The sequence below is a fragment of the Octopus bimaculoides genome, chromosome 6, assembly GCF_046866305.1.
Source record: "Octopus bimaculoides isolate indiv1 chromosome 6, ASM4686630v1, whole genome shotgun sequence".
Lineage (NCBI taxonomy): Eukaryota > Metazoa > Mollusca > Cephalopoda > Octopoda > Octopodidae > Octopus > Octopus bimaculoides.
In genome coordinates, this window is record NC_142933.1 from 74,023,665 (window position 1) to 74,134,969 (window position 111,305).

The 111,305-nt window shown below is 36.7% G+C and overlaps 2 protein-coding genes and 1 long non-coding RNA gene across 3 annotated transcripts; 1 reads left to right on the plus strand and 2 right to left on the minus strand.

The window, feature by feature from the left end:
- Positions 1–11,558: 11,558 nt before the first annotated feature.
- Positions 11,559–12,440, minus strand: LOC149135254 (uncharacterized). The gene has a single exon (XM_089353485.1). The coding sequence runs from the start codon at positions 12,438–12,440 to the stop codon at positions 11,559–11,561; it is 882 nt and encodes a 293-aa protein (XP_089209611.1).
- A 12,565-nt stretch (positions 12,441–25,005) lies between these two features.
- LOC106882236 (uncharacterized) lies at positions 25,006–89,722 on the plus strand. The gene is made up of 14 exons (XM_014932840.3): positions 25,006–25,452; positions 35,190–35,277; positions 37,681–37,769; positions 40,824–40,893; positions 51,844–51,935; positions 52,540–52,615; positions 58,456–58,562; positions 63,440–63,506; positions 65,915–66,003; positions 69,826–69,907; positions 76,266–76,354; positions 80,051–80,135; positions 88,105–88,187; positions 89,105–89,722. The coding sequence occupies exons 1-14, from the start codon at positions 25,401–25,403 to the stop codon at positions 89,191–89,193; spliced, it is 1,158 nt and encodes a 385-aa protein (XP_014788326.1). The 5' UTR covers positions 25,006–25,400; the 3' UTR covers positions 89,194–89,722.
- On the minus strand, positions 53,329–56,594 carry LOC149135255 (uncharacterized). Its single transcript, XR_016242311.1, has 2 exons — positions 56,503–56,594; positions 53,329–53,467 (listed from the first exon to the last, which is right to left on the minus strand). It is a non-coding gene; the product is annotated as an uncharacterized LOC149135255 (long non-coding RNA).
- Positions 89,723–111,305: the final 21,583 nt, after the last annotated feature.

Below are 111,305 nucleotides of genomic sequence, written 5' to 3' on the forward strand. Positions count from 1 at the left end.
GATAGATATGTGTGTGTGTACGTATATATATATATGACCCCACCCCCTCCTACCAACGCTTTGTGTCCTCCACAATCCATGACCTCATCTCCTCCTCTGCTCTCCCTGCTACCGCCACCAACCTCATCGTCCGCACACCCCACACCTCCTCCATCTACTTCCTTCCCAAGATCCACAAACCTAACAACCCTGGCCGCCCCATTGTCTCTGCTTGCAATTGCCCCACCGAACTCATTTCAAAATACCTCGACCATATCCTATCCCCGTTAGTTGCTGCCCTCCCATCCCACATACACTACACCAACCACGCCCTTCGCCTCTTCAATTCCTTTTCTTTCCCTCCCGGCCCCTCACACCTCTTCACCCTGGACATCAAATCCTATACACCGTGATTCCACACAACGACGGTCTCTCAGCCCTCCAATACTTCCTTGACCGCCGCCCTGACTCCACACCTAGCACCCCTACCCTGCTTCGTCTGGCAGAACTCGTCCTCACCCTCAACTGCTTCACGTTCGCCGGAGATACCTACGAACAGTTCTCTGGGGTCGTGGTGGGAACGAGAATGGGGCCCAATTACGCCAACCTCTTTGTTGGTTACATTGAGGCCCAATTATTCTCCCAATTCTCCGGTCCGACCCCGGAACTATACGGTCGCTACATAGATGACTGTATAGGAGCCACCTCCCTCTCCCGCGAACAGCTCTGCTTTTTCATCTCCTTCCTCTCTAACTTCCACCCTGCTCTTGACTTTACTTCTACCATCTCTGACACCTCTGTTAACTTCCTCGACATCTCTCTTTCCATCAAACCCCCCTCCAACTCTCTAACTACCTCCGCCTTCTTCAAACCCACTGACTCCCACCTCTACCTCAACTTCTCCTCCTCCCATCCATTCCACACCAAACGGGCCATCCCCTACTCCCAGTTCCTCCGCCTCCGACGTTTGTGCAGCCTGGACCAGGATTTCGAGACCCAGTCCCAGTATCTTGCTCGTCTGTTCATGCATCGAGGATACCCCTCCCACCTTGTCCAATCCGCCTTCGCCCGCGCTCGTCGAATCGACCGCACCACCACCCTATCTCCTCCCCCACACCAATCCCCTAACCGTACCCCCTTCCCACTCCGTTTCCACCCTGCCACCCTACCCCTTCGTCGGAGGATCCTACGGGCCTTCCGTCGCCTCCAGCTCGATCCCACTACCCACCCCATTTTCCCCAACCCACCCATATCCGCTTTCAAACGCGCCCGCAACCTACGCGATCTACTGGTCCGCAGTACCTTCTCCTCTTCCTCCCCACCCCCACCCGGCTCCTTCCCGTGCTCCAGATCCCGCTGTCACACCTGCCCCTTCATCACCAACACTACCTCTGTCACCGGATCGAACCTACAAACTCTTCACATTCCACACAGTTTCACCTGCACCTCCTCCAACCTAATTTACTGCATCAAATGCACCCTATGCAACCAACTCTACGTGGGGCAGACGGGCCGCCGGCTGGCCGACCGTTTCACCGAACACCTAAGGGACGTTCGGCTAGGTTCGGACTCCCCGTCGCCCGTCACTTCCACTTGGCCAACCACTCTCCCTCTAACATCTCCGTTTTTGGCCTCGCCCTGCACCATGGGTCCACTCCCTCGCGACTCCACTTGGAGCAACGCTACATTTTTAACCTTAATTTTTCTTTCCCCTTCGGACTCAACGCAGCCCCCTCCTCCTTATGACTCTCCCCTTTACGTCTATGCAACACTTTTCTTTATTTTTTATTTTTTATTTTTATTTTTTTACCCCCCCCCCCTCGTCCCCTTTACATTATATCCATTATTCTCTTGTTATTATACTCACTACATTTTTCCACTTTTTATCTCACCCCTTCCTACACGCACACACCCACACACAAAAAATACACGCACCATTACACACACATGTAAGCACACCTACCCCCAACACACCACACACACACAACACATATGCATGCACTCACACGCTCAGACTCGCCCACACATTTATACAAACGCACATACACACGCACACTTGTGCATACACACATACGCTAACAATCACGCAAACATACACACATACACACACCCAAGCATACACACCCTTGCACACATAACCCACATATACCCCCATTCACAAATACCTCCCACACACACACGCATATCCACACACATACTCACACACGCACACACCCACATACATACACACACTTCTCACCAACACTACACACTCACACAGACACGCATACAATCACACAGACATGGGCATAAACAACACACGCACGTACAATAGCAAACGCACGCACACACACGTACACAGCAACGCACATATACCCAACATACACATACACACAAACACACACGCATGCACAAAAACATACACATACACACACGCGCACATACAAAATACACACACACACGTACACGTACCCAACACCTACAACCCCACACAAACAGGATCAGGTATTTGGAGGCCATAGGTTTTGTATAGTGTGAATGGAGGATTCTGGTTTTATTGTTCTTAGTTTCTAGCCAGAGTTCAGTATCTAATACAGGTAATCTATGGTTAGGGTGTTTAGTAGGGTAGTCTATCGTAACTTTAATACTCTGGTGGATGGAGTTAGCTATTTGCTGGATGCTCTCCATAGTCTTAGTTTCTATTTCTATTTCAGGGGTACTCTCTTGTGGGGGTGTCTTTTCCACTAAGATGATATCATCGACATATCGAGAGTACACATTCACGAGTATGGAGTTCTGTGTCAGGCGTTCCTTAAGCCTTCTGTCCCACCATACCATGAAGAGATTGGCCACATCACCGGCGATACTAACACCGATGGCTGCCCCCTCGTCCTGGGCGTATAATTTGTTGTTAAATTTAAAGGTGTGGCCTTTTAGGGTGACCTTTATACTAGCTCCTAGTGCATGTGCGATCATTTTCTTTACCTGGTGGATATTAGTGGGGGTCCGTATGGCTCTGGTCCATTCACTCCATTTCTCTATAGGGGTCTTCCTAGCCATAGAGGTAATTGTGGGTGGTCTACCTCTTAGACGTCTACTAGGGCAGAAATCTCTAAGGTCGTATCTATCTAGATATATCTAGATAGATACGACCTTAGAGATTTCTGCCCTAGTAGACGTCTAAGAGGTAGACCACCCACAATTACCTTTATGGCTAGGAAGACCCCTATAGAGAGATGGAGTGGATGGACCAGAGCCATACGGACCCCCACTAATATCCACCAGGTAAAGAAAATGATCGCACATGCACTAGGAGCTAGTATAAAGGTCACCCTAAAAGGCCACACCTTTAAATTTAACAACAAATTATACGCCCAGGACGAGGGGGCAGCCATCGGTGTTAGTATCGCCGGTGATGTGGCCAATCTCTTCATGGTATGGTGAGACAGAAGGCTTAAGGAACGCCTGACACAGAACTCCATACTCGTGAATGTGTACTCTCGATATGTCGATGATATCAACTTAGTGGTAAAGACACCTCCACAAGAGAGTACCCCTGAAATAGAAATAGAAACTAAGACTATGGAGAGCATCCAGCAAATAGCTAACTCCATCCACCAGAGTATTAAAGTTACGATAGACTACCCTACTAAACACCCTAACCATAGATTACCTGTATTAGATACTGAACTCTGGCTAGAAACTAAGAACAATAAAACCAGAATCCTCCATTCACACTATACAAAACCTATGGCCTCCAAATACCTGATCCACCGGAACTCGGCTATTGCGGACAATGCCAAATTCAACATATTGATGGCAGACCTCGTCAGAGTAATGCGAAATGTCTCCTGCATGTGCGACCCTACAGAATTAAAGAGACATATACAACATTTCGTCCACCGCATGCAGTTCTCAGGTTACAGCCATAAAGAAAGGATCAGGGTATACAAAGGAGCTATGAAGAAGTTTGAAACAATCAAACGCAACGATAGGAATGGGATTTGCCCACTCTATAGGAGCAAATCATGGAACACCATAGAAAGGACTAAGAAGAAAATAGGGAAGGCAAGCTCATGGTACGATAGCCACAAGTACCAGAGCGTCATGTTCGTCGACACCACCCTTAGAGGCGAACTGGCGTACCGCTTTAGAAGGGCCCTAGACAAACTTAAGCTAAGAATTAAGGTTGTTGAAAGGCCAGGCAACCCTATTATATCCCTTATCAGTAGAACATACCCTTTCAGTAGAACATACCCTTTCAGTAGAACCTCCTGCACTGATAGGAACTGCATCGTATGTAGATTTAGCCCACAAACGAACTGCAAAACCAGAAATGTGGTCTATAATATAAGATGTACAGAGGGACGATGCAGAAATAAGACAACGACATATGTAGGCGAAACAGCAAGGAGTATAGGGGAGCGGGCAAACGAACATTGGAGGGAAATTAAGGAAGGGAAGAACTCATCAGTTCTGTACCAGCACGCTGAGCAAGAACATAGAGGCTCAATCAACAACATAGAAATTAAAATCTTATCTACACATAGCAGTGATGCAGCACTTAGACAAATTACTGAAGCTACACACATAATAGAAGAGAAACCTAGCCTGAATAGGAAACTAGAATGGAACACTAACACACACCACTAACAAACCACAAACCACAGCATGTGACAACATGTTACCCATAAATCAATAATAATATGAACAAAGTATAATACAATACATAGATAAACAAATGGAATTAAATACTACATACGTTAACAAAATTTAAACAAAAAAATAACACACACACATGAACAAATAAATAAATAAAAACAAATACAAACGAACACGTATTAACAGAGTATATAGGTGATACAGACACTCCCCATACACATGCACTTACAAAAGATACAGACACATTGAAGGACACGCATGCGTAGACACATACAATAGGAATACAAAATACAAAATGGCTGATAGTTAGCAAGGTGAGACACACATAAGAAGGAAGGAAACAAAGGACCACTGATGAGGTCACAGAAGTGTGACGAAAGAACTCTGGCCGAAATAAGATTAAGATTAATGTAATATAAAGCTGAAGCAAATTAACACCAAATATACAGTGCGTGTGTTTTTATTGGCTAAACTGGCAATATGACCATCCCCAAGTACAACAACATCTGTTTCAACACACGATTTCACATCAAAAATCTTGCAAAACAATATATATATATATATATATATATATATATATATATATATATATATATATATATATATATATATATATTATATACAGGATGCGTAAGGTATTTGAGGACATACATTTTTGGGTCATTGCTGCAATTTTTGCAAACTCTGTATGATCTTTGTTTCAGAATATAATAATGGCAGACCCTCAGCTTACTCAAGAAATGAGAAGGCATGTTGTTATTGTGGTTATAAAGGCTGATCATAACGATTTAGAAATACCTCCATTTTTAAAAGTTGCCAGATCTTTCATCTACAAAGTTTGTAATGAGTTAGAGACTGAAGATGGAAATTTATCCCCAGTAGCAAAGCATAAAAAGCATTATAAACGCTCTGAAATCACCAGAACACTTGAATTTAACCAGCAAATTCAACAGACCATTGATTACAATCCCTGAAGGTCCATGAGGTCAATTACAAAAGGAACAGTCAGAAATTGCAGAAGGAAAAGTCAGATATGTCGTCCACGGAGACATCAGATATAAGTCTTATATGATGAGGAAAGGTCCACTTGTCAGAACAAGCAAAAGAAAATCACTACATCAGATCTATAATGTTCTTAAACAAACTGAAAAATCCGGCAGAATAAGATTTGATTTGGTTTTTCTCAAACGAGAAAAACTTCGACCAGGGTCAAAAAATTAACAGAAGAAATGGCAGATGGTGATGTTCAGACACTTCTGAAGTTCCAAGTGTTATGCATACAAAGTTTCCTGCAACTGTCATGGTTTTAGGGGTTGTCTGCAATGAAGGGCATGTGATACTTCCTTACTTCTTTCCACAAAGCCTTACAGTTAACTCCACCGCCTACATTGAGGTACTGGAAACAACTTGACAACTGCTGTTGGTTTATATTTCCGTTATTTTGTAGTTCAGTAATATAGGTTTGATAGAAAAAGAGCCTGGATTTGAAAAATAACAAATCAAATACTGTAGTCAGATTGCACATCTAAACTTTTCAGTGGTGTGCCCCAATATGGCCACGATTTAATAAATGAAACAAGTAATAATTTTATTTCTAATGAATCTGAAAGAATAACATTTACTCAAATGCTCAAATATATCTTAGCATATTCATTACCGAAGGCGGCGAACTGGTAGAATCGTTAGCACGCCGGACAAAATGCTGCTAAGCATTTTGTCCGTCTTTACGTTCTGATTTCAAACTCTGCTGATGTCGACTTTGCCTTTCATTTTTTTTCGGGGTTGATAAAATTAGTACAGAGGAACTTATTGACTAACCCGCCGTTGCCAAAAAAATGTTCAGGACTTGTATCTATAATAGAAAGGAATATAGTCTTTACTCATGGAGGCTAGCTGGCAGAATAGTTTGCACGTCCGTACATCTATACATTTTGAGTTCAAAATAAGACCAAGGTCGATTTTTCCTTTCATTTTTTTTCGGGGTCGATAATATAAGTATCAATCGAGTACTGGGGTTGATGTAAGCGTCATACCCCTTCCCCCAAACTTGCTGTCCTTGTTCCAAATTTTAAACTAATATATTCTTTATCGACATGTTCAAACTTCTCTTTCATAAATGGATTTTTTTGTCAGTTTTATATACAAAATGATCCATTAAAGCTAGTAAAATATTTAGACATGTAATAACATGTTAAATAATTATAGTTAAGCTGACTAAAGAGATGCAAATTTGACATAACTCTATTAGAAATTAGCCTTTATATGGTTGCTAAATCTCCTTGAAATAGGCGCCAAATTACCACAAATGAAGGGATTATGTGGATTGTCGACACGGGAGCATCCGACGCATAGTTGACTGTAGGTAAATACCTGCTGTGCTAGATTTAGGCCAGAAACTTGTAACGACTGTCCCTGTGCCTTTTACAGGAAACTGCCGTCGCGTAAATTTAAATGGCACGTCAGAGAGACTAAGGCTCATGGCAATTAATAACTTTGTCACGCCAGCAGATGGTCCGTTCAGAATGGTTGTCGTCAGAATTAAAGTCCCAATTTTTTTGATGATCAGACGCGTACCGCTACATAGTTTTGGTGGTTACACGTTCCTCAAGAGCACAACAGGAACACCAACCTTCAGTCTAAGGTCATGAGGTAGAAGTCCGGGAGGTAGTGGGGTGGTGAGGAATTCAAAAGGTGTGCAAATTTTCAGCTCAATCTGACCACATTTACTAACACTTTTGCCTACACAACTGCATGTGAGACAACGTCCGCCCTTTTCACAAATATATATTAGAATAGCAGAGAAACCCGTCCTTGCTCGGGATTAAAATAGTTTATTATTGTTTTACTTGTCTCGTTATTATAACCCGATTTCATTCCAGTCTACTCGGGTCTATCGCCGGAATTTTTGAATGATTCAAAATGTGAAAAATGTATCTCATCACACTCTACATGCAGATACCATTTTTGTTTAGAAAAAAAAATGCAAACTGACAGAAGCAAGCGCCCAATAAGTTTTAAGCAGCTGCAACAAAAAAAAAAAGTGACCATTAAAAGTTTTTTGAATACATCTTGCGTGCTTTGCGAAAATTTCCAAAACTTTTTGCATGCATTTGATACAAAAGAGACTGCGAATCATGCAGTCGTGCGTTTTATTGAAATCGCGCAAAAGTACGACCTCCACAGCCCCAAGTCGATCGAAGAGAATCTTTTTTTGCCTTGGAGTTGAGCAAACACAAAGTTGCCATGCAAATTCTCCAGCGCTTTTAACATAGGTGTGCAAATTTACTAACATTTGCCAGTACAACTGCTTGTGAGACAACGTCCGACCTTTTCACAAATATATAGTAGACATACTGAGTTACCCGACCTTGCTCGAGATTAAAATGGCATAGGTTTTTTATTGTTTTATTTGTTTCGGTATTATAACCCGATTTCATTCGGGTCTACTCGGGCCATATTTTAAAAGATGAGGAATTTTGCCCTAGAAGCCACGCCTTTCAATTGAGTAAACTCAAAGTTGCCATGCCAACCCACCAGCACTTTTAACATAGGTGTGCAAATTTTCAGCTCAATCCGACCACATATGCATACATTATATGCACACATTATATATACATACGCATTAAATATAAATATTCTATAATTATAAACATAATTATAATGAGGAGTCAGCTAATTGCTTCACTACGCACCGAATTTAGAAATAGGAACTAAATTCCTTTTCTACTACCGTAAAAATCTCCCAGACAGTAACACACTTTTTTACGTAGGCAAAAAGAAAAAATAACGAATCCACACAACTCAGATTAGCTACATACGCGTTTCGAGATTAAAGTAAAGTTATATTTACTTTCTTATTTCTCATTTGCAGTGCAGCATTTCAAGACATAAATTTGAGAGTGTTAAGATTAAATATGTACGCGATCGAGCGCCATCGCATAACTGATATTCAGCCAACACTTCCAAAATTATGCAGCCGAATGTGAACATATATTTATCCTCAATCCCCACCCACGTGCGTGTTATGAGCAATCCCGCAGAAACTGCAGATTTCGATCAGGGCGTAAATTATAATTTTAATATCAATAATAAAAGGGTAAAATTAATTAATCAATTAATTAATAATCAATAATTTTACCAAGGTACGTTAAAATAACCGTTTTTTTTAGATAAAATTATACAAATATTCTATAATTATAAACATAATTATAATTAGGGGTCAACTAATTGCTTCATCACGCACCAAATTTAGAAATAGGAACTAAATTCCTTTTCTACTTATATATATATAAATATAGATATGTACACTTTATATATGTATACACGCATATATATATTTATATATATGCACATATATATATACATATATAAATTAACACAATAAATATCTGATTAATAATATTTGTTATCATGATTGTGCGGTGGTGGAGAGCGATAATAATTCACTGTTCTAAAAGCCCTGTGGCGGGAATATTTAAACTTCGAGAGAGTAAAACGTATATTCGACACAATATAATTATATACTATTTTATTCCGCTCAACTTACGTCTGTCAACGCTTTCTCCCTATAGAAACAGACAGACGTATAGAGAGAGCGAGAGAGAGACGGTGGGAGAAAGAACGATAAAGAGACGGCGTAGAAAATGAGGGAAAGAGAGATAGTGGAAGCTGTCAAACGTCGTTACAGATAGAAAGTGGGGGGAAGGGAGGCAAAAGAGAGATCGAGGGAGAAAGGGTGATTGCCGAAAGAGAGAAACGACAAACACTTTTCAAATTCCTTTTGAAGACGATGAATTTTGCCCTAGCGGCCACGCCTTGCACTGGAGGAGACTGAAATTTGCCATACATACTCGCTAGCATGTTCCCCACAGACGTGCAAATTTTCAGCTCAATCCGATCACATTTACTAACACTTTTGCCTGCACAACTGCACGCGAGACAGCGTACGCACTTTTCACAAATATAGAACATATATATATATGTATATATATGATGGCTTCCCCCTCGTTATCGAGTATGGCCATTGCACGAAGCTTAATTTAACGGTGCTGTGATCAAATGTGACTTTTTAGCCCAGCCAAAGATCTACAATGTCTTGCACAGAGTTGGCATCCAAAACCTTTACTGGCAATAGCTGGCTGTTGTTGTAGTTGGGCTCCATGTACCTTTGCGTGTCGTTTAAGTCCTCCTGCTGAATCACACTCCCTTCCACATGCCCGACAGACATGATTAGTATGGTGTGTAGCATCATCACCAGCGACCGGGTAGTCAATCATCGGTCTTGCTTTATGACTACGAAGATGACTCATGAGTCCAGCTTTACTGAGGCACGGTCTTGCACAGATACTGCATGTCAGTGTCATAGGAAGATCCTTACCATCTGGAAGTGCAACAACAATGCCCTTCCTGACATCCCTCCTTAATTTCTCATGTGCAATTCGTGATTTCTCAAAAGCAGTTGTTCCCTCATGTACAATCCTTCTCCACCTGCCACGGTCAATAGCCATGCCTTCCCACGTGTTAGGAGAGATGTTGGCATCTCTCAAAGAAACCTTCAGCAAGTCTTTATATCTCTTTTTTGGGTTATGTGGAGATCGTTCTCCTTTAGCTATCTCTCCATAAAAGAGTTGTTTTGGCATCCATGAATCTTTCATCCTGGCCAGATGACCACTCCATCTGAGCCTTTGCTTCAACACAAGAGATTCTTTCACACCGAAAGCTTTCCAATATCTCAAGATCACTGATGCGGTCCTCCCACTTAATGCCATAGATCCGTCGGAGACACATCTGATGGAAACGTTCCAGTTGTTTAAAGTGGTATCGATATGTGACCCAGGTCTCGCAGGCATAAAAAAGAGAAGAGAGTACACACGCCTTGTACATCTTTATCTTTGTCTTCCTGCATATGTCTCGCCGACCCCAGAGACGCCTTTCCAGCCTTCCGAAAGCATCACTTGCTTTCCTAATTCTGTATGGAATTTCATTGTCCAAATTGCCATATCTATCAACAGTGCTTCCCAGGTAGACAAACTGATCGACTACACCAAGTCTTCTACCATACACATAGATATTTGGTTCAATATACTGCTTATCAGGGGCAGGTTGGTACATGACAACAGTTTTCTTGAGATTGACTATCATTCCTAAGGCAGTGCAAGCAACAGAGAATGCATTCAAAATGTGTTACATATCAATCTCTATGTGCGCTACTAAATCACAATCATCTGCATAAAAAGGTCTCTTATGATAGAGGTAAATACCTTTGTTTTTGCAGCAAAGCGCCTGATATTAAATATGCTGCTAGAGGTTCAATAATGGATGTAGACACCATATCTACAATTTCTGAATGCAATAAAAAAAAACCATCGCAAAATATATGGCGAATAGAGTCGGTGCCAGAATATTCCCTTGCTTCACTCCATTTTGTATTGAAATGGGCTCCGACATTTTACCTCTAACATTAACCTTACGCTTCATGTCTTCATTAAAAGACCTAACCACAGCAAGGAACTTTTCAGGACAACCAAGTTTCTGGAGGACTTTCCATAGTGCTTTTCTATTAACTGTTTCAAAGGCCTTTGTCAGATCGACAAAAACCTGATATACATCGAGACTCTGTTCCACACACTTTTCCTGAAGTTGTCTAGCTGAAAAGATCACATCAGCAGTGCCGCGTCCCACACGAAAACCAGATTGACTTTCTGGAAGAACACAATCTGCAACGTGTTTCAGCAGACGGTCCAGAAGTACCTTGCATAAAACCTTTCCTAATGATATTCCCCTGTAGCAATGATATTCAATGAAAGCAATGATATTCCCCTGTAGTTACCACAATCATTCCTGTTACCCTTTCCCTTATATAAGACCACCATTGCTGTATCTCTCCACTCCTCAGGTACAGATTCACTATCCCATATCCTGCCAAACAAGGAATGAAGTTACTGTAGAAGTTTCTCACCACCATGCTGCAACAACTCTGCATGAATGCCATCCATACCCGGAGACCTCTCATTATCCATCCTTGAGACAGCCACTGCGACTTCTTCCAGCATAGGTAGCTCTGCAAGAGCTGCTCTCACAGGTAATTCAGGGATGCGATTGAGAACATTCTCACTAACTATAGACTGCTGATTCAAGAGTTCATCAAAGTGTTCTTGCCACCTTTGCAGAATTCCTTGTAAATCACGAAGAAGTTCTTTACCATCCCTGCTTCGAAATGGTGTCATCAGAGAAGAAGTCGGTTCATAAACCTCTCGCAAGAGACCATATAACAGCTTTGTGTTATTGGAATCAGATACCGCCTGTATCTCATCAGCCTTCTTGAGTTCCCTATGCAATACATCTCTCTCTTGTGGCTTTGCTGACAAATAGCGTGACAAAGTACGTCTTTTAGCAGTCAATAAATCATCTATATGTTCATCATTTTCTTTAAACCAATCTTGATGCTTTCTTTGTAACAATCCCAGAACTTTCCTGCCTATATCATAAACTGACTTTTTGAGGGTCGACCAATCTTCCCCAAAATCTGCAACATTCATTTCCTCTCGTAAAGTTCTCTTCACGCCATTAAAACTAAGACGAGCAACATTCAGTCTTTTAGGCAGGGTAATACCTGCAGCCCTGATTTTACATTTTGTGATTAATTTGACTTTTGCACGTACCAGGCGGTGGTCAGTCCAACACTCAGCTCCACGAAGAACATGTACACACCGCACATCGCGCCTGTCACGCATCCTAACAAGGATGTAATCCAGAATATGCCATTCTTTAGATGCAGGGTGCATCCATGTGGTCTTAAACTTATTCTTTTGCTGAAACATGGTATTGGTAACACACAGATGCAGCTCCTCGCACATCTGCAGCAGAAGCATACCATTACTATTACACTTTCCCACCCCATGCTTTCCAATTACTGTCCATGTGTTAAAATCCCTACCCACTCTAGCATTAAAGTCACCCAGTACGATGACTTTGTCTGCCCTAGGGATGTTTCTTATAATGCGCTTCAAAGCATGGTAGAAAGAAACTTTTTCGTCATTAGATGGCGCATATGCCCTTGTCATTGTCGAATTGCTTTTAAAGAGAGTTTAAATATATATGTTCCCGTATTTCTACAAGGAAAGTATTCTGGCATTATGGGGTAATGAATAAAATTATCAAGTTTCCACTAGTTGACAACAATAACTATCTGATGTTCAAATGCATACATTCACGTGGTTATCTTATCACTTCCAAATATTCTTCTTTAATATGCTGTTATTCTTTTCTCAACGATAATAACCATAGGTAATTTAGGAGGAGAGATACTATCTAACAGCTTTATCGGCTTCATTTGCTCTGACAGAAGCTCTTTCCTCATGAGGGAGGGGCTTCTATCCCTTCCACCACTTTATAGAATATAAACTGAACGTTCAGTTTAAGATGTATGGAGAGAAAAATCACTGCCTGTAATCTATCACACATTTTACATTACAGCAATCTCTATATTTCTCCGTGAGTGCTTATATAATAGCATTTATGCACACCATCATCGATAATAATATTACCTTCTTATATTTGCATGTACACGCAATCATATCGTTTACATAAGTATTTAAAAATATATTTCACTGAGATTATAGAAAAGCCAATTTCAGTATTGATGTACCTGTCCGAGACTTATTTGCTGTAAGATACAAAATTTAGGGCTTTCGGATGTTTCGATTTGGAATCTACGGTGCTGAATTTATTTGATGTCCAATGTTTTGGGCCTCTGATGTTTTGGCGTAAAAAAAAATATTGTCACTATTAAACATATCAACTAAATGCTTGGGGAGTAATTTTCATAGCTACCAAAAAAATTGAATTAAGGTATATTTTTGATAAATGAGCGTAATAATATTTTCTGCTATTAATAATAATCTTTCGCTCTGTATTTATGGGTTTGAGATTTGATCAAGAAACTCACTCAGATGGTGGATGGATGCTACACGTGAATTTTGAGGTTGGTTCTGATCATTAATCAGTATACACTGAGGATGAAGCACTCAGAGCTGTGTGAGAGCCTCCCAAAAGTTAGCTCGAAGATAACACAGTGGAGATAGAGGTTAGCTGGATATGTTCACCGTCATTCACGGTTGATACTACATTCAGTGCTCCTGTGGGAGCCTCTACATGGATACACTAGAGAAGGGAAACCAAGGATGACATATGTTGATGTCCTAAGGACAGACACTGGTTTCTGAGAAACGCAGGACATAGCAGCGATGATGAGGGACAAGGACCACTGAAGAGAACTCCTCCATGGATCTCGGGAATTTTACCCGCCCTACATATATATATATATATATATATATATGTGTGTGTGTGTGTGTGTGTGTGTGTGTGTGTGTGTGTGTGTGTGTGTGTGTGTGTGTGTGTGTGTGTGTGAGTAAAAATAAATACAAAAAATGGGGTTTTGTATGATCGTGTATAGAGGAATATATTATTTTATTAAAAGAGTTCCAGCTCTGTCTGTTTTTTATGTTTTATTTATATTCTTGTAAAATTAATGTGGGATATAGAATATGGAATATATAATATATAATATAAAAATGGATGGTACAATGAAATGAAGTATTGAATGTCTTATTGAATATATGGAATATGTCTTATTGAATATATGAAATATTGAGTGTTCAATATAAAAGATTAAATATGCTGAATGAAATTGTATATACAATAACATTTTTTTAATTTTCTAACAAAAATTATGTCATTTATGCTTTTTGTTTATTTTGTACTAGTAATACTTTGATTGTCTACGAAATTTACTATATGTAAACTGGATATCTATATTTTTCAAAGGTCAAAAGAGTTTAAATTTTGAGAATAGAAATGCAGGTGTATATATTTCCTATGCATATTAAAATACAATTGGTCTATTCTTTTAGTATGTGACACAAAAAAATCATTCATTAGACTGTTCTTTTCGCGATCCGCCTAACTAATCTTAAATGCTTTTCTTATATTACACCATCCTGTCAAAGGCTTCGCCTAATTGGAACATCTAGAAACAATGGTAAAAATGACTCGGTTCAGCATTTTCTGATGATCACCGGAACAAGTTACACGATTATGTCAACCCTTACCTATAATTACCCATCAAAAAATTTCACCATTTGTTCGCCCCATCATTCCCTCATGTAGTCTATCTAATCTAGAGCTTTTGTGTGATAAGCACAAAATTCTCTGCCAGAAGACATCTTACAAGGAACAATCAGCACAACCAGACTTTGAGTGAACTTCATAGTTCAACTTCGTTTTTAACATGGTGGAGAATTTGGTTGCCACCAGTGTAAACTCTTAAGCACTGTAAATATTAGTGTATATATATATATATATATATATATATATATATATATATATATATATATATATATATATATATATATATATATATATATATATATAGATAGATAGATAGATAGATAGATAGATAGATAGATAGATAGATAGATAGATAGATAGGTAGATAGATAGATAGATAGATAGGTAGATAGATAGATAGATAGATAGATAGATAGATAGATAGATAGATAGATAGATAGATATACGTGTGTGTTTGTGTGTATATATATGTGTGCGTATATATATATATATATATATATATATATATATATATATATATATATATATATATATATATATATATATATTTGTATGTATATACATCAGTGGCGTGCGGTGACTTCCGGGATTGGGTATGCAATGAATCTCTCTCCCCGCCCCTGGCAATTTTTCAGTAAAAGAATTTTCGTATTCCTACGACTTACATATGGGAGATTCTGAATATGCAATCACCCCCGTATGACCTAGAATAAGCAGGGAATAAAAAATGGCTCTGTAGAGATGAGCCTGAAATAAGTGTATTGTTTGCATCTTTCTCTCTCTTCGAAACGTCAGTACTTTCCCATCCTCACTCTCCCTTAAAAATGTCTAAAAATCATAAATGAAATGTAATAAAAATGAAATTGGATTCTGTTAATATTGTTACATATTCGGAATCTCTGTTAAAGGTAGGAATCCGAAAAAGATTTTCACAAAATTTCGTTTTTCAAAGGGATGCGATTCTGCCCTATACCTATTGGTTCAGCTGAATCAATTTGAAATGATTTAATAAAGAGAACACATTTAGTTACATTATATGGCCATAGTTATAGATCGTTACGCTCTTGAAGACAAATCAGGTGCTTTATCATGCTACTTGCCAATTCCAGGAAGATTATTGATACTCAAGCAGACTGTTCTGAGACTTACTGAACTCCGTATATTAAAAGACTACGTTTCACGCACACACATTGAAAATGCACACATACACATGAATACACACACAATGAAAGACAGCCAAAATTCAACATTGTAAAAAGCCCCCCAAAAAACTGTTGTGGCAGAAGTCAACATCTCTGAGATTGAAACAAGACACTTATTGAAAGTGAAACAAGACACTTATTTACGGCCGTAAATAGACTACACCCAGCAGCACATAAAGGAAAACCTATGTAGGTTAGGTGTGACGAAGAAGTCGAACCATTTCTCCTGCGAAACAATACTGATGTAAGAAGGTCGAACCTTATCTTTATAACAAACACTAACCAAAACCTGCAATATATGCCCTTTAATATATTAAGTTTGTTTTTAATGTTCTAAAATGCTATTTACCTAATTTCTAAATTAATTCAATTCTTCGATCTTTCTGGGCAAATATATCTATCATATTTTCATAGAAATCTTCTTTTTTCATCAATTGTTATAATAAATCATTTTCAATTGACATTAGTGCTAACCCAGACAGTCTTCTTTCTCCTGTCGCGTTTCTTTGGTATGTTTTGATTCTACTTAATGCAGAAAAGGATCGCTCTACAGAAGCAGTGGTAGACGGAATTGTCAAAATCAACTTGCACAGATTGAAGAGTTCTGGTATAGCTTCAACAAGGTCACTGCTGTAAATGTAACTCATTAAATGACTTACACTTCGCTTTTTAAAATCTTTTATTGAATACATCACATTGAGCTCACTTTGTAATCGTATTACATCAAAAAATCTGCCATAAGTGATTTTTAAAGAATCTATAGAGTCCACAGGAAATTGTTTGCAATACTCATCTACTTTGTTGGAATTCAAAAGTTCATGAATTTAAACTCTTCTAAGGATGAATATCGTGCTTTTATTTGGTCAACTATTGTACTGATAATTTTGTTATAAAGCATTCTATAATATCGTTGGGGCTCAATAGATATATTTTTGGATCTCTGAATTCCGATTCCTGCATCGATTCCATATTTTTCCCCTAATATATCATAAAAGATTGAAAAACTATCAAGTTTTGAAAAAGGCTACTTTGAAAAAGGCTACTTTGAAAAAGGCTACTTTGAAAAAGAACACACGTAAATTGTCTGAGTAAATTTTAAGTCAATTTCAGCAAAACGGAAAAAATAACGTTATTAAAATTTATTTAAGATTAATTAGCTACTTTTGAAATAAGAAATATGATATAGATAGTATTTTTTTTCAGAACACTCCAAAAATATAATAGTGAAAACAGATGCTTTGGATAAAAAAAAAGATTCAAACTTACCGCCAGGTTGTTCCGACATTTCGTCTGGCTAACTCAGGAATTATGGGATTGCTATGGTTCGGGTCAGAAAGTGGAACGAGGTTAGCAACAATTGTACACAAACAGAGAGAGAGGGGGGGTGTCATGTGGTCTTCTCAAAGCAGAGGAACGAGTCACTGAGAGAGGGGGAAGGGGAGACAGAATATTTTGAAAACACCTGGATGGAGTTTCTTTGAAACAAAAGAAACCTTTTTTATCGAATTTTCCGATGATATGGATATGAGATCACAGAGCATCAGATTTTTGTGTTATCAACATTTCTACTATAATGGAAAAAGTTGCTTATTATTTAGATACGTAACAATTACTAAAAGTACTAAAAGAAAACAATTATTAATGGGTTAACCGTCTGGAAATATTTTTATGTTCTAAGAAATTTCCTATAATTTCGATTTCTCAAGTTTCTTGGATTTTCTAAACTCCAATTTCTCGCAAATTTAAATATTCATGGCATTCACTGCGGAGTTTTCCATTCTCATTTGCAAAGCCCCTCATTTTCTCTTTAACGTTTTCATTCGCTATTTGGAAAACCGACAGTTTATTCTATTAATGTATACGTAATCTTTTATTTATTGGATGAAAAATTTGAAAATACTCGCATCATTTTTGAACGCGAGATAGCTGTGAGAAGAGCCTAGAAAGTTGGGTAATTACCATTAGAAGACGAGGAGAAAAAAAGTTACTGACAAGTGCTCGGAACTTGCACCTAATTTACAGTTTTCAAACAGTATGTACCACTAAGCCAAAATATACACAAACAAGTTGCACAAGCGACTTCAACAGCGACGCAATCGCGCACACATATAGATACACATACACACAAATGAAAGACAATGAATGGGTGTGTGTGTGTGTGTGTGTGTGTGTGTGTGTGTGTGTGTGTGTGTGCTGTTCACGGACAAAACTTTGTGCTGCATTACTTTTACGAAGTTTTGTCAGTGAACAAATCACGGTTTCAAAGCGAAAAAAATCTTTTGACACAAATGAAATTTTAAAGTTGAAGTGAAACTGGTACTACTTAAATACACGTGTTACGTACAAAACACTTTAAATGAACGTTGTCTGGACGTGTATTGACACCCTAACCCTAACCCTAACTAACCCTAAAACTAACCCTCCCCTTTATATTGTTACGTAGATGCATCAGGACTTCTGTATTTAAGTAGTGCCGTGAAACTAACGGTTTCTGTATGTTCTTGAATGGTTTACAAACATCTATGCTGAAATTGTTTTTGTTTCAGCACACGATCTCAGATCAAGTCACTTGCTATGCAAATATATATCCGTAATATTTTTAAATTACTGTGGATAAATGCCAGCAATGACCGTCTCAGGTTCTCCAGTATTTTAATTTCTAAACAGAAACAATTTGACGCAGGGAGTGAGGCTGCAAAAAATACATAATTTTTCAAATTTTCTTTTTTTATACCATACATATTTTTATCGGGAAAGAATATTGAAAACCATCAATACATGCGAGAGTGGTAAACAAACAAGGAGGACTGTATTTGAATATGCTAGAAACAACAGCCAAATCGACCTTAAATCACTTTTTCCTCTAAAAATATTCACAATTAAAAAAAAAATTAACGAAAACGCTCTTTCCATGGTTTTGAAGGGCAAAAAAAAAAAAAGGCCAACATAGTTCCGGAGTAGGATGATGAGGGCGGGGGTGTAAAAAAAGAGTTTACAAAACTTTTTTCATGCAAAGATGACCCTCATCCCATCATTTCTAACAGAAAAATGAGGAAAATCCCTGAAAAATTTTCCCCACAACTTTCTTTATAATCGCAATCTATGCCGTTAAGAGTCTGTCTACTCTATGTGCTGCTTCTTTTAGTTTTCGTATTTTTCCAGTGGTGTTCTCTGTCTTTTATTTTAACTTCATCCCACAGAGGTAGATGGTCTCCATTTTTCCATACATGAGCAGCTATACCCGATTTTTCAATATCTCTTCGTGTCACAGCTTTGCGATATTTGTCTACCCTTAGGTATAATAAAAAAAATATTCAGACAAATACATAACAAAAACACCAGGACTTACAAATATATATAGCATACAGAAAATTGCACTACTGGGCACTGCACACATCCTACGCAAAACACTTTCAATACAGTAACCATAAGAGCACCACAGCAAACCACAGCACATACCCAAGGCACACAGAGCTGCGCTCGGTAGTGAAGTGAAAGCACGTTATGAAAATAAAACTACTGAACAATAATGATAATAATAATAATAATAATAATAATGATAATAATAATAATAATAATAATAATAATAATAATAGTAATAATAATAATAACATCGAAAATGCCTTAGGAATAAGAACCCAGGTTAGAAATTTCCCCAAGACACCTAATGAAGGCTGAAGGGTATATCAACCGAAACGTGTTAACAACAAACAAAATGAGAACAAATATCCATAATATATTGAAAGTTGTGCTCATCGATGCACACTAATGTACAAAACACACACACACACATATTTATATATATGTATGTATATATGTATGTATGTATATATATATATATATATATATATATATATATATATATATATATATATATATATATATATATATATATATATATAATCAGGGATTAGACAAAATAATTGAAACTCCTAGCATCATAACATCATAATTTTGAAATATCTATAAAACCGTCAAAAGTTTGTTTGCTTTTATGTTGTTTGATTTATCATTACAGTTGCTTAATATGTTTTGCTAAAATTGCTGTGTCTTTTCAGATATCATCAGAAAAAGGAAATTTAAATTAATTAAAATGACAGATCTATCGGACTTTCAAATAGGTCAAATTGTTGGTGCTCGTATGGCAGGCACTAGCGTAACGAAAACAGCCGAAATGTTTGGTGTATCAAGAAGTACTGCCTCGAAAGTAATGAAAGCCTTTGAGGAAGAGAGAAAACCTCCTCGTCAAAACAAAACTCCGGAAGAAAACCAAAACTTTCAGATAGAGACCGTCGGACTCTTACACGAATTGTTAGAAAGGATCACAAAAGTACAGCTCCCAAAATTACTGCAGAAAACCCAGTTTCCACAAAAACTGTACTCCGAAAGCTGCACAAAGCCGGATTTCACAGGAGGGCTGCGATCAGAAAACCACTACTTTCAAAACTAAACATTGCAAAGCGTTTAGATTGGAGTAAAAGCCTACAGAATTGGTCCCTAGAGCAGTGGAAGAATGTTATTTTCTCAGACGAGTCATCGTTCATCGTTTACCTTATTTCCAGTCGAGTATACGTGTGGAGACAGCCAAAAGATGTATTTGACCCTGACTGCCTTCTTCTAACTGTTAAACATGGAGGAAGATCTGGGGGCTGTATCTTGGAAATCCTCTGGCCCAATTGTTTCCCTTCATGCAGAATTAATAGTCAAGACTGTTTAAACATTTTATTTGATCAAATTCATCCTATGGTTACGGAACTTTTTCCAGGGGGAAACGAAATCTTTCAGGATGATAATGCACCAATTCACACAGCTGAAGTTGTTACTGAATGGCACGAGGCACATTCTAGTGAAGTTGAACATCTTCACTAGAAGATGTTCTGATTATCTGGCCACCACAGTCCCCAGATCTCAATATTATTGAACGTTTATGGTGCATTTTAGAAAAGCAAGGAGTCGATATCCTCCACCATCACCACTGCAAGAACTGGAGACTGTTTTACCTGAAGAACAGACAAAAATTCCTTTGGAAACAATTCCAACTTTGTACGAGTCCATACCTCGTAGATTTCCAGTTGTGATTACTCCATATAATAAGAAATTTGTTTGAAATTTTAAGGTGTTTCCATTATTTTTTCCAACCCGTGTATATGCGCAAGCGTAGCTATTTGGTGGGAGCTTGCTTCTAACTACATGGTTGCGGGTTCTGTCTCACTGCGTGGCACTTTGAGAAAGTGTCTCTTCTGTAGCCATCTTCTATAGCCGATCAAAGTCTTGTAGGTGGATTTGGTAGACGAAACAGAGAGAAGTCCGTTGTATGTATACGTGTGTGAATGTCTTTGTGCTTGTGTTTGTCCTCAACCCACCAGTGCTTGACAAGCGGTTCTGGTTTATTTAATTCCAACAACGAGCTTTTGTGTCTTTGTTTACAATTTTGAACGATTTCAGGGTGCCTGTTAATGATTTTTTCATTGCAAAGTAAAATACATAGTGTCTCATCTAAGCGGAGATTGCATGATTTTTAATATCCATTGTACGGCTACGCATTCCGTACCACTGACCATGTCATGTTTTAGTGTGTCTTTGTTTCTTTGAAGCTCCAGATCAGGTCTACGACTGATGTGTTGTGTCTTCTGCAGATGCCCGTAAATGATCTATTGTGATTGTGTCAACGATGGTTGAAATACAGTTCTATATTTAAGAGATGAGGTTTTATGTACATTATGTACAGTATTTACAATTGACGGATATTTGCCCTCATCTTGTTTGTTGTTAACAAAACGTTTCAGCTGATATGCCCTCCAGCCTTCATCAGGTGTCTTGGGGAAATTTTGAACCTGGGTTCTCATTCCAAAGGTTTTTTTCGATATTATTATTATTATTATTATTATTATTATTATTATTATTATTATTATTATTATTATTATTATTATTCAGGTCGCTGCCTGGAATCGAACTCATATCTGCACTCGGTCTGCTTAGGAAGTTGTTGTGTCCTAGCATATGTGCTGCTTCTTTTAGTTTTCGTATTTTTCCAGTGGTGTTCTCTGTCTTTTATTTTAACTTCATCCCACAGAGGTAGATGGTCTCCATTTTTCCATACATGAGCAGCTATACCCGATTTTTCAATATCTCTTCGTGTCACAGCTTTGCGATGTTTGTCTACCCTTATTTTGAGGGGGCGACATGTTTTGCCTTTGTATAACCTACCAAAGCTGCATGGCATGAACTAAGGTGGAAAGTGAGAGAGGTACTAGAAAAAGCGAAACTTCCCAAACCAAACATCACTAAGGAAGAAACGTTCGCTATCAAAAGACTACAGAGTGACAATCATAATACTTCCAGCAGACAAGGGAAATACTACAGTGGTAATGAACAAGTCTGACTACTCGGAAAAACTGGCAAGTCTTATAAGTGATGGTTGCTACAGCAAAGTAAAGAAAGACCCTACTTTGAAAACAGAGAGGAAGTTGTCACAGATCTTGATCAAGAACAAGGATCACTTTACACCAATGAAGTACAGACAACTGACTCAACACTACAGTAAACTACCACACGTGTACGGTCTTCCTAAAATTCACAACGATAGTATTCCATTAAGACCTATAGTGAGCTGTAGAGGTTCAGCATGTCATCCACTGAACGCTTCCTTGTGGATATAATCAGTCCATTAGCAGGAAAGTCAACATCGTACGTGAAGAATTCCACCCACTTCACAGAATCGATCAAGGATACCCCCATTGAATCCAACCAGATAGTGAGTCTAGATGTGATAAGTCATTTCACTAACTGGTGAAGCACTATCGGTGATTCAAGAAAAACTAGTGACAGCACCCATCTAAAAGAACGCACTAATATATCAGTATGGACACCGATATATATCGACAAGAAGAGGGTTTAGCTATGGGTTTGCCATTATCACCGATGATAGCCAATATATACATGGAATACTTTGAGAATTTGAAAAAATGGAAACCACCTCCCCCTGTGGGATGAAGTTAAAATAATAGAGAACACCACTGTAAAATACGAAAACTAAAAGAAGCAGCACATATGCTAGGACACAACAACCTCCTAAGCAGACCGAGTGCAGATATGAGTAGCATATGAGAACCGGTATTAAGGAAGGATAGGAAATTATTAGATTTATAAGCCCTATAATTCACTCCATAATTGCCCACGGGCATATGGCGTTGTGGTTAAGAGCGCGTGCTACTAACCCCAAGATTTAATCCCCGAGATTTAATCCCCAAGATTTAATCCCCAAGATTTAATCCCCAAGATTTAATCCCCAAGATTCCGAGTTCGATTCCAGACAGTGACCTGAATAATAATAATAATAATAATAATAATAATAATAATAATAATAATAATAATAATAATAATAATAATAATAATAATAACAACAACAACAACAGCAACAACATCGAAAGAAAACACCTTAGGAATGAGAACCCAGGTTCGAAATTTCCCGAAGACACCTGATGAAGGCTGGAGGGTATATCAGCCGAAACGTTGTGTTAACAACAAATAAGACGAGGACAAATATACGTCAATTGTAAATAATGTAAATGATGGTTGAAATGGTGAGATGCTTCATCTGTACATGCACAGACATTTGTGCTTATTCTGACGGCACATTTATATATAATGTTCTTACGGAGACACTTGTTTTCACGAGAAATGTGGTCTCGTCTCTAAAATTACTATTTTCAAATAGGTTATTACTAGTTTTATTCATGTTTTTAAATTTCCTTCATAGTGACACTGCCATGGTTATTATCGTTGTGGCTGCTACATTCGTTGCTCCCATTGTTGTTATCTCCAGCGTGATTATCGTTAAAGTTTACAACATTCTCATCTTTATTCACTTGATTTATACTAACGTCGATATCATTACTTATATTAGAATTATTTGAACTATTTTAATAATCCTTACACTATTATTGTTATCTTTATTAGTGGGTCTTTTGGTAGCTACTTTCACTTAATTTATAGTATTTGTAAGTTTTTGGTTCAAATTTCAATTAAGTCAATGGGTATGGTATTCCAGGTCATGTAATGTTGCGTAAGTCAGCCTCAGCATATGCCTATAAAAAATTTATTCGGTGTAATTTAAGTTTTATTGTTCGTGATAATCATGACATGGGAATGTGTTATTTATAATATCGCTTTTACTCTTTTACTTGTTTCAGTCATTTGACTGTGGCCATACTGGAGCACTGCCTTTAGTCAAACAAATCGACCCCAGGACTTATTCTTTGTAAGCCTAGTACTTATTCTATCGATCTCTTTTGCCGAACCGCTAAGTTAAATATATTTAACATTAAGCAATGAACAGCTGATAGTGTTGTGTTGAAACAGTTGTAGTGAAATACAATAAACCATGTTCAATCCATCTAACTATTTCTGTTATATTTATGGATATTTATCGATTTCCACATGTATGTATGTGTGTATATGGATGAATGTAAGTGTATATGTATGATATATATGTATAATGTGTGTGTGTATGTGTATATGTACGCGGGTGTCTCTGCGTGTGTGTGCACGTGGGCATGTATTACTAGATGATAGCATCAGTAAATGCTTAAGTTGAAGAACATTTTGCATATTTTTGTTGTACTGATTACATACTAAATTTGTAGAAAGTATGTACTTTTCTTTGGGCATTCAGTAAAATAACCTTGTGCTACTTAATTACTGGTGCAGTTGCGAATTATCTTCAAAGTAGTGAAGACTCTGAAATAGGTATTCGTACATATTTTCTTTCTCATCGATTTTGAAAGTTATGCTCATATCCGTGGAAAAGCTAGCCCCTTTATCAGTACATATTATTTGTTTTGTTGTGTGTGTTTTTTGTCCTAAACGCATACATTAGGAATATGGTTAAATGTAACGAATATTTTGGTGTAAATATTGCTTCAATCTTCTCTGTACAGGTATATATAAATGTATTTACAATGGGACAAAAGTTTTCCCGATCGTTATAAGTGATCAGCAGAAAAACAAGTCAGATAAAAGAAATGCGCACACACACACACACACACAGACACACACACACACACACACACACACACACACACACACACACACACACACACACACACAAGATACAGCTTGTGTAAAATGAAGTAAAGCTAGGGTGGCTTGCATGAATGAATATGCAGTCACGAAACACATTCTGTGTGAAGTGAAGCGGGGAAAAAAACAATGAAATCAATTGTGTCATAACAATGCTGAATTAAACAAAGCTTGAATTTATCTTATGAGGAGGGTATTTATTCATAGAGGAGCGTTCATTTTGCAGATAATCTTCATTGGTTTCATTTGTAGAAGAATTGCTTCAAATACTATATACGCTTTAGGTGTTGTGTATACACTGATACGTTATTATATATAGGTACATAAATAAGATACCTGGAAGAAGACTTGCTGTTTCGTTGTTGAACGATGATTTCAAGAATGACTTTTATTTCCCTTGTGGCGTTTCTGCTTTTTGCAGGTACGTTGAATTTTATCTAATTTCCAAGTTTCTACACACACACACACACACACACATACGCGCACACACACACACACACACACACACACACACACACACACACACACACACAAATAAGCACAGACATATGTTCGCATGTGTGTGTGTTAGTATGTGCATATATATATATATATATATATATATATATATATATATATATATATATATATATATATATATTATTTTGTTTAAAAGAGTTCCAACACTGTCTGTTTTTTATGTTTTATTTATATTCCTGCAGAACCAATGTGGGGTATAGAATATGAAATATACAATATATAATATAATATACAATATATAATATAAAATAAAATAAAATAAAAATGGATGGCACCATGAAATAAAGTATTGAATGTAGATGAAATATTGAGTGTTCAATATAAAGGATCAAATATATAAATATAAATATATAAAGGTGACTCGAGTTTCAGGGCTATTTCCCTTCGTCATGGCCGGTATGACAGACTTTAACAGACAGTCTGTTAAAGTTTGTCATACCGGCCATGACGAAGGGAAATAGCCCTGAAACTCGAGTCGCCTTTATATACTTATATTTATATATTTGATCCTTTATATTGAACACTCAATATTTCATCTACATTCAATACTTTATTTCATGGTGCCATCCATTTTTATTTTATATTATATATTGTATATTATATTATATATTGTATATTCCATATTCTATACCCCACATTGGTCTTGCAGGAATATAAATAAAACATAAAAAACAGACAGTGTTGGAACTCTTTTAAACAAATAATATATTCCTCTATACATAATCATACAAAAAAAAACCCCTTTTTTGTATTTATTTTTACTCGCATATATAAATATATATATATATATTCCGTGTTTTTCTCCTTGTTTTTCTCCTTATTCTTTCTGTTGAAGAGCGTAGCTCGAAACGTTAAAGACTTTCTCTATTCCCAAGCGTTAAACTAATACATCCTTTTGTTGTTTACACCACCTGTCCTCGTCTGTTGTTTTTTTTCGTATATATATATATATATATATATATATATATATATATATATATATATATATATATATATATATACATATATACATATATATGTATATATTCAAATATGTGCATGTCAGTATATATGTATACACACACACACACACACACACACACACACATATATATATATATATATATATATATATATATATATACCCACACATATATATATACAGTGAGAAAGTCACACAGAGACATACACATTCATATGCACACACTCAGGCTAACAAATCTGCATTCACCACTCCGCTTCTTGAATAATTATCCGCATGACCGTTTAGCTGATGCCTGATGCAATTTTTGTAGTAAACTCTAAGATATCTCGCTGTTGTATTTTGAACAGAATATGATTGGTAAGAAGCGGTGTTAGTCAAAAGTATTATGTAAGAAACCTTTCCACAGAAGGCTTCTTGGGCATTTTTTTTTTTTTACATATTTGTCCTTATTGGAGAATTTGTCTTGTAGTTTTGATTGGAAGGACATCGCTAATATAATTTTGCAGTATTGTATTTAGTTAATATGCAAGATTGAATGCAAATTATATAATTTACTTTTCGGTTCATAGTAATTCTTGGGTAGGGAAACACTTTAGACTATTCTATTATATATTTCATTGTCTGTAGAATCGGGTATAATAGAATATGTAAATTTGAAATTTATGTTTTCCGAGTTGTCAGACATTTTTTAGGTTTAATTATATTTTCATCAGAGAATGATAGAAATTGAAGTGATCATAATATATGCCTTGAAAGTAGAGGTTTTAAACTTAGACCTAAACGAGCTAAGCTTATGTTAAGTATTTAGCTGGTTTTCAGGTTAATTGTTGGATTAAGCCTCATGTATCACAAGACTTAAGAAACATTGATTTAATGATATATACACACACACACACACACACACACACACACACACAACACACACAACACACACACACACACATACAGGGTTGGTCAAAACTCACCTGTCAGTACATCAAAACCATTTAATTTTAAGATATATTTATGTTTAACAACTAAATGAATTTAATAAAAGAATCTAAATATGAAACATCATGAAAATTGTTCAAGCTGAAGTCCTTCTTGATCGACACATTTTTCTATTCGAGTCAATACAGAATTACAGATAGTACTTATGGAATTTTGATTTACCGTCGGGTAACTTTTGGCCAACCCAATATATATATATATCACAGGCGTAGCTGTGTAGTAAGGAACTTGCTTCACAGCTACATGGTTCAAGGCTCAGTGCCAATGCGTGGCACCTTTGGCAAGTGCCTTCTACTATAGGCTTGAGCCAGGCCGACCAAACCGTTGTGAGACGATTTGGTAGGCGGAACCTAAAAGAAGGCAGTCGTGTGTATGTGTGTGTGTGCGTGTGTGTGCGTGTGTATGTGTGTGTGCGCGCGCACAGGTGTGTATGTGCGTGACTTTCTGTATTCCCGAGCGTTAAACTAATACATCCTTTTGTTGTTTAAACCACCTGTCCTCGTCTGTTGTTTTTTTTTCGTAAATTCTCCCATATATATATATATATATATATATATATATACCGGAGTAAGCACATAAATGTTCAACAAGGTGGAAAAAAGAGTACTCAAATACCAGAGGCAGAATAATATGCTTTATTTAAAAGCAGCAGCAATATAGCAAAAAAAACTGTTGCTCGCAGTTTCACGTTCCCGTTCATCGGACAGTTTTGTTAGATTTTCTAACAAAACTGTCCGATGAACGGGACCGTGAAACTCCGAGTAACTGTTTTTGTTATATTTCTGCTGTTTTTAAATAAGTATATATATATATATATATATATATATATATATATATATATATATCATCATAAATATAAGGGATTAGCAATCGAGTTGCTTCTCCAACATACTGAAAATTTAGAAATAGCAGTCAAAGAACTACTGATTCCAAACTACAAATTTTTCTCTAAAACGGATGGCGATATTTATGGCACACATAGAACAAAAAACCGGAGGGAAAAGCACAAACAAAACAAGCCTTTAGTTAATTGGGTACGAATCGTTTCATGGTTAAGTGAATGAAAATTTCACTATTCCAATCCTCAGCCCAAATATTCTGATAAATTTGAAAGTGTCTCTAAAAAAATTCACGGTAATCCTTGGCCATGCGACACCAAAAATCAACGATAAGAAAGGCACTTACGAATTCATCGGCCAGCGAGTTCAAGCATCCCACCCCAAAGAAATCCATTCCATGTGCGTCACAAATAGTCCCGTATGAAAAGAAGTCCCGTGTGGAGGGATTACGGTTTAACCATCTAACTTAGAGATATCAAATATAAAATATACAAGAAATGAGGGCAGGGAATCGTCAATTAATAATAGAATTAATAATTAACAATTTTGCCAAGGATTGGGCTGAGGATTGGAATAGTGAAATTTTCATTCACTTAACCATGAAACGATTCGTACCCAATTAACTAAAGGCTTGTTTTGTTTGTGCTTTTCCCTCCGGTTTTTTGTTCTATGTGTGCCATAAATATCGCCATCCGTTTTAGAGAAAAATTTGTAGTTTGGAATCAGTAGTTCTTTGACTGCTATTTCTAAATTTTCAGTATGTTGGAGAAGCAACTCAATTGCTAATCCCTTATATTTATGATGATAAATGGTCTTACCGATAAAGGTTTTTTTCATACTGAACTACTTGGCAAAATTGTTAATTATTAATTCTATTATTAATTGACGATTCCCTGCCCTCATTTCTTGTATATATATATATATATATATATATATATATATATATATATATATATATATATATATATATATATATATATATATATATATATATATATATATATCGCAGTACGAGTAATGTGTTGTACGAGCCGAGGCTCGTGCAAATTTTTGCCTTGAAGTACGAGTGGAAATCCGCAATACGAGCGAGGGTTTCATACAAGCGATCGGTGGTCGGCGCTAAGCTTGCTCACGCTCTCTCAAAAAGCGCAGCCTGCGCTCGCTTAGTTCACGTATTTATCTCGTTGTGGCAGCATCCCTATTGTGTTTTTCCCAAACGTTTTATTCTGGTTTTGTGCGTTTTATAACAATTAGATGTGTTATAATAATCTTATAAATAGTTGTGTTAGCCAAAGTGTCCTAAAAAGGTTAGTGCAAAGGACAGTGCTGAGAATCATTGATAAACATGGGAGAGGAGTGCGTGTAGTGGACATAGCACGCCAATACGACCGAAGCACGCCGACGATCTGCACTGAAGAAAAAGGACGAAATCAAGGCCGTTACACCAGCAATGAGCGTCTCTAGGATGGTAGAGTTCAAAAGAGACGACGTTGTAGGAGAGACGCTAGGGCTCGATGAGAAGCAGCAATCCAACCTGTTTCGGAACACATTCAGGACGGGGTATTTGGATAATTACCGAAGATCCCTGACTTGGCAGTATTTCAGGAATGCGTTACCTGTTCACGAGAAATTGTCCAGGCACGGGATTTCAGTGCCACTCGAATGTCCAAGATGTGGACAGGATAAGGAAACTATTCTGCACGCTCTTGTACAGTGCACCCAGCTTTCGAAGATGACAATTTACGTAGAAAACGTGTTGTCACACCTGGGAAGAATACAGCTGTCGGCTGAGTCTGTGATTAAGAACGACCTGTCCGTGTTTTCTTTGTATCGTCTATCTGTATGTTTTGTCCCTTTCGTGTATCATCTAACTATCTGGATTTTTGCGTCCTTGTCCCATTTTGTATTTTATATATATATATATATATATATATATATATATATATATATATATATATATATATATATATATATATATATATATATATATGTGTGTGTGTGTGTGTGTGTATGTATATATATATATATATATATATATATATATATATATATATATATATATATATATATATATATATATATATATATATATATATATATATTTAATAATTTTCCCAGAGGATGTAGCAACCGTTACCAATATAGCATAAGAACTTACCTTAGGAAATCATTAACTAGATTCCTTAAGGGTCGTTCTCACAGTTGATATTTATATTATAAGGTTTTTAAACTTTTAAATTTTCATATTCAAAAGAGACAGAGACTTCAAATTCGATATATCGATTTATTCACCACTCTATGTTAACATTTCTGTGCCAAACTTATCCAGTGACTGGTCCATTGGATTTAGACATTTGGCACTTCTTCAGGAGTGGTTACCTGTCGAACAAAACACGAAAAAACACATACATAACTATTATTAGGTCTTTAGGATCTCGTTAGCTTTCGTCTTTGTTATTATAGGGGAGATAACTCCTTAATTTTCTATTTTTATTGCTCTCCTGTGGATTTCCACTAGATAAATTAATTATTTTGTTTATTTCTCTTTACTATACTATATTACCCGTATACATATGCATACATACACTTTGCCCGTATACCTATCCATATATACATATATATATATATATATATATATATATATATATATATATATATATATATATATATATATATATATGTATATATATATATGTATATATATATGTATATATATATATATATATATATATATATATATATATATATATATATATATATATATATGTATATAAGGACCTATGTACACATACATGTAAGTATGTATGTATGTATGTATCAATGTAATGGATAATAAAGTGTGCCTTGAACCTATAGGCCCTTTAAATTGTAGCTTATCCTGATTTTCGTGAGGCTGAAGCAATTAAAAACAGAAAACTCCCTCGCTGAATGGGACGCCAGTCCATTACTGATTTAACCTTCTCGGTAACGCAGTTACTCATTTTAGTTGAGTGAACGGATCTATATAAAATGAAGTGCCTTGCTTAAGGACACAACGTGTTTCTTAGGCTGAGAATAGAAATTATTACTGCTAACACTGTGGAAGCTATTTATTGTAATCACTTTCGGATTATAACATGTTGATAAAAGTAATATGCTAATAACACTAAGCGGGGGATATAAGAGTTCTGGACCTTTGATTCTAATAAGTGGATAGCTTTTTATTCGTTTGAACTAAAGGATTTAGGTCATACTTATTTTGGGTAACAATATCCGTTTGATAACATTATCAGTGATTATAATATAAAGCTTTGATTTACATGTATATTCAAAAATGTGTATATATTCCAATACTGTCAATCACATCAACCAACTTAACACACCAGTATCTTATCTGCCAGCACCAATATATAATTCTGCTAGCATCGTCTCAATTACTGCTATCATCCCCACGATGGTCATCACTATCTCCATTATCACCACCACAGCAATTACCTTCCACTGCACTTGGTTCGCTTGATTTTCATATATATCCATAAGTATATTAGAAAGTCGTGAATTTTTAGGAATCTATTAAAACATTTTGATAGCTTTAATTTTGATAAGCGGATAACTTTCAATTCATTATACATGCTGTATGTGGACCCTTATATATTGATAACAATAACCATTTGATTGCACGTTCAGTGAGTATAAGAAGCGACTTCTACAGTATTATGAAAATCTTTTGTAAAATTAGAATGTCTTATCATTGACTGCAGAAAAAATGGGAATGAATTGGGGTGACCATATACGTGCAATTCTTCATACGAACAAACTGAATAGCGAACAGTTTCTCGAAGAAAATTATACTTGCATAACGAGCTAAATTTTGATCAATGAGCAACGAGCAGGTTAGGCACGCATATAAGCTACTAGGAACTCATTCACTTAGCAAGCTGAAATTTGAACCACTAGCTATGACTAAACTACACATGCATATAAGTGCTTGGAGAGTGTGTACAAACTGTTCGTTAACGTCTATGTATGTATTTGCTGTAGCTTCAAATTTACATATTTTATAAAGAAAATAATATTTCTCATATATTTTGATTAAAGCGTAATATGAATCCACTGAAGTAAAACAAAGGAAAAACGCACGCACGCAATCACAGAAGCATAGATGTACATATACGTATATATTCATGTATTTTATTTTGATGGGCGGACAAATAAAACACCTTGATTGAACACATCTTTTATACCGGTGTTCTTGGTATGGCTACCTCTACTTTTACATTCGTAGTGTACCTCAGGTGTTCCTATATAATAAGTTCATTTCAGAGAGGTATGGCTACCATTTCTAGCAAGTCAAGCAGTTAAGATGAGGCTTCTTGATTTAGTTCATCAATATGAGTTTGAAACTACTGTAGGAAATGCAAAAGTTCATTCTCTATAAATGGGAAGTTGAATATAGCATTCTTAGTTTTGTTGACATTACTATAAGAATGAGGTCAGAATTAACAGTGAATCTGACGAAATCTAGGATGTTAAAATCAAACAGTAATTAATACTAGGACATGTAATTACGGGGGTGTTCATTAAAGATTTCCCCTGATCCACTTCCAGCTATTGCAGGAAATGGAACTTGTACAGATATAATTATACATGTCTCTACATGTCACATTTTTAAATTGCAGCTTTCCACTAGTATTCGTTTGTCTGTTATGGCTACTGAAGTGGACTAAGGTGTTATAATGGGGGCAGTTGTATGCAGATCAGTGATTATGTTCTTATACTTGAAAGGTCGTACACCAAAAGAGACTTTCGATGAGATGAAAGAAGTTTATGGTGACGATGCACCATCATACGACGTAGTCTAGCACTAGCATCACCAGTTCAAACGTGGTCGGACATTGGTGGAAACTGTTCCTATTCCTGGACGACACATTCCGCCATTGATGACGACACCATCCATAAAGTGGAAGCTGCCATTTTGGAGGACCGCTACATAACTATTCGGCAACTAGCCCAAGAAGTAAAGATAAGTGTAGGATCCGTGGAAAAATCATTCATGACCATTTGTACATGCGGAAATTGACTTCACGATGGATTCCCCGGATGCTCACAGTTTTCCAGAACCAGGAACGAGTCAATTGCTTCCAGGCTCTTTTGGCAATGTGCCAAGAAAACGAGGAGGACTTTTGCGGCAGACTTATCACACAGGGTGAAACATGATCCTGAGACTAAAGTCCATGCGAAGTAATGGAAGCATGATAACTCATCACCTCCAAAGAAAGCTCGTGTCCAACTATCAGCAGGCAAGTTGATGCTCAGTCTTTTGGGACCAGCGTAGAGTAGTGATGATGGATTTTCTGGCAAAGGGCACCACAATATTATGCTTCTCTGCTGCAGAAATTGTAGGACGCCATGAAAGCAGAGAGGCACGGCATGCTGAGCAAAGGAGTGTGCCTCCTCCAAGACAACGCCCCAATTCGCAATGCACATACTGCCCAGATGAAAGGACACTTCTGCCACTATGAAATCCTTCCTCATCCTCCTTATTCTCCCGATTTCGCACTATCTGACTTCCACCGCTTTCCAACCACTGAGCGGAAGGCACTTTCCGGATGATGATGAACTTATTTCCGAGGTAAAATCTTAGCTCCAGATACAACCTATTGACTTTTACAGGCGAGGTTTTCACAGCTGCATAGTGATGGGAGAAGTGTGTTACCATTATTGGTGGCTATGTAGTGCAGGACTAATGATTATACCAAGTTTCATTTATCCAAGTCATTGGGAAGTGGGTCAGGGAAAAATCTTTAATGAACACTCCTCGTATATTATCTACTCCATGTACAACAAAGCATAATCATTTCAAAGTTTCATAGATGTATATCAATATCATAAAAAGAATGTACTTACATTCTTATTTAACCCTCAGTGAACTGTGAGGTTTTTGTAATATTAACATTTAAAATTAAAGCACTGAAGAATCGATGAGGCTGAAATTCCTTTAAAAATATAATGATTAAATTATGTAAAATATTCATTAAAAACTTTTATGTACAAATGTTTATTTATCCCCGCCCATATGTGTGTGTGTGTGTGTGTGTGTGTGTGTGTGTGTGTGTGTGTGTGTGTGTGTGTGTGTGTGTGTGTGTGTGTGTGTGTGTGTGTGTGTGTGCATATGCGAATAATGAGATTTGCTTGAAGCATTGCAATGGGCAAATGATATAATATTTAAAAGCACCTTTGAGCAGAAAATAAGTTAAGAAAAATATGTGAAGCGACGTCAATAAATGAAAATAAGGAGAAAAAAATGTTTTACATTACAAATGTTGCTTAATTATCTTTTAGCATTTCAGGAAATACTCCCCTTTTCAACTAGAAAAAAAGAATACAAACAAAAATTTTGAAAACATGTGTTGTTACCGGCAGTTCTAAAATGGCCTGACACTAACAACACATTTCTTCGCAATATAAGATCATTGCACAACTTGCGCAAGGAAATACAATATTTTCCTCTCCAGTTTGATTTTGATTTTCATTTTTTATTCAAACATTTATATCATATACATGTATGTGTATGTGTGTATATGTATGGATATATATATATATATATATATATATATATATATATATATATATATATATATATATATATATATATATATATATATATATATATATATATATATATATATATATATATATATATATATATATATATATATATATATATATATATATATATATATATATATATATATATATATATATATATATATATATATATATATATATGCGTGTGTATATGGATACATGCATAAATGTCACAAGTTTTTATATTCAGTATATTCATTGGTTACATATTGTTGTTAGTTGTAGGTGGCGTTAACATACTTTTGAATCAAGAAAACTTCAGAGACTGCCGAAACAGTCTAGACGATTATGCCAAGACAGATTGCCAGTAAGTATAAGCAAATATAAACATAAACAATGAAAAATAAAAACAAAATCTAATGAAAACACAGAAAATACAGAATCATACAAAAATACGCAGGAAGCTAAAAAATAAAGTACAAAAAACCGTGCAGAAACACAAAATAAACACACATGCGCACCCACATAGATTGGTGTATACTTGTTTTGTGACTAAACAATGAATGAATCCAAGCGCGATGTATAGAAATCGTGGTCAACTTGATACTGAGATCCCAATTCAAGAAACTTTGGGTTGACTGAATTAATGTCAGGATGCAACATTTAATACTATTAGTTGAGGTAACAACCCGAAGAAAAACAAACGATCTATCAAGTTATCTTAAGCACCACACTCCGGATATTTTCCCTTATATTTTGATATTTTACAACTTACACTGAAGATATATATGCTATTTACTGATAATCATGTGGACTCTAGAAGGTATAGAATCTCTGATGGGTTGAGAATACGTATTTGACAGGAAGTCATACACATTTGGTCTCCACCATCTCTCATCTATGCTACCGAGAAAACATAGCGTGCATCAGTTAACACAATCTACTAAACCATTTCAATAGGCTGTCCAAAAGAGGCAATCCAACAGATGTAAAACAACTGAAAATAAGAAACTGCTCATATCTGAATGCCAAAACTATTTCGTCATGCTGGTTTGATGAAAGTAACAAAATGGACATCAACTTCTATTGAGGTAAAAGAAATAACGAGTTCAAAAATATTGTTGAGTCTAGCCTTTATGACCACGAGAGTAGGAGTTATCGAGTGTTATTCTTAACGGACAAAATTCTGAGTACTCCTCTCCCGCCACCCCGATAAAGATCCATTATGATAGAAAAAGAGCATGACGACAGGTGATATCAAAACTGGAAGTCATAGTTTTGGACCTGCATACCGCTGCGTGTGGTTGTGCAGTCTCTCTTCGCTGTACCCCATAGCAGAAACGAAGTTAGGTGTATTCTGGTGACTAATGTGAAAGTTTCTTTAGAATTGTTAATGCTCATTAGTAGCACAAAGGACTGTCAAAAACGTTCGAAACGTTAGCTGTTCTTCAAACTAACGAGTCAATGGAGAAGCCATTACGTGGTCACTTAACTGCTTGACTAGCAACCAATTCGAATTATTATCTAAAAAGTATTGATGAGGCTAGGCCTGAGGCCAAACAACAAACTACAGCAGCAGAAATCACAAAAATAACAAATAGCCAGCTGATCAAGGCAAGTAGTTAGCCTAGTTTTTGTGGACAAGATTAAACGGAAGGAAAAACAAAGGAAGCACTCATTTGTTATGCATAGAACATGCATACTTCATTTGACAGAGGCAACAGAACAAGTCTTTTCAAGAAATCAGACCTCGTAACTATAAAACTGGTAGGGCAAGATTAGTATAGATGATTAAACCTTGTGAACTAGGCGATGGCCACACGTTTTTCAAGGAAGATCGGGAGAGAAAATCAGATCCATGGAATTAATCTAGTTTTTAAGTGTAAGCGAATGGTTTTTAAATTCCCTTGTATTTTTGCCTTTTTATCAGTATATATACACCTGCCCTGAGAAACAAGGAAGAAGAAAAGAAATTATACAGTCCTCTTCATTTTTCAATAAAGATAATAGTTGCTATTTATAAGCTTGTCCTACTGTGAATTTAGATGTCAGAGTCGGTTGTTACCACTAGTGCTACGAACGTACTACGAAGCCTCACAAAATTGAGGAACAAATAGAAATAGTTTGTTCCTTCAGAATAAGTTTGCAGCGAACCACCACAGCATTAGCTAGCTTTTTAAAATATTCAATAACTATATGAATACGTGAATACATCTCAGGTTTGACAACGGTATCTATTGATTATGGTTTTTATCCGTAAATGGGATACTGCAATATAAAGACCCTCAGGACCATGTGATGAGCAAACTGTTAGAATAAACAAACTCGTAGGTAAACATTCACTCACTACATTTCCTAGATGCATTTCAACGAAGAAAAATTGATACTGAAGAATCTTAGAAGAGGACTGTGAAGTTTGAGAAATGAGTCTATGAGATTCTTTCAATGACGAGAAATAAAAAAATTAGTTACCATTGAGATACACTGATTTCATCCAGACAATACGCAAACAGTTATGAACCACTGACACGAGACCAAATTGAAAGGTGGAATTCGTTGTTGTTTAGTCATATGTCAACATTGGTTAAGCAGATCTATGATAAAAAGTGTTCCAAATGTTTGTATTCCAGACATAATATAAATTATTGAAAGTCTAATTTTTTTAAGAATGTGGGGTGTGGTTTGTGGGATATTCGGTTGCTGTTTCTGTGTGCCTGTTATAATGAAATAATGGTATCTGATATTAATTGTTATTAATAATCTTTTACAGACGTGCTCAGAATATTCACTTCTGTACTGAAATACTCAATGGACAGATAAAAAGTCGTGGAAATCAGGAACTTAATCGCCTGAAATGCAGTGAGTATATAATTCATATAATTCAAATATCTAGTATTCGATTCTCAACTATGAAGTGAGATGGGATATCATATCTTGCTCCAAATTAGAAGCTATTGCATAACTTCCAAACTCGAATTAGCGGGAAAGTACTGACTCTAAAACTGAGACTTGATCATGCTGAGATCAACTATCAATTAATATATAAAGCAATGAACATTTAATTGTTCTCCCTGTCTCTATACACATATATGTATATATGTGTCCTTCCATCTTTACTCAACTAGGATTGCTCTATATTTCGAGTAACGCTCTCTTCATTTCTCTCTCAATTTATTCACTTTCTTTTCTTTATGCACTCTCCTCCCAACCTTAGTCGCACTTTACCCCTTTATAACCCTTCATATACTTACTGAGTCTTAACTCTCCCCCATTTAATCTCCTCTCTCTTTCTCTCCCCCTCTTGTTGCTCTCCTCTCACTATTTTCATCCTCTCTTCTCTCGGTCCCTTCTCCCCCGCCACTTGATCTTCTCTCTGTCTCAGCCTGCTCTGTCTTTCATCCACTTACTCTCTTTGTCCTGACATATCCATTTCATCTCCTTTTTGACCCTCTTCTCTCCCCTTTTACTTGCTTCCGCCTCTGTTTCAAGTTACTCCCTGCTCACTCTCCACTCATATCCTCATCATTTCTTCGCTCTCTCTCTTCCTCCCCCTCTCTCTCACTCTGCAACTACGAACAAATCATACATGCAGTGACACAACCACCACAAGGAAGAAGATAAATAGCGCAGCAAAGACATCGAGAAACTGGACGACTACTGAAGAAGATTTGTTCCTTAGAACTTGGACCATAGCCGAAAATGATTCACCCAACTAGCTTATTGCAGCAGTACTGAAAAGCAATGGGTTTATCAGATCCTTGACGCAAATAGTGTGGTGAATTCATCCGCTCATATGCACTTATTAGGTCACACTTGAACAAACTAGATACCATTTTTAAAAGTGGTGAGCCTCCAAGTGAAACGCCTGATACAGAGAAAAATACCAGTGTGGCAGCCACATGTGGAAAGCTCAATAAGGAGGGCGACAACAATAGTGCAACCATGAACGAGAATATTCATATTTAAAGAGATGTAAAAGCAGAAAGAAAAGAAAACAAAAGCTCCCAAGAGAAGCAGCCCCAGCGCCACCTCCCAAAGTAGCGAAGGAAAAGAAAGAGTGATGAAACCGAATTTAAACTTAAAACAAAAAGGAAATGTAAAATAAACAAGAAAACGGTACATGAAGCACGTATCAACTGTAAATTCTACATAAAAGGTGTCTGCTGGCATAGTGAATAACTACCGCTTTAAGCAGCCAAAACTCAAGCCAAACGTATCTTATGGCAAAATCACTCTCTACTCTAGATAGAATGAAACCATCCCCAGAGGAATCCACATCCTAATGCACACATACAGTACAGAAAAACCATCAAAAAACTGTTTGTAGATGGAGCGTGAGCAGCAAAATGTCTAAGTGTGGTATACAAAATAATGTAGCAGTTGGCCTGGTTACAAACAAAACTAAGCCACGCACACCCACACACAAGACTGCCACAAATAATAGATCCCGGATGTTCACTATTGTAGTGAAGTCGACCGTCACACTAACTCTACTGATAAGTATCAGAGGCTTCTCGCAAAACAACAGCAAAAAACAGTCCTCCATACTCTACCAACATGCCAAAGACCAGCATGGAGGCAACTTGGGTCAACTTGACATCCGCATCTTATCCAAGCACCCAAAAGACCCAACCCTAAGACAAATACGGGAGTACGTCCTTATAAATGAAACTTCCCCAATACTAAATAGGAAATATACATAGATATCATACCCCCATGCCCACATTTTACACAGGTAAAGTAGAACAGTTGATGGGCTTTTATAATAAATTTTCGACGGAGATATTTCCTTCAGCCGTGACTCAGGAGAATTTTTGAAAATTATATGTACGAGGATGTGCTGAAAAGTTCCTGGCTTTGGGTGAAAAGAAAATGCAAGAGGATCAGTAAACTATGATTTTATTCAATGTAGTTCTCTCTCAGATAAGCACACTAACTACAGCGGGCCTTCAGTTCTTTCAAGTCCTGTAGAAGAACTCAGAAAGTTGGGTTTCCAAACAGGCCTTTCGCAATACTCTTAAAGCCAGGAACCTTTCAGCATCCTCTCGTATATAGGTATTGCTATCTGGTAAGAAGCTTTCTTCGCCGACCAAAGCCTTTTGAGTGGATTTTCTATATGGAAACTGGAAGAATCCCGTCGTATATACATATTTATTTATATATACATGTGTGTGGGTGTTTGTCCCCTACCACCAACACTTGACAACCGATATTGGTGTATTTATGTCCCCGTAACTTAGCAGTTCAGCAAAAGTGTCTGATAGAATAAGTACTAAGCTTAGGAAAGTAAGTATTGAAGTCAATTCTTTCTACTAAATTTCTTCAGGGCTGTGTTTCAGCATGGTTGCAATCTAATGACTGACACAAGTAAAAGGTAAAATATATATACATATATATGTGTGTGTGTGTGTGTGTGTGTGTGTGTGTGTGTGTGTGTGTGTGTGTGTACGAGGGTAGTTGAAACGTCTATAGGCTGATCAAGATACTCTCATGGAATGTGACCAAATGAGGCTTATTTTTCTACATAGTCCCTCTTTTGGTTCACGCACTTCTTTCATTGGTGTTGCAGTGTTTGGAACCCATTAGTGAAGAAGTTTCGTCCTGTTGATCAGCAGATATGACGTTATCAGCTCTGCAACACTGGTTCCTAGTCAAGTGTTTGTTCATGCTGGGTAATAGATGATAGTTAGATGAGGACAAATCAAGAGAATAGGGAAGGTGATCAACCAGTTCAAAGTCAGTCACGCATAGCAGCCATTGAGAGTAAAGACTTGTGTGCTGGAACATAGTTCTGATGAAATAAGATCCCTTTCATCAGTTTTCGAATCGAAACGTGCGCATTTATATAATTACGAACGTAACGGCTATACTTTCAAATTATGACATTGCTTTTATTTTTTGTTATCTTTATAGAGGAGGAAGCCAAAGATTGTAAAACAAGTAACATTCAGATTTGTAGAAGTTCAAAGTTAAATTCATGCAGGTAAGATTAGATACAATATCCGAATTGTCATGCATTTCCATGTCATGTATTTCATGTAAGTTAAGATGATATTGAACTAGCTGCTCTCAAAATAACGTAACGAAGAGATCACAGTCAAAACCATTAACAATAGTTCAGCCTACGTGATTTGTTATCACAATTATATCACAATTGTTCTATAAAACACGAAAAGAATTAGTAGAAATACATTGTAAGAATGAACTAAAAATGTTGCACCTATGCGATGAGAATTCTCTTATACGCTTTTATCTGAATGTGAAAATCGAGTATCTAGTGATACGTAACCCCTACTGGATGTATTTAATGTGTGTGAATTCAAATAGTCAGATGGAAGATATGAATACGATAAAAAAAATAATATTGATACATAAGTCAGATATCATCAGTCTCAAATAGTTAGCGATACATAAACGAAAGTATTCAGAACACATAGACAAAACTATTGGGTCATCCCATAAATAACGCGCTTTTTTATGCATCTTTTATTTTTCAGAATTAAGATAAACAAAGTTCTTTTTTAATCTAAAACATACTCTCCCTCATTTTCAACAATGCTCTTCCATCTATCTGGTAGACTTGCAAGGCCTCTCTTCCAAAATTCACTTGTCTGTGACGAAACATACTCTTCCAGTACTGTTCTGACCTCGTCTACAGAATTCATATCTTTTTCCGTCCAAATGTATTTAAAGACTGCAGAATGAATGATAATCAGATGGGGCAATGTCTGATGAATATGGTGGGTAGGGCATCGTTTCCCATTAAAGCTGCTCTAACCTTTGGAATGTCATCTTCACTGTATGTGGCCGAGCATTATCCTGATGGAAGAATACTCTTGAAACTAAAGATAGTCGCTTTTCTTCTAGCACTGACTTAATCCGCTCAAGCTGCTCGCAGCAGATCTCCTTTGTTATCGTTTGGTTTGAGTTTAAAAGTTCAAAGTAGACTAAACGTTTTTTTTTTTCTCACCAAACAGATAACACCAACTTCTTTAGCCTGGGATGCCAGTGTTTCTCCTTTCCCTAATTACTGTCTTCAGCGCTTGACATTTTTATAGTGAAACCATTTCTTGTCACCAGACACTATTCGGTCTAAAAAGAAGTTTCATTCGTGAGACGTGACAGCAAAGAAGAGCAGACATTCACTCTCTGCGCGCGATTAGACACGGAAAGTTTGTGAGGAACCCGTTGACTCAATTTGCAGGTGTCGATGAATGACTGAATGAGCAAATCCAACCTTCTCTACTAGTTCCTCAACAGTTACGATGGAATTTTGTTCCACCAGAGTTTGCAAGACGTCCTCGTCGAGCTCTACAGATCTTCTAGGGCGAGGCCTAATTTCTGGAACCACCGTTGACACTGACTTACGCTTATTGTCCGATCCCCACATATGCATTAATATTCCTCACGCTTTCCGTTGCGTTGTTGCCTTTATTGAGCTCATAAAGCAAAATATGCCGAATATGCTCCTTTGTCACTTCCATTATAGCTTTGAAAAAATAACTGTTAAAATCGAACAACACTCTTCAAAATTTGCACTAAGAATAAGCACAAGGTAAAATTACTACCAATTTTTATAGCAAGTTGATGCAAGTAGTTTATCCCTCCCCCTCCGACTTCTAGTTCATGCAATTGAAAAAACCGCATTATTTATGGAATGACCCAATACTTTAGATAGGAAAGCACTATGAGATGATCTGAGACTAAACAAGAATAGTACTTACTCCTATATAAACATAACACATATTTTACCTTAGCTTACGCTATAGGACACTGTCATTTGGAAATTATATGGTTTTCGGTACCTTCCGACAATACCGCTGCCTCTAATATGCCAAGTAACATTGATGCTATCAAGGAACGTTTGGATTCATTTGGGTATAATCATGCTTTTATTGTTATCCATGCGGACATCTCACGAAACCGCCTGCAGCTATACCTAATATTGTAATTATGTAACATGAATTCATTTTTACTATTTTCTAGGGAGTTTCTCTTCGTTCTCAGTTGCTTTCCTCCTCCATGTCTCTGCCTTATTCAAAAGGAAGCACTAGTGACTTCTCTCCCTCTCTCGTTCTCTCCCTCCCGTCTCTCTCTCTCTCTCTCTCTCTCTCTCTCTCTCTCTCTCTCTCTCTCTCTCTCTCTCTCTCTCTCTCTCTCTCTCGCTCTCTCTCACTCTGGAATTTGCCAATGATACGTCCAATACAAGCCGAGTAAATAGGATATTGTGGATCTATATCAAGCATGGGCACCCCTCTCGAGAAATGGGCTATGTGAGATATGCTTCATAATGACAAAAAAGTATCGAAGTAATATTTGTTTAGGTGTGCCATTTGGAAAGCTCCATAGGCTGCATGGTTTTTCTTTGATCGCATCGTCTTCCATGCAACGTCAACGAATGTCAGCGGGCAAATGACCACCTTGCCAATTGCCCTTTATATACTCGCCGGTAGGCTCCGACAACTAGCGCCAGGTAACTGTCACAATCTGAGCTTCAACAGCCCGCATCGACTGACTGTCACGTGGCGCAGTCTACTGACTAAAGGAGGGGAAAGGCGCGCAATGAACGAGATGGTTCCCTCGGCCCAGCCGTCAAGCAGCAACGCTGTGTAAATACCAGCCAGTCTCACCTGGCGACGCTATCTCTCAGTCGGCATAGTATGGCTTTCGAACCATTTCGTGTCTTTTCGTTTCAGCCATATATAGAAGCTGGCCCTGTTGACTGCCTCCTGTATCTTCTTTATTACTTTTCTCAGTTCTGTGCCTTAAAAATGCAAATCTTCTTTTAAATAACATTACTATTTTCCTTTCAATGAAGCCTCTAGCCCCACTGCCAGGTGGTAATACTCGACAGTCCACCCCTGTTCCCCGCACTCTTCGATTAATTTTCCATACCTCCTCTCTTTCCGTTGCTCTGCATTAGAGATGTTCTCTTCCCACGGCACTGCCAGTTATAGTAAAATTCCAATTTTCCGGTCTGTATTCCATAAGATTAAGTCTGGTCTTTTTGTTGATTTTATGAGTGGACATATTAATAATCTTTCCAAATCCGCGGCCAGCTCCCAGTATCCTTTCCCTATTTCATCTGTCTCGTATACTTTTTTTGAAGGCCTAGTCTTATATCCTTTTACCTTCTTCTTGAAGTATATTCTTCAGCGTTTTTTCACTTTTAGGTTCTCACCCCTATTCTATCTCTCGATTTCCCCCTTGAGTGGTGCACTTATGACACCGAGAACTTGGTTGTGACGTCATGTATATTTGTTTAATGCTAGCCTGCAGTTTGACAGAACATATCTCACCGTCGCTTTCTGATCGCACTATTTACTGCTTCTTCCGCTTTCCATTTCTTCCCTATTCCTACCTCTGGAGGATTTTCTCGGATGTTCTGATCTTTCGAATACACCTTAGCATCATTAGCGTCCTCACCTATTTCCTGCCTCATAGTCTTCGACGATTGATGTTATCGGTAGTTTCATCACGGGCTTTCCACATAGTGCAGTTGTATTCAGCAGTTTTGGAAGACCTAGCCATTTTCTGATAAACACACTGCATCTTTGTTCTATGCATGTGCTTAGTGCCTCATTATGTTTATTTAGCAGTGCTGGAGAGTTGAGCGTTGACCTCGGTAGGGAAGTCCTGAGTCCAGTATTGACCATGATAGAGTATAGGGTATATTTGTATTTTTGAGATGATGTATCTGGTTAGCAAGTGTTGTAGATTTACTATGTTTATCGTATCTAAAAGAATGGAAGTGAGCGGCATATCGTTGCTTAAAATGTTTGGTTGATCCTATGTATATGGCTGTAGAGTTGTGTAATAGATAAAGGACAGTGCATTTGTAAATTACATTATATCTTTTGCAATGGGTTTGTAACGGGCAGATGGTTCCATCTGTAATGGGGAGACGGCAATTACAATTAGGTGAATTTTGGGGAGTGTGCTCAGTAATAGAGGAGGTAGTATCGTCAGAGGAGAGGTTATAGAAAGGGGTAGAAAATTCTATATTATTAGTATTATTACCGTTATCATTACCAACATTGCTATTATTACTATTGTTGTTATTAATTGCACTATTTGTAAGGGTGGTAGAGATTGTGGTGGTGTCCCGGGGCAGTGTCAGTAGGATGGGTTGGGTTGTGGTTGTGGTCTAATATAAGGGTATCTGTGCTGGAGTTGTGTGTGTGTTGTAGTTATGTGAGTTTTGATAGTAAAGAATGAGCTTTTGCTTATTAGAGGCTACTACAATAGATTCGAAGTTGGGTGAAGTAGAATAAGATAGTTTCAGGGTGGATCGATTAAAGGTAGAATGATATTCTTTAATATTCTTTTGATCCATCCTTGCAGATATGAATGTGTGTGTGTATGTATCTGTTTGTGGGGGGATGCGTGCGTGTGTGTGTGTGTGTGTGTGTGCGCGTGTATGTGTTTGTGTATACAATGCCTGTGTATACAATGCCAATATGTCCGCCTTTTTCTTAAGACAGCAGGATGTGAATTGAGAGAAACTGGCTGTTATTTCTGATAGATCAAGCAACAACATAGAGCTTCCCTCGCCTCGTTGACTAGTCTTTCTAGAAGTTATCTAAGGTGTGTGTAACAACAGCTCCGCTTCAAATACGTCAGTAGTAATACAATTACGGTTTTATTGACTTTGGTGTAAATCAAAACTGATCATGGCTGAAATATTTTCTCTCGCCACCGAGGAATTCAAGTATTTGAGATACAGATTTGGTCTCTATTAAAACTTCATATGGTGACCGAGTTTGCGTTGCTTGCGCTTTGAGAGATTTGAATGCGTTGATTAGGTGTAAGAAGATCGTAGTACAAAGCCTTTTATTGGTACAGTTGAAGGCGACTAGAATAGCGCGTCTTCTTTAGAGTATATTCTATGTTTTCAAGGACTCTTTTCAACCACAGCAGAGGTCGGGATTTTGAGTCTAGACACTTTTATTACTGTTTTTGATACTCTCTGTTGGATATTACGCTCGATAACTTCCTCTTCTGATTTCATACAATAATAGGATCGAAGGTTTGGCCATGGATGTAGTCATCTGGTCTGGTGCACACGCACACACACACACACACACACACACACACACATGTACGTACGTATGTATGTATGTATGTATGTATGTATGCATGTATGTATGCATGTATGTATGCATGTATGTGTATGTATGTATGTACATGTGATGGGTATCTGTGTTAATATAATTATATAGGAAAGCGGCGAATTGGCAGAAACGTTAGCACGCCGGGCGAAATGATTAACGGTATTTCGTCTGTCTTTACGTTCTGAGTTCAAATTCCGCCAAAATCGACTTTGCCTTTCATCCTTTCGGGGTCGATAAATTAAGTACCAGTTACATACTAGGTCGATCTAACCGACTGGGCCCCTCCCCAAAAATTTCGTACCTTGTGCTTAGAGTAGAAAAGAATATAATTATATAGGAATGTATAATTTAGAATTTATTTAAAGCAAAGATTCTCAACCCATTTTGGCCAAACGCCAGCTTTTGACCCTTAGAGTCACAAATGCCCTCCACCCCCTAGAAAATGTTTTATTTTAAAATATATCACTTATTTTGATATCAGTAGATATTGATTTAAAAAATATAGGACGTCGTTTTACATATGCGCTTGTACGCAATCGGGAGTACAGATGTAGAAACTGAGAAGCAATAAAAAAAAAACAAATAATAAATTGAAAGTTTGGTAATTGCATTTATTTACACTACGCAACACTTATGAAATCAACGTGTTGTCTATCGAAAAGGTTCTCTTTGGTACAAGTAAATGCTAATGAAATCATTTCAAAGCTTTCCGATTTCCCTTATCAAAGCGGCTAGAACTTGTGCAACAATCTGACATATAAGTAGTCACTCGGGAAGAGGACATTTTATGCTCAAGAAAGAAAGTGTATTTGATAGAAATTGTTGAAATACATATGTACTTCATATGAGTAGAAAATTGTGGTGGATGGTATTTACTATACTTGGATCTAGTTAGTTTGTGTCACAAAATCAGCTCTCTTTTAAAATGACGTAAAATATTCTGAAAATTTGTCATATTAAACATTCATTTCTTATTCAGGATCTAGTTTGTTTCATTCACAAAATTTGCATTTTTTAAAAGGAAGTAAAAAAATCCGAAAATTGGTTATATTGATGCAGTTTTCCACGCTTATTCCTGTGAAACCATAAACTTCTGGAGAAAGAATTTGACACACTCACAATCTTTTTTTAAATTCGTGGTTTTAAAATACGGACAGTCCGAATCTACCATTTGTTTCTCTTTATAATTTCCAAATAATTTTTTAAATGCTTCAAAATCAAAATTGCGTAAATATCTGTGCCAGAAACAGTAGTTTTTGGGAGATCTTTTATTATGACTTACTTTTATTCCATTATTCTAACATCTTCTGAAACTTACACATATACATATATAAACGCATACAGAAGCATACGAATATACACACATGCACATACATACAGAGTTAGTTTTATATACATCTTTGCGTATATATGAATATTTGCTTCTTCATAACCTCGAGAAAATTAAAATATTTCTTTTCTACAAATATACTTCAGATCGTGTAGATTCCGATTAAATTGAAATTCATAGTGAAAACCATTTGCCCCTAAAGTTTTTTTAAATTCTCACCATTAGGCTTTGTTTTATATGTATATATATATATATATATATACATATATATATATATATATATACAGGGGTTATGAGCGGTAGTGGTGTCAATTAGACCCAGAGGTTTCAGGTAATGCTGAGTAAGTGCTACGGATAGACCATAGTTAAGCTCGAGGTTCGGTGATTATGCGGTGATTATATATATATATATATATATATATATATATATATATATATATATATATATATATATATATATATATATATATATATATATATATATATATATATATATATTAGTTAAATATATTAAATGAGAATATTATATACTCAATTTATATTGAGTGCTCTATTGTATCAAAGTATTAATACTTTTATAGTGTTTATGTATTTAATACGAGCGATTATATATATATATATGTTATAATATATTATTATTAATATCAGGAAATCAATATTAGAAAAATTTTCAGAAAGATATATACGTGTGTAAAATAATTGTTGTATTAAAGATAGCTTGCTTACCAACCACATGGTTCCGGGTTCAGTCACACTACGTGGCATCTTGGGCAAGTGTCTTCTACTATAGCCTTGGGTCGACCCAAGCCTTGTGAGTGGATTTGGTAGGCGGAAACTGAAAAGAATCCCGTCGTATATATGTATATATATATATGTGTTTGTGTATGTGTTTGTCCCCCCAACATCGCTTGACAATCGATAGTGTTGTGTTTACGTCCCTGTAACTTAGCGGTTCGGCAAAAAAAACCGATAGAATAAGTACTAGGCTTCCAAAGAATAAGTCCTGGGGTCGATTTGCTCGACTAAAGGCGGTGCTCCAGCATGGCCACAGTCAAAAGACTGAAACAAGTAAAAGAGTAAAAGAGTAAAAGAGTATATATAAATATATGTAAATATGTATAAGTATAAATATATAATAATAAATATGACAGTTTAAAAGTTTTGAATTAAGTTTTTAAAGCATCGTACGATCGTTTGGCAGAAGTGCTGTTCCTATAATGGAATCCTATATTGATAAGCATTTATAGACAATTCTTCTGCTCTTCAGATATATAAAATATGAAATTTGTGCAATTTATCGAATGGTAGTTTTTTTTTTTTAATATGAAGTAATATGGTAAAATGGTGTTTGTTTGAAATATAAATTAAAAATTAAAAATTACTGCTGTTGATTTTGGTAAGTACACTTTAGTATGAGAGTCTTTAAATCCATATATGCTTCCTTGGTAAGTCTTCTGTAATAATCCATAATAATTATGTGTAAAATCCATTATATTGTCCTGTATTCCAATTATAGTTCATAGACTTAGACAATAAAAGAGTAAAAGAGTATATATAAATATATGTAAATATGTATAAGTATAAATATATAATAATAAATATGACAGTTTAAAAGTTTTGAATTAAGTTTTTAAAGCATCGTACGATCGTTTGGCAGAAGTGCTGTTCCTATAATGAAATCCTATATTGATAAGCATTTATAGATAACTTTTCTGCTCCTCAGAAATATCAAATGTGAAATTTGTATAATTTAACGAATGGCAGTTTTTTTTTTTAATATGAAATAATATGGGAAAATGGTGTTTGTTTGAAATATAAATTAAAAATTACTGCTTTTGATTTTGGTAAGTACACTTTAGTATGAGAATCTTGAAATTCATATATGCCTCCTTGGTAATTCTTCTGTAGTAATCCATAATAATTATGTATAAAATACATTATATTGTCTTATATTCCATTCGATAAATTATACAAATTTCAAATTTTATATCTCTGAAGAGCAGAAGAGCTCTCTCTAAATGCTTATCAATATAGGATTCCATTATAGGGACAACACTTCAACGAAACAATCGTAAGATGCTTTAAAAACTTAATTCAAAACTTTTAAACTCTCATATTTATTATTGTATATTTATACTTATACATATTTACATATATTCATATATATTTATATTTTAATAAAACAATTATTTTACACACGTATATATCTTTCTGAAGAATTTTCTAATATTGATTTTCTGATATTAATAATATATATATATATATATATATATATATATATATATATATAATGTGTGTGTGTGTGTTTATGCATGTATGTATGTACGTATGTATGTATCTATGTATATATACGTGGGTGTATACCAATTGTTTTAATTATATCCTTATTAATGCACATGCACATAAAAAAACTAGCACACCGTCGGTTAAGACAATCACAACTATCCCAAACTTCTTCACCACTTTTCCAACATCATGTTTCCTCTTAAAAAGAAGGCTTTCGTGTACTTGGACTATATGTCGTACCACTGGACGGTTGTCTGTCTGCTAAACATGCAGCATGTCACTGGCATTTTACATTTAAAGTCCAGGATTATGTAAATAAGTGTGAAGGCAGTCAATTGACTCTCTTCCAGAAAAGTATTAAAAGACTATTTGGAAATTATAAAGAGAAATGAATGGCAGATTCGGATTGTCCGTATTAAAAAAAATTGGTTGGGGTGTTGCATAATCGTATCAATTCCATTATGCAGAAGACAGAATCGATGACAAAATCGAAAAAAACACTTGTAAAAATTCATAAAGATAAAGAAGGTATGAGAGGTTTTAGCACGTGCTTACATCGTAATTCCTCCCATTCATATACATAGTTCTTTTTTTTCTTTTAGTGGTACTCCGTTGGTTACAACGATGAGGGTTCCAGTTGATCCAATCAACAGAACAGCCTGCTCGTCAAATTAACTTCACAGACATGTGTACTATTAACGTAGTTCTCGGGGAGATTCAGCGTGACACAGAGTGTAACAAGACTGACACTTTGAAATACAAGTACAACAGACACAAGGAGAAAGAGTGAGAGAAAGAGTATAGCAGGGTTCGTCACCATCCCCTTCCGGAGTTTCGTGGAGCTTTAGGCGTTTTCGCTCACAACGCTCGGTCAGGGAATCGAAACCGCAATTTTAAGACCGCGAATTCACCGCCCTAACCACTGGGCCATTATGCCCCCACAATATATATGTGGTGTGTGTGTGTGTGTGTGTGTGTGTGTGTGTGTGTGTGTGTGTGTGTGTGTTTTCTAGAGTCTGTTTCTCCTTTCGTTTTTGTAACTTATACACATCAACAAATAAGCGAATGAGGTACTGTCTGTGTGGTTTTTAATTTGCTAGAAATAACAACCAAATCTCCCTCATTGTATGCTCTTGTTGGTATTAAAGAAAGGGAAAATGTTTAATCCTCTCCATCATTACGATTGAAATTAATATTTTTGATTTGTTCGGCGCTATGAATTTTTTTTTTTTTTTAATGCTTCTGCCCAATGCTTGATACGGGAAAATTCTGACCAAAACATAGAAATTCTAACTTAACAAAAAGTATATAAAGTATATAAAGAGAAAGAAATGGTTCCGTTTTCCAAAGCTAAAGATGTGTTTTTAGCTGTTCAGAACATAAGCCTTACCACGTTATCTGGTGTATGGGTGCAGTTCAAATGGGTATAAAACATGTGTGTGTGTGTGTGTGTGTGTGTGTGTGTGTGTGTGTGTGTGTGTGTGTGTGTGTGTGTGTGTGTGGTTGGGTCTTTCATATCCAAGCCCAACTTAAGTTCAATCGCAGAAAGGAATTCAAGATGGTAATACACGCAATCATATACATACAAACGTACCCATACATACACACACATACACGATACATACTTATCAACCACTCCCAAAAGCCAGTTTGATTCAAAGTTCTGACCACAATTCTTTATATATTTGCACATGAATACACACATACATACAGATTCAGCTTTTCGCTTTTATTCATTACTTTTCTCTTTTAGTCGTCTGTCACCATTCATCTGTTTTTAGAATTTGCTTGGTGTCGTCAAAGGGAAAAAAGTATTTTTTAAGTTTTTGGAAATTTGAAACAAAAAGGCATGGTTTTCTTAAAATTGAGTGTCGCGGAGACGTGAAAATATGGCTACTACTCATTAATTTCAAATTAAACTTATTAAAGTTGAGGAACTTCCAGTGCCACCTCGCACCCCAGGTCTCTTAACGCCTCCCTAGTGTCCCTTTCCCCAAAAGGCACCCCTTCGAGTTCCAAATAGCTCCCGGGGTGGGTGGGGGCATATGTCTCCTCTATCTGTTGAGAACCTTTCATTTAGAGCATACAAATGTAGACCTTAGTGATTCGATAACGTATGATTAGAAATACATAAAACATGTTACTTTTGTTTTTTGTTGATGTAAAATTTTGAATGGTAATTTAAATATCTTTACTTTTTTAGTGACCTTAACTATGTGAAACATTGTTTATATCAACAAGACTGTACCAAGCATTTTGAGTTGTTGGACAAGTACTACACCGATGTTTGTCTTAGTAAGTTCTTTTATCTAACGCTTTCAAAGTTATACTTATCAATCAATCAAAAAATCTTCGACGTGGTAAGCCCTCAAGACGTCTGTTCGGATGATTCTCCTGAGTCACCATCTCACTCGTGTACTCTAATCCGTCACAAGGTTATTATTTAAAGCTGAGTGGACAGGAAATTAATTGATTTTCTCGAGAATACAACGCCGGCTAGTCTATGAATTGAAACCACGATCTAACTATCGTGATTACAACGCCCTAACTATTAGGCCACGCGCCTTCAAAAAACGGGGTGGTATACCATTCAAATAAAATCATAAATTATTATTTTAAAATCAAAAAGAAAACACTTGGTATATTTTCATTTTGTTTTTGACTAATATACGGAGATCAATATAATAGTTTTAGAAATAACTTGATTTTGAATGATTTGACTATTATCACTTAGAAATTTTTTTCGTTTTAACACTTGTTAATTGAGCATTTGTGTGTTTGCTACGATATGCAGATATCTAATTATTACTAATTCTAAAATTTCCTCTTATATTATTTCAGTATACCACTAAAGTCTACCTTATTTTATACTTTTCTTTATGGTCTTAATTTTTTAAAGAAATTGATTGTAACTCGAGTGATGTAGCTGCATGTGATACGGCACCAAAAAATACGGAAAAAGACACTGTTTGTCTGTAAGTGAATTAATATATTTAAATATCTAACTAAATGAATATATTTTGTATACGTGTAGATAAAAGGGAAAACGAGAAGTTTGCATTGATACAAAAAGCATAAATTTATAACGCTGAGATATAGTCAACTGAAAAGACAGACTATTTCTGATTTATATCGAAAAGACATCAGACTATTTCTTTATACCGAATCTAGATGAGAGAATTTAAATCTGGGACACTTGATTTCTCATAATAATGGCGACGTTATGTACATGCGTGCATGTGAGTGTGAGAGATGGTGTTATCTTATATTTCTCTTCTTTATACTTTTGGTAACAATACTCGAGCACCACCTTATATAATTTAGATATTTATACTCAAACACGTATAATTATATATAACAATTAAGATCAATTATTATTTATGATATTTATATAAAATCTTATATATTACACAATTCACAAAAAGATATTTATTTACAATAACCAGAGATACAATTAGTTCAAACAACAACAACCACAGACCCTAATATTCAATTTATTCATTATAATGCAATTATTTAAATAACATGTGGTCAGAAATATAAATGATAATAGTATCAATTATTAATAGTTTCTAGTGCCCTTTTCCTTTCTTTAGTTAGGTTTTGCTGAATTAAAGAGAGTGATATTACTGTTTCGAGTTGCGTTCCTGAAAGTGACATCGGCTTGAGTGGAATTGCTTAAAGTAGAGTACATAGATCCTTCTTTGATACATTTATATCCACTCTAAACAAAGTTTTTAATTTCTTTGAAAATGTTGAAAAGCTTCGAGCATACAAGCTCTAAGTTGTTACCCTCTGTGGTTCCGTTTTCTATGGTGAGAGTAAGCCTAGTGAAAAGAAAAAGGAATACAACCGAAGAATAACATTGAATGAGAATTACATTAAACTGGAAAGAGATTTTAAAACAATGCAAAGAAATGTATGTTGCTTAAAATCCACCATCTCTCTTACTTCTCGCTTCTTCTCTCCTCTCTATCACGTATTTTCACTCTTGATCTCATATATATTCTTATTTGTTTCATTAATTATGTAACAGCAGCATTAGCAGTAGTAGTAGTAGTAGTAGTAGTAGTAGTAGTAGTAGTAGTAGTAGTAGTAGTAGTAGTAGTAGTAGTAATTTGTTGCAGTGCAGTATAATATAGTAGTAGTACAGTTTAGTTATGGAGGATGACATTTGCACACGATTGCTTTTGGATTTTAATTTCAACACTTTTTATTATGTAGTTGAGGCATGAAGATAAAACGCATAACGTTTGTAGATCCCACAAGACACGATATCAATGCAGTTGATATTAAACAGTGAGTCTCTACAGAATAAACTCAGATTAAATTTCAACGTTTTCTTGTGGAATATGAGTAGTGAGTACATTATATAGGGATGGGATGGGGCACATTGAAGTAATTGCGTGTTTATGAAATGGAAGTAAATACATGCAGATGGGTAAAGAATACGTATATACACACACGCACGCACGCAAGCACACACACTATTACTCTTTCTGTGTGCACATACATGCATGCATACATACCTACATATACACACTATACACACACCCATAAACACTGTTCATCTCATACTCGCTTCACGCACACACCTTCCCACTCCACACACACTAGCACCGACCACTTCTCAGTACCCACACGACACACCATTATCTACACACCTACACACAATCTTCAATAGCCACACATTCCACTATACGAGCAGCCAAACACCCTGTTTAACTCCGTAGACACACCACACACCATCAAGCACACATCCACATTTACACAAACACATAATACCTGAATACAGACAACATATACCCACACATGCAACAAGCATAAACACACGCAGCAGGTATAGACAAAGATAACTTTCACCGAAAAACACACTATACACATGCACAATATTTGGTCACTCACACATGCACATGTGCACACACCACTTGAAAAAGCACACACACGCGTCAGACTCCCTCGCTCCCTTACACCTACACACACATACATACTCACACACACCATTCTCACATACACACACATGCTTGTGCGCTTTAGTTAGTTGGGATCACCATTATTATCTCCATTTCATTCAACCTCTTTTTTCCAGTCATCATGCCATGTTGGATCGCTGAACTCCATAGTTTTCTCTCCGTTTTTTTCCATAGTCTCTCCATTGCTTGCTGTTCCTACACTTGTCTTCGTCTTTTTCTGTAAATTTGAACTATATATATATATATATTTAAACTACTTACATATATACATACATATATACATGCATACATAGACACGGATATAGGGTTCTTTTAATAAGATCAGAGTTTGTCTCGCAACTCGAGTGCGTGTGTGTATATGTGTGTGTGTGTGTGTGTGTGTGTGTGTGTGTGTGTGCGTGTGTGTGTGTGTGTGTGTTTGTGTGTGCGTGCGCATGTCCGTTGTGTGTGTATATATATATATATATATGTGTGTGTGTGTGTGTGTGTGTGTGTGCGTGTACACAAACTGTAGATAAGTTCACATATTTTGAAACATACACGATCCTATTAGAGCTTTTCACTGCAGCTTTCCAATGAGAAAATTCTTTGCATAAAATGAAAAAAAAAAGGCGTAAGAACACCGTTGTCTGCTCAGAACGTCCTCTATGGGATGTGTTTCGAACGCTTTAGTTCTCTTCAGCATTAGAAACCAAGGAGACAACACTGAACTAACTGAGAAGATTTGCTTTCTTTATCAGAAATCCATGAATACTATTTAAAGATTTTGTACTTTTTTTTAGAACATAGTGCATATTTATCACTGTATTATTCAATATAACTTAAACGGGAATTTTCTTTGGCAAACTACAGTAAAAAGCAGTTGCAGGTTCAAATATGTGCCAAACAGTTTTAAAGGAATCAAGAGATTGTTTATTTACTGTCATTACTTCGTGCACCTATCGACATTTATTGCTATTGGTATTGTTAGTTAAATGGTCAGAATACAACAGTTAAGACGGTTATTAATATTACTCCAACGAAAAATCCCTCCATATCAAAACAAACTGATTTATGTTTCAAAACATTTTATGAATCTCAGTGGTCGTTCAATAAAAATTCAGCTAAAATTTTTCCTTTGTTAAAGATTATTCCAAATAAACAATAAATATGCGTTTGGATAAATATATACGTCTATATGATAGATGTATGTATGTATATAGCTGATGAAGTAGAATGTTCTCTATGTGGCTCGTGTGTTCTCGTCTACGTTTGTTTGCAATGTCCTGTACCCAGATATGCACCTATACATACAGGTGGATGTCGGTATGCACATACCTGTACGTATATATGCATATACTCATTTACTATTTGTTTATATATATATATATATATATATATATATATCAGTGAAGAATTTCACTATATATATATATATATATATATATACTAGCAAACGAGCCGCCGTCCATTGGACGGTTTGTATAGGTGAAGAGAGTTAACTTGGACTGTGTTACGTTGGTTAAGGCATTAAATATTCCTGAGACGCTAAAACTGTTAACTGTTTCTGTAGCACGGCTATTTGACTTGGAAGCAGCATCGCGTGCACGCCGACGGCCAGCTTGTTCAGATGTTTCTGAATCTCCAGCCATCGACGTAGAGGCAGCATGTCGTGCACGCCGACGGTCAGCTTGTTCGGGTGTTTCTGAAGCCCTAACCATCAACGTAGAGGCAGCAGCGCGTGCATGCTGGTGTTCAGCTTGTTTAGCTGTCTCGCTTGCATGCAGTGAACGCAGTGCAAAAGCATTTCTTGTTTTTTTTTTGCCAAGTTTACTCTTCCTTCTTCGAGGCATCCTATCAAGAAATTTTGAAATTCAATAAAACCTAATAAAATTAAATAGAAACATTACCTCAATGATTTTTGCAAGCTCTCCATATTGTTTTTTAAAAAACAAAACACCAGAACGCTTAAAAAGAATTTTTGGCACGATATTGTCATCACCAACATAAATTGTAAATGAGCAGTTACATTTAGAAACGCGCGTGCGCCGCGTGTGAGTTAGAAACGCACGCGCGCGCGTGCGTGTGATTGTGTGTGTGTGAGAGAGAACGAGAATGAAGTTGTTGTTGATGGCACTCCGTCGCTTACGACGTCGAGAGTTCCAGTTGATCCGATCAACGGAACAGCCTGCTCGTGAAATTAACGTGCAAGTGGCTGAGCACTCCACAGACACGTGTACCCTTAATGTAGTTCTCGGGGATATTCAGCGTGACACAGTGTGAGAAGGCTGACCCTTTGAATTACAGGCACAACAGAAACAGGAAGAGTGAGAGAAAGTTATGGTGAAAGAGTACAGCAGGGTTCGCCACCATCCCCTGCCGGAGCCTCGTGGAGCTTTACGTGTTTTCGCTCAATAAACACTCACAACGCCCGGTCTGGGAAACGAAACCGCGATCCTATGACTGCGAGCCCGCTGCCCTAACCACTGGGTCATTGCGCCTCCACGAGTGAAAGAAGTATGTACGTCTATATGAAATGGACGTGTGCGTGTTTGTGTGTGTGTACGCACGCGTGCGTGCTTGCGCGTGTGTATGTGACAGAGAAAGAGGGTGAGAAAGAGAGATAGAGTGAGTGAGTGAAGGTACACACACACATTTAGAAAATGTGACGTAATACTATAAAACTTTTACGGTAGTTGATTGAAGATAAGCGAAAAGAACAGATAAAGAAAGTAACAGATGTATGTACGTCTATATGAAATGGACGTGTGTGTGTATGTGCGTGCGTGCGTGCGTGTGTGCCGCTTGTCTTAGCAACTGATTGATTTTAATGGTAGAACAAACAGGACAAAAAGATTACAAAAATAGCGAGTCTCACCTTGAAACTAGCTCCGTCATGTATCCATTTTTAAAATTTCAGAGCGATCAGGTGAACAATACTCGAGTTATCAATTCACAAACAGACAGACAGAACGGATTATATATATTAAGATATATATAATTAAAATTAGGGTTGAGCGAGCATTGCTTCACCACACACCGAAAATTAGAAATAGCAGTCAAAACTACTATTTCACTAGCAAAATACAACTCCCAACAGCAATACTCGCAACTACAAAGGCAAAAAAGAAAAATTAACGAATCTACCCGATTAATTGCAGACGCGTTTCATGATCAAAGAGGTGTAAATTATATTACCCGAACTTACTTCCTTCATCAGTGCAATATTTCAAAATTATAAATCCGAGAATGTTAATAAAAGGATAATTAATTCGATCAAGCGACATCAAACGATTATCCAAGAATAGCATTTTCGTATTCATATAGACGAGCAAGAAAATCGTATCATTCCTCAATTACCCACGTGCGCTACGAGTAATCCCGCAGAAACTGTATGAATTTATATATACACACACACACATATATATATATATATACATATATATAATCAAGGTGCAGGAATGGCGTAATCCGAGTGAGTAGAAGCAGTAATCCAACAGGAACAGTAATCTGAAGGTAGAAGAATTCCAGGAATTGGGTGCTCCAAGTTCAGTCGAAAGGCCGGGATCCGTGTGACCGTGCGTTATATAGTGAGTTCAAAAAAGAAAAACGACAAAACAACAACAAAAAACAACAACGCGAGGACGTGATACGGATATTGTGTTACTGGACGCTCGGTGAAGAATTCCTGAGCGTCCAGTAACACAATATCTGTATCACGTCCTCGCGTTGTTATTTTTTGTCGTTTTTCTTTTTTGAACCCCCCCTCTCTCTCTCTCTCTATATATATATATATATATATATATATATATTTATATATATATATATATATAACACTTAGTCATACTTTTACTCTCCATCAGGAATCTGATGAGCGAATATCATTGTGTTTTGAATAAAAGAAGTTATACTAACGGGACATGTAGAATGCCAACTGAATGGCAGAAAACTTACAAAGAAAATACTTGCGGTGAGTAGCATTTTTTTTTAAAGCAAAATTTAGAAAAGTACAGCCGTATTGTTTAATGAATACTGTTTAAGGATTTGTTCTCTTTCGTTCACTGTTCTTTATCGTTGTTGTTCAATGGAGATGGGCTTTATGTGCATGTAACTGTTGGATTGATGATGAAAGCAAACCAATACGGGGAAAAACACAAAATAGATTTGGGTATACTGGATTAGCGAAACCAATATGTATATGCTAAAAAGTCAGTTATTAAATATCGAGCTGGTAGAATCAATAACGCATTTGACAAAATACTTTGCAGCATTTCTCCTGTCTCTACGTTCTGGGTTCAAATTCCACCGAACTCGACTTTTTTCTTCATTCTTTCGACGTCAACAGAATAATTAACAGCCCAGTACAGGAGATGATGTAATCGGCTTGTCCCCTCTCCTCAAAATTGCTGGCCTTATGCCAAAATTAGAAAGAATAATTATAGCTTCTTATTATAACTGAACAGACTAAATTTATGAAGTTATTATGTTAGCATTGAAGAAAAGGTACTTTTCTTAATAGAAAACATATACAGGGTGAGTCAGCTATTTGAAACCCAAACTCTTAAGAACGACAAGTGATCCAAACTTATCCTTTCTTTATACTACTCCCAACAAAAAAGCTTCATAACTAATGTATACAATGAAAAGGCATGCCGTCCTCCTCGTTTTAGTTGCCAACTACTGTGATTCTCAGATTGCACCCTTCTTAAATGTCACCAGATCTTTCTTGTTTAAGAATAGAAAATAGCTCTAGTCCTCTAGCGGAAATGTGTCTTCGGTGGCCAAAATAATAACATATTCTCAACGGTCAGACGTTGTCAGAAAAGTTCAGTTTCTTCAGAGCATCATCAAGGAGATTACCGTGAAGCCAGTGAGACCCATTGCCAATCATCTCCATTAGACGTATTATGCATGAAGACATCGGGTAAAAACCCCATATTATGAGAAAAGGGTGATTCATGTCCGAAAAGACGCAGGAAAACCATGTTGTACGGTCGAATCGTTTGCTGAACAAACTCAAGCTCTCCGAGGAGTCCGATATGCTTTGGGTGAGAAGACCTTAGTCCAAGATCATGAAGTGCACAGAAGAAATGATAGATGGTTCTGTGCCAGCCTCACTGAAGTCCCCACTGTTATGTACACCAAGTTCCTATCGTCTGGGATGGTCTTCGGGGTCATGATCAATGAGGGCACCTCACTTTTTCCTGCAAGATCTTAGAAGCAATGCAACAATCTACATCCAGTCATTGGAAACGTGTCAAGGCCTGGATCAAGGAGATGCTTGGGGCGGGGTGTACGTATTCCAGCAACATTCTGCTCCCTCTTGCACAACCTGCAAGACTAAAGAGTGAATGGCCGAACATTTTCATGATCCACTAATATTTGGTTTCCTCGTCCACCTTACTTCACTCCACCTCAAGAGTACTACGACAGGAGTGTCGTTAAACGAGAGGCTAACAAAAATGCCCACCAATACTGAAGGACTCTATGATGCCTGCTATTGGGGACATTAAGGTCGATATCGGTTAAAATCACCTGATCAACACATTTAGTCCTTTCAGGAGCTGTATCGAGACATTAATGAGGCTGATGACGGTTTTATTGAATATATTTTTGCGATGTATATGTATGAATGTGTATACCTAATTCTAAAAAAAAAATTATATTGTTTTATCAAATATGTTTGTTTTACTTAAATTATAAATTGTCCTCAAATTATTGATGCACCCTGTATATATGTGAGTTATTACAAATTGCAATCATTTCAAAAAGTACACAAAAATTACTTTTTGAAATTTTACGGAAGGGAAATTTATGAATGTAGTTGTATCTGTTCAATCGAATACATACATATAGATGCATGTAAAATTTCCCTTTTTTACGATACTACCATTATCATATCAAAAATTAGCCCATGGCATTACACAACTGACTTTTAAACATTTACATATTTGTTTCGCTTAGTAGGGATACCCAAGTCTGTTTTTGTATTCAGCCCGGTTTCATTTTCAATTCTGCCTTTATGTGTAATTATTGCAAACATTTGTCTCTTTTGTGTTTTTTAATGTAGTTTATTTTCAGTTTTCGGATCTTTTTTAAAACGGGGGCCACATTTTTCATTAATGTTTTACGTAGTGTTTTTGGTACCGAAAGACTTTCAAACTTCGTATACTTATCTATTTTGTGTTATAGAACAGAAAAATATTTTTGTATTCGAATTTATTTCATGTAAAAAATTGTCTTATTTCGATAATTTCAACCAATCACTGACGTCCATTCAGTCGATATACATTAAGTGCCGACTACATAAACAAACGATTCTTCGTTTTATTTGCTTTTTTCATTTTAAATTTGCTTTAACCCTAACCCTAACCCTAACCCTAACCCTAACCCTAACCCTAGGGTTAGGGTTAGGGTTAGAGTTAGGGTTAGGGTTAGGATTAATTGTTTCAGAATCGTTTGTTTATGTAGTCGGCACTTAATGTATATCGGCTGAATGGACGTCAGTGATTGGTTGAAATTACAGAAATACGACAACTTTAACATGGAATAATTTATGGATTTCTTTTTTTTTTTAAGAAGACTAAGAGAAAAAGATGTTTTATATGACACATTCTACCAGTGTTCCAAGTTTCAAAGTGTTTCGTTAATGAAAAATGTGGCCCCCGTTTTAAAAAAGATCCCAGTTTTCACATTATTTCTTAGTTGGAATGCCTTTGACGAAATTTTACTTAAATATACTTGTTAATTGTTGTAATTATAATACAATCTTAGTTTTTATGAATATTTACTTTTATTAAATTCAGCTGTAGTTATATCTTTTCGTCAGGTTATACATGATCAGTTGCTACTAGACTGATTAGTAGAAACAACTAGCATAATCCTTTATTTTAAGTTTAATTTCAAGTACAAATCAACCTGAGCTTAAGTAAGAAATACAAATTTAACCATACCATTGCATCTCTAATATTTTGGTATTTTATTTTGTTTCATATATCTTACACTTTGTAAAATTTTATCACGATATTCAGTGGTTTTATGGTGTAGAGAGGATGTTTCTTATTTATCCTAATCATTTTGACCCTCCAGAGATTTGTTGCAAAATGACAATGATAATTAGTCATGCAAAATCTTTGCCTTGTTGTTCTCTTTTTAGAGTTCTGTGAATCAGTTGTTCATATTTTAGGAAGTTAAAAATAAATTGAAGTTGTGTATATCAAATGGAAGAGAGACTTGACAATATTAATACCTGTCATGGAGTATTTTAAGTATCTTATACTTTCTATAAATATTATGTGAGTGGTTTGAAAGTAAAGAAAGTAATTTATTCAGTATACTCTTTCTGGAGTTATTCTGGTAGGGATGAGGAAAGAGAGATATTATGAAATATTATGATCAGGTTAAAACATTACAAACTCATCTTGGTTACATTTGGAATTCTTTATGTATTTTCAGATTGATTGAAGAGATAAGTTTCCATTGTTTAATAGCAATACGACAAAAGAGCTTCTATTTCAAAACAGGGAGTATATTTGATGATAGAAGGTTGAATAAATCCAATGAGAAACTTTGCATTTAGGTTTCTTGCTTCAATGCATTACTATAGTTGTTGCAATATTATGGATAATGTTTTTCATTTTGGTAGAACTTGTTCAATGTGTGAAAGAATAACAATAGGAAATTTTGAAGTTGTCTAAGGTCAAAGTTGTATAAAATGAGGCAAAAGAAATGTCATGACCATTACTTGCACCATGAAGGAAAAAGTGTAACCAATTGCATCAGTGGGGAAGTGTGTAAATGTGTAATGATTGTTGTAAAAAAGCAATCAATGGCTTTCAGACATTCATATTACAGTCAATTTCAAGATTTTGTTCTGACTTTCAGATTATTAGAATATCTGTCAAGGTTTGAGAATCAAGGAGTTTCTCTCTTTATTTCATGGTTTTCTCTGAGATATTAGTTTTTATTTTAATGAACATTGTATTATTTTAATGATCATTGTATTATTTTAATGAACATTGTATTATTTTCTCTATTTTGTGGAACTAGTATTTACTGTAAATAAAACTAGTTATTATTGTTATGGTACAGGATAAAGAATGCAAAATAGCAGGATAATGATTTTATACTAAAATCATCAACTTTTTCTTCTTCTTCTAAATGTTATTGCTGTTGTTTAGCCCCAGGCCAGTACTGATTGCACTTATTACCTACAATCAAAAGTAATCTATACATTATTAGTTCACTTTTGGAGGGATGGGGACGTAGTGTGTATCTAGCATTATATTATGAGTTATAGTTTTCATTTTATTAATAAGAGGGAGTGGTTAATGAAATATTTGGTTATTATTTCTAGTCGGTTAAGCAACTACGGAGAGTATTCCTTATTAACTCCATCTTGTTGAATGAAGAAACAAGAGAAATATATCATGCAGTACTCTTTTTTCTCTTCTTTTCTATCCAAGCCATTCTATGCACCAGTTGAAAGTATGCCAGATAAAACTGCAGAATACTGATCGCATTGTCTGGGTCACTTTGTCAGTTATACTCTGGTTTGTATGACATGTGATGGCCTATATGTCCTTATGATCTTGTTATGTATAGACTTACAGCAGTAAATGATTATAAGGTATTGCTTGAAGACTGTAAGCAAGTTATTAGTTGACAAAAAGGATTTTGTGATTGTTGAATTCTTTCTTCAGTAAAGATGTTGCTTTTGGGGAGAAAGTAAGTACAATATTTTTTATTGAAAGGATGTTACTTTTACAAAGTTAACATGTTGCTAAGAAAGTGTTCAAATTAAGTTGTATTTCTGATGTGTAAATTTATAATCCATTCCAATCACAGAACGACTTTGTTATGAAGTTTCAAAACCAAGTTTCACTGATAACAACACAGGTAAAGAGAAATGCGAGTAAGTAATTATTGTTATCTAAGTACATTGATATGTTTAATGCAATATTATAAGAGAAGTGTTCATCAGTAGAACATGGAAAACGTGTTAGTGAATTAGTTGTCAATAAAATACTAGTGTTATATTTCAAATAATGAAATTTAGCTCCTCAATGTATTTGTTATGATTTATGCTAGATTTTAGGGAAAATAATTGTTACATATCATTGAACATAAACCCAATAAGATTTTAATATTACAAAAGTGAAGATTAATAACTGTCATCAATCATAAATGGGCCCATTCTTTTCAAAAACTCTTCACTTAGTAAAACATTTTTCTAACTTGCACTTTTTGAGATAAGAGTCAGGGAAGCATTTTTCCATTTTTCCATTTTTTTTTTTATATGCTTACAAAAAATGTTAACATTTCAATTTATAGGCATATGTTAGACTTATGAATGTGGCATTTAAAAAATAAACACAAGATCAACAATATTGCCTTGGTGCAGCAGCTGATGTACTGAGAGAGAGTGAAAGAGCTAAGACTTTTGGAGAGAAGGCATAAATGATATGCAGTGATATGTATATATTGAAGATCCTGGAAGGTCTATCACCCAACTTTGGAATTGAAAGCTATACCAATCACCAGACTGGATGCCACTGCACAGTACCAAAGATTTAACCTTCTCCATCCAAAGTAACAACCCGATACTGTAATAGTTTAGAATTCAAAAGCCCACAACTTTTCAAAACTTTACTTAAAAGCCTCAGTTATCTATGGTGTGTAGCAGTGGGTGTGTTCAAAGAACAATTGTGCAAATTTTTATCTGATATACCAGATGAACCCACATCACATCAACAAATGCAAAGAAGGGCAGCTCTGTCCAACTCACTACTTAACTGGACCAATTCCTGAGACAAAGCCAGAAAATTAGTTTAAAATAATCAAGAGTGAAAGCTAATATCTGTGCTCCATCATGGCCTGAAACCAATGAGAGACTAATAGAACAAAGTACTACATATTTCTCCTTATTCTATAGTTTATCACATAATTGATATGTCAAGTGCAGTATTTCTAGAGATTGATTAAGTATCCCACTGCACCACTTATGTTACCTCTGCCTTCATAATGCTAAATACTTTGAGCTTTTGATTTTACTTTCATGCTTTTAATTTTACTGTCATGCTGTTCTCTTGTCAGTATAAAAACCTCTCTTAAGTGTAATGAGTTTATCTAGAGGTTTGAACTTGCAGTCATTTGTACAAAATTTACACATGACTCTAAGAAATTGATATTATCTAAGGATATCATTTCTACATTGAACATGCATTATATATAAAATATTTCTTATCAATTATTGATGTATAATTAGCTCTGCAAATCGTTAACAATACCCACGGCTTTATATGCCACTATAAACATACAAAGGATTCTTAGTCAAGCAAGGTACTTAACTTTACTATCTACCTTGTTGTGTAAAATACCATGGAGAGTTAAATTGGAGACACAATACAATGGATATGTTTTAACAGATGATTACAAATATTTTTATGTTCCACTGAGAAGAATATAAGTTCTAAAATTGCAATTCACCTCCTACTAAGGATAAAATCCTCAAGAGAATAGAGAAATTACAGTGGTGAGAAAACTTTCGAATCTAGTTTATTTCTACAATGAATTGTATAATGGTGCAATTTTTCAATGGCAGTTATTGCATTTCATCCATGGACTTTTTCCTTAAAGAAATCTGTTTACTTTTTGTTGAAGAGTTCTCCAGATAAACTAACTACAGTGTTTGTAGGAATTAATTTTTGTTCCTCAATTTATCAAATAATTATCTGAGTATATTAAATATTTCATCAGGATATTGCCATCAATCTTAAATTATGCTTATCAGAACAGTAGTATGCTTCAATTAGTAGAAAAATAATTGATCACTAAACCTAAAGACATTCAGTATTTAATTTTGTCCTGATGCTGTTGTGGATGGTATTTCATTCTCACTTCTCTGAAAATTGATACAGCAAGAACATGACATCTTCTGGAGGAAATTATGCCATGTATTGTAGCCTAAAATTATTTAGTTTTAAATGAATATAAGATATTATTTTCCTCTTTTGAAATGGTACATTGTTGAAATGGTACATTTACATTGCTATTCTTTTATAATAATCCTATTTGTGCACACTTATTCTATTCACTGATAACTTCTATTCACTATTAACAATATTTAACTTCTGGAATGGGCACAAAGTCACAAATATTTAGGGGGAAAGTACAGTTGTATGAATCACACCTACTACATGGCAAGTACTTGTCAGATTCAGAAGATGCAGTCAGGTCCTTTGTTCTCAGCATTACTATTTCTTCTAATCTTTTGTAAAATAAAATCTTAAATTTCTATTTTAATTGCAATATATTTTTTAGTAAATTGAAATCATATAAATCAAGATTAGAAACACGGAATTGCAACATGTCAAGCGACATGGAAATAGAATACAAGAAATTAAAATGTGGTAAGCTTCTAAGCATTTAAATAAAATTCACTTTTTTTATTTGATGATGGAGTAACTGATGTCTTGCATTCACTTCCATAAATCACTAATCTCTCACTCTGTTTTGAGAACTCACTTTATAATAATATTCAGGAAACATCATAATAATCATACAATTTTAGTTATATTGAGCCTACATAGCACTTCTTCAAATATATCAATTTAAAAGTTAATTTTTTTCACATTAGATACAAATAATATGCTCACAAGTTTTTTTTTAAAGATGAAGTAAGAGGAAGCACAAAATAATACAGTTTATTTTTTATATAAATTCTAGACAACATGATGTATCTCTCAATAAATAAAACTCAAAACATATTAATGACATTTCAATACAGACAGCAAATCATCCCCTATTAATAATCAACATTCTGTTTTTCATCAAGTACAAAATATGTAACTAATATAGAAGATGGGAAAATTTGTAACATCTGTAGGATCTGAATACCTCATATACTATAAACAGTATAGCTGTAGTTAAACACTACATCAATGTGACATCACAACTTTTGAACAACAAAATCAGTACACTTAGATTAAGTGACTACAATGGAATACCAGTTACTTATCAACAGGGACCTCACTTCACACAGTGTTCAGGATATTCCATTATATATATCTAATGTAGAAGACAGAAAAAGTTGTGAAACTGTCAATGAGATTCAAATATCACATCTACAGTAAACCACATAGTTAGCTTTGGTGCAGCTAACCACTATAACATAGTGATATTACAATATTTCACCCATCTAAATTAGTAGACTTTAATTTAGTAGTTGCAATGATATACTAGTAATCTTTCAATAAAGATTTTAATCCACACAGTAGCCAAGATATAATATAAATCACATACCTTAATGTCAGAAAGAACAGAAAGTGAATGAAGAATTTTCATAAGAGTTCAGGGCGGTCTATTTGTTCAAGTGGTTATCATTAATTCCATTATTGGCAAGACAAAGTCACCAACCTTCAAGTTCTTAAAATGTTAAATTGTCTGAAAGTTCTGAGCATTTCTAAGCTAAATCTTTTAATACCTCATTGAACACACCTGAAACGTAACACAGTTAAAGCTTTGGTGTTGCTTGAAGTAGTAGGGCATCTCTTCTTTGTTCCTGACTAAAGATAGATTTATCTGTCATTCTGGTTACCCTTTATTGACATTTGAAATGGATAGCCAAAAATTTCATATTTGCGTTGTAATGCTTTTCTGTTTTAAAAAAGGAGAAAGTTTTGCGAAAACTTGCAAAAGCAATTGTGAAGTTTATGGGGATGATGTTGTAGGTGAATCAAATGTTTGAGGATGGTTTGCAAAATTTAAAGCTGGAGAATATAGCTTGGAAGATGACAGTCACAGTGGAAGACCTTCAAAATTGGAAGATGTTTTGAAGGCAAAAATCAAAGAAAACTCAAATATCACGACTAAAGAACTTGCAGAGGAGTTGGAAGTTTCTAAAAGTACAGCTCATGAACATCTAGTGAAGCTAGAATACATTTCTCACTGCAATGTATGGGTTCCTCACAAACTCTCAGAAAAGAATTGGACCAGTATTCCATTTGTGATATGCTTTTGAAACGGAATGAAAGCATGATTTTTTGAAACAACTTGTGACTGGAGATGAAAAATGGATTGTGTATGAAAACGTACTGTGAAAAAGATTCTGGGGTTTGTGTAAGGATCCCTCAAAACAGCAATCAAAGACAAATATCCATGCCAGAAAGCTCCCACAAAACCAGATCATTAATTCTGATGTCTCATATGAACGTTAGGCATTTAAAATTAAAATCACTTAGATATGTGAATTGCTATGATGAAAAAATCAGTTAGTTTAAAATGACAAGATTGGTGTTTTGTAGAATCTGGGAGCAGAAAAAATTCTCAGTAGCTGTTGAAGGCAACTTATTCATGCAACATATCCCATTGAAATTGAATGACAAGCATTAATTTCTTTTCACTAATCATAAAAAAATCAAAGAATTGAAGCCTGAGATGACCGACAGGAAAAGGGTGATGTTTCAACAAGACAATGCCAGACCACATGTCTTTGGCTACTCAAACAAAGTTACATGAACTTGGCTGGGATCTCTTACCCCTTCCATCATATTCTCCTGACATTGCACCAACCAGATACCACTTGCTTTTGTCTCTACAGAACTCAAGGAAAAACATTTAACAATTTAGATGGAGTCAAAATGCATCTAGATAACTTTTTTCTTCAAAACCAGTCAAATTTTATGCTAGTGGAATATTTAAGTTGCCTGACAGATGGGCAAAGGTCATTAATAATAATGGAAATTATTTCATTGAATACAATTTAGTGAAAGGTTAATTATTTATATCCCATTTTTGTATATTAAAAATGCTCGGAACTTTCCAGACAACCTAATAGTTAATATTACGCGTATAAAAGCAATACTTATAGAACTTTAATTTACTCATCAAATAATGATGAATGATCATCTAACACTGATAAAATATTATATTTCTGAAAATATTACATTGAGTTGGAATAAAGTTTGTACCATTTTTTCATTTGGTGGGGTTTAAACACAATGATTTTGTTTTTCATGCGGCAGAAGCATGACACATATTTTATGAAAGATGGCATTTCAACACAACTTTTTTATATAACTACTGTGTACAAAGTTTATTTCTATTATTTCTATGTTAAAAGGTAAAACAGAAGAAAATAAGTTATATTTTGTCATTTACCATTCTCTTGCTCCCAGAAAGAAAAAAATCCTGTACAAACAGCTAACAAGATATGTGAAGTTTATGACGATGGTTCCATATGTGAGAGGACTGTTCACAACAGAAGTCGTACACTAGGCTTAGGAGTGGAAATTTTGATCTGAAAGACTGTAAATGTTCAAGCCAGCCTAAATATTGAAATATTAATAAAACAAATCCAGGTTGCATAAATCAGGACATCACAAAGCTACTCCATGTCTCATATGAACGTTAGGCATTTAAAATTAAAATCACTTAGATATGTGAATTGCTATGATGAAAAAATCAGTTAGTTTAAAATGACAAGATTGGTGTTTTGTAGAATCTGGGAGCAGAAAAAATTCTCAGTAGCTGTTGAAGGCAACTTATTCATGCAACATATCCCATTGAAATTGAATGACAAGCATTAATTTCTTTTCACTAATCATAAAATCAATTTCCATGGGGAAGACAATATTCTAGTGATTCTCCCCAAGTATACCATTTGTGATTACTTATGGGCCTCTTAAAAAGAAGACACTAATGCACTTTACTGGTGCCATAATGAATATATTGAATAATGCAAAATTGTGGTTTCATTTTGAACTTAATATGAAGACTCTATACTTTAGTTTAAGTAGTAAATGGTATGAAAAGTGCAACATTAGGATGCATAATGTAACATTGGTGTCTTTTTCAAGTGGATATTAGTAAAGTACTGTAAAGGAAGTGCGCTAACATTAACATCTCTTGACAATCAAAACAATGTCACAGTCTGAACTTGCAGCAGCTTACCTTATTTTCTAAGGTTCTTACAACATAAAAACCAAATAAAAATATTTCTAATTTGAAAGAAATTGTTCCTATTGTAGCTTAAAGTGCCATTGTTACTGTTCCAATTTGAATTTAATTTTTTTGGTGTCTTGTTCAAATTGTTTCATTTTATGTACAATATAAATACTCTTAGGAAATGTAGACATGTCACATTTTTACGATTTTTGTCTTTAAAATATGCTTGTTACCACTTTTACAGTCTTATCATTTGTTTCATGTTATTTCTACATTCTTTTTGTCAGATACAGACTCTCCTTGCAAGAAAGGCTACATGGCATGCCACGTATTTGTGAATGGAAGGAGTACTAGAAAAGAAAATTGCAAGTGTGTATTTCAATTATTGTTACTATATGATACTTAACAGGAAATCAGCTAACAGGATTAAACTTGTCCATATTATAAGAATAAAATCCTCATTGCTGCTCAGTCCGAGTTAGCTCAGGTAGTGCAACTGCAATAGCAATTTATGATATCAGTTGAATTACATACACAGAACACAAGCAAATGTTTGCTCAAAATGTACTTCAAAGTGAAGTTGTATGTAGTTTTTCAATCATTTGTTTGAAGATTGTTTAATATGAACAACAGGGAGATCAATGCACATATCTCCTTCGGATCTGCCTGAACTGGATAATCAGGGAACTGAGATTAGTAAGGTTAATGCATAGCTTGAGTTTTCAAATGTTAGTAGCAGTAGGGAAAATTTGAGAAGAGGAGAAACTGTATTTATATACTCAAAGAGAATGTGCATTTTAATAGTTTAATTAACACTAAAATTAATACGTTAAGTGATAGCTGGTAGAGCTAAGCTGGAAAAATAGAAAGCAAGCAAGTGAAAGGTAATTCAGAGAAATTTGTGTTAGAAGTCAAACTAAAGTCGAAGACATGGCAAATATAATAAAGTTGGCTTAAGAGATATTTCAAAGCAACTCCTCCAGATTAAGTAGGAAACAAAATTGAAATAACACAAAGTTTGTAGAGTTGAGTAAGTCATTTGAATTTGGTTATTTTGGTAAATTTAAGTCACTGTCATATATTTAGTGACGGTCCAGAAAATGCATGATTTGAACAAACAAGGAGTTCCCAGGTGAGTTGTGACATTTACATGTTTTGGTTTCAGTGTATGTTAGATATAATAGTCTGTTAAACCAATGAGGAGCACAAGTGGATAGCAGAGAAGTTTAAAATAGGAGGTAGAGAAAAGGTCAGTGTTCTTGGTAAGTCAGCTGAATGGTTATAGATACTAATAAAAAAAAAAACATCATATCATTTCATAGTATTAGAATTATAAGCTCCAATTTAGGACAATTTAAGACAAGTCAAAAGCTTCCCATGTTCATCTCAAATAGCTGCTTACATTGCATAATATTATTAACATAAAAATCTTCCTAATTAATCTATTATATAATCTAATGACATAATGCTTTAAACAAATGCTCTCTAAGTTATAGAACATAATCGAGAATATAATCTATTATTCACAAACTATAAAATGGAATCAAAGATCTAATCCATTACAACTACAACAGTTATTCACAATGCATAAATATTTTAAATTTAATGTGCTTTCACACACATACATACATCCTTCTTTATTTTTCTTTTCCTTGTTTTAGTCATTGGACAGAGGTCATGCTGAGGCACTGCCTTGAAGGACTTAGTCAAAGAAATCAAACCTAATATTTATTCTTAAATCTGAAATTTATTCTATCAGGCTCTTTTGCCAAACCACTAAGTTACAGGGATGCAAACAAACTAATAAGAAATCTGAAGCAATTGTGGAGGACAAATGCAAACAAAAAGACACACTCAAAGATATATATACACATGCATACGTACAAACACACTCACATGTACACACACACACACACAAACACACATACACACACACATACACATACACATACACACATATATACAATAGGCTTTCACACAATTTAAATCTACCAAATTCACCACAAGGTGTTGAATGACCCAAGGCTAAAGTAGAAGGCATTTACCAAAGGTGTACAGTGGGACGGAGCCCAAAACCATGATGGAATGGGTGCTCAGCATCATTGGTGGATAAATATTCCTTATTTGTGGATAAACAAAGCATTGTTAATTCAAGTTCACAAATCAAGTACACAAACACAGATACACACACACACATATACACACAACACACATATATGTATGTATGTATGTATGCATGCAAGCATGCATGTATGTATGTATGCATGTATGTATATATAATTTTAATGATAGTGACTGAGATAGTGACTAAATTGTATTCAGATGGTAGTTTATATATGCAGGTCTTTCTAGACATGGCTGGCATTTAGCACAATGCAGAAGAAGTTAGTTCGCATATTAAAACGTTTGGTGAGGACGTTTGATTATTGCCTTAGTTGGGAGGATAAAAAAAGTATGATGAAGAAAGGAGTAAGATGGATGTGAATATGTGAAAAAAGAAGAGTAAGTTGAAGTGCTGTTGTTGGCACTCCGTCGCTTACGACGTCGGGGGTTCCAGTTGATCCGATCAACGGAACAGCCTGTTCGTGAAATTAACGTGCAAGTGGCTGAGCACTCCACAGACACGTGTACCCTTAACGTAGTTCTCGGGGATATTCAGCGTGACACAGTGTGACAAGGCTGACCCTTTGAATTACAGGCACAAGAGAAACAGGAAGTAAGAGTGAGAGAAAGTTGTGGTTAAAGAGTACAGCAGGGTTCGCCACCATCCCCTGCCGGAGCCTCGCGGAATTTTACGTGTTTTCGCTCAATAAACACTCACAACGCCCGATCTGGGAATCGAAACCACGAATCTATGACCGCAGATCCACTGCCCTAACCACTGGGCCATTACGCCTCCACATGTTGAAGTGGATGAAAAGGTAGAAAAGGCAGAAAAAATTAATAGAAAAAGCAACAAACAATGGTTGCACAAAGAGATGTAGGAGTAAATCAAATATTTGCTTTGTTCTAAATAGGATAAAGTTTAATTAAGAAGAGGCATAATGTATATAAATGTATCTAAAAACTCCTCACCACACACACATGCACATATACACACATAACAAACAGAAACCAGGTATGGCATTCAAGACTCTATAGAAAATACACATGTTTCAATAATTTACCATCATAATTGCATGACACTCGTAGATACATTACACAATGTTGCAAACAAATCATCTTTGTCATGCAACAGATACTATAACAAGTATTGAAGGCACGATATATATTCTGTTATGCAAATTATCAACAACCTTATGTGCTACACAACGTTACAGGAGACAGAGCATCCAAACCATAGTTATTTGAGTCCAAACATATGATAAAAAATAGATGCTAAAAAAACCCTATCACCAATAATAATAATAATCCTTTCTACTATAAGAACAAGGCCTGAAATTTGATAGGAGGGAATTAGCCGATTATAGACTCCTCTGCTCAACTGGTACTTATTTCGTCAACCCTGAAACGATGAAAGGCAAAGTTGGTATCAAGGGAATGTGACCTCGAATATAAAGACAAATAAAATGTCACTAAACATTTCGTCTGATATACCAACGATTCTGCAAACTCACAGCCTTAATAACAACAATAATAATCCTTTCTACTATAAGCAAAAGGCCTGAAATTTTCGTGAAAGGGGTCAGTCGATTACATCGACCTCAGTGTGTAACTGGTGCTTATTTAATCAACCCCGAAAGGATGAAAGGTAAAGTCAACCTCGGCGGAATTTGAACTCAGAACGTTACGGCAGACGAAATACCGCTAAGCATTTTCTCCCGGTGTGCCAAAGATTCTGCCAGCTCGCCGCTTTTACAACAATAATAATAAGGACAATACCAAATAGCGCAGGACCATTCAGAGTCCTTAATAAATTAGGGTAAACAGCTGAGGCTGGTTGATGGCCTATTGTGAAGTTAAATTTTAAACGAACAAAGAAACTGTTAGTAGATAGAGACAGGGTTGATATAAACACACACATCTATACACACACATACACGCAAACAAACGTTCACATATCCACATCCGTATATACACACACTCACACATTCACATATACACGCATGCATCCATATACACATATATAAACACGGGCACACTACATACACTATACAGAGATTTATAAATATTACAGGTGCAGGTGTGGGTATTCAGTAAGAAGCTTGCTTCTTAACCACATGGTTACGGGTTCAGTGGTACTGCGTGCCTCCTTGAGCAAGTGTCTTTTACTATCGCTTCCTTCGAGCCGACAAAAGCTTTGTGAGTGGATTTGGTATACGGAAACTGAAAGAAGCCCTATATATATATATATATATATATATATATATATATATATATATATATAGCAATGAGAAAATGGAGGAGAATATGCGGTATCCATCGACTTGCAGACAGTGTATTCCGTTGATTAATTTGTTTATTTTATAACTAAAACGAGATAAACCACAATATACAGATGCTTATGACATACCATGTCATATTAACAATTAAGGTTACAAATATAAAGTACATTTAGCAATTGGAGAATGTACAGAAACTTACAGCTGTTTCGGCCTAGCGTTGGCATGCCCCATTCTATCTCTATACCTCCTGTGCGCCGGAGTAATTAGCAGATGAAATGATGTAATGGAGGTACATGCATGATTCGCTAAGCCTCTTCAGAGATTTACAAAATTCAATACAAATATAAAATAAAAATAAGAATAAAGTAAAAATAAAAATAAATGAAAGATGAAAATATAAAAATATAAGGCACATAAAAGCCTACAAACAGTATATAAAACCATATAAATAGTTATAAACACTCCAAAACACATGCTTGTGCCTGTGTACATAACCATACGTAGATATCTATGGATACAAAAGCATAGATAGATGAGTACATATGTGTGTCCAGATGTACGTCAACAGTCACTGTCACCACATGTGAGGGGGAAATATACATATATATATATATATATATATATATATATATATATATGTCCCCTCACACATACGTACATACATACATATAATTATACACAAATATTCCCATACGTACATGATCCCTGGTATGAACGTTATTCATTGCGTTTTGAAAGCTGTTTATGTTAAAATTTGTTGGGTGCGTGCGTGTCAGTTCTGTATGTGGCGGATGGGTCTATGTGGAAGTTATTTCTAGAGGAGTTATTGATACTCTAATAGTAATAATAATAATAATGATGATGATAACAACAACAACAACAACAGCAGCAACAATAGTAACAATAATAATAATAATATGCCAACTTTTTGAACTTTGTGATGAGGTACTCCGTTATTCTTCCTATGGAGAAGATCAGGTCATTCCAGTAGTGGGCATTAGATAGATAGATAGATAGATAGATAGATAGATAGATAGATAGATAGATGTATATGTGCGTGTGTGTGTGTGTGTGTAAATGTATATGTACATATTTTTATAGACATACATACATTATATACATATATATATATATACAGACTCAAACACACACACTTATATACACATTCATACACGCATATAAGTGCGTACGTGTGTGCATTATGTACAGAATTCAAATTCTAGTGTGTTAGATGCAGTAATCTCTTCACTGGAACAGTGTGTTTATGTCCAGCCATATGCACTTTTCTCTGATACAAAAAATAAGAACATAGTAAGCATATCAATAGTTGTTAAAATTTAGCAAAATTATATTGGTTTCAAATTCTGAGAGTTCGAAGGCTCTGACAAGGCTCAGAGTAGGAATAGTTTGGTGTTGTTGTTTGTTCCTTCTCGAGCCATGCCTGGCTCATAAGGGTCAATTTTCCGATTTCATTGGCGTATAGGTTCCCTACCTGGACGGGACACCGGTTCGTCGCAGATGGGCTGCTAGATGCAGGAGGGTAGAGTAAGAGAAAGTTGTGGCGAAAGAGTCAGCAGAAGTTCGCCATTACTTTCAGCTGGAGCCGCGTGGAGCTAAGGTGTTTTGCTCATAAACACACACATCACCAGGTCTGAGATTCGAACTCGTGATCCCTCGACCACGAGTCCGCTGCTCTAACCATTAGGCCATGTACCTCCACAGGTAGGTAACTTAAATTCAAAAATGGCAGTAATAAAACATTGTTGTGTAATTTGGAGAGTTTAATAAAAGACAAATTAAATAAATTGATATTGACTTTGAGGATTTTTACACATACGTATTATATACTCAATAATTTGCATTAAAATGAGTGTGAAGAACAGTTGAGAAGAGGAGAGGTGTTACTATAGTTTTCAAAGTTACTGTTTCATAGATCTTTTGAAAAAGAGTAAATTTTCAGCTGACAAAAAAAAAAAGATTTGTTAAAATGGCACAAGTTGTATAATGGTATTTTGTAAAGCAGCACTACAATTTATTTTTAACAATGTTGTATACTTTGATATAAACATCAGGACCAACTGTGCGAAGTAGCTATTGAAATGTATATATTTCTATTATTGGATTACATTCAACATCTATTTTGCCAACAACTGAAGTCTCCAAGATAAAGTGATCTGTTCATTATCGAAATGAACTGTATCTATGCTTGCTTTTATTACAAGCTCATTTCTATTAAGTAAAAAGTAACTAGCGATTAAAAGCTGATCAGAAATATAGTTTTTTAACCGACAGCTCCACAATTGTTTACTTTTGGATAAGAAATTTGTTTTATTACTTTACAGACAATTATCATTGGCCGTTCAATGTTCAAAGAATACTGTCTGTCCTACAGAACAGAAAATCTCTGATCAATACGCTTTTTATGGATGTGGTAAGTATTTCCTCTTTCAATGATATTTTTAATAACTCCAGGAAAATATTGTTTTTAAAAAATATTAATATCCAAGGCGGTGCCCCAGCATGACCGCAGTTAAATAATTGAAACAAATAAAAGATCAATGATAAAAATATTCCAGCAAAAAATATAATAAATTCAAATTCATATGAGTTATTAATATTGACTTCAAATCTTGGCACCAGGGCAGCAATTTTCAGGAGAAGGGGTAAATCGATTGCCTCGACACCATGTACTTAACTGGAACTTAATTTATTGACTCCGAAAGGATGACAAGTAAAGTCGAACTCAAGAGGTGAAGACGGACAAAATACCGCTAAATATTTTGCCCGACCTGCTAACGACCGTCAGTTACTGTTATCAGCTATATAAAAGTGACGAGCTGGAAGAATCGTTAGCACGCCAGACAAAATGTTCTGAGTTCAAATTCCGCCAATATCAACATTGCTTTACATCCTTTCGGAATCAATAAATTAATTACTAGTTGGGCACTGAGGTTGATTACACTAAAATCTGAAACCAATATTATCAAGAAATATCGCTTTAGCTATACTTAAGAGTAGTTATATGTAGCTTTTTGTCAAAATGCATCAGAAATGCATTTTCAACTAATTCTTCCTGTGCTCCTATGACTGAAGTACATTCATAAAAACCTAATAATGCCATTATGAAATATATATAAAAAAAAATTTATTCAGTTACTCTACATTGTTATTGGCACTCCGTCGCTTACGACGTTGAGGGTGAGGGTTCCAGTTGATTCGATCAACGGAACAGCCTGCTCGTGAAATTAACGTGCAAGTGACTGAGCACTCCACAGACACGTGTACCCTTAACGTAGTTCTCGGAGATATTCAGCGTGACACAGTGTGACAAGGCTGACCCTTTGAATTACAGGCACAACAGAAACAGGAAGTAAGAGTGAAAGAAATTTATGGTGAAAGAGTACAGCAGGGTTCGCCACCATCCCCTGCCGGAGCCTCGCGAAGCTTTAGGTGTTTTCGCTCAATAAACACTCACAACGCCCGGTCTGGGAATCGAAACCGCGATCCTATGACCGCGAGTCCGCTGCCCTAACCACTGGGCCATTGCGCCTCCAGAGTTACTCTACAGATATAGCACTGCATCCATTTGTGCCTTCTGATGCATTTTAGAAATAATATATATCTAAAGTTATATTAATGATGCGCTCTGTAGAAACATAAATTATATAAATTTTCTGAAGTTTCACTGACTCTTTACCAAAGGTGACTTTAATGTTATGAGTGTTTAATGGCTTAGACAGATTCAGCTTCTTTCTTATTCATTTTTCCGGTCCAAGAAACTTTGGGTTGCACTTCTATAAATCCTTCAAGGATAGCGTACATGTGGACGCAAACACCCCACATACAATATACTCATCATATATACTATATATATTCATCGTTGCTTTCTCGTCCATTTATCCGTGGATCAGAGTTTACTGAGGCAAATTTTCTACACCTGGATGCCATTCATGTCACAACCCCTCATCTGTTTCCAAGCAGGTGGCCAGACATGTTTTTACAGAAGATTGGAAATAACATTAGTTTACAACAATTTTATGATTTCAAGAGAAGAAAACACAAATATATATATATATATATATATATATATATTTATATATATATATATATATATATATATATATATATATATATATATATATATATATATATATATATATATATATATATATATATATATATATATATATATATATATATATATATATATATATATATATATATATATATATATATATATATATATATATATATACAGGCGTAGAAGTGGCTGTGTGGTAAGTAGCTTGCTTACCAACCACATGGTTCCGGGTTCATTCCCACTGCGTGGCATCTTGGGCAAGTGTCTTCTACTATAGCCTCGGGCCGACCAAAGCCTTGTGAGTGGCTTTGGTAGACGGAAACTGAAAGAAGCCTGTCGTATATATGTATATATATGTGTGTATATGTTTGTGTGTCTGTGTTTGTCCCCAACATTGCTTGACAACCGATGCTGGTGTGTTTACGTCCCCATAACTTAGCGGTTCGACAAAAGAGACCGATAGACTAAGTACTAGGCTTCCAAAGAATAAGTCCTGGAGTCAATTTGCTCGACTAAAGGCGGTGCTCCAGAGAATCCTAAAAAATCCAGGCCCCGGCATAAACGAGACCAAGAGTTGTAAATAGTACATAGCTGAACGGGTGAGGATACTGAAAGACTCCTTCGATCCGGGGAACATCCTTAACTGCAGAATGAAGGTCTTCGGACAATGGTTGCACTCCAGGAAATCACTGCTGGCCTACTGAGACCCACATGATAACAGGGTCATTTACGATTGACAACCAAAAGGAGACAATCTTCTGCTGTTGACAGAGTAATGAAGTCTTTCTCTTCCATTTTATTAAGAGACCACATGATAGAAAGGCCATAAGCCAACGAGTTTGGGATGTGACGATACGCTGTAAAGCTAAGCGCTTTATCGACATGAAACCAAGGGTAACCCCATAAACCGGCCTTATCTAACTTTATATAATATACTGCTCTGTAACTTAGAGTGTACTTCTATTTCGGATTTATGTTTTACCGACGATATATATATATATATATATATAAGATAAAAAAGAGTGAAAAACTACAGAAGGCTTGTGTTATATGGTTAAAGTATATATTTAAATCGTTATGTTAGAAAAATGTTATAAAATTTTGAGTATAGTAACATTGTTTTTGGAGAAATAACCGGTTTCGTATTTTCTTTTCAAATTTCTCACATTTCTCTACCTGTATCGTGTCATGTCTTCACTATGGTGTAAAATATGGAGTTCTAGATAGGGGAAGGTAATCAAGGATTTTTTCCGGTATAAGGGAGATAATAAGTGAGATTTGATTAATTTAACATGATTTGGTTTAGAAGGAATAGAGTGTTACAAGTGGTTAGGTTTTGCTTTATATTTTTTTCAATGAGGTGAGTTTCCTTATTTAAAAATGTTAGAAATGGTTGAGTTTTGGGTTATATTTTTCAATGAAGAAGGTTTCCTTATTTAATCTAATTTGTGTTGGTGTTCCAATGGCACATTGATAGAATGGAAAGATTACAAATTGTGATAGCATTTGTTTTGCGCATTTCTCAATATGTTCACTAAAGGGTATCATTCTGCATTCTTGGAATGCAATCTGCTGTCGATACAGAGTGCATCTGCGTCTGAGCGAGGATTAAATAAAAAGCGAACAAACGGAAAATATGACATACCTGTATATATGATTCAAAACACGTGCTGTAAATAAACAATATTCATGTATGTGTGTGAGTGTATGTTTCTCTGTGTGTGAGTGTATGTTTCTGTGTGTGAGTGTATGTTTCTGTGTTTGTGAGTGTATGTTTCTGTGTGTGTGAATGTATGTTTGTGTGTGTGTGTACACACACATATACATGAACATATAAATGTTTTTACAAAGTTGAATTATAGGCTCAGTCACACGCACACATACACACACACCAACACACAAACACAAGCGTATGGTTAAACACATTTAAATGTTGTTCTCTATTATTGGTTATAAATAATTGAATATTCCCCAACTTAAGAACTGAAATATGTTGATATTTGTTTTGTTCAATACACGCAATTTCTTTATTTTTTGCTTTTGCAGAAACCAGTTGCAACGGTGATGCATTTGATAAGTGTAGTCGTACTTTGAAACAACCACTAAACAGCACAAGAGAAGAGCAATGCGGGTAAATATAGAACCATATCCTCCAAAAGACATTCAATGTAGTAATATAACTTCATAAAAGAGACATTCAGATAAGGACTTGCATGATATCTAGTTTCATTTATACTACTTTTAATATCATTCGTTATATCTTAATTTTTATGAAATACGGATCATATAGACCAGGGGTTTTCAAATTGTGGTCCGCGGACCACAGGGGGTCCGCAAGGACAAGACAGGGGGTCCGTAGACAGCAAATACTTTTTATGGGCAATTTGATTTTATATATGTTTTTTAATCGAAATCTTTTAATTGACAATAAACCAATTTGTTAAATACTGTTAAATAAATAAATGTAAAAATATATGTTATTTTAAGCAAATATTTATGTATAAATTTCATAAGCGTTTATAAGGGGGTCCCTAAGGTAAAGCTTGAAATATAAAGGGGTCCGCAAGTCAAAAAGTTTGAAAACCCCTGATATAGACTAATGTGCTTTTGAGGAACTACTTGAAGACTTTATCTTCATATTGTGCATCTATCACAACTCTGCTTGGTGACGGTATTCCATTCTTAATTCATATATGTAACTCATTAAAAGTAATGTAATTCAATGTTTTACTTAAGAGTGGGCTAAATTGTTATATTCAAGGAAGAAATGTGTCTCATATTTTTTCAAGTTTCACTGCTTGCAAAAGGAGATGAAGGGAAAAGAAACTTTATATTGCTAGTATTTGAAACAAGTCATCTGAGACATTAAATAAGATATTGTAAAATATACAGTAAGAAACTATACCATCCCACAAATTTCAAACACAATTTACTTTTGGTATTAGTTGTGGCCAAACGATTAGAACATAGGTCTAAAAATTAGAATTTTTATATTAAATGGCCAAAGTTATATTTAATTTGCAATATAATATTACTGGGCCAAAAGTTTGGAGCATAGGTCTGAAAATTAGAATTTTTATATTTGATGTTGAAATATATATCTTGTATATTTGAATCGAATTGTACTTGAACATAACAATTTTAGTTTGTAAAAAAATGTTTCAAACTTTTAACCTCGACTGTAGTGTTATTTTTATTATTTAAGATGCCGTGGGCAGACGAATGGCAAAATCTTTAGAGGATCTTTTTTAAAACGGGGGCCACATTTTTCATTAACGAAACACTTTGAAACTTGGAACACTGGTAGAATGTGTCATATAAAACATCTTTTTCTCTTAGTCTTCTTAAAAAAAAAAGAAATCCATAAATTATTCCATGTTAAAGTTGTCGTATTTCTGTAATTTCAACCAATCACTGACGTCCATTCAGCCGATATACATTAAGTGCCGACTACATAAACAAACGATTCTGAAACAATTAACTCTAACCCTAACCCTAACTCTAACCCTAAGCCTAACCCTAACTCTAACCCTAAGCCTAACCCTAGGGTTAGCGTTAGGGTTAGGGTTAGGGTTAGAGTTAGGGTTAGGGTTAAAGCAAATTTAAAATGAAAAAAGCAAATAAAACGAAGAATCGTTTGTTTATGTAGTCGGCACTTAATGTATATCGGCTGAATGGACGTCAGTGATTGGTTGAAATTATCGAAATAAGACAATTTTTTACATGAAATAAATTCGAATACAAAAATATTTTTCTGTTCTATAACACAAAATAGATAAGTATACGAAGTTTGAAAGTCTTTCGGTACCAAAAACACTACGTAAAACATTAATGAAAAATGTGGCCCCCGTTTTAAAAAAGATCCTCTTTAGAGTATGTAATAAAATGCTTTGCATTATTTGTTACAATTCTTTACCTTTTGATTTCACGTTTGCTGAGGTGAACTTTGCTTTCATCACTCCAAAGGTGATAAAATAAAGAACCCGTCAAACACTGCGGTGAACATAATCGTGTAGTCTCTTCCACTCAACTGTGAGATGTTATGCCTACGTTGGAAGAGATTATTATTATTATTATTATTATTATTATTATTATTATTATTATTATTATTATTATTATTATTATTATCATTATTGAGTGAGAAAGCAGTGCATGCCATCAAAGTAACACTGGAGTAAAATATATATGAAGTCCTGTTTACCCATCATGACTACCCATCATTTAGGGGTACACCAGCCACATGCATCACAACCAAGTGTGCGCGACATGGTAATTTCATATCCAGATAAACAGTGCAGGTGGGGCCCAGTTAGAATTTTCTTCCGGTCGGGTAGCCCATCCGGTTCAAAATGTCTCTTGATAAGGTATGTTTAAAGATGTTGAACGAAACACCTATGTTTCCAGAGGTGAATTATTTAAATACCAAAGAATTCCTCTCAACACATGGCTATGATGCTCCCGCACTACTTCTGCTCGTGATCAAAGATGCACATATCGTCAGCCACCGAGGGTTCAACTGGTTAAGGTCAAATAACTGACAAGCAAATCTGTGGTACTGAGCAGAATATTTGCTCCAGCCCATCTTTTATACCAAGACAAAAAACAGTGTACATGATAACACTTCCAATCAGTTAAAATTGAAAGCCATGACATCCACTGTCTGGTACTGCATCAGGGCATTTATTATTATTTATATTTATATATTATATTTATTATTATTAGTATTATTATTATTATTATTATTATTATCATCATCATTATTATTATTATTATTATTATTATCATCATCATTATTATTATTATTATTCAGTAGTTTTATTTTTATAACGTGCTTTCACTTCACTACCGAGCGCAGCTCTGTGCGCCTTGGGTATGTGCTGTGGTTTGCTGTGGTGCTCTTATGTTTACTGTATTGAAAGTGTTTTGCGTAGAATGTGTGCAGTACCCAGTAGTTCAATTTTCTGTATGTTATATATATTTGTAAGTCCTGCTATTTTTGTTATGTATTTGTCTGAATATTTTTTTATTATACCTAAGGCACCTACTATGATAGGAATTGTTTCTGTTTTTAGATTCCACATTCGAGTTATCTCTATTTCCAGGTCTTTGTATTTTGAAAGTTTTTCCATTTCTTTTAGAGAAACGTTGTCATCTGCTGGTATTGATACATCAATTAGAAAGCATTATTATTATTATTATTATTATTATTATTATTATTATTATTATTATTATTATTATTATTATCGAGGCGGCGAGCTGGCAGAATCGTTAGCTTGCCAGGCGAAATGCTTAGCGGTAATTCGCCTGTCGTTACGAGGTCGACTTTGCCTTTCATCCTTTCGGGTCGATAAATTAAGTACCAGTCAAGTGCTGGGGTCGATATGATAGATTGTCCCCACCCCACAAAAATCCAGGCCATGTATCTATTGTAGAAAGGATTATTATTATTATTATTATTATTATTATTATTATTATTATTATTATTCAGTAGTTTTATTTTATAACGTGCTTTCACTTCACTACCGAGCGCAGCTTTGTGTGCCTTGGGTATGTGCTGTGGTTTGCTGTGATGTTCTTATGGTTACTGTATTGAAAGTGTTTTGCGCAGGATGTGTGCAGTGCCCAGTAGTGCAATGTTCTGTATGTTATATATATTTGTAAGTCCTGGTGTTTTTGTTATGTATTTGTCTGAATATTTTTTATTATACCTAGGGCACCTACTATGATAGGAATTGTTTCTGTTTTTAGATTCCGCATTCAAGTTACCTCTATTTCCAGGTCTTTGTATTTTGAAAGTTTTTCCATTTCTTTTAGGGAAACGTTGTGATCTGCTGGTATTTATATATCAATTAGAAAGCATTTTTTTTTTTCATGATCTTTGACAACTATATCTGGTCTATTGGCCTTTATCATCATCATCAAGGCCGTAAGCTGGCAGAATCGTTAGCCCACCGGGCGAAATGCTTAGCGGTATTTTGTCTGGAGCTACGTTCTGAGTTCAAATTCCGCCAAAATTGACTTTGTCTTTCATTCCTTCGAGGTCGATAAATTAAGTACCAGTGAAACACTCAGGTCGATGCGATCGACTAGTAATCTCCCCCATTCCAGACCTTGTGCCTATTGTAGAAAGGATTATTACTATTGTTATTATTGAAGGAGAGAGCAGTACATGCCATCAAAGTGACACTGGAGTAAAATATACGAAGCCCATTATACCCATCATGATTACCCATCTGATAAGGGTACACTAGATGCATGCATCACAACTATATGTGTGCGACATGGTGATCTCATATCAAGATAAACAGTGCATCACTTTGCAGGTGGAGCCCAGTTAGAATTCTTTTCAAGTTGAGTAGCCCATCCCGATCAACAGGTCCCTGAATAAGGGTTGTTAAAGAACGTTGAACGAAACACCCATGTTTCCAAAGGTGAATTATCCAAACCTCATAGAATTTCTCTCAATACATGGCTAGGATGCTCCCGCACTATTTTTGCTCGTGATTAGAGATGCACATATCGTCATCTACTAAGAGGCATGCTCAACTGGTTATGGTCAAACAACTGACAAGCAAATCTGTGGTATTGAGTAGAATATTTGCTGTAGCCCATCTTTTATACCAAAACAAAACAATGTACATGATAACACTTTCAGTCAGTTAAGATCAGAAGCTTATTATTGTTGTTGTTATTGTTATTATTATTATTATTATCATCATTATTATTATTATTATTATTATTATTATTATTATTATTATTATTATTATTATTATTATTATGATGATGATGTTAAGGCAGCGAAGTCGTAGAATCGTTAGCACGCTGGACGAGATGCATAGCGACATTTCGTCCGTCGCTATATCCTGAGTTCAAATTTCGCTGTGGTCGTCTTTGCCTTTCAGCCTTTCGAGATCGATAAATTAAGTACCATTGAAATACTGGAGTCGATGTAATCGACTCATCCCCTCTCTCAAAATTGCTGCCCTTGTGGCAAAATTTGAAACCGTTATTATTATTGTTATTATTACTATTATTATCAAGGCAGTGAGCCGGCAGGATCGTTAGCACGACGGGCGAAATGCTTAGCGATATTTCTCTCTTCGCTAAGTTTTGGGTTCAAATTCTACCGATCTTGACTTTATCTTTTGGCGTCGATAAAATGAGTACCAGTTGTGCACTGGCATTGATGTAATCGACTATCCCCTTCCCCTCAAAATTTCAGCCATGTGCCTTTAAGCATCATCATTATTATTATTATTATTATTATTATTATTATTATTATTATCATCATCATCATCATTATCATCATCATCAAGGCGGAGAGTTGGCATAATCGTTTGTACGCCGGGCGAAATGCTTTGCGATATTTCGTCTGTTCTATGTTCTGAGTTCAAATTCCGCCGAGGTCGACTTTGCTTTTCATCCTTTCGGTGTCGATAAATTACGTACTAATAAATTACCTACCAATGAAACACTGCTTCCCCAAAATGGCTGCTCTTGTGGAAAAATTGGAAACCATTATTATTATTATTATTATTATTATTGTTGTTGTTGTTGTTGTTGTTATTATTATTATTATTATTATTATTATTATTATTATTATTATTATTATTATTATTATTATTAAGGCAGAGAGATGGCAGAATCTTAGCACGCCGGGCGAAATGCTCAGCGGTATTTCATCTGCGGCTATGTTCTGTGTCCCGCTGAAGTTGACTATGCCTTTCATCCGTTCGGGGTTGATAAATTAAGTACCAGTCGAGTTCTGTGAGTCGATGTAATTGACTTATTCCCTCACCCAAATTTGAGGCCTTGTGCTTCCAGTACAAAGGATTATTATTATTGTAAAGGCGGAAAGCTGGCAGATTTGTTAGCGTTCCGGACGAAATACTTAGCAGTATTTCGCCCGTCGCTACGTTCTGAGTTCAAATTCCACCAAGTTTAACTTTTCCTCTCATCCTTTCGGGGTCGATAAATAAGTACCAGTTAAACACTAGTATCGATGAAACCATTATTATTCTTGTTGATGTTGTTGTTCGTCCATTGTCACGTATAGCACATCGATTCCGTAAGTTCGTTGTTACAGACTTATATATTGAACATTAGTTGTCGTTATATAGATAAACTAACTAGGTCCTTAGGAATTAGTTTTTCTCAATCTGTAGCCTTTAGGGACTAAATTGAGGTTTCTTTAACAAGCACATCAATTTTTGTTTAATAATAAAAATGGCAGATGATGATTGTTGTGCCGCTGAAAAGAAGAACCAGTTATCCGCAAATCAAAACAGCCAAATTGTAAAAGTCAGTGACATCAACAGCAGCAGCAAAAACAACAACAACATGAAAGTAACATTGAAGGTAACATGAAAGTAACTTTCCGCTGCTAAAACTTTCAGTATGTGCCATCTCAGGAACAACAAAAGCGATGAATGACAACAAAAATCAAAAATAACACTAGCGAGAACACTGTCACCTCCAAAAACCACCGCTTTTGGCCACATCAAACCCACCACCACCAACATTTTTGACGAAAATGAATTTTAAAGTGCAAAATGAATGTTGGAGAAATGTGGGTGAAATGCGGCGCTGAATGTTCCTAGATCGGTCCAGCAAGTTGCTAATTTGCGGACAGCTTTATACGAAACTTGAGCAAGAAGTAGAACAGAGTAGGAAACACACCAGCAGATAGTAAAATGTTTGGCACCAATTTGGAAGTGCAAAACTTACATAGCCAAGAGTAAAAAATGGAAGTGAGGTTTACCTCAGAAGAAAAGGCCAAAAAGCACTCAACAACCACCCTAACGAGTGTTAAACTCATCCTCAGCCCCATTTACTTTGGTTGAAGTGTGTTTAAAATAAGAATATTAAATATGCCACCAGAAATCAACATCCGCTGGTTGGTGGAAGCGGTTCTCTTTGACATAAAAGAGAAAGCCAGTATTCTGCAGATATTGAGAATACTGAAGAACATGTGGAGTTGTTAACACAGGCAGATCTGCCAAATATCGAGGCCATCTCTAACTTCATAACGCTACCTGATTGCACAAACCTTCACGTGGTTGTTGAGAGTAGAAGGACAAAGTGTCACTTGTGCGAGGGCACAAATAACATTAAAGCTTTTTACCCACATCAAAGGAACGGGCGTGCTTTAAGCGTGCGACTGTAAATTGGGGAATGGTAGTTGTGAGAGGACACTTGTCCAAGACAAGTGATGAGACAGACCTTGATTTTTGTAGGGCTTCCACGAGTAGTCCTCAGAGGTTCTCCTATGCTGGGAAATTGTTCTTTGAATCTTTGTGTTTATTTTTAGATAATTCTCTTGTTTACATTTTTTTATGTAATCCCATATCACATCGTCTTGTGCTGGCCTTGATATCTTTATCAATTTTGTGGTTAATAAAGAGGTCATCATTTTGGCAAAGGGCAGTAGAAACGTTTGAGCATCAGAGAAATTGCCTTGCTGTATTTGTTCCAAACCTTTGCGTTCTCACTTCAAATCCCGCAAAGGGAACTTTGCCTTTCATATCTCTGCGATCAAGAAAATAAAATGACAATTATGCTCTTGAGCCGATCGTTTCAACAAACCCATCCCCTCATAAGTGCTGGTTTCATGCGTAAAACAAAATAAAGAGGCGGCGTACTAGCAGGAACGTTAGTATTGGACATATACCTTCTGGTATTTCTTTCGGCTCTATAATTCTGATTTCAAATCCTGTCTTTCATCCTCTCAGGGTCGATAAAATAAAGTCGTATCGGAAAATATAGATTATTTTATTCTTTTGCTTGTCCAAAGCATTTTCATGTTTGTCATAATCGTCCACGCTTGTATTCAAACTTTTCTTTAGCTCTTTCTTCAAACGTCCTGAGTAATACAAAGCTATCCTTTAAGTTCCAAATTACATTGGTGATTGTAAATATTGCGAATGTGCAACATATATGGTGCATGGTGGTTAAGGACAGACATCCTGTGAATCTCAAGTGATGCACAAGACAGACAAAGGATTAATTAAAGAACACAAGGAAAACATTGTGAGTAGTGTCGTATTTCAATGCAAATTCTATCGCTTCAACAATATGTTTTCTTTTCTCGCTCTTCCTAGGTATTATAAAGAAGTACGTGACTGTATTGATAAATCCAAATGTGAGGGGAGTAAGGAATATAGCGAACTTCTGGAATGTGATGGTAAGTAATTCATTATTTTTCGTAAGACAAAATCAAGGTGATTGACGGTGTGATTAACGCGAAAATAAGGTGAATTAAATAGTAGTGTATGCAATTTAGAATAGAATTATAAAAACGAATCGACCTGGATTCTACACGTTATTACTCACTCCCTTACACACAAGTCATTACAGCTTTTCTGCAACACAAAACCTTTAGCTTCCAGGCAGCATTATATTCCACTTACTCTGACTCAAAGTTACCCTTCCTCATCACTTTAATCTCATTTACTATTTCTACAACTCCCTGATCTCTTCCAATCACTATCAATTATTCTTCTCCCTTCCAGCTCTCTCTCTCTCATTCTTTCTCTCACTCTCTTTCTCTCTCCCCTTCTCTTTCTTTAACATCTATGTTACATTATCACTTCTGAAGTCACGTTCGGCAGGGACTTAAATATTCACAACCCCTCTAGGTCCAATCATTACCCTAACGACGCTGTTTTGTCAGTTGCCGAATTTTTTGCCATTCTGAACTCTCTGCAACAGTTACTACCTTAGTAGGTTGAAACTTGAAGGGTATTTGGCTGCTATTTCTAACAATGTTATACTTCTTGTGAAGAGTCATAATTAATAAAATTTATACATAGCCTCAGTAGTTTTTGTTTCTCTCTATTTCACTTCTTTATATTTCTTTAAAACAGTTGTTATTTGTTCATGATTCCCAAAATATCATGCACTACATCAGCCTGAAACTTGTTCAATGAATATATATTTTTACATTCTTGGTTTTTAGTTTTTAACTGAATTTGCTGTTGTTCATAGAAGAAAAACGTAACATATAGACAAACAACAACTTTTTACTGGCTTTATTAAATATGATACTTCCTCAAAAACAAAATTCGTTGATGTTCATATGTATTTTTTTTTCTTTTGTAGGCGCTGCAAGCCGGAATGCAATGTTCTCAATAATAATTCTTGCTTTACTAACTGTTCAGATGCTAGAGAGATATATTTCACTTTCCTAAACATCAATGAGATTTATATATATATATTTTTTATTTAGCGCACAGACTTAAACTCATCACACAGCATATATTGTTACATTTACGTATCACTTTCGCATAAGTATATATAAGAAATTAGCCTTTACTTTATCTTGTTTTCATCGATTGATACAAACTTCGACAGTAAACTAATCTTTGTGATATTATTAATATTTGCTAAAAAAAAAATATCTTTAACGTTCTTCAACACATTTTGACATAAAATAAATTTACTAATAAATATGAATAGCCCTACTGTCCTGATTAAAACGTTTCAACCTGTTGAATAAATTAATATTTACCACTAAATTGCTTGAAAATTGCTCTTACCAATTTGGATAGAACCATGCTTGTTATTCAACAACTATAACATGTAATTTATTCACATTTTCGATTAACATTTTTGTATTATACTACGCACAGAATCTTTCCGATTTCATGACTGAAAGATTCAGAACAACTTTCTCTAAATGTATTAATGTCTTATAAAGAATAAACATGCTACAATAAATAATGAATAATTTCTTTTACCATAAATATAAGAAATTCTTCTTCTTCTTCTTCTTCTTCTTCTTCTTCTTCTTCTTCTTCTTCTTCTTCTTCTTCTTTTTTTTTCTCCTTCTTCTTCTTCTTCTTCTTCTTATTATTATTATTCTCCTACTTCTTCTTTCTCTTCGTCTTCTTCTTCAGCCTTTTCTTCTTCTTCGTCTTCTTTTTCTTCGTCCTCGTCTTCTTCTTCTTCGTCCTCGTCTTCTCCTTCGGTTTCGTCATCTTCTTTTCTTCTTTTTCTTTGTCTTCTCCTTCTTCTTCTTCTTCTTCTTCTTCTTCTTCTTCTGTCTTCGTCTCGTTCTTCGTCTTTTTCTTCTTCGTCATCTTCTTCCTCAGCTTCTCCTTCTTCGTCTTCTTTTTGTTTTCTTCTTCTTCTTCTTTTTCTTTCTCTTCGTCTTCTTCATTGTCTTCTTCTTCTTCTTCTTCTTCTTCTTCTTCTTCTTCTTTGTCTTTACCTTCTTTGTTTTCTTCTTCCTCCTCTTCTTCTTCTACATCTCTTTCGTCTTCTTCTTCGTCTCCGTCTTCATCCTCTTCTTCGTTTTCTTCTTCATCTTTTTCTACTTCTTCCCTTTCTTCTTCTTCTTTGCCGTATTCTTCTCCTCTGTCTTCGTCTTCTTTGTTTTCGCTTTTTTTCTTCTTCACCTTCGTCTTCTTCTTTTTCTCCCTCTTCGCTACTTTTCCTGTTCTTCTTTTTCATCTTTCTGCTTTTCGTCTTCTTCTCCGTCTTCCTCGTCTTCTTCGGCTTCCTCTTCTTTGTTTCTTCTTCTATTTCGTCTTCTCGTTCTTCGTCTTCTTTTTTGTCTACTTCTTCCATTTCTTCTTCTACTTCTTCCTTGGTCCTCTTCGACTTCTTCGTTTTCTTCTTCGTCTTTTTCTTCCCCTTCTCCTTCTTCATTATCTTCATCTTCTTCTTTGGCTTTCTTCTTCCTCTTTTTCGTCTTCTTTTTCTTCTTCTTCGTCTTCATTTTTGTCTTCTTCTTCGTCTTCTTCTTCGTCTTCTCTTTTTCTTCTTCTTCTTCTTCTTCGGCACCTTCTTCCTTTTCTCCTTCAGCACCTCCTTCTTCTTCAAGCAAAATGCTGAGCAATATTTTGTCTGTCCTTACGTTTTAAATTCAAATTCTGCCGAGGTCGACTTTGCCCTTCATCCTGTGAGGGCCAATAAAATAAGTATCTACCAATTACTGAAGTCGATGTAATCGACTACAACTCTGATCCCAACATTTCATACTAGTGGACGATTGTTAATCCATCTTAGATGAACGTCTGGATTAACTGACTTAAGAGGTGAGACTAACAGCTTTGAAAACCTGCACAGTCGTTTCCAAGTGGTTTACAGGAACTGATTGGATTTCCCGAATGCACCTATGTAGATATGGGCAAACAGTATCAGGTCATCCAGGTCGTATCTGTATAGAGTATTCTGTCGACTAGTTGATAGAGTTAACATAGAGTGCCACAATTCGAAGTTGTTGGCTATGATAATGACTGCAAATTTGTGACCTGTAAGGCCGACCTAGATAAGCTGTATTGACAGGGACCCGGTTACTGGAAACCAAGCCCATCTTTCCCGATACGGCAAGTTTACAGAGGCCGGATTAGAGAACTCATTAGCAGGAAATTTTTAGGGACAATCATCAACAGTTGATGCTAGTTAGTCCTGAAAAAATCTGTAAATTTTGATATGGAAATACTAAGAGAGAAACTCAAAGTAGAGGGTGAGCTAATGAGTATCCTGGAAGAAATATTTAGAAAACAATACGACTGACGGCAAGATTGGCTCTTAACCGACTCTTCAACACTAAGTAGAAAGATTGCGGTGTTAAAACTAGGGTACGTACTCTAAGGCATGGAGAAACAAAAGCCGTTCGACAGACCAGTGGGTAGATGTTCAACTAGGAAAACAAAGAAACAATTTGGTCTTTGATGGATCGGGAGAGGCACATGATATTTGATTCGGAACTGATATGTGTGTCTTTTCAGTGGCACTTCCCTCAACTATTTGTGGCAGATGGTGAACTTTACCGCCTACCTCACAGCTCTCGACTGGTGGTGAAGAGTTCTGCGAAAAGTCGATAATGGCTGATGAAATGGGAAGCGATGACAGACTGCACGATAGAGATGTTGCCACGGCTGGACGATCTCCCTACGAGCTTTATCATAATATGCCAGACTTGTATGGGGGCCTCGTGAGAGAGGTCTGCCTCAACTGGCAGCAGAACGGGAGATTTCTCAGTCCGGCAAAAAGAGGGATAGTGTTGCTACTGAAAAATAACCTGAACAAAGAGGGTGACTTTAATAACTTCAGGCCCGTAAGTCTATTTAACGTAGAGTTGAAGGCTTTGTCTAAAGTGTTATCAAAGTGGTCGGAGCTTGTCATCGATACTCTGATAGGTGAGGCACAAATATGCACCGTACCAACAGATGTATCCACGATAGCCCCTACCTTTCCCGATACATGATGTAAAAGGTAGCTATAGTACCTGGTATGTGTGGAGCCCTGATCAGTTTAGATCAGTCGAAAATATTTTATGAGGACAACCATCAATACTTGGAGACTGTCCTGAGGGCGGTTAGTTTTGAGACCATCTTCAGAAACTGGATCACTGCAATGTACAGTGATATTTGTTTGGTGGTCAGAATAAACGTCCACTTGTCAGAACCGTTTAGTATGCTGTGCTAGGTCTACCAAAAATGTAATCTTTCCCTATTTCTATACGTACTTACTCTATATCCCGCGAGAACTGGGATGTGGAAGGTCCGTGTTTGAATATGTAGATTATATGACCGTTATAGTGTCGGATATGAAAGACATCGAAGTGATCAGCACTGCTCTGAGGAAGTGAAGCGTTGATAGGAGTAAAAATTAACCAGGCGTCAGTGGGCCTGCTGCTCGGCACCTGTCCAACAGCGTCGTAAGGTTTAGTTTGGTCCAAACTTCCAAGTGGGCAAGAACTGGAAAGAGGTGACGTGGAATATGGTTAGACTCACACGGAAATGGGCCAAAAACGAACTATCCCTGAAGGGCTGGATCAAAGTGAGGAGTGCTTACATTGTATCCGTCATTGACAGCCATGCCTTGTCCCGTTTACTGACTGACCAGATTGGAGCGCTTGCTCCTCCGCTTTCTGTATAGGGGATGTTGTCCTTTTGTCAGACAGTTTATTTGCTGTCAACACCCAGTGAGTTGAGGACTAGGCATACCGTGGCTAGCGTTTCCTTGACAGAGAACAGATGTGGTGACCGTTTGTTATATGCACTTTTCTGCAGTTCGTCTCTGGCTGAGCTGCAGTCCTAGTTTACGCGCAGACCAGGGTAGTATGCGTGACTCCTAGAAAGCTGTCAGGCACTCACAGATCTCCGCCAGTCCGACAGTGCGGTCAGTGGATATTCTGTCATGGCGTTCTGCCAAGCAGAGTTGCTGTTTCTTTAAAGACCGGTGAATGTAGCGTGATGAGTCCATGTAAATTGGTTTACTCTAACTATGCGTCAGTAGGGTGAAATTTACGGAGGAGAGAAAAGTACTTTGCATAGTGCACCTGGTGACTCGGATTCGTGAGGTTCCTTAGTTTCCTCTGGATGGTGCAGTTTCGTATTGGAGAATATTTATGGCTGCTAATATTTTGTTTATTGCGTTCAAATACCACTGAAACTAGCTTTGCTTTTCATCCTTTCGGAATCGATAATTTAAAATACTAATGAAGGACAAGAGTTGATGAATTCGACAAACACCCTCCCTTCAAAAACTATAGGTATTGTGCCTAAATCAGAAACCATTATTATGTTTAGGACTCGGAGCAGAACTAGTGAGGAAAGAAAAAGAAAATTGTCTAACTTGAATTACGTGACTCTTTATACTGTTATTCTGTTACTTGTTTCAGTCATTTGACTGCATCCATGATGGAGCATCGCTTTGAAGGGATTTAGCCGAACAAATCGACCCCAGGACATATTTTTAAAGCCTGGTACTTATTCTATCGGATTCTTTTTCCGAACCGCTAAGTTACGGGGACATTAACACACCAACACCGGTTGTCAAGCAGTGATGGGAGGACAAACACAGACACACACATTTATCTACGACTGGCTTCTTTCAGTTTCCTCTAACAAATCCACTTAGATTTCATGAGAAGTCATCAGTTGTGGGGAAACCAAACAAATTGCTTCTTAGTGTAAAGAAATGTTCTTATCCAGACACCCAAGACGGGTCCCCCACACATATATCTATATACACATGGATATTTATAATCGTTTTAAAACTTCTGATATGACCCTATTGTTTGCTGTTGCTACAAAAAAATTACGTAGCCTAAGTAACCATACACATGCACACCACCTTAATGACAACATCCCAGCGACTTACGGAAGGTCAGCCTCTCAAGCCTTTGGAAATATTAAACATTGAGACCAAAGATATAGCATTTAGAGTAGATATAGAAGAAAGAGTAAAACACTAACGAAGATGCAGGCCTTTATTTTGATCAAAGCTCATAAGTTTAACTTTGTTTCTAACGCCAAATTGCTGTCGACTCAACCCTGCGCAGTCTGAGATCAGCTTGGTGAGCAAGCAGATGATCGGGAAGATAAATCACGACATTAGAAGGACCTCCAGTCTAGGCTTTTGGAGCAACACTAGCGATATCATAACATGGCTTAAAACCGATAGTGGCAGAGGTAGGGCAAGTTATACCTAATTTGATTTTTACCAGTCTTTATCGAGAGAATTTCTGTATAAGGTACTGGATTTCGCTGAGATTTTGCTGGGATTAGTGACGAGGACATGTGCATTGTCATACATGCCAGAAGAACTCTACATTTCAGTAATGAGTGAGCCTGAGTCAAATGCATGGATTCAGGCGGCTTCTTCATCATAGTGATGGGCATATCTGACAGTGCTGACGTGAATGGCCTTGTTTTGTCATTTTTCACCCTAAAAAATTCCTTCCAGGTAGTTTTAGCCTGTACCATGACCATACTTTGTCAATATCGAGAGAAGCAAACGGCCAAACACTCTATACATACAAACGTACATACATACATACATACATACATAAGTTATAGATAGATAGATAGATAGATAGATAGATAGATAGATAGATAGATATAAATTATATATACATATATATATTATTATTATTATTATTATTATCATCATTATTATTATTAATTTATAATAAAAGGTGCTACAAGTGGCACCAGTACGCTAAAAATAGCAGTCAGAAAACGACTACAACCACAATTTTTCACTGAGACACATTAATTGAAATCGGGAATGAGCAGAAATTCTAAGCCCCCGTAACAATAACGAAGAGAATCGTAAATTGAAAAACCAGTCATACCCATATCGACACAATTTCAAACTTTGTTAAAATGTCACCCAGTTATCCTCAGCTAGTCTTACTGACCTAAGGGTCATAGTAACTGCCCATCTCCACAATGTGCGCGCTTACCGTTTTTAATGCCGCGGCAAATTTAAAAAGGTGATCGAAGTGAATAGTAAATTATAAAAATACAATAATATCAAGTGGTATAGCGTGCGTAAATAATCAAGATAATACCATAAGGCGTATCGGAACGTTTTTTTCCAATGTACTAGAGACAGGTAATATTTCTTAGTAATATTAATTTAAACCGGAAAGAATATATATAATGAATATAATAAAAGTTGACAATGTTTTATCTTATATTTATTTTGTTAACAAATAATACAATATTACATAAAAAAAAAGTTCTCAAACTACCCCTACTTTGCAGAAAAATGTGTAGGCGGCCAGCTATGAGACACGAACTCACACCTCCGTAATTACGCGTCGCGGTGCTCTAGCTGATTAAGGTAAACTACTCACGAAAAATTCTTCTGCAAATTTAAGATGTATAGAAATCTCGCTTTATGTGACGCTAGCGTATGTTAAATTCAAATTACGATAAACGTAAACAAACAAACGAAGTTTGCTTTTAGAAGCATTGGGATGTCTTAGAAAGTTTCAAAAAAGTGATTTTAAATTCTCAAACGCAGGATAATGCTAATAATATAGCCTGAACAGGATAAACTACCTCTATTTTGCAGAAAAAAAGTGTAGGCGGCCATACACTTTTTTCTGCAAAATAGGGGTGTATATATATATATATATATATATATATAAAGTGAAGTATATTTGCCACTTAAATGTGGCTGACCCCGAGGGAGGATGTTACTGTTGCTTTTAGCCCCAGGAGGACATCTCCTTCAGCTGGCTATCGACACACTTCTGTGTCCTGTCTGTATTTGCCAAGGGAAGTTATCCTTCCCATCTTGGTCTACGATACGTACGTACTCGAGTTTCAGGGTTATTTCCCTTCTTCAGCGTACGACAATCGCCGACCTTCGATGCAAAAGGCATCCCTTGGCAAATATATATAAGTTTTTCCAGTGAAATTATTCACTGATATCGAAAAACTGAAAACAAGCAATGTTAAATCTCTGAACGAGGTATTAACAGTAACTGCACGATAAAGTGAAGTATATTTGCCACTTAAATGTGGCTGACCCCGAGGGGTGGATGTTACTGTTGCTTTTAGCCCCAGGAGGACAGGACACAGAAGTGTGTCGATAGCCAGCTGGAGGAGATGTCCTCCTGGGGCTAAAAGCAACAGTAACATCCACCCCTCGGGGTCAGCCACATTTAAGTGGCAAATATACTTCACTTTATCGTGCAGTTACTGTTAATACCTCGTTCAGAGATTTAACATTGCTTATATATATATATATATATATATATATATATATATATATATATATATATATATATATATCTGAAAGTTTTGGTTCACTTTCGGAGTTTTGCTTCGAAAGGAGGTTTTCCCCTCTTTCTCAAAGGCTGTCATTACCGTCGAGACAGTACTCCTTGATACATCAAACATTTCGGCTATTTTCGTTACGCTGGCGCCTGCCAGACGATCACCAACAATTTGGCCTATTTGAAAGTCCGGTAGATCTATCATTTTAATGAATTTTAATTTGCATTTTCTAATGATATCTGGAAAGAAACAGCAATTTTAGTAAAACATATTAAGCAACACTAATGATAAATCAAAAAATATAAAAATAAACAAGCTTTTTGACGGTTTTATAGATACTTCAAAATTATGATGCTATGATGTTAGGTGTTTTCATTATTTTGTCCAACCCCTGTATATACATGTATATATATATATATATATATATATATATATATACATATACATATACATATACACACATATATATACATACATATATATATGTACACATGTATATACATATATATACATACATATATATACACACATATATACACACATATATATATATATATATATATATATATATATATATATATGTATATATATATATATATGTATATATATATATATATATATATATATATATATATATATATATATATATATATATATATATATAAATTAGGACGAAAGCTGCCGTGAATTAGCTCCAAGAAGCCATCGCCTCTAGCTAGCTATGTGACACACGAAACCTGTGTCCTTTATAACCTTCGAACAGGGGAGGTCAGCAGTGTTCCCCTGCTGGTTTGGCATCTGCAGACTAGTTTCAGGGTGTTGCCCCTTGTCAATGCAGAGCAGCCAAGCCCTAGCCAGGCGGCGCTGCTGACTATCTGTTCGAAAGTTATTTATCTAATTTCAGTGGAATCTATCCACTGGTTTTCAGAAATAGAGTTATTAATATTTCTAAGTCTCTCTAAAGGAGACTACGACAGCGGTACTGGAAATTAATAGTCATCGCCAAGCCAACATGGCAGTCCCAAAATTAGGACGAAAGCTGCCGTGAATTAGCTCCAAGAAGCCATCGCCTCTAGCTAGCTATGTGACACACGAAACCTGTGTCCTTTATAACCTTCGAACAGGGGAGGTCAGCAGTGTCCCCCTGCTGGTTTGGCATCTGCAGACTAGTTTCAGGGTGTTGCCCCTTGTCAATGCAGAGCAGCCAAGCCCTTGCCAGGCGGCGCTGCTGACTATCTGTTCGAAAGTTATTTATCTAATTTCAGTGGAATCTATCCACTGGTTTTCAGAAATAGAGTTATTAATATTTCTAAGTCTCTCTAAAGGAGACTACGACAGCGGTACTGGAAATTAATAGTTATCGCCAAGCCAACATGGCAGTCCCAAAATTAGGACGAAAGCTGCCGTGAATTAGCTCCAAGAAGCCATCGCCTCTAGCTAGCAATGTGACACACGAAACCTGTGTCCTTTATAACCTTCGAGTTATGATGATGATGATGATATACACCTATATCTACCGACAAAATCGAGGACTGCGATGGGTACGAGAATGGCCCCCTCCTTTGCTAACCTATTCATGGGATATCTAGAAATTAGTCTTTATAATAAGGTTCAAGAAAAAAATATATATATATATCAGTTGTGGTGTGCAAGAGAGACGATTGCGCTGGTATGGACATGTGGTGAGAACGGATGAGGATAGCTGCGTGAAAAATTGCCACACCCTAACAGTTGAGGGAACCCGTGGAAGAGGTAGGCCCAGAAAGACCTGGGCTGAGGTGGTGAGGCAAGACCTTCGAACATTGGGCCTCACCGAGGCGATGACTACTGACCGAGACCTTTGGAAATGTGCTGTGCGTGAGAAGACCCGGCAAGCCAAGTGAGATCGTTGCCAGTGCCCCTGGACTGGCTCTTGTGCGGGTGGCACATAAGATGCACCATTTTGAGCGTGGCCGTTGCCAGTACCGCCTGACTGGCCTTCGTGCGGGTGACACGTAAAAGCACCCACTACACTCTCTGAGTGGTTGGCGTTAGGAAGGGCATCCAGCTGTAGAAACTCTGCCAAATTAGATTGGAGCCTGGTGTTGCCATCCGGTTTCACCAGTCCTCAGTCAAATCGTCCAACCCATGCTAGCATAGAAAGCAGACGTTAAACGATAATGATGATGATGATGATGATGATATACACCTATATCTACCGACAAAAATCGAGGACTGCGATGGGTACGAGAATGGCCCCCTCCTTTGCTAACCTATTCATGGGATATCTAGAAATTAGTCTTTATAATAAGGTTCAAGAAAAATACGGCAGCCCATTCTCCCTATACATAGAATATAACTGGAAGAGATACCTGGATGACCGTTTCATTCTGTGACATGAGAGTATAGAGAGACTTAAAGAATTTCAAGCACTTATAAATGGACTTGACGTAAACATTCAATTCACGACATCCTTATTAAGAAATCTAACAACGTAATAGAAACAGATATATACTATAGACCCACGGACTCAAAGCAATATCTACCGTTCAACACACCAGAATGAACATCCCCTTCAACCTAGCAAAAAGGTTATGTACTATAGTTTCTAATGCAACCACCAGGGACACTCGACTACATGAGCTCAGGATACTCTCACCACCAGGAACTACCCATCTACACTAATTGACACATGCTTTCAACGAGCCCTTCAACTCAGCATCCACGAACTCAGACATCCCAAATTAAAGAAAGCCTTACAACCAAAAGCCCTACCATACATTTCCACATACAACCCTCTTAACAACGAAGCCTTCGACACCATACTTCAAAACATTCCCTTGCTAAAAAAGGACCACAGAATGAACTTAATCCTCCAAACACACACCATTATAAAAAGCAAGAGACAGCCCAAATCTATGAAAAGTCTCCTGACACAAGCTCGAATACCCTCACCAAAAACACTGAAGCTGTCTGTAAAAAAATGCGGTAGACCCAACTGCGGAATATGCGTCAATCTAATTGAGAGATCAGAGTTCTCCTTCTAACAGGGACAAAATTTCAAAGTGAAAAGTAACTTCACATGTAATTCGGAGAACCTGATATACGCACTAACCTGCTCTGGGTGTCAAGAGCAGTACATAGGCCAAACAAAAAACAGCCTACGTCAACGGATGGCTCTGCACAAATCCCAAATCAAAATTCCCAAAAACAGAAAAATAGCATTCAGCCAACACATCGATATTTGCTCCAATAATAAAAATCCAAGTTTCAGAATTTTCCCCTCTATCAATTCAGAGACGATACAACCTACAGCCAAAGAATTAGTAAAGAGTCTCTCTTCATCATAAAATACAGACCCCTTCTGAACGCATCTACAACAAATAACACCTCCACCACGACCTTAGAATAACACACACACAAATATTAAAAATGATAAACGGATTTATTTTAAAACGGGGGCACCAGTTTTCATTTATGTTTTATGTAGTGTTTTTGGTACCGAAAGACTTTCAAACTTCGTATACTTATCTATTTTGTGTTATAGAACAGAAAAAAATTTTGTATTCGAATTTATTTCATGTAAAAAATTGTCTTATTTCGATAATTTCTACTAATCACTGACGTCTATTCAGTTGAAAACAGTTAGCGCTGTAACGGTGTATATCGTATTAATCCCCTAACCCTAACACTAACCCTAACTAGACTGTTAACCGTAACCGTAACCCTAACCCTAACCCTAAAACTAACCCTAACTCGAGAATCCGAACTCTAAAATTGTTACACACATAGATACGCACAGCGTAATTTAATATATAAACAATATATGCGTATAAATTACGATTAAACCGGATGAAATATGTCACATGGAATAACATTTTTATGACCGGTCAGCGGCAACTCTATTCAGCTGAATAGACGTCAGTGATTGGTTGAAATTACAGAAATACGACAACTTTAACATGAAATAACTTATTAAGAAGAAATTTTTGTTAAGAAGTCTAAGAGAAAAAGATGTTTTATATGACACATTCTACCAGTGTCCCAAGTTTCAAAGTGTTTCGTTAGTGTTTCGTTAAGAAAATACTGGCGCCCCCGTTTTAAAATAGATCCTGATAAACTCCAAATAGATACTCAAGGAATTATAAAAATATAAAATTATATAAAAGAAAAACAACCCCAATCACTACTCACTCGACTAGTTACTATCACATTATCCTGCATTCTATTACTATTTCTCTTCTTCTCCCCATCCCTCATCTTCTCCGTCATCTTCTTCTTACTTTCCACCACCTCCTCCCTTACTTTATTACTACTACTGCTGTTTAGAATAACACCTACGCACACATTATAAACAATACAGATCCCTACGACTTCTTCTTATCCAAGAATTCACAAGGACCTCGAGCCCACAAGAGTTACTAAGTGAAACAGAGACAGACAAAAACAAGAAAAATGCCCGTTATTTGAATACTATACAAATATGTCTTTAAAAAGACTTTTCGGATCTATTTCAAAACGGGGGCACGAGTATTTTCTTAGGGACACTGGTAGAATGTGTCATATAAAACATCTTTTACTCTTAGTCTTCTTAACAAAAAAATGTACATCGCAAGTTATTCCATGTTAAAGTTGTCGTATTTCTGTAATTTCAACCAATCACTGACGTCAATTCAGCTGAATAGAGTTACTGCTTGCCGATCATAAAAATGTTATCCCCTGTGGCATATTTCATCCGGTTTAATCGTAATTTATACGCATATATTGTTTATATAATAAATTACGCTGTGCGTATCTGTGTGTGTAACAATTTTAGAGTTCGGATTCTAGAGTTAGGGTTAGTTTTAGGGTTAGGGTTACGGTTACGGTTACGGTTAACAGTCTAGTTAGGGTTAGGGTTAGGGTTAGGGGATTAATACGATATACACCGTTACAGCGCTAACTGTTTTCAACTGAATAGACGTCAGTGATTAGTAGAAATTATCGAAATAAGACAACTTTTTACATGAAATAAATTCGAATACAAAAATTTTTTCTGTTCTATAACACAAAATAGATAAGTATACGAAGTTTGAAAGTCTTTCGGTACCAAAAACACTACATAAAACATAAATGAAAACTGGTGCCCCCGTTTTAAAATAGATCCGACTTTTCTTTTAAATTTACCAAAATTTAATTTTTCAATGATTTTTCAAAAATTTATTATTCATATTTACTGTTGAAAAGATCTCAAGGATCGAAACCGGTACTGTAATGGGATCTTTTTAGTTTGACGGGCAACACTTGTTTTCTTAACGAAACACTTTCAAACTTGGGGTACTGGTAGAATGTGTCATATAAAACATCTTTTTCTCTTAGCCTTCTTAACAAAAATTACTTCTTAATAAGTTATTTCATGTTAAAGTTGTCGTATTTCTGTAATTTCAACCAATCATTGACGTCTATTCAACTGAATACAGTGCTCTTTTTATAAACAATAATTTTTACCGGTGTCAAGAGTGTTATTCCCTGTTTAATTATATCATTATTCCCTAGTAAGGGTTTAGGGTTTTAGGGTTAGGGATCGGGTTTTAGAGTTATGGTTAGGGTTTTAGGGTTAGGGTTGGGGTTAGGGTTAGGGTTATGGTTATGAGTGAGGTTATGGCAAAAATAATCATAACCCTAACTGTAATCCTAAAACTAACCCTAACTCTAAAACCCGAACCCTAACCCTAAAACCCTAAAGCTAAAACCAGTACAAATGCACGAACGATGTCATAATAAGAGTAACACGGGTAGTTGTTGTTGACAAACAACGGCACTAATTTCATTCAAGGGAAAAGATCCCATGACACCGCTGTTGACATTCCACGGCATTAGTTGTTTTCACCTCAATAGACGTCAGTGATTGGTTGAAATTACCGAAATACGACAACTTTTTACATGAAATAACTTCGAATACAAAAATTTTTATCTGTTCTATAATACAAAATATACAAGTATACGAAGTCTGAAAGTGTTTCGGTACCAAAAACACTACATAAAACATTAATGAAAAATGTTGTCCGCCAAACCCATGTTCTTTATAAAAATATTTTAGCATTTTCTACTTTGTCTTTTTTCCACACACACACACACACACACACACACACACACACACACATACACACACACACACACACATACACACACATATATATATATATATATATATATATATATATATATATATATATATATATATATATATATATATATATATATATATATACACACATTTTTTCTATCAGTAATTAACAATACAAGATAAATAGGTTCTTGTGAATGCCAAGGTCAGCGCTTATTGATCGCTAGTAGTAGTAAACACATTTGGCCTCTGCCGACCCCAAGGGTGTGAGGCTCCCTTTGTCTCCTTACTGCACAGGAATACGAAAGCTCATTGCTAATTTTCATCCCACCATCTGCCGAACCTATTTACAGACCTGTGGAGTTTGGCCTATTCACCAAGCTTGTTTTCTTCCTCCTACTATTCCCTTCAATCCTCACATATTTATGATTATCTCAAGGACAAGACAAAAGTCGAAACTAAACAACATTTAATAATTAATTCGTTCGTTTTATTGGCCACAAGGGCTAATATCAATTAAAAACATATAAGGACAAAGACAGGACGAAGGTTACAAAAGGTTTTGTCCGAAAAGGTAGGAAAGTTCGTCTAAACAGAGGAAGAAAACGGAGAAAGATATAATAAATAAATAGATAAATAAATAGATAAATAAATAAGTAGAACTCCCAAAGGGGGAGGCGCTTCGAAAAAGGAAAGGTTACACGTGGAAAAACCCATAAAACCACGGAAGCCTGGTCAGAAAAATAAGAAAGGGGTATAGAGCCCTTTCTCCTTTTACATTACCTTTTTTTTTCTACAGGTGTATTCTCAGAATCGGTCCGTTTATACTGGCCATTCTTCCAACAGTCACCCATCTTTCAACGAATTTGCTATGAGACAGCACTTCCCTCTCTACTCTCATCTTCCTTTTCAAGTGGAACTTGAAAAAGTTGATGAGGCCTTGGCCAAAGAGGAAAGTGTCTGTCTTTAGCCCTTTCAAACGGGTCCACCATATCACCTCTTTCGCTACAGCCACTAGGCATAGGAAAATTGCCTTGCCCTCCTGGTTAAAGGAGGTCGGCGGGTCAATTCTCACGATGGATCCAGCTGATAGCCGGATCCGTCCTACACGTGACAGTAGCTGTTCGATATGGACCCACAGGTCAGCAATGCTCGGGCACTGGACGAGTGCGTGCAGAACGGTTTCGTCGTCCTGAGCGCACCGCGCACCTCGGGCAGGCCCGGTTGACGGCACTTCCATGTCGGTAGAGTTTATCTCGAACAGGTAGTGCACCTCGGTAGCACTGCCAGGCGAGGGACCTTTGGAAATTATCCATGGGCCCCGGCCCGAAAGTTCTCCTGAACAGACTGCTTAGCTGATTATCCTCGACGCCTAGAGTTTCCCCGAGAACGTCGTCGCACTTTTCTCCCACTAACCCTCTATAGAACGCTAGAGTGGAGCTACTACCGATCGCACTGCCCGCCTGACTGAGGGCGGTGAGAGCTTGACCACACATTAGTAGTAGCAAAGGTGGCAGATTTAAATAAATAACAGTTATACTCACGCCGTGGCTACAAACGTTAGCCAAGACTATACAGATCAAGGCACTATTTTGGTAACTAATGATGGACAATGCTGTAATAGCAAGGTTAAAGTAATTGTAACGGCATTAATGGAGGAGTCGATAATAGTGGCACAGACAACAGCCGTCTCTACATCTGGCAGAATTCAGGGCTCAATACTAATAATTTTAATGTAGCACAAATATGTCTTACGAAACAAATAGGAAAACTATAATAGCACACCAAATCACTTGTCCTATGGTGAATCTGGAAACCCGTGCCCCAGGACAGAGCCAGCCTGGGATCGAAAAGTCAGCCACTGGCGCAAACTCTTCTTTGAATACGAACCTGGATGGTCACTTCAACGGGAACCGCCCCACCTCGAGACCTCGAAGGCCACCACCACAGCCACCACAGATAGAAAAAGGTAAGAGGATCAAATGTACCCGAAAAGAGTATACTGAAATAATATACGCCTATTACTATGCATTAGGCAGGTCATCTGTAGAGAAACACACCGCACACTCTTATCAAATATGAAGAACATGAAATCAATATAGCAGACTATATTTGGTCGAAAACAATTTAGCAAATGGGAGTAGGGATATCTTCAGAAATGAAGAAATCGCAGATAGTTAAATACTGCGATCAAACATGCAGCGGAAAATGACCTAAATATATGACAGCAAGGAAATGAAAAACATGACGAAGAGAGTAACTCTCCACGAGTCTCAATTGAAAGACTGTCATCTGTCCATAGCAAACAAACATCTGGAGAAATAAATTGCAATGAACCTGATAATGATGGCGAGGGAAGTGGTAAAGAAACAATATTTGAAGACTACACATTTACTGATGAACGCAAACAGTCTATGATAGAACTGAAGCAGAAAATCTTAAATAAGCTTGCAGTTGTAAGACACGCCAGTATGCATGAGAGATAACTACTTTATAAGCTCTCAAATACAATCCAAAATAGAAAACAAATTAAATTGGAAACTGTATAACAAAGAAATTATGCAAGATCTAAAACCAATCTTACTGAATTAAATGAAATTATTTACGTAGCTGCTAATACAATTGAGACCAATTGTGTACATCTGAAGAAACAAAGAAATACAAACTTGAGAAGAATTTGAAACGGGAGCAGTAAATTTCAAAGCGATTGAAATAATGAGAGGTGAAATATCAATATTGAACGAACTAATCTGTGGCAACAATTTAAAAACCAGAAAAGGCGGAAGGATGAAGAGAAAACGTTAGATTCTCACTATGCGAAGAACTGCTTTCAGTAAAAGAAACACTGCAATAAAATGTCCAAGCAAAATCTCAAAGAATACAAAGATTTGAGAAGACAAATTTTACAAGCAAAATAAACTGTTCACATCCAATGCGAAAACATTCCACAGAGAAACAGAGAATGAGAAAATAACCGTTGAAGACACCCCCTCCCCCCCAATTTCCATCGAAGAAGTTGAATACTTCTGGAAAAATATCTGGAGCAATTAAAAGACCTGCAATGAAAATGCAGAATGGATTAGTCGCACATGAGGATCCTACCAAAACTTATCAGAACAGGCATGGGAAAACATCACAATAGCAGACCTAAGTATGACACTCACGATGGCTTATAAGTGGAAATCTCCTGGTAATGATAGGGTGTCAAATTTCTGACTTGCCTCGCTCCCGTACGCACACGAAAACTTAGTCCAGTTATTCGATGAAATTATGAGAGATCCCACGAAAACACCTAATTGGTTAGCAAGAGCTATTACTTACCTTCTCCCAAAGAATAATGAAACCGAACTTATCCAAAACTATCGGCCCATAACATGTCTATCTAAGACGTATAAAATTTTAACATCCATCCTCGTGGAGAAAACATACAAATTTATGGAACAGAACGATATTTTCTCCGCTGAACATAAAGGGTACCGATGAGGCTCACATGGATCCAAAGACGAACTCTTAATCAATCGCATGATCCTTGAGAACTGTTATAACAAACGTAGAAATCTCAGTTCCGCATAGAATGATTATAAAAATGGCCTTCGACAGCATACGGCATTCATAGATCTTGAAATCGCTGGTTATCTTCAAAATTTCTCCTATGATTTCAAAAATCCGTAAGCTGCTGACATGCATAAGATGCACCACCTAAAGGCAGACGCACATCGCCTTTACTTACACAGATCTCATGGAGGTCGGGGCCTGATCAAATTTGAAATCTCCTACAAAACCACCACAATTGGACTGGCAAAATATCTTGAAACATCTAACGACTGGATGCTAAAGCTCGTTGCAAAACCATGAAAAGCGTAAGAAGCTTCATTCTGTTATGAAGGAGAGCAAGAAATTTTCAACTGAGTTTATGCATAATACCCAGGTTGAACAGCATGAGGGGAAGTGCAGCACCCGTAGTTGCAAAGAAGGTGCCTTTTGCTGAACCGCTAATATACGAAGACTTAAACACACCAGCATCGGTTGTCAAGCGATGGTAGAGAGACAAACACAGACACACAAATATATGCATATATATATATATATATATATATATATATATATATATATATATATATATATATATATATATATATATATATATATATGCGATGAGCTTATTTCAGTTTCCGTCTACCAAATCTGCTCACAAATCTTTGGTCGGCCCGAAGCTATATTGTGTGCCATGCAGAGTGACTGAACCGGAACCATCTGATCGGCAAGCAAGCTACTTTATTTCATAAATATTTGCCATAAAGGCATTACAAAGAGGAGACGAACAAAGACAGACAAACATAAAAAGGGTGAAGTAGCTGTATCGATTAAATATTTACAATTTTAAATATACAATAATAATTTTATTATATTTACAATTTACCATTGTGCTCATTACAGATGCAATTTGTAGTGGCTTTCCTGAAGGATAGGCATCCGACCACCAGGGTAGACACCTTGCCTTTTCCTTCCCTGGTTTTTTTTTGGCTTCCACTTACCTGGTGCTAAACACTCCCAGCTTTCTTGCCACAGGCTTCCATCTTCTCAGGAATCTATCTCGTGACAGATACCTCTTCTCCAGCCTGATCTTACTACTGAGGTGGTAGCAAAAAAGTTAACTAACCCCTGGCCAGATACAAAGTTATCCGTCACTATGCCTCTTACACGCATCTTCCATATTGTTTCTTTCAGTATGGCTACTACGCAGGAAAAGCAAGCTTTCCTTTCCCTGTTGAGGGAAGGAGGCGGCACAATCTCGATGATAGATTCAGCTGATAGCTGTACTCTTCCCATCGATGACAACAGTTGTTCTGCGAAAACTATCAGTCTCGTTAATTCCTGACATTCCACGAATGCGTGCAAGACGGTTTCCCTGTCCTGCCCGCACCTCGGACATGTCGGCGATACGGCACTTCCGTGCCTTGACAGTTTATCACGAACAGGTAACGCCGCACGGAAGCACTGCCAAGCCAGGGATTTCTTGTAATTGTCCAGATACCTCGGCCCGAAAGTTCTCCTGAACAGGTTGGTCAACTGATTTTCATCGTAGCCTAGGATTTCCCCAAGGCGTCTTCGGACCTAAATCCCAATAACCCGCTATGAAAATCCGCGGTGGAACTCCTGTTGCCGGCATTGCCCGCCCGAGAGAGTAGCTGAAGTGCCTGTCGGCACTCCAATTGCCAGTCTCCCAGCCTAGGTCTCTGCTTGATCCAATTACCAACGTCCTTTATGGAAGTTAATTGCGGAAGGTAGAACCGGACGTGCGGTGACCACACCTGCTCTCTATCTAGGTAAAGCCAAAGGTGCCTCAACCTTAAGGCGAATTTTTGCATTCTCAGCCAAGGCATCCCTAGCCCACCCTTTAGTGGTTTCTGGCAGCAGACAGAGCGCTTCACGAGTGGCTTCCTCCCTTCCACAAAAAGCGAAAAAGGATTCTTTCTAACTTGTTCAGCCACAAATCGGGGCAAGGCACCATCTGCACCACCTCCGCCTTTCCTAGCAAGGATAACGCCCGTCCAGACCAGATCTAGGTTAGAGCAGTCACCCTGCTGGTCACCTCGCTCCAATTTTTCTCTGTCTGGAGGCCTGGCCCGAACCAGACTCCAAGCAGCTTAAGAGGACCTTCCGTCCAACGCCTCACGACGTTATTGGACGGCATCGGCTTGCCCCTCCAGGTGCCGAGTTGCAAACCGATCGACTTGTCCTTGTTAACCTTTGCTCCTGTCACCGCCTCGTAACTTTTGATAGCCTCTTCCACCACTGGAAACTGGCCCTCATCCGTCACGCTGATGGCGATGTCATCCACATACGCCGTAGCTCCTCTTCCACACCATAGATCGTGCGGTGCTCCCCCTATCGCCTCCAACTTCCGCAACAATGGCTCGAGGGCCAACACATACAAAAGTGGAGACAGGGCACACCCCTGCCGCACTGAGCATTCGATCCCGAACGGCTTCGAAAGGAAACCGTTCACTTTTACAACAGACTCGATGTCGCTGTACAACGCAGCAATCCAACCGCGGAAGGTCGGGCCTAGGCCAGCCTTTCCGAGGACCGCCGCCAAGTACCGATGGTCGACCCTATCGAAAGCCTTAGACTGGTCTAAATGTACCAGTGACCCCTCCCCTGCGCCAGAAAGTTTTTCCACCCTCTCTAAGGATTAGCGTATAAGGTGGAGATTATTGTGGATCGTCCTGCCCGGGATAGCGCACGTTTGCGCTTCCCCGACAAGTTTATCCACAACCCGCGCCAACCTTTTCACTAGCACCTTGGCCAAAATCTTTAACTCTGTGTTGATCAAAGTTATGGGCCTGAAGTTCCCTATTTCGTCCCCCTCGCTCGGGTCCTTCTTGATCAACGTCACCACCCCTCGGCTCGCAGACTTGGGAATTCTCCCGTTCTGCTGCCAGTTGGCGTAGACGCTGGCCAGTAGGTGCCCGAACAAGTCTGGCTTACTTTTTTAGAATTCGAAAGGCAGACTATCGAGACCCGGCGGCTTCTCCCCAGGGCATTCGCCCAGTACCTCGATCACCTCCTCAGTCGTGATTGGCCCCTCACAGCACTCAGCTTCTCGTGCCGAGAGACGCGGACCACCAGACAGGAAGTCCCTAAGAGCCTCGCCATGATCCAGCGCCCCGCCACTCCCGAACAACTCGGCGAAGTGCTTGTGAAGCGCCTCGCACATCTCGTCCCGTCAATCGACCGAACGCCCATTATCATCGACAAGAGACCTAATTGTGGCATCATTGCCACGCTGGGTTTCTTCCGTACGGGCCCATCTGGCAACGTTAATTCCCTCACGGCCCAATGCGCGTACTTTAGCCCGAACTCTGCACCCCTCGGGTTTGGCTTTGAGGTGACGGTCCAAGGCCGACCTCGCTGCCAAAATGTGAGATGCGGAGCCCAACCTCAACGCCTCCTCTAGGTCCTTAACTAGTTGCCCTTCTATTCTGGCCTTATCTAGTCTTAGCTGACAGCTAAACCTAACAGACTAAAAATGAATGGCTCTCTTGAGAGCCAACCACCATCGGCTGTTAACCTCAGTGCCGGTTAACGCACTCTGTACTAACCCCTTAATCCGGCTACGGTATGCCTCACAAGTCAAAATAGACTTGTTTAGCTTCCAGTAGCCGGTTCCTCTTTTAACTGTACTATCTACATCCAGTGTACACTTGACCATTCTATGGTCAGTGTAAGCTATTTGTACGAACTGTGGACAGCTAAACTAGACTTATCTCCAGTCCTTATCACTATCTAAGTAATGCTTGAACCTTCCGTCGCCGCTCATCCAGGTCCACTCTGGGACGTTCGGGTGGTCAAGTCTGTAACAATCTGCCAGCTGAAAACGCTTAAGCAGATCTACAAGACGTGAGTTTATTTTCCTATGGATCGAGCCAACGCTATCGATGCGCGCATCAACTATAGCGTTATAGTCTCCAAAAACTAATGTCTTCGACGTCACGAGAAAGTTCAGTAGGCGCCGATAAAAATCAGTTTGAAATCCTCTAGCACAAGGTGCATAGATCCCGATCAATCTGAAGGCCTTACTGCTGTATGTCACATCAAGGACGACCAGCCCACTTTCTGGGTCTACATAGACTGTACTTGTCTGCAGAGCCAAGACTTTTCGAACCAGTACTACTACACACACTCGCCCTCCGCTCCGGCTAGGAGACATGATTTTATCGTAGTCATTCAGGAGGGGCGAGAAGGCTTGTAGACCGTCCAGCTTGGTCTCTGTAACAACCATCACATGCATGTCGTGTGATCTGAGGTCGTCGAGGAAACAAGCTTGCTTCCACTTCGAACTCAGACCACGCACATTCAAGCACCTGAGGTTAAGTGTAGTCATTCAAAACAAAAGAAAAGCAAGGGTTCTACTTACTCTTTGACTTTTCCTTTTGTTGGTGATGTTGGGGCTGACTTCACCACGTGTGAGCCAGCCCTTTCCTCCTGCTTCTGCAAAGACTCCTTCAAATACCGCGGACGGTCCGGAATGCTCTTGATGGCTTTCGGATGCCTATCCTTCATCTCCTTAAACAGTTTTTCGCTTATCCACGCACATCTCTCTTCCTTGCCTTCGGGCTGCTGCAACAGCTCTACGGAGTGGTGTTTCTTGAAGATGTCCGTGATATATTTATCCCTGATATCAAATTTTACCAGGGTTTTTGTTCCGACTTTTATTTTCAATTTTGGGACAGTGGGGCGGGATCTTTTTTCTTCTTTTTTGGGGGGACGGGGGTGGATATGGATGGGGAAAGTGCGTACGTTCTCTTTTTGTTTTGGGGTGTCGTGAACCTCACCTCGGTCACCTCCATGGTGTCTTCCGGGGGAGTTATTACTTCAGAGGGGGTGGGTGCATTTGCTTCTGTCGGGACCGGTGTGTGCGTGACCTGGGGGTTTTGGGCGTCTTGTTTGGGAGCGGGTGCCACAGATAGGGGGCTGGGAGTATTTGTTTCTGTGGGGGCTAATTTGTGTGCGGGTTTGGGGTCTTTTTTAGTAGTTGAAGGGCCTGGTGTCTGTGCACTTATTCTTTTCTTCCAAATCTCACATTCTACGCGAATGTGACCTTTTTTCTACATTCAAAACACGTGGGTTTCTTGCCCTCTACCTGGATTCTGAGGGCAATATCCTCACCCAAGAGCACTCT

Coding starts and splice junctions, on each gene's coding strand:
- LOC106882236 (XM_014932840.3), top strand. CDS start 25,401: ATGATTTCAAGAATGACTTTTATTTCCCTTGTGGCGTTTCTGCTTTTT. Junction 63,507..65,914: donor ACAGGTAAAGAGAAATGCGA/GTAAGTAATTAT, acceptor TATATTTTTTAG/TAAATTGAAATCATATAAAT. Junction 76,355..80,050: donor ATACGCTTTTTATGGATGTG/GTAAGTATTTCC, acceptor TTGCTTTTGCAG/AAACCAGTTGCAACGGTGAT.
- LOC149135254 (XM_089353485.1), bottom strand. CDS start 12,440: ATGTTTCAGCAAAAGAATAAGTTTAAGACCACATGGATGCACCCTGCA.